Below are 142,215 nucleotides of genomic sequence, written 5' to 3'. Positions count from 1 at the left end.
GAGGACGCCGGGCGAGGCGTTAGTCAGACTGACCTTTCCCGTTTTCTGAGCCAGTGATCTCAGAGCCCCACGTCGGGCGCTAAGTGTTGAAAATGAAAATCCGTGTGTGGGGCCTGGAAGAGGGGTCCGGGGAGGCAGGAACTGAGGGGTGAAAGGCGAAGGTGACACTTCAGTGTTGTTGAAACAAACGAAGGCTGAAGGCCTATTGTATCTGCTGTCACATCCATCCTCACCCAAAGGAATCACTTCACGTTACAAAGAATTATCATATGGTCGTGACCCCCTGACACCTGCTGCTTCTCAAGGAGGTGGCCCGTGTCTGAGGTCTCGGGGGCTCTTCCGTCCACCCCCAAACTACCAAATCCCCTGGTGTCCAGCGAGTTTTCAGTCCAGCTGTCAACTGGGCTACTGAGGCAGGTCAGCCCTCAGGGGGTGTTCCCGGGGTATCTTCCCCCTCACCAGGCGGCGGTCATGGGTCCCCAGCAGTGCCACCCCCGGCTTCTCTGTCAGGATGCACAGTGCTGTCCGCCGGCTGTTCGGTTGGGTTGGCTTCTTCCAACAGCGCCTGTCTCGGGGTCAGCATCCCACCCGAGCCCGAGCTAGTGCACCTCACACGTCTGCGGACACTCAGACAAGGCGGTTTCTCGTTTCTAACATGAGAAAGGGGCTCATTGAGAAGTGTTGTCCAGAAGGTCACATGACTATTTTCAGCAACATAGGGGTCACGTTCTGAGGCTAAGGAACTCCAGAGTTTGAATGATCACTCGAAAGATATATATAAAGAGACAAAAATGGGCTTTTTGTTTTAACTGAACGCCCGGACCATCTGCTTCGTCATCGCATTCGTTTCAAAATTCTTCCGTCTCCTGAACCAACCACGACACTCCCCCAGCCCCCTGAGCCACTTCAGGGGTATCGTCCGACTTCCTCCACTCGAGCAGACCAAGCCGGGCAGGTGCCATTCCTTTCAGCCAATGCTTGCTGAGCATCAATTATGCACCAGGCATTTGCTCAAATCAGATCATTAGAGAAGAAAAAAAAAAAAAAAAACACTAAATCTACTTGTGAAACAAACCATATCATGCTTTCTCTCTGTTTCCTACAATCCCGTTTTCAAAAGACAACTGGGTTGTAAAAGGAAATAAATCATCTTCTTCAAGAATGGACACACACACACACACACACACCCTCACACACACACCCCACCCATGGAAAATAATTGTGTGTCCGGTCAGATTTACACATGTGTCATGGAGATGAATACACCAGACCTGTCTGCATCTGAACTCCAGTGTGCACCGGTTTTTTGTTTTTATTTTTATTTATTTATTTTTTTGAAGGCTCCACAAAGAAGGGAAAAGGGAAGAGGAAAACCGAACCAGAGCCCAGAGGCGCCGATGCCTCTCGGTGTCAGCAGGTAATTGTTAGCAGAAACGGGCCGCCCATAATCGCCAGCCATTTCGGAGGAATGCCAATTCCATCGCATCCCGCCTCCAGAAGCCCCGGCCCGCCTTTGTTCCTGACCTGGGCAGTTCTGAGACAATAACAATACCTTCTTTCAGGAAGGGGGTGGGGGGATCCGAAAGGTAGGACTCCTGCTCCCCCAGATAAGCGCTGCCAGGAGAGGTGACGGCTGGCCAGAGGGAGGCTGGGGGTCAGCCAGGAGCCCCAGCAGGGGGAGCAAGGTGAGGAGGCAGCGGGCAGGAAGCATCTTGTGTTCAGAAACTTAAAAAGGATCTGCAGGCTCCTCCCCGGGCAGGGCGGCCAAGGCCTCCAGGGTGGCAGCCATCGGAGCCTCTGGACAGTCCCTGCCCGCCCCGCAGGCCGTCTGTTTGCCTTGCCGTCTGGGACGGTTTCAGGCAGCCGCTCCCTTCCAAGAGTCTGAGGTTTGGGGTTTGGGTGAGCGCAGTGGACAGCCTTTCTTTCTCTCCCCCCCGCCCTTACCTTTTTATTCACAGTTTCCAATACACAAAGCACTTGGGAACAGCCGTGGAAACCTCCGTGGCCATGGAGTGAGAGACCAGCTGTGACCAGTGGCAGGCAGGCCTGGGACGGGACGGCCCCGCCGAGCATCTGGTTCGATGGCAGGGACGTGTGGCTCTCCCTCTTCCCAATCAGGTCCCCAAAGTGGCGTCTCTTTGCAAAAGGGCGGACAGACGGACGGACGGGGACCTGCACAGGGCGTGGCATGGACGGGCTCAGGGATGAAGGTGCCTGGAGCTGGTCACCGGGGGTGCCCATCGGAGCATTGGTGAGATGCCTGTGGGGTGAAGGTGCGGGGCGTTTTTAAAGGGCTCCGTGGCATCCTTAGGACGCACTCCATGCTTCCCGGAGGCAGGAGACTGGGCGTGGGAATCTGCCATCGTCTCCTTCCATGGGGCTCCCCGGCTCCCCTGAGAGCACCGTGGCTTGGGGAGCGACCCCTAAAACACGCTACTAACCTAACTGATCTTCCTCTTTTGAAATCTTCTCTCCTTAGCCATTGCCTTTACCCAACCCCCCACCACACACGCATCTTTTAATTTTTCCCAAAATTAAATTATGTACAAGGATAAGACTGAGTCCAGCCAAGTTCTAATCTGGCTCAATAACAGTGGACAGGACATGGGCCTGGTCAGCCACCTCCCTGCCCACCCTGTCAGCTTTCTCCTTCCTTCAAGCAGCTTCCCAGCCCCCTCCCCCCTCCCCCCACATGTGCTGAACACCACCGAGTTGTCGCCATTCAGACCAGGTCGCAACTAGACATCCTCCCCAAGAGAGTGTGTCTCTCCCCTCCACGGCAGGGAGTGTCAGGCAACCCATTGGGGGTCTGGGCAGAGTGGGGAATGGCTCTCAGGGCCCCCAGCCAGCCCCCCATGGGTGGGGCAGACAGCTCCTGAGGTCACCAGGCCAGCCCTTCAGCCACGGCCTATGCCACATGCAAGACAGCCACTGGGTGTGATGACTCTCAACAGCCCCCTCTCTTTCCCAGCTCAGCATCCTCCCTGGACGATCTTGTTAACCCCCAAGGGTGAGTTAGCATCGCCCCATAAAACAGAGTCCACAGGGGCCAAAAGGAAGGAAGGCCACAGGTAAACAGTGTCCCTCACGGGGAATAGGGTGATCCTGGCACAGCCCACTCGGTCTTCTAAGCATCAAGCACCCAGAGTTGGCAGCCACTGTCTCCTTGTCTCCCCGCTGCTGTCAGTGTGGTTTTTACCCCTTCACCCCGAGAGCTGGGACAAGTGGATTAGCCCATCCAAACCTCCGCTTTCTCATCTGTTAAACGGGGGAAGGATAGCCCAGCCACACGAGGTTTTCTGGGGGAGAGGCAGGTGGTGGAGGTTAAGAGCCTCTGCAAATTGCCGAGCGCCTAGGCAGGGCTCTGCAGACATTTCTTCTTACGGATCAACGCCCCCATGAAGCAGCCAAGAAGCGGGACACCCGGTTAGTGGAGGGCTCCCAGGACTTCTCCAGGCTGCGGGGTGGTGATCTCCCAGTTCTGCTTGGTAGAACACAGGGATTTTGAAAGTCCGGACAAGCTTCGATCAAGATGTAAAGAGGCTGCAGCATGACCCAGAGAAGAAGGGAGCTGCCACACAAAACACACATGCACACATACACACACACACACACACACACACACACACACACACGGGAACGCAGTGCATGCAGGGAACCCAAGTCCCTCAAGGCCCCAGGACCGCACACTAGGACCGCAGCCCCAGGGCCAAGCCCAGTGGGGCGGCCGGAGGGGAAGGGAGAGGCCGGGGAGACACGTGGGCCGCGCCCGGTTCAAGTCACGCTCTGTCCTCAGCTCATCCAAGACATGGGCAACCGAGTCCCGATTAGGAGCGAAGGGAGGCGATAAGATCGGAGACACACTTCACAAAAGCAGGAGCCCCAGTTTCTCCCCGTGACCCACAAAGGAGCCGGAGCGGGGGCCGAGCGCAGGGAGAACAATGGGAGCGCGGGGGAGTGGGCCCGCGGGAGCCAGAGCTCCGTGGGGACAGCGGCACAGAAGGCTGTGGGCCAGGGCACACGGGGGAGGCAGGCGTGCACTCCAGCTCCGGGCTGGGCCTGCCTCTCCCAGCAACAGCCGTGGCCTTGAGCTAGCTCCACGCCACTTGCAGGGCTCCTGTGTCTACATAGGAAGAGCCAAGAGAGGGATTCCTTCCCTCTCTGCCTCCTAGGGACGCTGCTGGGGAATAGAGAGGGCACCTAGATGCAAGGGAGCTGGGGAGCAGGAGGGAGGAGCAGCCGCAGCAATATTCATTTGTAACAGGATTGTTTTCAGCGGTGAGTGAGAAAGCACAGGAGCGTGTGCTTTAGAGGGATGTGCAATGCGGGAGGAAGAGAGGGGATAGGGTGTGGACCCCAAGATCCCCTCGCCTGACCCCCCTCATGTTCGGTCGGAACCGTGTGGCACCGTGATGAGGGAGTCCAGGCGCTCAGGGGTCATGGGGGACAGGCACCACGCGTGTGATGGCAATGGATGCGGGGCCTTGGACATGCCGGGGGGGGGGGGGCGAGCCAGGCTCCAAACGGACAGAGGCCGAGCCGGAGGCTTCTCCTCCCCGAGCTGACACCCTCGGTCCTCCCGTGGTGGCTGCCCATGGGCTGGAGGGCGTGCCCATCCTTCACCCTCACTGCATCGCCCCACCCTCTGAGCGGCACGGCTCACCCAGGAGCGGCACCTGGCCAGCTCATCACGAACGAAGACCGTCCATCGCTAAGGAAGGCCTGCCTGGTCAAAAACAGGCCCCGAGACAGACACATGGACAGACTGAGCGACCTCAGAGGAAAGGCAGGAGAAAGGGGGGCAGGGGGAGAGGTCAGCAAGTGAACTTGTATGCAGATGCATCACCCATGGACACAGACAGTGGGGTGGGAGCGGGCTGAAGAGGTTGGGGGGAGGAAGATCTATGTAATACTTTTAACAATAAAGGTTTAAAAAAAAAAAAAACCTGTAGCAGTGATCTCCACCCAGCCCACCCTCAAGCCCATTCAATTGTTCCTGGAGCCAGCGGTTTCTCCCGTCTTATTTCACATTTCCCCTGCCTCGCGGGCCCCCCCCCCCCCAACCACCGCTTCCAGATGAGTCGCAGTGTGGCACTGGGGACAGGGAGGCAGTGGCTGTTTGCCGAATGCTTCTGGTTGAAGAAGGGGTAGGGGTGGGGAGCTAGGTCCACACGGCATTGCCAGAGTCCTGAGTCTCCAGAGACCCCACAGCCAGACCCACGTGCACACACGTTCTCGCTCTCTTTCCCTTTAAATCCCCACCCCCCAGAAGCGGCTTTGTGGGGGGACTCGGGCTCCTGGGGTTCCTGGGACGGCAGTCCCTGGGGGAGGGACTCCGTCTGGGAGTGATTAGGCGGCAGACTTCAGGTAGCTCCCACCACACGTGCAGCCCACATGACACCCCCTAATCCTGTACCCACAGCTCTCCTTCTCCAAACAAACAGCAGCTCCGTTTGCAGAGAAAAGAAAACGCCTTCCTTAGAGCAGCCAGGTCATAACCGGCTCCTCCGCGCCCACTCCCACCCCCATCCCACCGCCCCGACCACCATTCATTCAGCAGGCAGCCACACCGCGGCCTCTCCGTGGAAGGCCTGCGCCTCGCGCTTAGAAAAGCAAGCAAGAAAACCGGGAAGAAAAAAATATTTATGGTCGTTGTATATTTGGGTAGCGAGGTCCCGGGGTTTCTCGAGGTTCTGATATGTTAATAATGATTTCAGTTTGTGGTTTGATTGTTTTCTCAAAACCTGTAAATCCAGGCCAGACGTGTATGAGAGATGGCGATCTGAGAGCCTTCTATCCGACACTCCAAACAGTCTCCGAAGGCGCAGCCCCGACGCCCTTTCTCACAGAGAAAGGTCAAAGGGTAGGGAATGTAGAAGCGAGTTCCAGGGCAGGAATGTCCCCCTAAACAGCACAAGCAGCCACCTCCGGGGCACACGTGGAGGGCAGCCACAAAGACATCCCATCTTGCCGAAACCAGTTTGGCTCAGTGCATAAAGCGTCGGCCTGTGGACTGAAATGTCCCAGGTTCAATTCTGGTCAAGGGCATGTACCTTGGTTGCAGGCACATCCCCAGTAGGAGGTGTGCAAGAGGCAACTGATAGATGATTCCTCTCTCTACCCCTCTCTCTTCCTCTCTGTAAAAAATCAATAAAATATATTTTTAAAAAAAAGACATCCCATCTAACTGCCCGGGGTCCCACTCTGTGCCTGGTAGCTGTCATCCACCATTAGATACTCACCACTTTGACTATATTTTGCTCATTCATCCCCTCGATGAGTATTTACTTAGCAAGGTCTATGTGGCACTGAGATCAGGGGAAAGACTGTCCTGTCCTCAGGGAGATCATCGTTCAGTGACGGGCATCGAGGCGCAAAGAACAAGGACAGCCCAGAGAGGCACGCACAAGCACGTAAGGATACAGAGAAGGAAGCAAGCGTCTGTTCCTGGGGTGACGTCCAGTCTTCACGGTGTGGGGAGGAGAGGGGGAACAGTCAGGCTTTGAACTGGATCTCTATCTCCCCTGGAAGTCGAGCTGCCTCCCAGACTGAGAACACACGGGGCCTTAGTAGTCATTTACACCATAGTCTGAATGAGTCTCACATCCTTCCAAGGAAAACATCTCTTTTCTTTGGTCTTGGGAAGACACCCTTTCCTTGCAATGGGAGGGGGTCTCTGCAAACAAAGCTTTTGGAGGAGGCATCCCCCGCACACGAGAAAGGAAAGGCTTGAAGATGGGGAGCAAGTCGGTCTACAGTACATACAGGAGGGCGGGGCCGGTTCCGCCCAGGGGTCATTTGCGAAGGACAGACGTGGGAGAGACCCTGGAGTCGGGGCTGCTCTTAGGAATGTGCAAAGGTGGGCCCGTCCACAAGTCTCTCCCTCCTGAGGAAGCGCTGCCTGGGATGTTTCAGAATCAAGGTATTAATGTTTCCTTTGAATCCATTCTGTGTGTGTGTGTGTGTGTGTGTGTGTTTTCTGATTACAGTGTGCACTCAGTGTTATTCTGTGTCAGTTTCAGAGGCACAGCAAAGTGGGTGAACTTTACAGAGTGGTCCCCCCGCTGCTTGAGGTTCCCGCCTGGCCCCGTACAGAGCTATCAGGATAGTATCGATTACATTCATGTCCCTGACTCTTCTGTAACGACCAGCTTGTACTGCATAACCTCTCCCCCTTCTCACCCGTCGAGCCCCTCCTTCAGTCTCCAGGGCAGCCTCGCTCACACTCCTGGTCTGCCTGCCTTCCGTCCCTCCGCTGCCTCCCCTGTGCAGGTCGGCCTCTTGGCCTGGTGTTACTACCCCCGGAGTGGCTGAGGCCGGTCTCAGGCCTCGCTGGGCTCAGGAAGGCGGGCCCAGGGGTAAATGCCCCCCCCCCCCCCAATGCCATGCTTCCCTCAGCCCTGATTCCTAGAGGAGGGTCCAGACCCAGAGAACCTTCTAAGCGCCAGGAAAATGAAAAGCAATTAGTGACTTTTGCTTCAGGCGGAATCTAAAGGGGGGATGGGGGGGGGGGAGGAATGAAATCTTGGCGCCCCGCAAGACTCTGCCTCCCCGGGCCTCTTCCGGAACCACAGTGTTCAGCCCACTCAGCGCTGGGCCAATGCCACCCTCTCCTCCCCCTGAAGATTTCTTTGCTCCTGGAAAATCATCTGGAAACTGTCATCACCACTGCGCCGGTTGGCAGATGTCCCCCAAAGAGAGAGTGAAATGTACCACACACTACAAGGCATTTCTGGGCGCAGACCAAGAGGGGGGGAAAGGGGGGGGGGGAGGCCGTGGCTCAGGTGAAGGGCAGCTCAGCCTTGCGCCAGGGAGAGCAGAGAGGGTACCCCAGGGGGCCAGAGGGTGGAAAGGACCCTACCCTGAGCCAGGGTCCCTGGACCACTCCTCCCCAGGCTGGGCCTTCCCCTCTGAGGGAGCCGCAAGCTGGGAGACAGCTTTCTGGAACCCGTGCATTCCCTCAGAGCAAGAAGAGGGGGGTTCCTGGCAGAGGCAGAGAAAGAGGGTCTCGGCACAGGGAGCCCAGAGGGCGGGCAGGGCAGAGTGTGGGTGGCGGAGGCTGAATTCCGATTTAACATCCACACACACACACACACACACACACACACACACGGAGACAGTCACAGCAGGGACCCCAAGCTTGTCCCCTGTGGGTGTCCGGCACAGAGTTAAGCCTCAAGCGTTATCTGGTGACTGTTGGGCTCACTGGGACCGGCAGGTGAGGGAAGAAGGACAGGGGCAGGGAGGATAGAGAGGACACGGACCCGCTGTCTCCACCGCATTGCAACCAGAAGTCTACTTTGTCACCTTGTGTCCTGCCTAGGGCCCAGCCTCGGATCTGCACCCCGATCCTGCTCCCCACTCCTCCGTCTGCCACGCGGCGCACATGTGCAAGCACCTGGTTTGCTGTCCCTGACGCCTCATGCATCTACGGCTCAAACGAAGACAGGATGTGGCTCTTTTAAGGAGATGCTGGAGCCAGGTCCTGATGGGGGGTGTGGGGGGTGGATGCTGAGCAAATGGGTCTGAGCCAAAACCCTCCACCCCGCCTGCCTTTCCTACCAGCGACAGCAGCCTCAGCCTGACACCGCCTCTTCTCCTGGCTGCTCAGAGAAACGCCTCCACCTCCGAGGGGTCTCCATTGCTCCAATAAGGTGAGCGTTTGAGGGGAAGATGCCTACACATAGCGAGGGCCCTCTCGAACTCCATCTTGGTTTGAAGACTAACAGACGCCCTGATGTTTGCATCTGACAGGACCCCAGCCCGCATGACACCGGGAGCTGCGTATCTGTCTCTGTGCTGCACGTGGAGGTGAAGGCGGATGGGACCGAGAAGGCTTCTGCCCACCCGAGCTGGGTTCCCTGAGCTTCCAGGCGCCCCAGTGGGACACAATATTTTGCCACCAGTCCCTGCCTGCTCCAGGCTTCAGGCTCTCCCTCGGGTTTCAGCCAACCTGGGAAGGGGGGTGAGGGGATGGGGGGTGCGGCGCACTCCCAGGACAATGTGGGAAGCAGAACAGGCTGTCCTTCCTCACACTTTGTCCTAGAGATAGTGACAAGGACACAGTGAGGTTTTCTAGGGAGGGGACCCACACACACCAAAAAAAGACCTGACCCTCTCTCCTACACCAGACCAAAATTCACACTCATCAAAATGAATGAATGAATGAGTGAATGAATGAATGACAGGTGGGCAGAAGGAAAGAAAAGGGGGGCGGGGGGGGGGGAACCCTGCTTTCTCAAAAGCCCAGGTATGTCTCCTGGAGGCTGGGAGCATAGCAGACACACATTTGCTTCTCTCTGCAAATGCCCCAGGATGGAGTGGGACCTGGGACAGGCTGACAGAAGGCAAGGACTCGCCTCGCACCCAGAGCTCAATGAGAAATAAACAGCGGTCCTGGTTGTCTGCCCCTCCCCGCCCCCCTCCCCCACACACACCCTTGGACTTCTCAAAGGCCCAGGGCGGTTTCCAGGCTCTGAGGCCGCCCCCCCCCACTCCTAGTTTTTGTGTCCTGACAGCCCCAAACACCCTCCGGGCCTGTGCCCCCACCCTACACGCCTCACTCACTCCCAAGGAAACTCCTAAGTTGGGGGCTGACCTCACGACCTTGGCCCTCCTGGGGCCCTGGGGGCAAAGCGCAGAGGGCAGGCGACCCGGCCTGGCTCAGCCGCCCCAGAGGAGAAGCCAGCTCCCAGCAGGGAGGACGCCCGGTTGGGTCCCTAAAACCATGGGTTCTGGACACCGGGGAGACGCTCTCTCCGCCCCAGGTACCTCCCGGCCCCGCTGAGAAGGACACCGGATATTTCCTACAAAACTGGCTATTCATAGCGTTTCTCCCTTTCCCTGGTGTGATGGCAGCATTCCCCGTTAATAAAGATCCCAGAAAATCAGAGTGCCTTCAGCTGGAACTGAAGCCCCCCCTGGAGAGCCCAGCCGGCCCCAGGGGACCATCAAAAAGTGTCCGGGCACCCAGCTCCTTTCTGGCGCTGTGCTGCTGGTCCTACACCCCCCAACCCCACCCCCCCGCTGGAGAGGTGACCTGAGGGGAGGAGGGGGTGCAGGTACGAATCCTCGCCCTTCGGAGGCTGAGGGCCCTGGGCCCTGGAGTCCCCGCTGACTCTATTTGCATGTTTAAGTCCCAAAGGCGAAGGCACCCTCAGCCAGGATGTCAGATTTTTAAAAGGAGCACTGAGGAAGGAGGTCTGGGGGGGACTTGCCTGGGAACTTTCCCATGCCCCCCCCCCACCCCTGCAGGCTGTTCCAGGGGTGACTCTCTGTGCTCCCTTGTGCCTTGATTAACCACAGATGTTTTGGGGGCAAGTTGGGATTTTTAAAAGTGAGAGAAAGGGGGGAAAGGCACACAGTCCCTTTGGGACTGAAACGTCCCACTTCCCACGTTCTTCCCCCTCCCCCCTCCCCCCTCCCGGGGAGAGCCAGCCAGCCCAGAGAAGCCAGCAGTTCTGTCTCTGGCTCAGGTGCTGGTTTGAACCCCACCCTTCTCAGGCCCCCCACATGGGCGATGCTTCACATCTCCCTCACCACCACCCCCTGTCCCTCTCATCCCTCTTTCTCTCCGGAAACAGAAAAGGGGAAAAACACAAAAGCACCTTGGCCTTCAGTTCTAGGGGTGCGCGGGGTGGGAGTGGTGGTGGGGGCACAGGCGTCTGTGCACACAGAGCTTAGACCTTTGATGACCCAGGGCAGCGTGTCCGGGGGTTACTTGTGGTCGGCCCCGCATGGTATTCACTGCACCCGTATTACGGAGCCATCTGCAACTCTCCTTCCCGTTTTGGCTGCAGCCATCCAGCCTGGAGCCTGTCTGAGCCTTACCGGCTGCTCCTTCCGAAGAGAGCGGAGCCCCCGGGCATGAAGAGCCACCAGCCACAGGCTCCATGCCCAGGGAAACGCACCCATGACCGGGAGCGCCTGGGAGTGCAGGGCATGGGGACTGAGGGCCCACCAGGGACGGGGGTCTTTCACCTGCAGGGAACAAGCCCTGGGGAGCCAGCCGGAGAAGGCGGGGGGGGGGGGCACCTCTCTAGAAAAGGTGGCCAGGCTGAGCTCCTGGGGAGACCCCGCTGCTCACCCCAACCAGATTCTTCTAGGAGGCCCGTCCCTGCTGAAGACGGATTCAGGCATGGTCCCCACTTTTGCTAAGAAATATGGTGAAGGGAGGTTATGCCCCTTCATCCCTCAGGTATGGGGAACCCCACCCCAGGACCCAGCCCCACCCCCTGGCAGCCCGGTGAGCACCGCCCCGCAGAGCCAGGAAAAGCGCTCTGTGCCAACAACTCCGGCTCCGGCCTGGGCTCCCTGTGTAGACTCGCAGGGAGGTTGGCGGCCCGGCTGGAGAAATTGAGCCTGGCGCCGGCCCCCCAGACGCCTAAAGAGGGAGAAGGGGGAGGAGGGTCCCAGACCCTGGCTTCCCGAGGTCTCCCCTGGGGATCCGCTCGCACCTCCAAGTCTCTGCTCCCCGCGCAGACCCTTTGCATGTAGCCGAATGCGCGTCGCTGCTACATGCAAAGGGCAGCTGGTTGCTTTTCCCTTTCCTGACCAGCGCCCCTTCCCTCGGCTAACACTGGGCCGAGGGCCTCAGTTTCCCCATCTGTAGCGCAGCGAACTGAATGGGGGTGGGGGAGCTGGCACCCAGACCCCAGAAGACATTCAGGACTGCCTCACTGGCAATGGATGGTCTCTATGCATCCGGCTCGGCCTGGCCCTAGCTCGCCTAGCAGAGGGCATCGCCTGGCACCGGGGAGGCGGGGTGGGGGTGGGGGCACCCTGCCAGTGGTCTGGGTCTCCGCGTTCTGTGCAGAATAGAATTGTCAGGCACGGGGAGCGCGCTTTTTATCCGCCGGGTCCTCTATAGACACGGGCTGCCCAGAGGAGGGTCCTCGCGGGAGGGCACACCGTGACACTCGGAATTTCTGCAGATAAATCTGGCGGCAGAGCAGTCCTGATGGAGAGGGACAGGCACCCTCCACCACCGCTAGCAGCGTTCTCCTGCGCTTTCTGCGAGCCGAGACCGTTTCTGGGCTTTTGGCGCCCCCTCTGGATGCGGCTGAGAATTGCAGCCCGGTTTTTAAGTCAACTGATTGTTTTTACCGCGTTTTCCAAAAAAAAGATACAAGAACACAAAATGCTTGCATCAAACAAACAGAAAATGTACACAATACTATCACTTGCTATGTAAAGCGCTGCGTGTTTTATGTCCTGCTATAAAAAATGTATTAAAATAGGCTTACGTGTGTAGGTTTTTGTTTTTTTTACCAATATTTAGTGAAATGTTCCAAACTAGCTCCAAGTCATGGTCGCCTTCAGTGCCTTTTACGCCGGGAAACAGGAGAATTACGATGAAATGCAACTAAATACAGACGCCTTGGTTAAAACCTCTGCCCCAAGTTCTGGTGTCTGAGCCTCCTTCTGGATCAGTTGCCTACAAATCCCACAGTCAGTCATATCCACGAATGTCCCCTCCCCAGGACCCAGGATTCAGTCCATACTATGCGGGACTTTTTTCTCTCCAAAATAAGGACAAAGTCGTTCTTATTTTTCCCCAGCATATTCGGAAGCCATGAACGCAAGACTGCTGTTCTCTTAACCTCCTGTTAAACTCTAAGATCACCAGGACATCCACTGTGAGTTACCTTCGATTAAAAAGTAAAATACTGTTGAACAGGGTTGCAACTCACTACTTTCTGCACAGTCCCGTTTCCTATAAGAAATGTCCAGCTCTTTGGAAGAAAACAAAATTTTTGAAAATTCCTTAAGGGAAAAAAAAAACGTCCTTGAAATCAGAGGCCCCCCGCAATTTGCAAATTAGAAATAAACAAGTCTCTGGTATGATTCCGGCCGGCCGAGTCACAAGAACCATCATTTACATCGAGGTGAATATTTGCCGGAGCCAGGAAAGGGGTGGGTGGGGGAGGGAAATGTTGAAAATTAATAAGAGTTTTGCTCCGTTGGGCGATTAGTTATGATTCCGAAAGAAGTAACCCTCGGACGACTAAAGTTTTTCTTCTCCCCCAGAAAAAGATACCCAGCCAGACTCTCAGCATACGTGTAAACACGAAAGCTGGTGCTCAAATCACACTGGAAAGACATCAGACACCCCCACCCCTCCACAGAAGTCCCTACTGTCTGCGAGTCACAAAAGGACCGGACTGTAAAGCGGGGTCCCCAGGCGCTCCCCGCTCCAGGTGACGGTGAAGGAGGGGATTGCCGGCAGGCACGGGACCGCCGGAGTGGCCTGTTTCGCCTGCAGCGGGACCTATCAGTCTAGCCTTTTGCAAACTGAGCGACTGGCCTCAGCCTGGCGGCCCCGGGGCGGCCCCGCTCGCCCAGTTAGGTAACCTCTCAGAGCCAGTTTGCACACTCTTTCCAGTTTGCACACTCTTTCCAGTTTGCAACTCGGCCGGGAGATGGAGAGCGGACCCTCACAGCAGTGGCCCTGTCACCGGGGCGCTTTGGCGGGGTGGGGGGCTTGGAGGTGGGGGGCTGGAGGAGAAATTGTCGGAGTTCAAGGTCGGCGTGGACTGAGGACGGCTCTGCCAGCGAGTGAGCAAGCGATCCAGCGAGCGCGGGGCTGCACGGCCGCCTGCAGCCGCCTTCCCTGCCGCTTGCGCGGGGAGCTAGCTCTGGTTTTCATTGATTCCCTTTGCAAAAGCGCAGCCAGATCCCCGACCGGCCTCGCCGGCCCCAGCGAACCGGAGCCTGCTCCCCTATTTATATGGGTTATTACAGGGGAACGGCGGGCGCTGAGTCACAGAAACATTTGTTGCAAGAAAGCCATTCCTGAGCACAAGCTCCTCCACCAGGCTGCGCGAAGCGGAGGGACTGCCTCTCACACACTGTGAACGCCGGCTCCTGCCCGGGACCGCGGGGAAAGCTCCGAGGAGCAGTGCTTTGGGGATGGGGTAGGTCCTAGGCTAGACGTGCGCGCGCACACGCGCGCCCACACACACACACACACACACACACACACACACACGGAGATCCGCGCAGAAACGCACCAAAAACTTCTGACATTGCAAGAGGAGAGCACGGCAAACTTACACACTTGGATGTCCCGGGTCCCCCGCCTTTCCAGCAGCACCCCCCCCCCCTACACACACCCCCCTTAACCGCCCGCCGCCGCGGCAGCCGGCAGCCCTCCCCGCCCAGCGCCGCCCCGCCCTCTGGTCACCCAGCCCAGCACCGCGATCCTCCCCGCCCCCCTCCATTCCCGTCCAATCAGCTGCCCACCGGACCCGGATTGGCTGGCCGGAGCCGAGGTGCGGGGGGAGTATTTATTAAAGAGCCGCCGGGCCGGCAGGCGGAGAGCGGAGAGCAGAGCTTGACATTGACTGGGAGCTCCAGTGGCGCCACGACTCGCCAGTTTCTCCCCAGGAACTTTTCTTTGCAGGAGGAGAGGGAAAAGGGGTGCGATCGCCCCCGCTTTCGCTCTTTCTTCCCCTCCTCCTCCTCCTCCTCCTCCTCTCCAGTCCGCCTTACCCCCCTGGAAGCGGGCAGCTGCGGGCTGGGCACCCCGCGCCCCCCCAAGGGCTCCCAGCCGCCGCTGAGCGACACGCCAGGCGCCCCGGGAGCCGCTCGCCCCGCGCCCGGGCCGCCGAGGGCAGAGGAGCCCGCGCCCCGCGCCCCCGAGCCGTCGCCGCGGCTTCTCTCCTTCCCCGGCCGCCCCTCGCCCCCTCCCCCGGGCCCGCGCATGAATCTCCTGGACCCCTTCATGAAGATGACCGAAGAGCAGGACAAGGGCCTGTCCGGCGCCCCCAGCCCCACCATGTCCGAGGACTCGGCCGGCTCGCCCTGCCCCTCGGGCTCCGGCTCCGACACGGAGAACACGCGGCCCCAGGAGAACACCTTCCCCAAGGGCGAGCCGGACCTGAAGAAGGAGAGCGAGGAGGACAAGTTCCCCGTGTGCATCCGCGAGGCCGTCAGCCAGGTGCTCAAGGGCTACGACTGGACGCTGGTGCCCATGCCCGTGCGCGTCAACGGCTCCAGCAAGAACAAGCCGCACGTCAAGCGGCCCATGAACGCCTTCATGGTGTGGGCGCAGGCGGCGCGCCGCAAGCTGGCCGACCAGTACCCGCACCTGCACAACGCCGAGCTCAGCAAGACGCTGGGCAAGCTCTGGAGGTAGGGGGCGGCCGGGGGCTCCGGGTGGGGGGCCGTGGGAGGGGTGCGCGGGCCCAGACCCCCTCTCCCTGCCCCGCCTCCCGCAGCGGGCGGGGTGGGGCCGGAGGGGGTGGGGACGCGGTGGTGTAACTTGGCTCGGAGTTTGACAAAGTTCTTGGATGGCTCCAGGGGAGGGAGGAGGGGGCGGGGGCGGGGAGGGGGGGGTTGGGGGGAGTGGAGGGATGGATGGACGGCCAGCGGGTGGGAGAAGGCCGGTGGGAAGCACGCACGGCGGGAGGGGGCCGGCCTGAGGAACCGCAATCCCAAACGGGGGCTGGAGCGCAGAGTGAAGTCCGCTTCTCTCCCCGGGAACTGCGGGCTTTGGGTGGCTCTGCGCTCAGGGAGTGCGGATGGAGGGCGGGGAGAGAAACCGAGGCTAGAGGACCCCCCCCCCCCGCCCTAAGCAGAAGGGGGCGGAGGAGGGAGGCTCCTGGAAATGGATGGGAGCAGTGTTGGGGGGGGGGGGGAACAGGAGGGGCTCCTTGCAAATGGAATGGGATTTTTGGGAAGGGCTTGAAGGGAGAGGAGGGTGGGGTGGGGTGGGGTGGGAGAGGGAGAACTCCGGTAGCAGAGGCATTAAGAGCCTGGCGGCCAAGACTATTTCCATCCGCAGCGTTTCCAAAATAGAAGGGAAGGGAGAGGGCGGGGCGCGGAGTGACCCCTCATGTCCCACTAACAGAATGGGGGAGACTTTATTTTTTACTTTTGTTTAAGAAAAGTTAGGAGCTGTAGCAGTGGCTGGAAAGCAGGGGCTGGGGGGAGACAGGGTTGTGCGCAAAAGCAGCACGGAGAGGTGGGGGTCCCCTCCCGCCCCCGCCGCCGGCCTCACAGCCCCCCCCTTTCCCCGCGCCCCCTCGCGCACAGGCTGCTGAACGAGAGCGAGAAGCGGCCCTTCGTGGAGGAGGCGGAGCGGCTGCGCGTGCAGCACAAGAAGGACCACCCGGACTACAAGTACCAGCCGCGCCGCCGGAAGTCCGTCAAGAACGGCCAGGCCGAGGCCGAGGAGGCGGCCGAGCAGACGCACATCTCCCCCAACGCCATCTTCAAGGCGCTGCAGGCCGACTCGCCGCACTCCTCCTCGGGCATGAGCGAGGTGCACTCCCCCGGCGAGCACTCCGGTGAGTCCCCGGGGGGCGCCCCTGAGCCCCAGCCGCGGCCGCCTGGCGCACCCCGGGCCTCCCCGAAGAGGCGCCGCTTGGGGACTTTGCACCACCGGGGAGCGGGGGCCAACATCCCCCACCCCTAACCACACACACACATCACACACACACACACACACACACACACACACACACCGACTTTTATTGCAGGAGGTAAATGCCTTCACAGCTTTGCTGGACGTCACCCCTCTTTCCTTTGCTCCCCAACTGCAAACACACACCGGGCTCCCCCAAGGAGCAATTTGGTGGAGGGCCCTCAGGTGCCCCCGATGGAAGGAGATGGCCCGGTGTGTGCCGGCAGGATAATTACTGATTACAGGAGGGGACTTGGGGGCCCTTGGACCCTTCATCAGGGAGGGAGGGTCTCCGGAGGATTCCCAAAACCAGGGCCTTTTGCACACACCCCTTGCTCATCTTCCTCTGCTTTTTCTCTTTTACGGCCTGCAGGGCAATCCCAGGGCCCCCCGACGCCGCCGACCACCCCCAAGACCGACGTGCAGCAGCCGGGCAAGGCCGACCTGAAGCGCGAGGGGCGCGCCCTGCCCGAGGGGGGCCCCCGCCAGCCCCCCATCGACTTCCGCGACGTGGACATCGGCGAGCTGAGCAGCGACGTCATCTCCAACATCGAGACCTTCGACGTCAACGAGTTCGACCAGTACCTGCCCCCGAACGGCCACCCCGGGGTGCCGGCCACGCACGGCCAGGTCAGCTACACGGGCAGCTACGGCATCAGCAGCGGCACCGCAGCGGCGGCGGCGGCCCCGGCGGGCGCGGGCGGCCACGTGTGGATGTCCAAGCAGCAGGCGCCGCCGCCGCAGCCGCCCCCGCAGGCCCCGCAGCCCCCGCAGCAGCCCCCCCAGCAGCAGCCCCCGCAGGCGGCCCCGCAGCCCCCGCAGGCCCCGCAGCCGCCGGCGCACACGCTCACCCCGCTGGGCGGCGAGGCGGGCCCGGCGCAGCGGCCGCACATCAAGACGGAGCAGCTGAGCCCCAGCCACTACAGCGAGCAGCAGCAGCCGTCGCCCGCCGCGCAGCAGATCGCCTACAGCCCCTTCGGCCTCCCGCACTACAGCCCGTCCTACCCGCCCATCACCCGCGCGCAGTACGACTACAGCGACCACCAGGGCTCCGGCGGCTCCTACTACAGCCACGCGGCCGGCCAGGGCTCCGCCGGCCTCTACTCCACCTTCACCTACATGAACCCCGCGGCGCAGCGGCCCATGTACACGCCCATCGCCGACCCCTCCGGGGTGCCCTCCATCCCGCAGACCCACAGCCCCCAGCACTGGGAACAGCCCGTCTACACACAGCTCACCAGACCCTGAGGAGCCCAGCTCGGAGACAAAGGGGGATGGATGATGATGGAACCCCTCACCGAAGAAAGAAAGAAAAGAAAAAAAAAGAAAACCAATCCACCACGATTTCTGTGCATTTGGACATGACTATTTTTTTTTTTCTTCTTCTTCTTCTCATTCCGTAAGGACATGGTAAGCTACAAGGCAAACTCTGGGACCCAGATGCCAAGGCAGACACATTTGGCTGTCCAAAAACGCGCACGCCCACCTTGCTGGAGGCAGGCAGTGGCCAGGCCACTGGGGCCCTTCCAGGGACCCTGGGGCATCTCCGCAGGAGGCCGGACTTGTTGGAAGTCGTCTTTGCAGCCAGCTCCAGGAGGATGGAGACCCCGTGGGACCGACCGTGTTTGCTCACTCTCTCGGCCTGTTTGGACTCTTGTAATTATTTTTTAGCCGTAATTAAAGAAGAAAGTCCTCTGTGAGGAATATTCTCTATTTTAAATATTTTTTAGTATGTACTGTGTATGATGCATTACCATTTTGAGGGGATTTATACGTATTTTTAGATTTAAAGCAAAAAATTAAATGCTCTTATTTTTCCAACAGCTAAAACTACTTTAGTGGAACAAGTGCGCCCTAGCTTTTTCTCGCGACCAGAGTATTTTTGTACAGATTTGCTTTCTCTTACAAAAAAAAAAAAGAAAAGAAAAGAAAAAAAAAGTGTCGTATTAACATTTTAAAAACCCCCACAGGTTTGTGTTATGAGATGAGATGGGGGAGGGGGGGCGGGGTGTTAGCTTTGCTTAATGCCTCTGGCTTTCTGATTGGAGAGGAGCTGCCTTAGACAAATAAAGGCCTTATTTTGCAAGTATGGACCTACACACGTTAGTCTAGAGAAGCATATGGTAAGCGATATCACGTATATATTTTTTAAATGAGAGAAAGAAGAAAAAAACACCTTGAGCCTTAAAATGTGCTGCTGATAAATACATGCGCTCTCTTCTAGTGCATCTATTTCCTCCTGCGTTCGCCTGGTCACGGAAGTCTCAAGCAAGAAGCGAAAGGCAAGGAGAGGAAATGTGATTTGGAGATGTTTCAGCAGCCAGTCAGTGCCTCCCCTCCCCCACCCCACCCCCTGCCCTCTGCCCCCTGCCCCCTGATTGCCTGGCCCCATGTGGCAGCCACCTCCCAGTCACCTGTGCCTCTCTGAACACCAGCAGTTCACCTTCAAGACATTCCACGTGCTCAAATTATTTATTTTGTAAGGAGAGGTTTACATTAAAAAAAAAAAATACAAAAAAAAAAATCCCCCCTTTAAAATAGGTTGTTGGAGCCTTCCTCAAAGGGTATGGTCATCCTGTTAAATTATGTTCTTAACTGTAACCAGTTGTGTTTTTTTTTTAATTTATCTCTTTAATCTTTTTTTGTATTATTAAAAGCAAGTTTCTTTGGACTCCTTGTCCTAGATTTGTATAAATATGCCTTTTTGTCCATCCTTGTATTTTTTTTTTCCTTTGTCTTTTTTTGTTGAAAAACTGGAAACTTGTTTCTCTTTTTTTTTTTTTTTCTTTGTACAAATGAGAGGTTTCAAATGTAGTGTATCACTGAGTCCTTTGCAGTGTTTTCTGCCACAGATCCCCTGGCCGCCGACGCGGTGTGCGTGTGTGAGACACGGGACAGCGGGAGCCCGTGGCGCCCATTCCTCTGCATGTTCCCTTGGAGAGAGGGAGGAAAGAGGGAGGGGCCAGCCCGCCGCCAGACCTGAATTCTTCATTATCTCTGTGGCTGGAGCGTTTGAGGATTGCTTTTTAAAAAAGACAGCAAACTTTTTTTTTATTTAAAAAAAAAAAAAGATATATTAACAGTTTTAGAAGTCAGTAGAATAAAACCTTAAAGCACTCTTATAATACGGCATCTTTCCATTTCTGTATAAAAGCAGATCTTTTTAAAAAAAAAAATATTTCTGTAACTTAAAAAAAAAAAACCTGGCATTTAAATCATATTTTGTCTTTTAGGTTAAGGTTTGGTTCGTGTTTGTGTTTTTGTTTGTTTCCTTGTCCCCTTCCCTGTATACCCCGAAACTTTTGTCCTCTCTGTGAAACTTATCTTTTTCTCTCTCTCTTTTTTTTTTGTATATTATTGTTTACAATAAATATACATTGCAATAAAAGAGCGCTGCCCTGTGGACTTACTCACCCCTTTCTCTTGGGAAAAGAGTGGCTTGAAGAACGCGGCCACAGAAGAGATGGTTGCCTGCGAGGTTTTGGTTTTTAAGTGCGCTCTTGGCAGTCCTGAAACCGGCCCTGGGAAGACTGTGCCCTCAAACACGGACACACCAAGACCTAGTCCAGTGCCACCCCCTCAGGGCGCCCGGAGAATCACGTGCCCGTAGTTGCCCGCCCAGGCAAGCGTGTGGTGTGGACGCCGGGAGGGCATGTTCGCCCCGAAGCCAGAGGCTTGTCAGAAGGTAGAGGCCAGAGGGGGTGGCTTGTCTGGCTTCACAAGAGCCAGCTTTCTGAGATGATGAATGCACCCCCCAAAACGGGGTGACCACTGTCCACTTCAAAAGCGAAGGAAGCCAGACTCAACCTGTGTCTGCAGGAGGGAGGGCCCGGGGAAGCCTGTCCTCCGAACCTGGGAATCATTCCGCGTTTATCTGCAGGGGCCACGGAGGGAGAGGGGGGTTCTGTTCCCTCCGGTTTAACTCCTTCTGAGCAGATGCAAAGCCATCGCAGAAGCAATAAGGCCTAATCCTGTTTTCCTTGGCCCCGGGTAGATGGGAGTTTCCAGGATCAGAGCGCCGTTCAGGTCATTTTTCATTTCGCAGATGAGATCACTCCTGCCCTCCCACCCCCGCACCGAGACACCCCGCCCCCACCCCAGCTGATCCCCATGGGGAAGTGTCTGCAAGGAGGCAGGTCTCCTCGGCACCCCGGGCTGGGGTTGTGGCTGGGCCTGCACCCCCGAGGCCTTCACCGGCACCCCACGCTCCCGGATCACCTCCCCTTGTCTGCTTTTGCCCATTGGATTCCTGGCCTGCGTCCCACGCCAGGATCATGGCAACCAGGAAAATGGGAGTTATCAAAGAGAGGCAACGTTAGCGCTCAGCCTCCTTGGCAAATTCCTTTGGCAAACATGAACTGAGGGCCTTGTGATCTGCTGGGTGCTGCACAAACACCGCCCTGCCCCCACCCCCAGCCCCATCCCAGGCGGCAGATTCTGTGGCTTGGTGGTGCTATAACATCCCACCCTCCCACCGCCCAGAACCCCATTCTCCATTTTTACAAAAATCTCTATTTTTCCCCCTTGCCAACACTCCCAAAGTCCTTTATAAATTTGTTTCTGTTAAATTGGTATTCGCCCAAATCCCTCTGTCCATTAAAATGGACATATCGTCCAATCACAGCCCTGTCCCCACCTAGGTTTGCGAGATTCTTCTCTCCACTCCTATGCACATGCTCTTTTCCTCAGTTTCCCTCGGTACATGACCTTGGGCAGACCTTTCGAGAGCCAGAAGATGCCACTGAAACGTAAGCTTGCTGGGTGATCTAAGACAAGCTGCTTACTGCCCCGTGCCTCAGTTTCCCCTTTTGTTAAGCATGCTTATAATCCCTCCCAATGGAACAGGGTTGCATTAGGGCAATTTGGGGCAAGGAAGGAGTAAGCTGAGAATTCACTTGCTCTGAATCTCCTGGTCGGTATAGGATTCCTTTGGAAGGTAAAGGAAAATTTTTGGGGTTTTCACGGGTCCCCACACGGCACTGATGCACAGGAAAACCCAGGAAACACCGGAGTGCAGAGAGGGGGCGCCTCTGAATCCCCCCACCCCTACCCACCAGATCCAGTCAAAGCCCTGCATCACCAGATTATTAAATATTTTCGAGGCATTTTTAGTCTAAATCCAGAAATGCAGGGCTTATCACCCTGACAACAAGACATTTATTGGGATCCTAGCAGAGAGTCCTCCAGACCAGAAAGCACTTGGATTTTAGACTTGAAATGAAACTTTTTGTAAAACCATTTGAACCAAAAAATAAAAGGAATTTTTAACCGCAGGGAATTTTAACAAATCACCGAGAAGCAGTCTTTCGGGCTGTAATGAACATGGCGCTTACGGGTTTGTGTGAGAAGGGTGTTTGACTCCCAGCTCAACTCCATACCGTTCCTCCTCCTTCCCCTCTTCATTTCTAACAGGAACAGGTTTGAGGCACCACTCTGACACTTTGTCAATTGCTAGAGTCACTTAATGAGGTCGCTAAAGATGCTTAAGCTTTAGGACTCCTCACGAGAGCAGACATCTATTAAGGCCTCGGACTTAATCTCATATTTTTAAAAATGCATAGCCTTGTTTTTAAAAATCTCCTTCCTCCCTGGGGAAAAAACAAAACAAACAAACAAAAACCTGATACAACTCAGGCCCCATAAAACCTGGGTCTGCCCATGACCATGGCTGTTGGACAGCAAACTATGACATCAGAGGCTGCCAGCAAGATGCTTTCCCTTCTCTTCAACAGTCCTGACACTTGGTACATGCTTAATAAGTTCCAACCTCTCATGGCGAGGTCACCAACAACGCAGTATCAGGAATCTCTGCCATAACATTCCACCACCTGTCCTTACATACTTTTCTTATCCCTTTGAGACCCACATGCTTTTCATTTCTCAGGAGATATTATCTCACGGACATAACAGAGGTGCATGACCTACGAAAGCCCACAAGAAATGTTCGTTATTTCTCCTGTCTCCTGTCTTCACTTCCTCTTCCCACTCATCTCCTATTTTCCTTTCTTAGGCCATCTCTGCCCTGCATTTTCCTAGGGCCACCTGTTAGCTCTGGAAGCTGAAAAGCATTTGCTGGGCCCCCAGAGGGCTGCTGCTTTCCCACCAATCACAGCCTAGAACTTGTCCACCCTGGACAGCTGAAGAACTGTTTGTGGACCAAAGACAATGCGGGCTGGGCAATGTCAGATTTGCATTCACTCAAGACAACCAGACAAAATCTGGGGAATGGGTACATTACCTTGACGATTCAGCTGGACACGTCCTTCGAAATGCCAAGCTTTTCTATTGAACTGAGTCCAGTTGCCACAATTTCAAGGTGCCATATGCCACTTCTGGGAGGGTTCTACTCTTCCTTCTCCCCACGAACCTTTGGAGAGCAGCACCGGTGCATCAGGATTCAGCAGTGAACATAGTCCCCCTGCCCTCATGGGGCTTCCCTTTATGTGATTTTTTTTTCTAGGTTATTATTATTTGGTAGTGTGTTTTTTTTTATTGATTTCAGAGAGGAAGGGAGAGGGAGGTAGAGATAGAAACATCAATGATGAAAATCATTGATCGGCTGCCTCCTGCACGCCCCCCACTGGGGATCAAACTGTGACCTCCTGGTTCATAGATCCATGATCAACCAGTGAACCACACAGGCCAGGCACAAGGCCTATATTTTAGAGAAGGCAGGAAAAACACTGAATTCTCCTGCAATTTTCTTGTTCGTGTACTCTGAGCACATGACGAGGGGCCAGTGGGAGGCCATAGCAGCCGCCCAGAGAGACCTGATGGTGGCCTAGCTGAGGATGGCAGAGATAAGGTAGTTAATGGATGATTCAGGTGAGAACTTCTGGCTTCCCCCCCCCCCCTCTTCTAATCTCATCCATTTTCAGCGACATGAAATTTACTGTGACCCAACTGATGTAGAAGTGACCCAGTCTCTTTAGTCACTCCCTCTTGCCTACCTCAATAACTCTCTGTAAGTCCCTATACCTTTTGATTAAGCACAAATTCATGTATCTCACAATCCCCTTTTGCCAGGCACCTGAAAAGAAGGTTCTAGGGTCTCCGGACTTCCAGGGATTTGGTTAATGAACCCCATAAGTTTATGGAATCAGAAATTTGGGGGGTATGATGGGAGGTCTTTGAGTTCCGTTGTGTGCTCATTGCAAAAATCTTTTGAACAACATCTCGGCCATTGGATGCTCCTTAATCTCTTCTAGAACGCTTGCATTGATAGGGAGAACTTGAATTGTGGAGAAATCTATCTCTGCCGTCCCCATCCCATGATCGGGGGCACCCACCTCTACGCCAACATGATGTCTTGTCTTTCTTCCAGATGGTAGCCCTTCAACTAATTGTACACGTTTCAAGTTTCCTTTCCGTGTTTCCTTCCCCCATGCTAAACATTCCCAATGCATCTTTACATCTGATATGGTCCCCAGGCTGGTCCACAGCCTGCCATTCTTTTTGCTGGTGCACTTTACTTATGAGCATTCCTCTCAAATTAGCATGTCCAGAATTATGACCACAGCTCCAGGCTAACATGGAATACAAGTAGAATCATCCTCTGTGTAATCAGTATAATCAGAAGTAGTTGTGCTTCTAATAAATTTACATTTAAATTGCATCCAATTATTGCAGTAACCAAATCACCCAGTTGCGTTCTGGTGAGAAATTTCTCACCTAGCAGGTCATTGTGCAATAGAGTTTTTAGAACTTAATTACCGAGTTTTACATTTACCTCTGTCGTGACTGGAGCGTGACATACACGGGCTCAATGAAAGGAGAGAGAGAGGAAAAGGGATTTACGTCATGGAGCCCTCACACTGCCAGGCCCTGCGACAGGTGTTTTATACACGTGATCTCATTTAATCCTCTTAATAACCCTTGGAGTCAGGTGTTATTGTTACAGTTTTATTAAGAAGGAAACTGAGGCTCAGAGAGATTAAGCAATTAACCTGAGGTCAAGTAAACTAGTACACAGCATAACAACTTCTAGTGGCTTGCCACCCCCAACACACCATCCCAAACGAGTCCTCAGTTTTCCAAAGAGAATATGCAATGGAGCCCGTCGTGAGGAAGGGAGAATAAGATCTTATGTTGCAAGGAATCTTTTTAAAGCAACATCTCTCTGGCGTGGCTCAGCTGTTGAGTGTCGACCTATGGACCATGAGGTCCTGGTTTGATTCCCAATTGGGGCACATGCCTGGGTTGTGGGCTCCATTCCCCGTGGGGGGCATGTAGGAGGCAGCCGGTCAAAGATTCTCATCCTTGATGTTTCTTTCTCTCTCCCTCTCCTTTCCTCCCTAAAGTCAATAAAAAATACATTTTTTAAAAAATCTCCATAGGACTCCCTCCTACGCCCACCCCATTCAAAACCTTTGGATGTCTACCTAGTCACTTGGAATAATACCCAAATTCTTTACCATAGGACCCTATGCCCTGCTCCAGGGTTTTCAAATCATCACCATGGACCAGATCTGGCCCATTGTTGCAAAGAAACGTTTAATTGTGTGGGTGGAGCAGAGGCCGGGGCCTCAAAGCCTGACATATTTACTCACTGGGCTTCACCCAAAAGCTTTGCTGACCCTTCTCCCTCCGCAATCTTGCCTATTTCCGTCTCTTGCCATGACCCGCCTCATTCTCTATGCCCCACCCCTCTGGCATCTTTCTCATTCCCAAGCCTGGTGGGCCCCTCTCCTGCCTGCCATGCAGAGAGCCTTGGAGAAACGGGCCAAGCAAGGGAGGGGGGAAGGGGGGGGGGTAGGAGAGGCCAGGGAAAGGGACATGATCTCCATGGCTGGGTCCCACGGCTGGGCCCTGCTGGGTGGTTAGAGCCGGTGTCCCTGGTGGGCCAAGCACTTGTCAGAGCCGAGGGACCTCTTTTTCCTGGCGCTGCCAGGACTCCTCACCTGTGCAGCTGTCTTGACTCAAGCAGACACATCCCTCCTCCGACATTTGGTTTCCAACGCCTACGCCATTGTGGAGCACGCGCACAATACCTCAGCCTCTCCCTGTGCGGTCTCCCTGCTCCTGCAGGTGAGTCTGCTCAACAGGATGATCCCATGCTGACTCTTGGCCCCCCTCCCTCCCCTGGGAACCACGTTGCCTTAGTGGAAACACATCGCTTACCCAAGTCACCACTCCTCACATCTGGACTCCTGAGTCAGGCACCAATTATCTGTGTTTCTCAACACCTGCCAGAGCCCTGGGACCAGCATCTGCTCAAGCCCCCCCGGGCTGCGGTCGGGGTTGGTGGGTAAGACCTCCACACCTGCCCTGGAAGAGGATGGCAGCGGCTTTCCAGAAAGCATCCTCCCCGTGGCTTTCCACTTCTGCCCCTGCCCCTCCTTTATGTCACTGAGGTAAACATGACATTTAAAACTCGTCAGTGGCATTCATAGACCTTGAGTATCTAACCCTGCAATTTTCCAAAAATATTTTTTTCTTGATTTCAGAGAGGAAGGAGGGGGGGGGGAGGAGAGAGAGAGAGAGAGAGAGAGAGAGAGAGAGAGAGAGGAAGCGCAAAAGATACATCAATGATGAGAGAGAATCATTGATCGGCTGCCTCTCTCATGGCCCCTTCCTGGGACCACGCCTGCAAACTGGCATGTGCGGTGACCAGGAACTGAACTGTGATCTCCCGGTTCAGAGGTCCACGCTCTACAACAGAGCCACACCAGCCGGGCTAACCCCGCCACTTTAGAGAAATGTGTGCATCTGAGCGTCCGCCACGCCCATCAAAGCAGGGAACACAGCCTTCACCTGAGCAAGTGGCCTCGTTCCCTTTCACTCAGCCCACATCTCCCCCCCCCCCCCCCCCAGACAACCACCGGCCTGATTTCCAAGGCCTCACGTTAGACCTGCTTGTTCTTCAACTTCATGCGAGTGGAGCTATGTGATGTTTACAGCTGACTCCTTTTCTCAGCGTAATTTCGACAAATCATTGGAGTTGCGTGGACGGTAGATCATTATTTGATTTTGCTGAGTATTATCCTCTTGGATAAACATCCAACAGTGTGGCCCTCCAGGTCCCTGCTGACGGACATTTGGATTTTTTTTTCCTAGTTCGGGACTGTCGTGAATAAAGCTGATATAAATCTCTCTTGGGTAAATGCCTAGAAACGTTATTGCAGGGCCACAGAACAGATAAATGCTCGACCTCGTAAGCAACTCCCAAACCATTTAAGTGCATAAATCACGTTACACTCCCACGAGCCAGCCGTGGAGGCGAGTTCCGGCTTCTCTCCGTCGATACCAACATTTGTTGTCAGGTTTTCAAAATTTGACACCTATTTCTTGCGGGTGTGAAACGCTATCTCATGCTTTTAATTTGCATTTCCAATGACCCCTCTTCCTCCACGCCCCGGGTAATTCCCTTGCAGAGTGGTTTGCATTATCGAATTAATGTGACATCAGATCTGACGGCCCCCTGCACTCTTCTGGAGCCCAGATGTTTATTTCCTTTCTTGGGATGGGAAGGGCTTGGATATCCATTTTTCTTATGACTTTTCATTTTTGCAGCTGTCTCGGCGCTGGATGAATCCGGCGAGGCCCGTGTAGGGCGTGCCAAGCACCGCGAGGAAGGCCATTGGGCTGGTCCCCCAGGTCCAGCTGGAGACAGAGAGGGCCGGGGAGGCAGGGGTGTCTAATGTGAGCTCTCCGCGCCTTCCAGGCAGCCTGGGAGGTGGAGTGAGGCGGGGTCGTGGAGGGAAATGTTAGAGCCCAAATAAACATCAGAGCTTCTAGGTGGTGCTTATTCAAATTACCCGGCATTCTCTGACCTGTGGAGAGCCTGACCCAGATCCATCTGTGGGGCTTCCACACTGGATAGCTTAAAGCCCCTCTGTGGGGTAAGATTTGTCCCATGCTGAGTGTCCTTCATCTCTCTGCGTTCTGAGGGGGTGGGGGAGAGGCACTTCTCTTGTAGGGTCCCCCAAGAACAGTGGTAAAGGAAGGAGCCTGGGACCCCATGCCCCCTCGCTCTGGAGGCCGCTGCAGCTCAGAATGGCCACGCATCAATTAGCCCCGCTCCTCAGTCAACAGAGCTGCCTCTCTCCGGAGCCAGTTTTGAAAGTCCCTGAAATTTCTGAAGCCTTCGTTGAACATGAGCGCACATCTGACCTCTGAATGGATTTCATCACCCAGCTGGCCCCCGTCTGAACCCCTGCCTCCATGGAGAATGCTTGAAATCCATCCTCTTCTCCACCTGCAGCTGTTTCCTGGGATCGGAAAACATCATAATGTGGCATTTTTAAGTCTCCCCGATGCCCGTGACCCCCTGTTCTCACCAACACTCTCCTTCATCCAGATTTTACCTGTGCCCTCTGCTCATTTCCATTCAGCCATAATGCAAGTGGTTTACCACTGAGCTAACCAGGCCTGCCCCTCATGCCAGACAGCAATGTTAAGATGGCAGAGGAGTTGTGTGAGCCAACAGAGTATCAGAAATCAGCCAGGAGCCGTAGCCAATCAATGACATGAGACCAAATGAGACTCAGGGCTCCAGCCAGAGGCCAGCACCCATAGCCATTCATCAAAATGGTCCCCACGGGGAAAGAACTGGCTTGCTCTGGTCCATTCAGTCACGTCGCTCAAGAGGTCAGAATCATCAAGATGACCACTGTGTCTTTCTGCTCCACCAGCTGACAATGCTAGATGCTAGTGGTACGGCAGGATCCCACTCTGGGTAGGGAGAGACCCACATTAAAGAAGTAATATTAATAATTCATGGAGAGCTATGTTTCTGGATTCAATACAGTCAAGAGGATTAGGCCAATAAAGAGTTGATACCGTAGGAGTTTCCTAGCTTCTAAAATGCATCATCTGAATGTGTATTGCTTTTAAATATCTCATGAAAAATAAAAAATTACTTAATAAATTGATTACCCCCACCTCAAAAAACCACACACATAAACAAACAAAAACCAACATCAACACCCTGATTCGTAGAGCCATCCTCAATTTGCATAGCATTTAGGTTACCTGACATGGCAAGGTGGTACCCTCGTGCAGCTCCAGTGATGTATCTGAAACTGTCATCTGATGGTGTGGGGAGGGGTGGCAAATTTCTGTCCATGCTGACATGAAGTTACGCCCTTCCCCCAAGTTGCCACATTTGCACTCTGGATTTCTCAGAGCTGCCCAGCCCAAAAGCCCCTGGAGACAGAGTCCCATCGCTTTTGAAATGGAGCCAATGATTATGACTAAGGACATGTCTTTTCTGCCCAGTCAGGGCATCATTCTGGCCCATCGTCAACAAAAACATACGTTGTGAGCCAAAACCGGTTTGGCTCAGTGGATAGAGCGTCAGCCTGCGGACTGAAGGGTCCCGGGTTCGGTTCTGGTCAAGGGCATGTACCTTGGTTGCAGGTATGTCCTTAGTGGGGGCGTGCAGGAGGGAGCTGAACGATGACTCTCTCTATCGATGTTTCTAACCCTCCATCTCTCCCCCTTGCTCTCCGTAAAAAATCAATAAAATATATTTTTTTAAAAAATATGTTGTGAGAACTTGCTGCTGACTTTTGTGTCGAAACCTGAACAAAAACCAGGTTTAAACGAACTTGGGGAAAAGCACAACCACAATACACAATGAGCTACCAGCCGCAGGGAGGGCTCCTGTTTGCAAATCTTCTCTAATGTCCTAAGAGATAAATTCAATCTCCATTTTACAGTCCGGCTTGGAGAGTGAGGAGGGGCTGCAGGGCAGAGGGTGAATCTGGTGACCCTGGGAGTGGGCATCCCCCAGGCTATGGACGCTGTTTTGGGTGATACCCACCCGCCTCCTCGCCTCCTGGGAGCAGAATCTTGACAGACTGCAAGCCCCCCCACCCCCCAGGGGGCCGGGACCCGCCCCCCACGCTGCTGTTGTCCTGCCACAGCTGTTTCCGTGTTTTATTACGATTTTCTCCGCCTTTCAGTTTGCAGGCCAAGGGGAGCCTCGGGGGACCCATCTGTTTCTCTCTGCCCTTTTCCCTGTTCCCAGAAGCCAAGCTCACACATGCACGCGTGCACACACACGCCACCCCAGGCCGCCGCAGAGTCCTGGAGGACAGCGGAGACCGGAACCCGAGTGACCGACGGTGGCCCGCCCCTCCGCACCCGGGGACCTGAAAGGAGAGGCAGCCCGGGCGCAGGCGGAGGTGGGGTCCTCGGGATGGGGCCCTCCTCGGAACAGCGTGGTGAAAGGAGCCTCCACACAGGAACCAACCCCCCTCGGTGGAACAACAGGCTTTCTTCCCAGGAGAACTTCTGTCTTGTTTTTACTTAAACTTTCCTATTTAAAGAATAAATAAATAAAGCACACAGAGGGAAGGTGGAGGTGGGTGGGAAGAGATCAACCAAAGAACTTGTATGCATTTATGCATAAGCCATGGACACAGGCCTGGGGTGGGGGGCTGGGCAGTCTAGAAGGGATCAATGGGAGAAAAAAAGGGGACATATGTAGTACTTTCAACAATAAAGATGAAAAAAAGAATATTCTCCGTTAAAAGATATAGAGATAGATAGATAGATAGATAGATAGATGAATAGATAGATATAGATAGATGCAGCTTAGTGGTTGAAGCCAACAGAGCTAACTCACTCGAGTCTAGTGCACCTAAGAAAGGTGGTCCCATCACGCGTAAGAAAAGTTAGAAACTTATTAAAAGAATGTGTTTCTCCCAAGATGGCGCAGATTAGTGTCTCTCCTAACAAGAATGGCATTCTGCAAGCCAGGCAACGTCCCTGAGGCCCCAAGGACAAAGCTCTGTCTCAAAGAACGCCGGCACACCAAGGTCCCCACCCCGGGCTTTTGATGACTTTGTTGTCTTCAGAATGTGGCAGGAGCGAGTCTTCAGGTCCCTGGGCTCTGCCCTGCCTAGGTCTCCATCATCACTGCCAGAAAGAGCTGATGTGGGTGCAGCCAGCTCTCACCCTCCTTCTCCTGCCACCAGCGTTTCCAGGAGCCGCAACTGGCTTGTGTTTCTAGATGGTCCGAGAACCTACAGCGCCAGATCCTAAACACTGAGCTAAGCAACACCTGCGGTTCTTTTCCCAGCCCCGCTCTCCACCGCTCCCCATCTCCAACCTTCTCCCTGGATAATCATCCCATCCCATCGCACATCACCCTTAGAGAGAGACCAGGGTTTCTCCCCCTCGGCACGGTTGATGTGCTCCTGGAAGGGGGATGTCCTGTGTATTACATAGAGGGGTTCAGCAGCATTCCTGGCCTCTGAGCACTCCATGGCAGCAGCACCCTCTCCAGCTGCGACAACCCCAAAGCCTCTCTAAAAGGGCCCTGGTGGGGAACCATTGTGGCGGGTCTGTGTTCACATGGTTCTTGGATTGGGACATACTCTTACTCTCTCTCCTAAGTAAACTCCGAAGACTTAAATCCTCTCCTCGTAAGACCTTAAGGGAGTCAGTCCAGCTGGTGCAGCCCAGGCCTGTGCTACCTACATAACCCCCAGGTGTTTACTTGTATTTTACCTTGACGTTTCACAGCTGTTTGAAGTGGGGTTGTCTCTTCTACAGCCATAGCTCTCAAGCTTCTAGATGGCTAGCGTTGGGCTTTATTCTTTTATTAGGTGTCACCCATCGCACTTGGCAGGTAACTCGGTGTTCCACTCTCACAGAGGAACACAGTGAGCCCTCAATAAATATCAGAGAAAGGAAGAAAGAATAGAGGGAAGGAGGGAAGGAAGGAAGGAAGGAAGGAAGGAAGGAAGGAAGGAAGGAAGGAAGGAAGGAAAGAAAGAAAGAAAGAAAGAAAGAAAGAAAGAAAGAAAGAAAGATTAAGAAAGAAAGAAAGAAAGAAAGAAAGAAAGAAAGAAAGAAAGAAAGAAAGAAAGAAAGATTAAGAAAGAAAGAAAGAAAGAAAGAAAGAAAGAAAGAAAGAAAGAAAGAAAGAAAGAAAGAAAGAAAGAGGGAGGGAGGGAGGGAGGAAGGAAAAATGGAACAAAGGTTGAGAAGAAAGGAGGAATGAAGAGAAGGAGAAAGGGAGGGAAGATATCGAATAGCTTCTCAGAGAATGATATGGGTGCTATGATCTCCACTTTATAGACGAGCTCCCTTATGCTCACCTGCCAAGCCTCAGGTCCCAGCTCCGAAGTAGCTGAGGCAGGGTTGTAACCCCCTTTCCAGACAATGTCTAGTCTAGGTCTGTCATCAAAGAAGCAAAATGTGTTTTCTCTCCTAGAAACCAGCACAGCTCACTGCCAAGCCTGCAGCTGCTCTGCCGCCTGCCATTCGAGGAAGAAATCAGGGCACCTCCGGGTTTGGTTCCAAGGGAGGCCATGCAGGGAACCCTGGAATTTCCCTCCCTCCGCGGAGGGAGAGTCCAGCAAGGATCTTTCCAGCTTGGCACCCTGGAGATCGCAGATAGGAACACAAAAACAAACTAACAAAAACAAATGAAAACCATCAAGCAAAACCCCACAGTGGATTAGCCCAGGTCTTTGGAGAGGCAGATGCTGGGATGGGATGAAATTGCAAGGGCTTTATGAGAGGAAATGCCTGTGTGAGGGAAAACAGGGAGGGAGCTGGAAAAGCTGGGAGCCCTGTCAGACCACAAGACAAGTCTGACCCTGATGGAGGAGAGAGAAAAGCATCGTAGAGCACTGGGCAAGACCACATGGGAATTCTCCAGCCAAAGTCAGCCTTCCCTGAATGCCAGGTCTCCCGAGAGCACGGCTCCCTGAGCCAGGCACCCTTGCTGTGCTCATCCCCTGAGCAGCAGCAGCCTCTGGAAGGCGTGGCTTCTGCACCACCAGGGCCTTGGGTTTGTCTCACAGGGCCACTGCTGATGACTTTGGGTAACTCCGCCCCCTGCAGTGAGAGGTGTATCCTCAAGGGAGGCAGGGAAGGGGTTGCTCAACTGAATTCAAGTAGACGGTATGCCTGTTTGTTGAGAAGATGGTATGATTGATGAGCAATGGGATGGGGCTGGCTCAGTCCACAAAGCGTGGACACAGCCAATGCATTTTCCTCATCCGCTGAGTCCAGGTAACCACTATCCACAATGGGCACAGCGCTTCCCCTAAGCAACTGTGCTATCTGTGGGGTGCAATAAAGCACCCTCAGTTTCTTTACTACAATGGCACTTACGCTTTTCTCTTTAACTGGGAAAATGCCATGCGTGGTGTGAACCATGAACAAATTGCAGATATGTGGAGTAAGAGGTGGGAGAACCCATGAACTCCAGCTCTCAAAGGAAATCCCCATCGTCCCTTGTGTGTGCGTCCTGCACATGTGAGAATGAGAAGTAGGGTGCTGTGGTTTGTGGAACTTCTATTTAGCACCTCATGCTGGGCACCTGTCTTACTGGGTCCTCCTGATGACCCGGCGAGGTGGGTAGGGCTTCAGGTGAAAGGGATTTTGGGTGAAAGGGCAACAGTGAGAAGAACCCATAAGACACTGAGAGTCGGGCCAGCTGAGCGCTGAACTGGGGCCAGAGGGCAAGGAGCAGCGGAGGACCACTGAGGACTCCAAGCTTCTGGACAGAGAGGGAGCCGCTCACACCACTGCTGACCCTGTCCTCTCTCCCAGCCGTTTCGCTGGACTGTATCCCTCGACAGGATAGCCCACGTGAACTCTGGAAAACGTTCCCACCCACACTCCTTCTGGGAGACAGATTGGGTGTCTTCCATCCGTGAGCGTCACCCCTGAATTTTTAACACGGGAGTCCAGGGAGAGAAAGGATCATCCACTTGGGGTAAACTGCCTGTCTTCCTTTTCAGGTGTGAGAGTAAAAAACTCCCATATCGGGGAAAGTTGGTCTCTAAAAATGATGCAGCGTTTCCGTCCCTATAGCGTACCAGCGGGCCACTCTCCACCCCAAGATGAGAGTCCCACTCTCCATGGACCACTTTCCTGGGGAACAGGCAGACGCCGTCCCAGAAAGAGAGCATGGAGTCCTATCACAGACGCTGACGCTGGACCGTGTGTGCCTTTGATCATCTCTGTTTATAGGGCTGCGAGACCTGCCCACTGGGTATCGTTTTCACCGAAGGGGCTGTTACCCTGAGTTGTGGGGACCCTGGATTCTTTATCACCCCCAGTGGTCTCAAGTTGTAAATTTCAAGCCACTATTAACGTGGCCAGACAGATTTTTAAGACTCCTGCAGACAGCGCGCAATTAACCATCTCCTGTCAGCTGGAAAATCAGCTCAATAGCCCATTCAAGTTCACGTCCAAACGGCTTTACATTAAGGAAGGCTTCCAGAGTCTCCTAGGGCCTCAGGACTAGAATCTCGCTAAAGCTATGGCGACGGGAAGAGGTCCAAAATGGGGGCGATGGGCCAGCTGTGAGAGGGCAGTCACTGTAGCCACCAGTTGATCTTTACCCAAATGGTTTTATTGGGGTAGCCATGCAAGTAACTCCTACCACAGACAACCCATACATCTGTGAGCCAGTGTGCCCGATCCATCCCCAGAACTAACTTCACATGCAGGTGACTACTGACCTGGGCAAACAGCAGAAGGAGCCTGTCAGTGGCTGGGGACGCCATCACGGGCCACCGCCTACAGACCCCTCTTGTAGGGAAGCAGAAGGAAGGGTGGGAGCACAGAGCGAGGCTCTCACCCCAGGCGCTGGGAGCCTGGCCGCCAACTCCGAAGAGAGGCACCGGCTCCAACCAACAAGAGGAATGCTGCCCTGGCACAGGCTGTGCGTTCCGGGGAAGGTCCGGGGCAGGACTGATTCCTGCTCAGAAGACTTCATGAGCCGCATGGCAGGGAACTGATGCAAATAAAAGACAACCAAGTTAGCCTTCCATGACCTTGCCAACCTGTACATTGTTAACTTGATTTTCCCCCTTTGTAAGGTGACCAGATCTTCCCACTTTTGGCAGGACAGTCCAGATTTTTAACAATTTTTCCCTCATCCCGCGGCATTTTAAGAAAAGTTCCTCACTCCTCCTCCTTCTTTTACCCAAATCTCTTGGGGCTTTTTTTGTTTTTGTTTCTGTTTTTTGCTTATGTTCCTCCCTCCACCTGGAATACCTCTCCCCCATCTCTGCGTGTTCAAATTCTACCTGGATTTCAATGCCCATCTCAAATGTTACCTCCTTCGTGGAGCTAGCCCCTTTTGTGAAAATTAGAACATGGAGTAGTAAGTACTCTTGCCTAAGGACTGATCATTCAGGAACCATCCTGACGGTACCCATCTTCTGTGCGAGAGCATTTTGAGAGCGCCCCGTGTTGACGGAGGAAAGCCTAGTCTCTTTGACCAGCTGGAGAGCTCTCTGTACCAGCCTCTCTCCGCTCTGAGCAGCCCTCTCACCATGCCTGGCTCTGCTTGCTTTGCTTCCTTAGGTGAAAGCAAGGCCGTACTGATGGTCACTCCTTGCTGCTTCTCACAGCTATGGCTGTACCTGAAGGAACTCTCATGGCCAATCTCTTGACCTTTCACCTGGGTAACTCCTCATCCTCCATGCCCTGAGTCATCTCCTCCGGAAGCCTTCCCCGCTCAGCTGGGTCAACCTTCTCTATGCCCAGAGCACCTTGAATCACCTCTTTTCTAGCATTTATTGCAACAATCAGATCATCTGTTTTCTTACCTGAGAGGGAGCCTTCTAAGAAGATATTTCATTCAAAGTTGCTACTCAATGCCTACCAGGGGTGTGTGTGTGTGTGTGTGTGTGTGTGTGTGTGTGACTGTAACTGAGGCAATAGGAAACTTCAGGGTTCTTGCCCACCTGGTCCCTCTCCTTGGATCTGATTCGCCCTGTCAGGACTAGGGCTGCTGATGGGCACTGTCTTACTCCGTGTGGGCTGATATAACATAATACCATGCACTGGGCAGCTCAGAAAGAGAAGAGTTTATTTCTCATAGTTTTGGGGCCTGGGATGTCCTAGACCAAGGCTCCCGCAGATTCTGCCTGTGGTGCAGAGACAGTCAAGGCCTGATCTGTGGAAGGCGGTCTTCTCTCTGTGTCCTCACATCAGAAGGGGTGAGAAATGCAGCCGAAGGGCCCAGGACTCATTCTCCAAGCCAGTGGGTGGATGAGGTGCTCCATCACCAGACAGCTGACACTGTGGTGCAGAGGGAAGCAGCTCTAGGCACAGTCCTATCACTCTGGCCATGGAATCTTGTTCGGGGGAAGGCCAGCTCTCCATCCCTGGAGGAACGTGGAGATAAGCTTTCCGGAACTTGCAGCAACCTCGGTCCAATGAGTCGGGTCCTCAGCTGACCTACGGGATACAATGTGACAAGTCAGGGACAGTTCCTTCCTAAGGAGCCAGCCCGTCCCGCCGAGCCCGCGCCCTCCATGGAGGTGTGTGGGGGACAGCCCAGGAGGGTGGGGGTGGGACTGTCAGGACAGTCGGTCACCTCACCGGCTACAAGATCCCCTGGCTTATGTGATAAAAGGCCACGGAGGCCACGGAGGCCCTGTGAGGAAGGGTGAGGGCCTAACACTTAGCAGCTGCCAACTGGCTTCTAAGCACTGAGCCTCCTGGGAGGCACTGGGCTCCTAGCTTTATCCCGGAGGATGCTGGACAACACGGAGTTAAGTCGCAGAGCCAAAGCCTGACGGCTGGCATGGCTGGGACACAGCGGAGATGGCATTTGAACCCAGATGATCTGGCTCCAAACCTTCCCCTTGAATGCTGCAGCCTCCCAGAGCGAGTGAGGGCGGCAAGGCTGATGGGGCTGCGTGTGCTGAGTGTGAATGAAACCCTCCTTCCAGGGAGAGCCAATGGCAAAGTTACAAGAGAACAGCTCCCTCCCAGAGAGAACGTCCATGCCAATGTCCATCCCCACTCCCACCTGCACCTCCGTGTCTGCCGTCCCACCTGTCCCCACCGGGCTTCTCCCTCATTCTCAACACCCCATTACCCCGAGGCTGGCTGGATTGGGGGCCCATTTGTTTTCAATTATACACAACACGTCACACCTCCTTCCCCCACGCAAACCCCCGCAAACCCTCCTTGCTCCGCAAGGTGAGGGACAGGCGCTCTCCACTGAGACAAGGAGGAGGAGGGCAGGAGGAAAAGAGGGCGGGAGCAGGGGAAGGAGGCAGAGCAAGAGACAGGAAGGCAGGAAGATGGGTAAAGGGAGGAGGAAGGAGGAAGAGGAGGGGGGAGGGGGCTGGAGAGAGGGGAGGTAGAGGATGGGAAGGAGGAGAGGAGGAGGAGGGGAGGGGGAGAGGGGGAGGAGGAAGAGGTCGCCTCCTCAAAGGAAAAGCCTTTTCCCATGAAAATGCACTCTGGCTGGTGCCCATTAGCATCCCCGTGCATAATGAGGGGCCGGCCCATTGTCATGCAAATCAGTTCGGATGACAACACCCTCTCCTCGACAACAGGCCAGGCTCCTGGAAGTTTCTCACAGGCCTCAGCCAATGCGAACGGGGCCGCGCCACCACCTTTCATTAATTATGTTTCCCCCCGCTTTGCTCTGGCGAGGTTTGTTTCCAGCCACAGCCCCCTGCACCTCCCAGCTGCCGCCGGCCACTTCCCAAGCGGCAGAAGCTGACAGCACCCGGACAGACAGCATGAAAAGCAAATGAGCAAGGAAGGGGCACCAGAGAACGCGTGCGATTCAGATCCAGACTGAAAAGGAAGCGGGGGACTGAACAGAGGGGTGGAGTGATTTCCACCCCGCCACACAGCAGCGGCTCCTGCTTTCCTTTCTCTTTGTGGTCACACTCTCCCCCGTGGTCATTCAAAGTCCGATAACATGGATTCCTGGAGTTGTTGACTGTAGGGAGGGTGACTCATCCCAGCCATTGTCTGGCCAGCCACCCTCTCACTCCGGGCCACTGACCAGGGATTTCTCACTGTCTCAGGCTCAGACCAGTTCTTGCCCCGAAGGGAGTTCTCTGTCAGAAGTAAGAGTGAACATGGGTGGCTCCGGAAAACACCAGAAGGGTTACAGCTCATCGGTGCTGAGGGCTGGGGGCCCTACAACCTCTTTCCATCTCCTGAGCCCCTAGATGTCCACACATCTTGTCCCCGAGCCTCCCGTGGCCAGTGCGGCCATCCCTGCAGGCTAGAGGTAAGAGCTGGCCAGAGCTATGCCCCCCTGTTCTGTTCGCAGCCTAGCCGGTTAGTTAAACCGCTGTGTTGGAGTCTGAGGATTCGTTCAAGTCCTGACTCCCTCTCTTTTCAAGCTGCATGATCTTAGACAAGTTACTGACCCTCTGTGGGCCTCAGTTTATCCATCTACAAAATGGAAGGAACAGTGGTACTCACCTCCTAGGGCTGTTAGGATCATTAGAAACATAATACATAGAAAGCACCAAAAACAACGTCTGGCACATTGCAGGCACTTTTATAAATGTTAGCTCATATCATTAGTAATTTTCTCAGACTTGACCTTTTTCTTTTTCTTTTTCTTTTTCTTTTTCTTTTTTTTTTTTTTTTTTTTTAACTTATCTGGATAACTCTCCTCTTTATTGCTCCCAGCTTTCCAAGCAGCCCTGTCCTGGCTTCAATTGCAGTGACAATAAAATGCATACTAGCTGACAGCATTGCTGACAGGGAGCATGTGACCAGGATGGGGGGTGGGTGGGGGTGGGGCAGGACTAACTTTGTCCCCTGACAGTCCTGTCACCTCCACCCTATGTCTGAGTAGGTAGAGCAAGGAAAGGGGGAGGGGTGGACATTCTGGAGATCAACTTTAGCTTAAACATTATCTGAACAACAGACAGGCTTTGTAGCCAGACACAAATTATATGCAAATCGTATGCAAATCTGAATGTAAATACTTTGGTCCCAGGGAGAAAATCCTTGAGGAGACATTCTCACTCCCTTCTCCCTTACTTCCCAGGCTGTATTTTGCTCTCTGATTGGTTACTTTGGAATTCATTAGGAAGATGCAAAGATGCTCAGAATTCCTCAAAAGGGGTCATGTCACCTGCTTGTCAGAGGCTGGAGACACCTCGGGCTGCCGCCATTCCTCATCAGAAGGGAGCTCTCTGCCCACTCACCCTGAGCCAGAAGAGTCCCCACGGATAGCTCTGGACAAAGTCAAGAACCAACATAACTACAAAAGTCTCAGGGTCCTTAAACTGGGCTGGGGACGCTGCTTCCTGGCCTGGGTCACCCAAATCACCCCTTGTCTAATAGTTCCTCTTAACTTCTCTCATCAGATTTGAAAGAATGCCTATACCAGTGGTCGGCAAACTTATTAGTCCACAGAGCCAAATATCAACAGTATAACGATTGACATTTCTTTGGAGAGCCACATTTCTTTAAACTTAAACTTCTTCTAACGCCACTTCTTCAAAACAGACTGGCCCAGGCCGTGGTATTTTGTGGAAGAGCCACACTCAAGGGGTCAAAGAGTTGCATGTGGCTTGTGAGCCGTGGTTTGCCGACCACTGGCCTAAACTAAGCCAGTTGGGGGTGGAGATAAGATGTGGGAAGGGGAAAAGACAAAACATAACTACTTGATTCATTCTACAAAACGTTACCTGGTCCCCACTGGGCACCGGCCAGGGCCCCAGCCCTATGCAGAGATCTCCCCTCACAGCTTCGGGACCTCAGCGTGGTGGGCGGTTTACCCGTGAGAGGACTCGGGGTCACAGAGCACGCCCGGCTCTGGGTCTCACGTTGGCCTGGCCAGGAGGAAATCCTATGACTGCAGGTTCCCTTCCAAGACCAGTCTCCCAGAATGCATCTCTGACAGGAGAAGTCTCACCATGATGAGATCAGGAGAGGAAATACCCCTGGATCTTCCTGCTGCCCATCGAGCTGCCCCCATCCTGGCACCATTTACAGTGTTTCTTGGGATCTGAGAACAGCTATGCAGTCTGAGGATTTCTCAGGGGCAACCCTGGGTCAAGAGAAGGGGAGCTATTTCAGCCACAGCGTGCACCCTTGCGCAGTTCCTCTTGTCTGAGTGCTGGCTCCATCCGGTGCCCCCACAAATGGCTCCCGCCGGCCTGCGGGGGGGGGGGGGGGGGGGGCGGGGGTTCCAGGAGCCGGTGGTGATGAACACAGACTCTAGGCCTGACTTACTGGAACACGCTTTCTCTCACATCCAAGGCTGCAGCCTTCCCCTCTTGGCTCTCCTCGCCCTCCTCGTTCTCTCTCACACGCTCCCTCGCTCATTCTCCATCAGTCACCGCGTTTCATGGTTCCCTCCCAGCCGTTCTTTCTCTAGACCCTTTCCCTTCCCCTTCCTCTCTCCCTCCCTCCTGGAATCTCTGGTGGAACCAGGTTGAAGTGATGGAAGGCAACCAAACCTTGGCATGCAGGTGTGCTTCATTTGCTGGGAATGCTACCCAACCGTGACCTCTCTTTGCAGGGCTCCTCCAGCTTAGAGAACGTCCACGGCCTCACCGGATCCAGAAGGGCAACCGGATGGCCCTCTCCCCTCCTCCGGGAGGGCAACAGCCGCGGAAAGAAATGTAGACCCTGGAGTCACTGCCAAGGCCACGTCATTACCGAAATAGGCTTCTCCAAGGCCAGTCTTCCGCAGTCTCCCTCTTTCCCTCCACCCCACCCCCAGTTCACAGGTAGGGAATGCAGATGAGAGCTTGCAAATCTTGCCTGCCTCTACCCCCATCCCCCACCCCCTTCTCCCAGGAGCAAGTAGAGTCCCATGAAACCCTAGCACAAAGAGAAAGAAAGGAACCGTGGAATCTGGCCCGTTTCTGCCCACTCGATGCCTGGCTCTCTTTAGCCCAGTCTCCGATTTCCAATGGTCCCACTGCCCACTTTCCCCCGAGGACCGGAGCCCGCTGAATAGCGTTCCTTTTCATTGGTGCTTCCCGGTGCCATCCCCAAAGACAGATGCTGGGCCCCTCTGGCCGCCTTCCATATGACTTCATTTGCAAAGTGCAGGGAAGAGGCCCAGCCAGCCGGGGCATCACATCACATCCCTATCGCTGTGGGGGTGGGCGGGGAAGGCTAACTGGGCAGAACGAGGGAGGACAGCCCTGAAGGCAGCTCTTCTATCAAACGACTCCAGCTCTGGATGCCGCAGCTTGCACAATGCCTCTCACCACGCCTGCCAATCGGCCCAGCAGGGAAGTGTGGGGTAGTGGGTGGGGGCGGGGGCGGGGGACAAGCAAAGGCATCATTCACACTGCCTGCCCTCTGGCTCGCCACTCCGTGTGTGTGTGTGTGTGTGTGTGTGTGTGTGTGTGTGTGTGCGCGTAGATGGCGCCTCGCTGTTCTCATCATTCACATGCCCGAGGTGTCACGGTGTGAAGGGACGAGGCATGCTTCCTCATGGTTTCCCTAATCCCCCCGTGTCAAGTAACATATGCATCACTGCCTTCCCCTCAACGCGGTCTTGGCAGGTCCTCCACCAACATCTGCTGCCCGAGGTCTGGCCCACACAGGCTTCCCCTTCATCCGGTGACAGGGCCGGTAGGCAGAGCTCTCTTCTTCCTTCCCCTCCTGCCAGCTCACAGCTTGGGGTCTTGGGGTCCAACCCTTTTGCAGGCAGACAAGCCCTGAACAGGCCCGGAGGCGGAGGCAGGCCCGGGGGTGTGCATCACTGCAAACATCTTCCCTCCCCTTCCCCATCCGCACCACGCCAGCCCTGGTGACCTCCCCAACCACACGGGTAATTTGTCTTGGAGAACCGCCATACCTACAGCAAACACAGGAAGGATTAGGACGCAACATATGCCACACAGCAACAGAAACATGCTAAGGTCCTTCTTGAGCCCCAAGGATTACTGAGGGGGAGGAGAAGAGAGAGATGGAGAGCAAGACAGAGGGATGTGGGATGAGAGCAGCCCTGTTCACAAGCCCAGCCCTGAGAGGAAATGGAAGCCTAGGAACGGGGTGTGTGTGTGTGTGGGTGTGTGTGTGTGTGTGTGTGTGTGTGTGTGTGTGGAGGTCAAATCCGATACGAGTTGCAGCTTCTTGAAAGCCCTTGGTGGCATGTGGACTTTCGCCAAGTCAACCACAAAACAGGATCAAAGGAAGCTGGAGAGCAGCAACGGGGGCTCCCCAGCTAAAGGTTTCTGCCGCCCTGGAATGCGAGCCCAGGGGAGCAGATGAGGAAGCGGAAGGGAGACGAGGAAGGGCAATGTTACGTGAGTTAGGAAAAAAGAATAAAGATCCAGGGGTCTGGAGCCCCGAGGGTTCGGGTTCTCTCCATTTGCAGCAAAGACGCAGGAAACACGAACCAGGGCGCAGAGGGAGGCCTAGAACCGGTACGGCTGCTCAGAGAGAAAATCTCTCACCTTCGTTCAAGGAAAACCGGTGTTGAGCAATAATTAGTTCATCTCCAGAAGGCGCAAGGGATGGGAATGTGAATTGGGTTTCAGGTTACTGGCTGTGAGGTCATGTGAGTTAAGTTCCAACCCAGGTTCTGTCACTTCATGGCTGTGTGACTCTGGGAAAGTCCCTTGCCTTCTCTGGGTTTCATTTTCTCATCTATAAATCGGATTGCTGCTAGCCCCTGATGTAAAAAGATGCCAGGATGAAAGGTGCACATATAATGTGCTTAAAACAGGGCCCTGCAAGAGGAAAATCTCAATAAATGTTAGCTATTTTGCTATTAATTTTTTAAATATGTTTTTTGTTGATTTCAGGCTTGAAAGGAGAGAGAGAGAGAGAGAGAGAGAGAGAGAGAGAGAGAGAGAGAGAGAGCCCACAATCCAGGCATGTACCCTGGCCAGGAATTGAATAGTGACCTTCTGGTTCATAGATCAACATTCAATCACTGAGCCATGTTGGCTGGACAATTTTGCTATTAATTTGTAAGAATGAATGGGTATCTGGTAGGGAAGATAGGGCTAGAGCACAGTTCTAGCATCCCAGTCTCTGTCAGGCGACAGTAATTTGCAAATGAAAATTGTGCTGAACAAAAACATGTGAATTTCCAATTCCTCATTCTTCACATCTAAAGCCAGGCTCAGCAAGCCATCCGAGAAGGCTGAAGGCAATCGAAATAACAAAAACCATTGCCTTGAGAAGAAAAAGCTTGCCTCAAGAAGGGTTAACACATGTGCTAGGACTTTTTTGATGTGGTCATATTCTAAGTGGCTCTTTAGCCAGTGACGATGGTTAGAAATATCAACCACCATTTAATTATCTGGCTATCAGTGGAATAAGCCCTCTTTCCCCAAACTGCTCCTCCCTAACCTCACATAATCCAGAGACGTAGAATTCTCAGGTCCTTTCAGCCCAGTTCCATGTGGATAATTCCCCAGGTGGCCTGCTCAATTATGCTGGAGCCCTGTGGGAGAGGGGATATGCTAGCACCACTAATTCCGGGGCAAAGTCTCTCTACCCAAGACACGTGTTTCCAGCTGTAAGAAGCAGAGGTGGGGGGCCCTTCCAGGTCACCCACTGGCCATGGGTCTCTGAGGAGCTTCCTGCAGAGAAGTTGATACCTCTCCGTGGGATATTCTCCAAGGCCAGCTGTGTGCAACCCAAGGCAACCATGGCAGGGTCTGGGGCACACTCCATGACTAAAGAACAGAGATCTTTATCATGTTTGTGGGGTAAGAACATGTTTAAAAGGACATTTCTCCTCTTAGAAAGAGATGAAACAAATTTAATTGACTGAATGAAGCAGTGTTCTGGTTTTTAGATCTATTCAAAGAAGGCAATGGAAGATGCCTGTGATGGAGGTGGCCAGTAGGTTATGAAACCATAAACCTGCATTATGTTGGCTGGGATTGATTAGCAATGTCTGCCAGGTGTGTGGGAGGAAGTGGACTGTGATTGGCTAACAATGTCTGCCCTAAGTGGTGGCCTTGGATACCTGCCTTGGATAATACAAAATAATAAAATTCCTTCTTTTTTAATAGGCCCATTCTGAGGAATTTTTGGACAGTTTTGTTTTGTTTTGTTTAATTCCTGGGCCTTCATTTTTATTCTCTTAGACTATAAAAAAGGAGAGGATAAATAATTATTATTTTTTTTTAAATGTTGGAATGAACTGGTGTCTGAATTCAGTTTTTAAACATTTTGTTTTATTATTGACTAGAGGCCTGGTGCATGAAATTTGTGCACCGGAGGGGAGGTGGGTCCTTCAGCCCAGTCTGGGACTCCTCAGGGGGTGTGGTTTGGGCCTAAGCTGGCAGACAGACATCCCTCTCACAGTCCAGGACCCCTTGCTCCTTACCACCCACCCGCAGTGGAGGCAGAGAGGCTTCCACCATCACTGCTGTGCTCACCAGCTGTGAGCTCAGCTTCTGGCTGAGCAGCACTCCCGCTCTGGGTGCACACTGACCACCAGGGGGCCGCTACTGAGTTGAGCATCTGCCCCCTGGTGGTCAGTGTGCATCATAGCTATTGGTCATTCTGCTACGGTATTAGGTTGATTTACATATTAGGCTTTTATTGTATAGAATTTCAGAAGAGGGAGAGAGAGAGAGAGACAGAGAGAGAGAGAGACAGAGAGAGAGAGAGAGAGAGAGAGGGAGAGAGACCAAGCAGGATTATTTGTTCCCATTCCCCCACACACACATCCTCACATACCCCATCCAGGCTGAACCCACAGCCTGGCATGTGCCCTGACCAGGAATCCATCTGGTGACCTTTTGGTGTATATAGGATGATGCTCAATCAAGCCACACAAGCCAGGGCTGGAGTCAGGTTTCTTATGCATATCAAAGCAGGTGAGAAAAGCCTCCTATCCAAATGCCAGGTCCAGTCCTGGGTCGTTTAGTGAAAGTTGATTTCCACATCTGTAACAGGCTTTCTTTTTTGCCCCCCCCCCAAAAAAAATAATAATTTATCAGTAAGATTGACTATCCAGCCAACTACCTATTCATGGGCCTTCAATTTGAAATCTTACTAATAACGAATGAGGTGCAGGAGGACTCATTGGGCAAGCCAATACATTCATAGCAGGTGATGCAAAATATGGCTGGGGGAAATCTAATGTTATTTTTCATTAACTGAAATAGACCAAAGTACATCTTGGGTAATTCATTCTTTTTCTCTTTTTCTCTACTTCTATCTCTCTACCTCCTCTATCTCTATCTCTATCTCTCTGATCTCTATCTCTCGGTCTCCCCACTTCTTTCTCATATCTTTGGAAATCTCCTTCTTTATCTTTGTCAGAGTTAAAGAGAACGTAACTCTGAACTATAGCCTAGGGTCCCCTCTACAAGGAAATACAGGAAAAGCGAGAGATTCCAGAAACATGAATTGACTTTTGCTCTCTGATAAAAGGGACAGGGTTGGTACTACTATTAATTTCTTCCCACTTCTTGCCTTGAATGCAAACGCGATGCCTGGAACTACAGAAGCTGTTTTGTGACTATGAGGCAACATCCATGAGGGTGAAAGGCCAACAGGTTAAGCTGAGGAAGAGAAAGAGAGAAAGGGAGAAGGAAGCATGGATTTGGGAGTCATCCCTGAGTGATGAACTAGCCGTGAACTACATTTTCCTGGCTTCCTTGTGAGGCAAATAAAAGCCTTTCATTTTAAAACCACCGTTATTAAAGTTTTATGATTTGCGGCGGGAAGTATTCCTATATAGCTGATTCTATTACTACTATAATTTGGTGCTTTCTACGCGCCCTATGCTGATGTCCACAACTGACTTACCTTGGCCTTTAAAAGAAGAAAAGGGTCCTAGCCGGTTTAGCTCAGTGGATGAAGCACTGACCTTTGGTTAGATTCTGGTCAAGGGCACATGCCCAGGGCTCAACCCCCAGTAGGGGGCGTGCAGGAGGCAGCCAATCCACGATTCTCCCTCATCACTGACGTTTCTCTCTCTCTCTCTCCCTCTCCCTTCCTCTCTGAAATCATTAAAAATATATTTTAAAAAGAAACCCAAAAGAATGTTAAAAATATAAATCTAAATTGACAAGAGTTCACAGAAAAGAAAAAAAGTGTGTCATGCCAGCTAGCACACAAGGAGGACTGGGGATACGGAGAGGAGGGGCACCGTTTCCGTTGGCTGGACTTTCCTACCGTGTCTAAGGGATGAGAAGGCAGCCCAGGCCCTCCGTCAGCCCTTTCTACACAAAGCATTTCCCAATGTGCCCTCCGTGTCGACACCTTAGAGACCTGAGTCAGAACACACAACCATCTGTGCACACAACCTCCACCCACTCCAGCCCCTCCGGTCAGCAGGCGGGCCTGAGTCAGCCCGGCACCTGTGTGCGTACGCAGCAAGCATGCAGCCTGCCTTCCCCGCGTTCAGCTCACAAGCACAGGCCAGCTCACTGCAGCGGCATTAATTCAGGGCCCTGGTCATGGGCCATGTGATCCTGTATCACACCCTTCCCAACGGAGCCCGGAGACACGGGGCTTGGTGTGGGCCAAGCAGGCTTCTTTTTCCCAAATAGCTAGATATGGCGCATTTGCCTCAAGATGCCCGGCAAAGAATACAGTTCTTCACATCCTGGTATCTCCATTTAAAGGCACAGATAGGCTGTCCTGACCCCTCTCTGCCTGTAAACTCACAGAAAGAATTCACAAGGAGGAGGGGTGAGATTGAAAAGAGAAGGGGCCCGGCCGGTGTGGCTCAGTGAGGGAGCACCGGCCCATGCACATCCAGCAGTCTCCAGTTGGATTCCCAGTCAGCGTCGTCTGTACTGCTCTGCCTCAGACACAGGTCTCATTTCAAAGAGGGTCTACGCTCCACGATGCTACGGAGACGTCTTAGAAGCAACTGGACCCAGATATGACACAGGCCCATCCCATGCCAACCCAGCAAGTAAAACCACCCCAGGATGAGTTCAGAAGGAGTGTACTAGAGCCAGGCCGGCGTGGCTCAGTGGTTGAGCGTCTACCTATGAACCAAGAGGTCACTGTTGGATTCCCAGTCAGGACACATGCCAAGTTGTGGGCTCAATCCCCACGGTGGGGTGTGCAGGAGGTAGCCGATCAATGATTCTCTCTCATCATGGATGTTTCTATCTTTCTCTCCTCTGAAATCAATAATATATATATATATATATGAATCAAAAATATATATAAATATATTTTAAAGAGTGTACTAGATGGACAGGCTGATGAATGCTCTAGGACCGTGGTCAGCAAACTGCGGCTCTTTGGCCCCTTGAGTGTGGCTCTTCCACAAAATACCACGGTCTGGGCTAGTCTACTTTGAAGAAGAGGCGTTAGAAGAAGTTTAAGTTTAAAATTTTTGGCTCTCCAAAGAAATTTCAATCATGGTACTGTTGATATTTGGCTCTGTTGGCTAATGAGTTTGCCGACCACAGCTCTAGGATATTACTCACAGAATGGAAACCGGAAAACACACATGATTCTAATCTAGTCTAGCCCCAGGCTGGCTCGCCCCTGGTGTGACAGCTGGTGCTACATTCCTCTTGAGGGTCCCATCTCAGTGTAAGTGGCCTAAAACCTGTGGCTCTCCTCCTGACTTGTGCTTAGGAATGTGAAAGCTGCAAGAGCAGACACGCGGATGCCTTCAAAGGCAAGGAACCAGGGTCGAGTGGTACAGTGAGTAGCAACGATCTAAAGATCTAATCGACCTAAATGTATATATAATTTTAGTGTGCTCTGGCTCCTCAGGAACACTTTCTGGGCTGGGAGAAGCTCCCGGAAGCCACAGTGGTGATCATCCTGAGACCACTTTGAGGAAGACGCTGTCACAGAGAAGTGGGTGGGGAGGCAGATTAGGAACTGGAAAGGGCTGGAGGCTGCGGGTGAAAAGCAACGAAGATTCAGAGGAGGCTGAGGTGGGAGGGTGCTGGAGGGTGGAGTCCTCCTCTTCATATAGCCTCCTTCATGCTATGTGACTATTGATAAATATTCATAGGATGGGGGAATGGACCTAATGTGATGCAAATTGCATGCAAAGCAACATGTAAATTAGAACCGTTATCTGACGTTAATAGGTGAGGTACTATTCATATTAACAGTACAGGACAAGGGCTCCTGAGGGATGACCCAGCAGACTAGCAGGGGACCCTCCCTTCCAAAAGGAACGCTGTGGTCAGAGAGAGGTCACTGCTGCCAAAGAGCGTCCCCAAGCATGAAGCAGGGACAGTGAGGCCCTAAACAGAGAAAGAACCGGGATGGGGCCTGCTGCCCCGTCTGCACCCCCATCCCTGTCAACACTGCTTTCACGGTGAGCTCTCCTTCCCCGCCTTCCTGGGCTGATCCGCCCTCATGCTGATTGATTGGTCACGTCCCCTGAGTGACAGGGAGGCAGCCTGATCCGATTGCTCATTAGGCACGCCACTCAGGATGACTCCTTCCAGCCTTCTAACCAAAGGGCAAGGGACACGGAGTCAGCCCTGGATGCTGGTCACTCCCAGCTGGCTGCACCACGCACAGGCCTTCCATGCATTTGGAGCCCCGGAGAGCTCTCTCCCGCTGACACGCAATGCAGGCGTGTTGGGCATGGATTCGTGTGCATCTGCACCAGTCCCTGCAAAACCCGGCCAGGGACGCGAAGAGACACACTCCTGGCCTCCACCCAGGTCCCCAAGGAGCTGCTGCAGAGTCTAATGCCGCGGCTGCTCCGGGCCAGAGGAGGTCACGGGCTGTTTCTGATTGGAGCCCTCCGCTGTGTTTGCTTTCTGTGCCCCCACGGACCTCCTGCCAGGACGGGGGGACACGGAAATAAGTCAGGGGTGACCCCTCTGCTGACCCATAGCGTTGCCAGCCAGCTCCTGATTGCAACCTTCTGGCTTCCGTAACAGCCGGTAATTCAGGCCTGCTGGTCGGCCGAGCGAGGCGGGAGCGGCCCCCGAGGTGCGGCAGGAAACGAGGCCGAGCTCAGCAGCTCTGCGTGCTCCACGCGGGGGACAACCGGGCTGCTGGGATGGAGAGAACCCCGACAGGAAGGAGCAGTGTGGGAACAGGGGGAGACACGCTGCCTGCTGAGGCAGCGACACCCCCTTTGGCTCCTGGGCACCCTTCTATCCACATGTATGCGCCCCCTGAGCTCCGATCAGTCATTGGATGCAAACCCACTAGGAGCACCTGGACAGCTATCATAGTAGCCCTGCCTTCTCTGAGGCTAAGCTGTAGAAGCCATCCTCACAATTACCTGGTGATATAATAGCACAAATGTATCACATATTCACACACACACACACACACACACACACACACACACACACACCTGCCAATAGCAAAGTCAGAACATCCCTGTACACCAGGATGTTCAAACCGGATCTTACATTCGACTATCGTCGTGGAAGAGGCAAAGCTCTCTGCAGGCTCATGCATGGGGCTGCCTCCGCGGTGACAGCCCACAGACTCTGCAATGGATCGCTCCTCCCATCTCCTTGCCTCCTTTTCCAGATCACAGACCCCAGGCCCAGAAAGAAGGGTCCTGCTCAGAGTTAGTCGCATCGCTGGGTCTTGGGGACAGCAGGACAGGAATTCCGGCGGCTGCTCCCACCACACATATTCCCGGGTGCTGGCCTGTGTCCAGTACCTCCAGCCATTGCTCCCCCAGCCCTCCCATCAGAGCCTTCTCTCCTACACAGGACGCTTGCAGGTGGGTCCTAAAGAAAGAGCAATGAGGACCTGAAGGAAGATCCAAGGAGGAAGGAGGGTGAGATGCGGCCTGGCAGCGACCCACACTGTCTGCTCTAACAGTCACTCAAGTGGCTATGACACTGACTTAGATCCTGGCTGGACCTCCGCGCTGGCCAGCAGACGAGGTCTGATCCGGGTCCTTCCCACAGCCCAGCACTGCCCCTCTCCCGGGCTCTCCCATCCAAATTCACACACCTCCTAGCCCCTGGAAAATGTGCTTTAGACTGCAACGTCCTTTGAGTTTTAAGGAGTTGCAAGACAAATAATATAAAAAGACGAGAGTTGCTGGGAGGAAGTCCGCATTGATAAGCCCTCCTTTACCTGCCTGTGAAGCTGGCTCCTCCCTCTCTCCCCAGGGCCTTTTCTTTCCAGTCTGGACCCAGCCCCCTACCTGAGGGGTGCCTCCCAGCCCAACCCCCAGCTCCCTGCACTTTAAACACTCCGTCCGGGGGGACAGAGGCTTGACTTTCGACCTGATTCCGTTCTGCTTTTTCGTTTTGCAGAAGTGAGGGTGAGTTTGATTTTATTTTTAATTTTTATTTATTAGTTTACTGATTTTAAAGCTTCCAAGTGGAGCTCAAGTCACATGAGGTTTCAGGGTTCCCTTTCCATGACCAGCGTGGTGTTTAGCCGAAATGCTTTGCTCACCGCCACCCATTCTAGCTTCACCAATTGCACAAGAGGCGAAGTAAACTGTGGTGTAATTAGCAAAATGATGGGAAAATATGTAAGCAATTCAAGTACCCTCAGAGTTCCCTTCAATGCACACAAACAGCATTGCGGGAGGGGGGGGGGGGCGGCGGGGGAGGGAGAAGGGAGAAAAGCCAGTCGCTGACCCTGCTGGGCAATTTTGTAAATGTCTTATTTTTTCTTTTTCTTTTTTCTTTTTTTTTTTTTTTTTTTAATATTTCTATTGATTTCAAAGAGGAGGAAAAGGTTAGGAGGATAGGTTAGAAGCATCAATGATGAGAGAAAATCATTGATCGGCTGCCTCCTATATGGTCCCCACTGAGGATTGAGCCCACAACCCAGGTACGGGACTTGACCGGGAATTGAACCATGACCTCCTGGTTCATAGGTCAATGTTCCACCACTGAACCACACCAGCCGGCTATTTTGCAAACGTCTTTCAGAACACTCTAGACGGTGGCCATCCCTCCGCTGGAAAACTTCTTCAGGAGCCCAGCTCAGAACATTCATGGTCACCTACTTCCCCTCATCTCCAAGTTTACCTTTTCCTGCTGGTCTTCGGCGGGTGAGATCTGCTTGGAAATGTGTGAAAGCCAGGCGGCAGCTGGGTGGTGAGTCTGCAGACTCTGCTCTCTGAGTAGCGGTAGGCTTATTCCCACACCTTGTCTGAGTTACATTCCTTGAAGGTATACGAAGACCTGACTTTGTCTAGTCAGGGGTCTCATGGGCGGGATCAGACAGAAAAGGGGAGGAGGAAGGAAAACAAGGTACAAACTTGGTCTCCTGACCATTGGTTCTGAGGTCTTCCATCCTGTTCTTAAAGGAGAACAACAGATGTTATGCAAACCCTTCCCAGGGTCTGCAGTGACTTCCTAGCGAGAGCAATGCCCAGGAAGATGGAAGCATCCTTCGTGTGCCACCAGCCACTGAGAGTTAACGGATTGGTTACATATCCTCTGGGGGGAAAAAAATAATGTGTGTCCCCTTCCCTTAATAACACTGCCACCTGCTTGACAACCAGGACAGAAAACCAGCCCCATCGGGGGCCCTTTCCCTTCTCTCACTCTCCACAGCGAGAAGTCCTCTCAATTTCAACTCCTAACATGTTCGGTCGCCTCTCCCTGTCATCACCATCCAATGTGGGCCATGCTTGCTCTTGCCAACATATTATTACAATTTTCCCCAAATATGGGCATGGCTGGGCCTCTTATTCTGTCCAGCTCTCTGCTCCAGTTCCCCACCTGCATTGAGAGCCCTTCTCTGGCCATTCAGTCTGAACTGTGACTCCCCATCATTTCATTTTTTTAATAGAACCCATTATACAGAATTTCTCATCCTATTACACATACATACATATATACATATATAGCTTATAGTGATCTATTATATATAATAATATATATATAATTTTTTTTTTGGCTTTCCCTTCCTGAAAATGTTCTTATTTTGTTCATTGTTATATCCCAGAGCCTAGGGTGATGCCCAGTATACAGAAGGCGCTCTATAAATATTTCCTTAATAAATGAATGAACGAGTCTCACTCCTTCCGCTCTCATGTGTCCCCCAGTCCATCCTCTGAATTGATGATTTCTAAAACACAGATCGGATCACATTATTTCATTGCTTCCATGCCTTCCTATCACCCACAGAAAAGGTCCAACATGCTACATGGTGTCCACAGCGTGCCATGTCCTGGCCACATCACTCAGATCTTCTCTCCCCTGCCCACCTCCAAGTCCCCAGGCCTCACCCATCCGACATGGCAGCCATGTGCAATGACTTTGGGCTCCCTCAACATGCCATGCTCCTTGTGCCCTTTAACTCTTTCGCGGGGGCTGTTTTCTAACCCTACAATGGCCCCCTCCTTTGATTGCTGGGCAAATGCTGAAGAGCCATCCCTTCTCTGCCTACCAGCCTCCCTCGTCCCCTACTGGATCTTGCACAATTTCTGTTACAGGTTCCAGACCCTTGCTGAGTGCAGAGTGTGAGTGTGTGTCTTTGTGTCCTTCCTGGGTCTAGGACAGTGGTCTGCAAACTGCGGCTCGCAAGCTACATGTAGCTCTTTGGCCCCTTGAGTGTGGCTCTTCCACAAAATACCACGGCCTGGGCGAGTCTATTTTGAAGAAGTGGCATTAGAAAAAGTTTAAGTTTAAAAAATGAGGCTCTCAAAAGAAATGTCAATCATTGTCCTGTTGATATTTGGCTCTGTGGACGAATGAGTTTGCCAACCACTGGTCTAGGACCAAGGACCATATCACTATCTTGTTCTGGTAGACATGCGACCGTTTTTTAGCTTTGGAAAATTCTTCTTTTATGTGAGTGTTTCTTATAAAAATAAAAAATAAAAAAGCTCGTGAAAGAGAAAAAAAATTTTCTTATAGGGTGCAAGCTTCAGGGACCGATCTAAGTTGACCGAGCTTATACCCACTAGGAAAAAACCGTTACCTCTCTCAACCCTGCTCCTGCAATCTCTTCTTCATTAAGAAATAGATAGATGATAGATGATAGATAGATAGATAGATGATAGATAGATAGATAGATAGATAGATAGATAGATAGATAGATAGATTTATCTATCTATCACAAAGAGCACAAAAAAGGAAAATAAAAAGAATGGTGAGAGGTGGAATTTTCAGCCAAGTGAGAAAAAAACAAACAAACCACTGGCTTTTGCTTATTCATTGCATCCATTGCATAACTGAAGCCTGAACTCGGATGACAGAGAACTTGGCACAGTGACTGCACCCACCATGAAGAGCTACTGGGCATGTCCAGCGAACGAAAGGGCGAGAGGCCAAAAATGGCCTGAAACTCATGATGGGCTTGATTTTATTTCTCTGGAGTGACTGGGGGACTTGGCTGGGAGATTAGGATGCTTCACATCCCATGCTGGCTCTACCACCGCCCCCCACCCACCCCCAACCAAACCATTGTCGGCAAGCCCATTACAAACCCTACTGCAGCTTGCCAGCTCTCACCCCTCTCCTCTCTTCTGTTCTCCTCTGTTCTCCTCTCCTCTCCTCTCCTCTCCTCTCCTCTCCTCTCCTCTCCTCTCCTCTCCTCTCCTCTCCTCTCTTCTCCTCTCCTCTCCTCTCCTTTCCTCTCCTCTCCTCTCCATCCTTCCCCTCCCCTCTTCTCATCTCCCCACTCCTCCCCTCTCCTCTCCTCCCCAGTTCCCAGCTTTCCCATTAAATGACTCCATCTGTCCCAAGACCAGTTTCCTTTTCTTTGCTCTGTTTTCTTGATGAGCTCATGCTGAGTGCAGAGGGAGTGAGCGAGAGCAAGGAGTACTGACTGCTGGTTCATGTCCAGGGACACTGGCTACTATTGTTACCTTTGCGCTCACCACCCAACGCAGTAAAAACAATACACACAAAATAAAACAGAAAAACATATTTCCCTTCGGTGGAAGGGACAGAGGTCAGGCTTCCAAGGGGAGCTAGCTGGCATTGGAGCATCCAGCACAGCAGCCCTGAGCTGGATGAGGCTTGAGGGCCAACAAAAGCTCCAGTCTCTGAAAAGGGCAGGAGGAGGTGGGTGGGTGGGTGGATGGGGGTTGCTTGGGGCTGAGACCACCCCTCCAAAAGAGGGACACTGGGGGTAATCACACTATCTAATTCTAGTATTTTCACTATTCCTTGCATTTGAACCAGGAACTCTTCTCTGTCTTAGGAACTTGAGTATAAAGACCTTCATGTAGACCCTGTTGGCCAGGCTCCTACAGAAATCTGAAAAAGTTAGGATGTTCCTAAGACTCCAGAAAATATGTCTGCAGAACTCAGCTCCATGCCCAGGCTAACCCAGGAGGGACACATACCAATTCTTTCACTCAAAACACGTAGTCACTACTATAGACCTGACATATGGTAATATACAACACCCCCCCCCCCACACACACACACACACACCAAGTTGGCACAGCTGGTGTGATTGAGCATCAACCTATGAACCAGGAGGTCATGCAGTTCGATTCCGGGTCAGGGCACATGCCTGGGTTTTAGGCTCGATCCCCAGTATGGGACATGCAGGAAGTAGCCGATCCATGATTCTCTTTCCTCATTGATGTTTCTATCTCTCCCTTCCTCTCCTTTCCTCTCTGAAATCAATTTTAAAATATATTTTTGAAACACGCTTGCCCTCCGGAAACTTCTTTTCTGCTGGAGGGGAGGGAATAACAAAATTAAACCAAAGGAATGATTACACTATATGGGACGTCACCTAGTAAACACTAAGGAGGAAGGGAGGGGCGGGGGGGGGGGGCGGGGGAGGGGTGGGGATAATATGAAATGCTGGGAAATTGACAGCTATGGTCCCAGAAGGTTGCTCTGAGGAGGTGACATTTCCTCAAAGCCCCGAAGGACCAGGTGAGGGGGGCTGTGGGTCTCTGAAGGGAAGTCTGAGGTTCTAACAGCTTCCTGTGCGTCTCAGCTTCTGTCCCTCCCCGAGGCACGCGGAGCAAACAAACAGAAAAGAAGGAGCGGGAAGCACAACAGCCCGGTACTCCTTGCCATCTGGTGGGCCCTGGAACTCATCAGCGGATTTGGTTACTGTGTTTACACAGCCGGCAGGACACACTGCTCACTCCGGCTCCCCAGAGCGCTGCGAACAGTCCCTGCTTCCCCGGATTCCTGAGGCCCTGCATCCGGGCTGGCGTCCACCGGTCACAGGGCTCCAAGCAGCCCCTCGGGTTGTCCAAGCTCTGGGCCCCCGGGGCCTCCCTGGGCCGGGTTCAGATCTTAATCTAGACCAATTCCTAGGCCTGGGTGTCGGGTTGAGAAAGAACTTCTTGGGAAGGCATTGCCTCAGTAAGAGGCAGGTACATCAGCAGAGCAGGCCACGGGGCTGAGGATCACAAATAAGTGAATCATGTAGCTCGCGAAGACAGCGGCTGACCGTGGGAAAGCTCGCTGCATGGCAGCTGTTAGTAATAGTAACCATGGCTGAGACCCTGTACTGGTACACGAAGTGCATGCCAAGAATGTTAGGTGCAATTTTGTGTGCGTGTGTTTTTTTTTTAAACCTGATCTCTTTTACCTATTTTAAGTATATTTTTATTGATTTCAGAGAGAAAGAGAGAGAGAGAGAGAGGTTGAAACATCAATGATGAGGGAGAATCATTGATTGGCTGCCTCCTGCACACCCTACGCTGGGGATCGAATCTGCAACCTGGGCATGTGTCCTGACCAGGAATCTAACCAGGACCTCCAGGCTCATAGGTCAATGTTCAACCACTGAGCCACACCAGCTGCGCCCTTTTGCCTATTTTGCAGCAGAGACCGGTTTAGAGAGGTCCAGTATTGCTTATAAGTCGCACAGCTAAGTGGTGGCCAGGATTTGACCCCCAAGCCTATTCAGGGCTGACGATCGCTCTGCGCTACCCTCTGAAGAACCCCTGCGGGCTTTGTAAGTCTGACTCTTCACTCCGCTCAGAACTGGGAAGAGGGCAGCTTAGTGGAAAATCAAGGAGGCAACACCCAAGCAGCTAAGCCCGCCCAACCTCCGGTGACGCTTTGCAAAGACGCTGGACTCTGTCAGCCCCTGGGTATGGTCCCCAGCAGGCCGAGACCAAGCCATGGCTCAGACAGTGTAGGCAGCACAGGTGCCATCACAGGAAGTGCCCGCAGCCCTCAGTCTTGTAAACACGGTCCCATCCGTGACCCCTGCCCTCAATGTGTGATCTACGCAGTGTCTCAGGTGACATATTTGCAGCAATGCGGTGGGGGTCGGGGGGTTGTTTCTCATTCCATGGCACCGAAAGCCGCCCCAGGCCACATTCGGCTGACTTTTGGCCTCCGTATCTAATTAAGGAGAGTCGCTCACGGAGTCAGTGCAGGAGCTGGGAGCCAGAGAAAACCCCGCCAGCTCCTGGCCTCAGGGGCCACCCAGCCCGGGAACCCAGGGTCCGCAACAGCCCTTCTCACCTGCGGTTAACGTCACCAGGCAAGCTAATCAGGACCCGTGTTTGGAGAATAAAAGTGGTCCAGCTCCCCTAACCCTTTCCCACCACCTGTCACTCAAACCTCCGACTCACAGTCCCATCCCAGCAGCCCTTGGAGGCCGGCTGGGCCCGTGCCCACAGAGGAGGCCCCAGTCCCGCTTCCCTCCCCAGGACCGGCCGAGGCAGCGGGTGGACGGGCCTGGGCCACGTCACACGGGGACGGATGGAGCATCCGCAGGCTCTGTTGACAAACTGGGTGTGTTCGTGGGCCGGGGAGCGGGGCAGGTGGAAGCTCCGAGGCCACAGAAGAGCGTGTCGGAGCGAAAAGAACTTCCTCAGTCTCCCCACCAGCCTGGGCCCCCCCGGAGGGACCCCAGGCGCTCGGCCACCACCCTGCTGTCCCGCCTTGGCTAGCAGCAGGTCCAGCCTTCCCGCGGCTGGCTGGTTAACGAGGCAGGCGGGCTGCGAGTGTTCCGCCTCTAACTCATGTGTTCTAATCCTATTAAACACACACTGGCTTCCAAACTCAGCTTTTGCAAAACTCGCCTCCCCAGCCGGCACCCCCCTTCCCAGTCCGCCTTGCTCCCTCCCAGCTCGCAAAGCCACCGCCCCGCAGTTGGCAGGGGTCCCACCCGCGTCTCTGCGAGGATTTGGGCTGTGATTCAGCTACCTGCAGCTGTTCCCCAGTTACCACCCACGTAAAGGAATTTCTGATATTAAAACCGGTGACAAACTTCCTCCCCCCGTTCCCATCCCCCCTCCACCACCAGCCCGCCGCCCCCAAGCACATTAGTTTGATTGACAGCCACAGTCCATGCGGCCAAGTTCACTCTCACTTGGTTCTCTCCGTGTTCGCTGGGTGGTACGTTTCAGGCTCCAGCCATCTCCATGCCTTATCGTGCCCCCCCCGCCCCGGTCACCCCAAAGGACCCCATGTGAAAAGATCTCTGAAATACCACTTGTGGGTAGGGTGGGGGTGTGTATATTTACAAAACAAGCTACTCAATCTTTCAAGAGCTAAATTTGGTCCTCTCTCTCTCAACGAAAAAAATCCTCTGCCCACCATGGCAACACAGCCTCCTGATTCCCCCCCCCCGCCCCCCCGCAGTGTGAAATGCCTTCCAGAGCGGGAAGCGGGGGAAGCCAGGCAAGGAGAGAAGGTTGAAGGTGAAGGTCCAAGTCCAGATAGTTCCAGGGAGCCTTTCAGAGCGAACACTGGGGCCACCTGCTTCTCCACTGACCGAGATGCCAGAGTGTCCCATTGGCAGATGGCACTGTGTCCAGCAGAGCACACCGAGCACGTATCCACGAAGCTGGGCATGGGTCTGAGCTGCCCAGTCCCAGCGACTGATTCTCCTTTGTGTGTGTGCTGGGCTGGGGGGAGGGGAGGGTGGGCAGTGGGACATGCAGAGTGCAGCTGGCCCCGCAGGCCACGGCCCAACCTCCTCCGGGCAGAGCCCTGCCTCACTCTGGGCTCCCCGGCCATATGCCTTCTTCCAAAGGAGGATGAGTGTAGAGGCCAACACAGCACCCACGGAATTGCCAGCACCTCACAGGCCGGGTACCTACCTGGAGAGGGGACCCTCAAAGGGAGGCTTTAGGCACTGACCCCACGGGAACCCCGAAAGCTGGGGACCCCACGGGAACCCTGAAAGCTGGGGCCCTGGGCTTCCTCAGGGTTGCTCCTTTCTGCCTGCCAGACGCTCTGCCAGGGAACAATGGAATGGCCTCGCCAGTCCTGTCAACCCCCGTGTCCCCTCGCTGCTGGGCAGTAGCCAGTAATGCGATCCTTCCAGGCGGCGCCAAACCCCCCTGTTGGGAACTCATCCAATCTCGGGGCTCTTCGGGGAAGAGAAATTCCTTCCCCTGACCTCTGCAGGTGATCGGACCGAGGGGCCCGCAGCTTGAAATGTGATGTGATCTTTGATCTCTGCTTGCACAGCTGCAGCCGTTATTATGCACCATAAAGGGTCCAGGCGCCCTCGCCGCTCACCTGCCCCTCCTGGTGAGCGCTGGGGGCCAGGTATTCATTCCCCGGCCCAGCCGGGGCCGAGTCAGACTTCTCTGCTTTCCTCTGTCCCATCCCGCTGTCTCATGCCCCTCGTTCCCAGGACGTAACCCCGAATTCCAAGGCCATGGGCGATTTCAAGTCCTTTTAAGTGAGAGCATGTGGTCCCAGGAAAACATGACAAGAAGCTTCTGTCTTCCTTCCCGTGGAAGGAGCGAGAAGAGAAACCATTGTGCTGACTCTCCTTGCCCGCTGCCCAGGCCCTAAAAGATGGTCCTTTCAGAAATCATCCGCCAGCACCTGGCTCCTCCTTTCATGGTCTTCGCTGGGTGGAGGTGTGTCTTAAGTCCCCCCACTTCTGACGGACAAGTGCACAGGCCTTTGCTTAACTGAAACTGGGCCTTGTGCTTTCTCCTGGCCCCTGGCAGTCTTGACGACTGAATGGTGGCAAAGATCTGAGTGACAAAGTCTCAATTTATACAGGACACTGCCCCCTTCGAAAGGACGTGGCAGTGGCCTTTCCACTCAAAAGCATCTCTTCCACTTTTCGGTGTAAACATTTTCAAACTTAAGACACTTGGGAGAAGGGAACAAGGGGACGTCCGCATAGCCAGCAGCTGATATGGGTGAAAAGGTAAGGCCGCTCTCCTTTTGGCTGGCCTCCTTTCAGACACCCCCTCAGATTATAATGAGAGTTTCCTCACTTCCTCTACGGGAAGTCACCTTTTCAACACAAGCCTGAGAAAGCAGTGGGAGGAAGGTCAGGATACTGGCAATGAGCAGGCCTCAAGAGACAGCTTTGCCCTCTTCCTACCCGCACAGCGGTGCAAATGATACCCACGGCTCCTAGGCCTCAGGCACAGCCCCTCTGCATCCACACTTTTAGGCCTTCCTGCCCCTCCCATGGACGGCGAAGACCTCACTTTGCTTCATCAATAACTTCACGAAATGGTGGGAGATACGTTGGAGTAAGAGTTAAGCTGCCGGCCCCAAATTAGCTGTGTGCTCTGAGCTCTAGACCTACGTATCAGCTGCCTTCTCAGTATCTCCAATTGGATGTCCAAGAGGAATCTCAACTTTTGTTATGTCTTCATTACAACTCTTGGCACCCTTCAAACCACTTCTCCCCCAAAGATAAAGCACACCATTGCTCACCCAGCTGCTTAAGACAGAAGCCTAGGAGTCATCCTTGACTCTTCTATGTTGGCTACACCCCAAATCCAGTCCATTCATGAGGCTGGTGAGCTTGACCTTTCACAGCAGCTCCACTGTTGCCCCTCCAGTAAAATCCGCCACTTCCTCTTACCTGAGCTCCTGAAACATCTTCTGTACTTCCAGCTTCCATGTTTGCCCTCCTACTGTCTGATCAGCCCCCAGCACCCCCGGAATACTCCCTTTAAAACGATAGACCAGACCAGATCATGTTCCTGGTGGAAATCTGCCAGGAGATTCCCACAACATTTATATGTTCTCAACACCTCATCTCACCATTTCCTCTTCCTCTACTTACTTACCTGACTGCCTCCCTTCATGACACGTCCTCCCTTACTGATGGCCTCCCAGCCACTGTCCCTCAAGCACACCACTAGACCCTTTGTTCCTGCTGTGCTTGTCCTCTGAGCTGTGCTTCATTTAAATGCCACTTTTGCCATCTACTTGTCACTCCATGCCAACCATCACTGCCTCCCTCAGCCCTCCTATCCCAAATCAAAGCAGATCCCAAATCTGCTTTCTGAGGCTCATGACTGGCAAGGCACATGTCTTGTGCTGTTCAATAATGAATCTGGGTGCCCAGACCCAGGTAGGCACTCAACAAATATTGACTGAACTCAACAGAACATTATTATTTTAATTAAGGCCAATGAGGAGGTAGGGGACAGGCAAAAAATGTCTGCTGCACTTTGCCATTTCTGTAACTGCTTTCCATTCACTTAAAAACAAGACTGAGCCCTGGCTAGGTGGCTTGGTTGGTTGAAGCATCATCCTACACACCAAAAGATTGTGAGTTCGATTCCTGGTTGGGGCACATATCTAGATTCAATTCCTGTGGCATGTACGGGAGGCAACCTATCAATGTTTCCCTTTCTGAAAAGAAGAAGAAAAAAAGAAAAGAAAGAAAAACATATCCTTGGGTGAGGATTAAAAGAAAGCAAAACAACAACAACAAAAAACAAGACTGAACTCTGATACCAAACCGTTCCATAGCGCATTTCTGTTGTAATAAAGCATCTCACTTCCTTTAGCCCTTATCTCATCCATCCTGACCTTATTGTTTCATTTGGTATCACCCTCTTTTCGTGTGTTTCCTCCATGTCAACATGTGAATGCATGAGGGCAGAAACCTTCTCATACATGCTCAGTGCTGTGTCCCCAGTGCTGAGCTTTTGGTGTGGCACGTAGTAGGTGTTCAATACCTGTTGGGTGAACGATTAAATGAGAAACTACCCAGGACTGGAAATCTCATTAGGAGATTGTGATCTGTTTAAAGGCAAGAATTAGAAGGTTTTTTTTCTTTTGTGAACTCGCTAAAAGCCTCACAGTGCTCTGCACTTAGTAGGGGCTCAGTAGACCTATTTATTGAGTTGCATTTCACTGAGCAAGCAAGGTTTCCTGGGCTCCATGTCCTAATTAGAAAGGCTGCTCTGGAGAGGATAAAGGCTGGGGGAGGAGTTAGTCAGGAGACCCCAGTTCCCAGCAGGGCAGGGCGGACACAAAGGATTCAATGGGCTCATTTGCATTTTGTTTTGCATAAATATGCAAGCAGAGTGGAAGAGTGTCTCTAAAGATGTCCAATGGCAACTGACTGTGTTTTCAAATAGGATATGTAGGATCTTACAAACAGAAGATTCCCACCCAAAAGAAGACTCTTCATCTGCCCCGTTATGGTGAGACACTCTGACCCTGGCTGAGCGCGTGTCCCTGGACTGGACCCTCCCTATGCCCTGACCACTGCCAGCCCCTTCCCTGAGCTCACCTTCCACCCTCCACAGGAACCTTGGCAAGCCCATCCAAGGTGTGGCAGCTTCCAACAAGGCCCCGTTGACAAAGCTTAAAACAAACCTCCCTGTCCACATACCGCCTGGTCCATGGAAACCACCCAACTGGGAGACCCACTTGTCCTGACTGAGGCTACCAGGCAGAAGAGAACCACACTTAAAACATAAAAAAAATCATCCCTTCTCAGAAAGACCATGGGATTTTTTTCCCCTCCCCTCTTAATCCAGATGCCCTGATTTGCATGGGATTTGCATAAACAGCACATTGTATTCCAGCAGCCCTCACTTGGAGGGCCAAGTTTAAAGTTGAGGATTTGTCCCACTTACACAAGTTCTGTTGAACGTGCATGATTTTAGAAGCTGGGGACACCCAAAATAGCTCTTTATAAACTGGCTGAGGTGGAAAGAACAATGTCGCTGGAGAAGCCAGGGGCCTGGGGCGGAGGGGGGGAGGGACTTGCGAGGAGAGGGGGTGCGGTGCTCTGTCCTGTCTCCAAGGGAAGGTTGAACAGTAAGTACAACCCAGGGAATATAGTCAATAATATTGTGATAACTCGGTAGAGACGGTGCCAGGTGGGGACTAGAAATATTGGGGGGACCCCTTAGCAAAGTATACGATGGTCTAACCACTATGTTGTCCACCTGAAACGAATACAAAACAACATTGGATGTCAACTGTGATTGAAAAACAAAAGGAAAAGAATGTTAAGGCCGCTTCCCAGTTCTGGGCTTCTCTAAATCCCTGCAGGGTGCCAGGCACCGAGGGCTGGCCCGGCCCAACCCTGGGATGATACTGAGAACCAGTTGTACCGCAGCCAGATCCACGTTGAGCTAATATTTGTGGAAGGCTTTTCTGTGACAGCCCATGTCACATGGGGAAAGGGAGGGGATTGGACCGGATTGGACGAGGGAAGGGATGGGCACGAAGGAATGTGGCCCCATCGCCATCGCCCTGCTGGCCACTCGGCAGTGGTGGGTCCTTTCAAAGGCTTGGGCTTACAAACCTCTCTCAACCTCTGGCCATCAAGTCACACCGGGTCCTTGAAGAAGGTACAAGGGCACAGACCCACTTGTTGGCATAGGTCAAGGGTCATCTTCTAACTCCCAATGTCAAGGTCATCCCAGGGTCCTTCCACAGGTCCTTCCACTTATAGCGGGTTCTTCTCAGTGCTGGCCTTTGAAAACTCCCACGTATTTTGTGATTTCGGCTTCGAAAAAGTTGCCTGGGCCCAAGCTCTCTTGAGTCCAACCGTAGCTTTTGCATTGAGCCAAGGAAGATCTCAAAGCAAGATCTTGGAGCCTAAGGCTACCTCAGATGACATGAACAGCAAGGGGTGAATACACTTCCAAGAGCAGATCAGGCAAGCCTGCTGGACACTCATGGAAGGGGCATGGATGGCCACGGTCCCTGTCTCCTTCTCCCCAACTTCCTGGGCATGTGCAAAAAGTACCAGGTGCTGACTGTGACCTCTGTACCTGAGCACCAGCAGACCAGCTCCCAGGAGAGCTGGGTCCTGAGAAGAGGAGGGAGGAGGGCCGAGGAAGGGACAGAATTCACATCCTAAAACCTTCCTGGCTTCACCTCATCCTGAGTCAGCAGAGTCAGCTATGAGGACGGGGAAGCAAAGGGCACACTGGGCATTATGGAGTCTAACGGGCTGGGAAACACAAGCCTGTCTGCTGCTTCACTGGGTGCTGACTGGGACAGATGGGCGTCTAATACTGTTATTTCCCCAGCAAAACAGATGTTCCGACTGTATTTTTTCCAATTTGTCCGCAGATAAGAGTTATTCTGGTCATCCTAACTAAGATCTCTCCTAAACATGTCTTGGCCTATTTCATTTTATTTCTTTTCTTCCTTTATTTCCTTTCTTTCTCCCCTGGAGGGGGCGGGAGGAAAGGAACCGAGGATTCCTGGGGTCTGACCACACGCACCTTCTTCAGCAGCTGGTGGGATACATACGTGGGGCCCATGTGGGAGCCGCCGTGTGGTCACCTCCCTCCAGCCCAGGGTTACCTTACGGCTTAAGAAAACGCTTTGTCATCCGATGGCTCTAAAATAAAGAGGATTTTCTCGAAGGAAGCATGCTGTTGGCTGTCCCTGGTCCTCTGATGCCTAGGAACCAAACACAGTCTTTCAAAGCATGGAACAGCCAGTCCTGTTCCCGCTGTGGGAGGGGCCTCCTCTCCAGCGTGGGTGCTGAGGATTTTTCAGCCCAACTCGGTTCAGTGTTTAATAACTTTATCCTGCTTTACGTCTGTGTCTTTTTTATTACTATTTTTCTTCAAAATTAACCTGGAGGCTCAAAAGATTAAACCTGAGGAAAATTTCCTAATGCGCTTCTGCTGGTTTCAAGTTTATAACCCTGTTACCCCCTGAAACCCTTGGGTTTCCACCGTAGGATGAGCGGCATAAGACCTCAGGTTCCCCCCTCAGATCAACGGCCCGCCTTTTATCTGTAGATCTTGGGGAGGCACTTCCCTCCACCGTGAATTGTTGCCAAAGTCCCAGAACTGGGGAGATGGGAAGGAAAAACCTAACCCATATTGTTGCAATCCCCGCCTCCTCTTGGACCCGTAATTGTCTCCTGCTGGGAGCCCGCCCGCACTGAGCTAGGTCAGGGTGAGCATGTGTCAAACACATTCCCCTCCCTCTCCTCTCCGCAGCTCTTGCCAAGGGTGTGTTGGCCTCGTAGTTTTGAACCCCCCTCTTTGAGACACGGAGAAAGTCCAACCAGAGGAAGGAGAGGGAGCAGAAGATGCAGCCGTGCATGCCAGGCCTGGGTGGCTCAGGGGTGGAGTGTCAATCTATGCAACAGAAGGTCGCCGGTTCAATTCCCGGTCAGGGCACTTGCCCAGGTTTTGGGATCCATCCTTGCTGGGGGGCTGGTTGATATTGATGTTTCTCTCTCTCTCTCTCTCTCTCTCTCTCTCTCTCTCTCTCTCTCTCTCTCTCTCCTTTCCTCTCTTAAATCAATTAAAAATCAAGTCTCCATTTCCTCCCTGGACAAAGGGTGGGAATAGTCAGCTCTTCTGCAATGAGCAATTAAAAATCAATGAAAACATATATTTTTTAAATGCCTTCTGCTAAAAATCTGTTATTTTATAAAGAAGGAGAAGGAGGAAGAGGAGGAGGAAGAGGAGAAGGAGGAGGAGGAGAAACAGAGGAAGGGGAAAGGGAAGAGGGAGGGGGAGGAGGGGGGAGGAAAAAGAAGAGGGGGGAGGAAAAAGAGGAGGAGGAGGAAGGGGAGGAGGAGGAGAAAGGGGAGGAGGAGGAGGAGGAGGAGGAGGAGGAGGAGAAAGGGGAGGAGGAGGAGAAAGGGGAGGAGGAGGAGGAGGAGGAGGAGGAGGAGGAGGAGGAGAAAGGGGAGGAGGAGGAGAAAGGGGAGGAGGAGGAGGAGGAAGAGAAGGAGAAGGAGGAGGAGGAGGAGGAGGAGGGGGAGGGGGAGGAGGAGGAGGGGGAGGGGGAGGAGGAGGAGAAGGAGAAGGAGAAGGAGAGAAGGAGAGAAGGAGAGAAGAAGAGGAGAGAAGGAGGAGGAGGAGGAGGAGGAGGAGGAGGAGAAGGAGGAGGAGGAGGAGGAGGAGGAGGAGGAGGAGGAGGAGGAGGAGGAGGAGAGAAGAAGAAGAAAGAGCTGTGTAGCCAGCATCAGACTCTGGGCTGGAACCTGCAAGTCCCCATTTCCTCCCTGGACAAAGGGTGGGGACAGTCGGCTCTTCTGCAGTGACCAGCTGGTGGCCGAGCAGGCCGAAGGGACCTCATGGGGTTGCCCTTCAGTGATGGACACCTGATCTCTTCTCTCTTGCTTCACTCGTTCTGAGCTCCACCCCACCCCCCACCCCACCAGACAATCCCTACTAGCTGTTTTGACTTCTTCTCAGAGAGCAGAGTAAGTAGAAAAACACTTCCAGGATGTTCATTTCCCCTGGAAGGCAAAAAGGAACATGCCCGAGGGAGCCAGGGAACCAGGAACAAGCTCTTACTTTTTTTTTTTTTTTTAATCAGGAAGGAGCTGTCACAACTGGGGGCTCTGGAACCCCAATGGGTTCCCGGGGCAGCTTTGGCTCACATGGAAGATTCTTGAGTGGCGCCAGCCTCATCAGTTCTCCTCAAGGAACCGCAGGCGTGAGGCTGTCTCATGTCACCTGGCCCGGCCCCCTTCCCTGCGGCCCCAGTGGTGTGGAAAGAAACCAAATGATTCTCGTGACCCAGGTGCCTGTCGGAGGTGCTGCTTCTTCCGAATCCTGAAGGGTTTTCCTTTTGCAGGGTCAGAAGACGGAGGTGTCCAGCTCCCTTTGGTTTCCCCATGGCCTCTGCCCTTTGTAGGGTCCTACACGATGGCCTCAGCCCTCCAGCGCTCCCATCCCTGCGTGGTCTTTGGATAAGGTGCAGAACTTGCTGGAACGTGGCTATCACCTCCGGTTGCAGCCTAACTGGGCTGCTAAGAAGCCAGGTTTAGAGACAGACAGGACTTGGTCCACATCCTCTCTCCGTATGACCTCTCCCGTCTGAATATCTTTGAGGTTTAGGATCATCATCTGTAAGTTTATTTTTACAACAAGGAACGAGTTTATGTATGTAAAGCACTCAATCCACCCTTGGAGGACACGTGGTGCTCAAACCATCTGACTTTTTATTATTGTAAACCAAATTAAAATGGCAAGAGTCAACTCTGGAAGCTCGCGTTAGACCTGCCACATTTCCCAGCGCAATCTCCTGTCCTTCAGTTCAAGATCATCTCCTCTTTGGACTGAGAGCCTGCACATACCCATCAGCCACAAACTCTTTGCCATCTCAAGAAAACTCAACCCAAATGGAGACCGGGGGGAGGGAAGGGGGGAGTAAAATCTGGCGGTCGTTGGACCGTTGCTTCCTTCTGCTCACCGCCCACTTGTGCACTAAGTTGCACAGCTGCCCCAGCCGCCGAGCTCCTCCCAGCATCCTGTGTGTCCCTGCGGGCCAACATCTTTAGCTCAAGTCACAGCTGGCGCCCTCAGCAGCCCGAGGCCTGACGCCACCTGTAAAGAAAACTCTGCTCTCTGCTGAGAATGCACGGGCCCCCCTGTGCCCCGTTCCTGACACTCCCCTGACATTGTCCTACTACTGTTTCGGTGTAGCGCATCTGGCCAAAGCAAACAGGCCTGTGGAGCCAGCTCCGCAGCGAGCAGCTGCGACCCAGCGCTGGCAGGCCGTGTCAGGAAGCCCAGGCCTCCCCTGCCTGCTCAGGGGAGAGTTCTTCTGGAAGACACAGGAACGAGGCCTAACCTTCCCGTCAGCCCTCGCACGGCCCAACCTTATTCTCTAGACTCTGGAGGAACTGGACCTCCCCTCCCCACAATCACGCCACTGTCCTCATCCCTCTCCCATGCGTGGGGTGCCCAAGGATGGAGATTAACATCTTTGAGAAAAAGGAGCGTGTGCCCTGAACATAGGATGTGAGGAGCTAAAGGAGTGATCACGAGGCTCAAATAAAGGCAAGTTTATTATAGACTCATATGGAGGGTTCCTTGTTCTGCATTGGAGGTTTGAGAACAGACAAGGGTTCCAGATGTAAGCAAATGGATAAATAAAGAGAAGGGGAGAAAGAGGGAGGGAGGGAAGGAGGAAGGGTTTTAAGCATTCACTATAGGTTAGATAATAAGCATTTTACCTGTGTTTTCCCCTTTAAACCCTATAAGCCATAGATATTGATTAACCTCATTTTATGTCTAAATCATTGAGGCCCCAAAAGAGGTAACTTGCTTAAGGTCACTCAGTTGGTAAATGGTGGAGCCAAGATAAGAATGTGAGTCTTCCGGCTCCAAGGCCAGAAACTCTGCATCAGGTTGCTGCTGTTGGCCAGTAGCTTTGGGGTTTCTTATATAATTTATTTTTCAGTCCTAATCTCTGGAATAATGCATCTATAGCTCAGTGACCCTTATCAGCTTCAGCAATCATTGTGGGTAAGATTAAAAGTTCCTAACTTTGGTAATCCTCAGGGTTAATTGGTGGTGACAATGGTGGTAAAGGGCGTGGAGTGCCAGTAGTGGTTGTGGTAGTTGTGGCGGTGATGGTGATGGTGATGGTGATGGTGGTGACAATGGTAATGATGGTGGTGATAATGGTGGTAGTGATAATAATGGTTGTGGCGATGACGGTGGTGGTGGTCATGGTGGTCATGGTGGTGGTGATGGTGGTAGTGATGATAATGGTGGTAGTGATAATAATGGTTGTGGTGATGATGGTGGTGGTGGTGATAGTGGTGGTCACGGTGGTCATGGTGGTGATTAAATCAAGTCAGCTTCCTTCCGTTTCACCATGAAGGTGGTGATGGTGGTGGTAGTGGTTGTGGTGATGGTGGTGGTGAAGACGGTGGTAGTGGTGGTGTTGGTGGTGATGGTGAAGACGGTGGTAGTGATGGTGGTGGTGACATGCTCTTGTTAGTACAAATGGCAGTAGTGGGAATAACTTCAGACACAGATTACACCAGCCACTTGGCTTTCTCTGTCTCTAAACCCCGCCCTTGCATCCTACTCTCCACCTTCTGACCTTTCAATTTTGTAATAAAATGTCCAGAGTTCTGAACCTTTGTTTGGTGGTGGCCGCATCTGTAAGATGATATGATAGCCTTATGTTTATTTATTTGTAAGAGGATGTAAGGGAGATCGCTTCCCTTCTTTAAACAAAACACTGAGTCCCCAAGGCTTTCAAACTGGAAGTCAGCTCCCCAGGTGGGGAGAGGCGCTGACCAAGCAGTGCTACCACCTCTCCCGGCTTCCTCTCCCCCTGGCCCTCTCCCTCTCGCCCTCTCACACCCACCACCTGTCACCAGCGGCAAACTCCTGCCCATCCCCCTGAGCCCCGCCCAATGTGGTCAGCCCTCCGCTCTCTCTGGAGCCCTCAGCCCAGTTCATGTAAACAAGACAGAGGCAAAGAGAGAGACAGAGAGACAAAGAGAGACTGAGAAAAGAAAAGAAAAAAGAAAAGAAGAGAAGAGAAGAGAAGAGAAGAGAAGAGAAAAAAGAAAAGAAAAGAAAAGAAAAGAAAAGAAAAGAAAAGAAAAGAAAAGAAGAGAAAAGAACAACAAACAAAACACAGGAGGTGCAGAGAGCATCCAGATGACAAAGCTTACTTTTCTGCCTTCCCAGCGAACTCATCCCCAGGCCCCTGCCCGTGTACAGCCACATCTCATCTGATCCCCTCAGAGCTCTGGGAGGATCCGATCACTCAGAGCTCTGGGAGGATGTGGGAGACCCCTCCCAGGGCCCACGCTCCCCGGGGCCCCCGGTGTGTCGTGTGGAAGGGGTCACAGCACTTCCCCTTCCGGGCTCGTCACAACCCCAGCAAAGGTCTCCCCGCTCTGCCACCCGCCTGGGGTGCTCCCACGTGGCCCCATCTGCCCAGATGCTGGGCAGCACGATGGCAGCCCCTGGAAGGAAAGAGCTCTGCCTGTCAGGTGACTGGCCTGGCTCTTAGGATCCACCGGACAGGCTAACAGCCTCAGAAGCACATAATCACTTGCAAATGAAGCCAATCTCACTGATAGAGCCCAGAGCAGCTGTCACCATGGAAGGCCCATGCAGGAGCAGGACTGAAAAGCCTGGGCTGGGGACCCTCTGAGCTTGTTCCCTGGGGGAGCAACATGAAAAAATGGAAAAGAACAGCCAACTTAAAGCACCACGAGGGGACCAGGGCTTCACACTGAGCTACGGCAATGACAACGGAATGTCCTTTGAGGGTTAAAACAAGACCCGCGTGCACGGAGCTGCTCATTGCTTTGGTTCGTGACGTGTTCTTGGGCGGTTTGGGGGAAATCAGGGCCCAGTTCTCGCTCTGGGGGTGTCTACCAACACCCCAGAGAGGGAATGCCTGCCCGGGGGTGTAGAGGACCCCAGCGACCTCAGCTGGCCCCCTAAGCTTTACATAATTACTTTCCAAGCCGGACCCTCTTGCAATTACTTTCCAATCTCGTACACAATTTCTCCTGTTGGGAATCTTCTAGAAACTCTTTGATAAGGACACAAGGACTCGGAGCTAGAAAACAAGCCTGGGAAGACTCTCTGGCCCATCTCCCCCTCCTCCCCCCCCCCCCCGGCCCCCCTTTGCTGTTCAAGTAACAACGTACGCCTGGTCAGTCCGGATAGCGGACTTCATGTTGCCAACCTCCTCCCCTCCTCCATCCCAAGGGTGGGTGGGCTGATGTTGCTTTCAAGGCCGCCCTAAAAATGCCAGCCTCCCTCGCCAGGCGAAACCCCAGGATTCCCACCGCAGGCGCCGGGTACCTCCTTGTCACTCACAAGGCAGGCTCCCAGGCCAGCCTCTCCCCCGGGGTTCCTGGCGGTGGCCTTGACGCCTTGAGAGACACAGGGGGGCCAGCCATCCTCCTCTCCGCCATCTCTCGGGGGAGTGGCTGGAGGACAGCAATCGTCTCTTTGGCATAAAACCTCTGACAAAGCTTCCCACGCTCCGCTCCCCCTGCTGTCAAGCCTGCCGCCCTGACTCCTGATCTCTCCGCAGAAGGAACATGGTTCCCTCGGCCCTAACGGGTTTGGCTCAGTGGACAGAGCGTCAGCCTGTGGACTGAAAAGTCCCAGGTTCGATTCCAGTCAAGGGCATGGACCTTGGTTGCCGGCACAACCCCAGTAAGGAGGTGTGCAGGAGGCAGCTGATCGATGTTTCTCACTCTCTCTCCCTCTCCCTTCCTCTCTGTAAAAAAAAAAAAAAAAATCAATGAAATATATTTTAAATAAAAGAAAACGGTGTGTGTGTGTGTGTGTGTGTCCCCCCCCCCCCCCCCCCCCGCCGCCCCGAATCTCTGCTGAGAGGGATGGTGGGGAGAGGAGGAAGCCTGGGAAAGCTCAGCCCGGTGGCTGGAGGGTTAAGCGGGCCTGGCTTCGGAGGAGGGAGAATAGGCACCCCCATCCCAGATGCAGCAGCCTGCGTCCCTCCCTTCAGCAAGCGGCGTGTTTGATTATCTTGGAGTGTCTGTTGGGACGAACGCATCCTGGCCAGGCCTCCCGGAGGCAGCCTCGCTCCCCAAGGAACCGTGTGCAGGAGTCCCGATTCCCCGGGGCCGCCTCCTCCCCGGCTGATAAAGGGTTTCATCATGGATGATTCAAGAGGCCGAGATGCAAGCTCGGGGCGATAGCTAAGGAGGCCCCCAGCCCCCAGCTGACCTCACTTGCTAGCTGTTGACAGGTTCAGTCAGGCTGGCCAAGCAGCATCTCGAACGAGCCAAGACAAATGATCTGCCCCCCTCGGCCTCCAAGCCCTTCCTCTGGATCGCCGCCCACCCTCAGGGTGCCCCATGGAGCACCCCCAGGCTGCCCCTGCTGCAGCAGGCACATGAGCAGACAGAGAGAGATGGGGCTGATTCTGTCCTCCAGCCCTCGTTGCTGGCTACCTCCTGGAGCTCAGCAGGGGTCCTCTCGGGCCCTCTGTCCTCCTTCCCAGACTCTCCCCTTCCCGCTCCAACCATTTGGGGCCCAAGTAGGTGGTTCTGAGTCCTGAGTCATTTTGATAAGCATGTGGTAGGCCAAACCTCTTGTATACTGAGGAGACTTTAGCAACACACACACACACACACACACACACAGAGCAGTGATGCCATGATGTCGAGATAACGGGGTCTGGGGCCAGACGGGTGCTTGGGGCGGCGTGGGGGCCACTCTGCAGAGTGCCTGGCTCTCTTCGCTGAGCCACTTCGCTGAGCCTCTGAAACTGGTGCAGAATGGTTTTGAATGTAAACTGTGGTTGAAAGTTTAAAAAAAAAAAAAAGAAAAGAAAAGAAAGAAAAGAAAAGAAACAATGCCAAAGAGAAATAAAATATACACTTAACTGCTTAAAAAAAATTTTTTAAATAAATAAAAGCATGCGGTAGGCCCCATTCTCTTGTGTACAAGAGGAGATTTTAAACTAGGCAAGAACCACACACACACACACACACACACACACACACCAGCAGCCTGCTTGCTTCCAGCCAGGGCTCCGCTGGGAAATGGAAGCGGGGGTTCTTAGTATTCACACAGCTAGCAGCACGGGGTCCCCCAGCTCTGGGCTCAGTCTACTCAACTCCTCAGATCCTGAGTACGGGGGAGGGGGGGTCAGAGAGAGAGCCGGGCAGCTCTGAAGGCTCCGCGGAGTACCAGATGAGGGCCCAGGACACTGTTTTCTCCGTGACTTCTAGAGTTAAGCATCACTTTGGAAACGTTGGAAGGGATGGAAAGTGCTGGCGGGGGTGGAGGGTGGGGGTGGGGAGTCAGGGCCTCCCTTCACCCTCACAGCCAATTCTCAGGGGCCAGAGCTCAAACTGATGAGCAGCTTGGGCCGTGTCCATACTGGGCTCAAGGCAGAGGCTGAAAAGGATCCAATCCCCGTGTGGCAATTCAGTCCATGGGGTAGACCCTGGGGCCTCAGTAATAACACGCCAGGCCCCCTGACCGCTGCGTGAGGCTGTGCAATTCTCTAAATGCTTTCCGTGTACATCCGCCGCTCCTGCGCCACATCTGTGAATGGGGTATCATTACCCAGACACCCGGCTGGGTAAGGGCACACACCTTGACCCTCTGACCCCAAACCCTTTGCCCCTCCCTTGCGGAAGGAATTGCATTGCACTTGGAAATGAAGAATGCTGTCCTGAAACATGGAGAGGGGAAGATGCACAGAGACAAAGGTGCGATGAACAAAGGCAAGGCACAAAAAAGGGGAGGATATTTTTTTCTTTTATACACTTTTAAGAAATGACTTTACCTCAGCATGCGATACATTGAACTACTTATGACTTTATATAATTAGCCCATGATTATTGTAGGCCTTCACCATTTAATGCTCGGATTGTTGCAATAGCCTTCTGAGAGGTCTACCTCCAAAATCATCCCCCTCCTATCCATTTGCCCTTCACTTTTTAGCTGGAAAATAGAAACAGCCATTTCATTCCTCGGCTTACTTTTTTGTTTTGTTTTGTTTTTGGTTCCCTGCGGCACAGAGATAAAAAATCCCAAGTCCATTTATAATGTGGTCCTTCCTTAGGAAGTAGTTTTCTATACAATTGTCTCCCCAGGGCTTTTGAGAGTTGGTCAGACACCCACCTCCCACCCCCCCATGCACAGGGGTTCGGAGAAGATGGCCTTGTTAGAACAAGAGCCTGCCCCATTGCCGAAACCAGTTTGGCTCAGTAGATAGAGCATCAGCCTGCGGACTGAATGGTCCTGGGTTCAATTCCGGTCAGGGCATGTTGCGGACGGACACATCCCCAGTAGGGGGTGTGCAAGGGGCAGTTGATCAATGATTCTCTCTCATTGATGTTTCTCTCTATCCCTCTCTCTTCCTCTCTGTAAAAAATCAATAAAAAGTATATTAAAAAAAAAAAAAAAAAAAAAAAGCCTGCCCCATGGCCAGAGGGCTCTGTCCTTACCCGGCCTTGGACCATTGTTGGGTCAAGGAGTTTCCACCCCAGGAATTCTGGGCCATGTTAGACGCAGGAACCGTTCTGCTCTATGTTAGGCCCCCTGCTTTATACAAACCCACTGTGAGACAGAAGAAAACGATGGAGCCAGCGGACAGAGAGAAGGGGGAAGGGGTGCTAGAGAGGGGCCCGATCACCCTTGAATCTCTGTCCTGGTTGCTCGGGGTCCCAGCCCCATCCTTAACTTTACAGGTACACCACTGTCCCATGAGCCACCCCCTTGTCTCGCTCTCAAGTTCTTTTTTACAGATGCTAACTAGAGTTGGGTTTCTGATTGTGCAAACAAGAGCCCTAACTATGGTTCCCTCCTACATCTCCACTATGGCTCCGTCATCTCTAACATCCTCAGGCCTATTCATTGATAGAAGGTGATAGACGATAGAGAGACGGATAAGAAACCTATATCCATGTATGAGTTCCTGGGAGTTTCACTGACCCCAGAACGTGAGCATACATTTCAGATCTCTGTTTTTCTGCCTCCCGTCCCTCCTGCCAGGATGGAAACCAATCCGCCCGGGCACCTGCGTGGAGGTGAATGGCCACAACCCGAGCCGGACGGAATCCGACCAGACAGCCCTCACCGGCAGCGAAGTGGGACGGCGGGGGCGGGGGAGGGGAGAGAGACACTTGACTTTCCAAGGGTGTCCCAGGTGGGGCCCCAGCCGCACCCCTCCCCCACTCGGCATCTGCCCCCTCCTCCCGCCGAAGGTAGCTTTGAGGGAGGAGCAGGCCGGTGCAAGGCCCAGGGGAGGGTAAGAAAGGGTTAAGGCCCCCCAGCCAGCCCTGAGTGTGGAGCTCTGAGCAGCTTTCCCACTGGAGACCCAGTCAGCTGTCACCGGGGAACAAAGGCTCCCGCAGCCGCTGGCGGCAGGTCACACCCGGGAAGGCCCGAGCGCTCCCGATCAGGGTTTCTAAATCAGCCCGACGGATAAAGCGGGGGACAATGCGCCTGCCACAGTCACACAGTCCGGGCCTGGCTGCCCCTGCACCGCCCCTCCCCCGGGGCCTCAGAGGCCACTTCACCTCCAAGGAGAGGGAAATCCCATGAGAGCGCCAGGGGGCTGGGCCAGTGTGTGTGTGTGTGTGTGTGTGTGTGTGTGTGTGTGTGTGTGTGAGGGGTGTGTAGGGGGGCATGGGGAGCAGTAGGGGAACCTGTTAGGCAGGCCCCAGTTGCTATCACAGTGAGGGGCCTGAGGCCTCACTCAGTGTGTGTTTGGGGGAACATAGGGTCAGGTGACCAGACGTCCCAGACATCTCGCTTTTGGCGGGACAGTCCCAACTTTCAAAAATCGGGACTTTTTAAAACGCCGTGGTCGCGGGACAAATTGTTGAAAATCGGGACTGTCCCACCAAAAGCAGGATGTCTGGTCACCAGCAGGCCCCACAGAGGTCCTATGGCGGACTTGGGGGCTCAGGTGTTGTCGTTTCTGCTTCATTCTCTCCAAGTCCAGGTGATGCAAGTTTGGGGCAAATGGGCCAGAGTCTACCTTCATCACTCGGCCCAGCCCGGGGCCCTCTGAGAAGGGGCTGAGGCCAGGAGTCCCGTGCGTTAAGACCAGTGGGCCCAGGAGATTCCTGATTCCTGGCAGAGCCTACGGCACGATGGGCACTGGGTTTCCAAAGGGGCTACCGTCAGTTGTGGCTGCCCCCAGGGGAGGGCAGGCAGTCATTGCAATCACCAGCGAGGTCGAAACTCTCTTCAGTGTCAGTGAGTAAACAAATACGATATTGTTACCACTTCCCTCAGGTCCTTTAAAATTCTGGGATCCTCAGGGTGGGGTGAAGGCCTCCCATTCTGAGGGCTCTTGGTTTTCATTTGAACTTGAACACTTTTTCTATTTTTTTCTACCAAGAGCCAAAGCCATTGCCCGGGCTGTCTCTCAGCTCTAGGCATCCCGGGGTCCCTACCAGGGGCACCTCGGGGCACTGAGCTCTGAGGAAGAAGCCCTAGCGCAGGGGTCCTGGCTTTCTCTCCTCGGCCTGTGTCTGGGGCAGCCTGGTCGGTCCTGGGGCGTTCAATGAGAGGCGGTGGCATTGATGGCACCCACCTGGGAGGGCAGAACAAGTCCGGTGCCCGCGGGCTGCACCTGCCGTGGCTCTTTAAGGAAGCCCAGCGCGCTCCACAGGTGAGCAGGCCAGAGGCTTCCCAGCGCTCGGGTTTTCCCAACAGTATGTGCCTCCGATGGGCCAGAGGCCAGAGGCCAGACTCAGTGAGATCCAGCTGGAGTCCCCTTAGCCAAGCCCCTCTACTAACCACACCTGCCAGCGATGGATGGGACTCCAGTGCTAAGCGCTGCTTGCAGCGGAGGGGGTGACATTGACTTCTCACAGCCCTGTTTTCCGGAGGAGACAGAGGGCCCCACTCTCCTAAGGCCACAGGGACCACACCGAGGAAAACACGAGCAGAGTCAAGGTTTCCGCCAAGGTCTGTCTGCCCCCAACTCACCCCAAAGCTCTGGATCACCAAGTCCCCTGTACCCCGTCCCTCCACTGAATTCCCAATCTGCATCGGGGTCTTCGGGTGCCTCACTTACCCTTTCTCTGTTCTCTCGTGCTCAGGGGGATGGAGCCAGATGGACCGCTCCGCCAGAGGACGGCCCTCACGCTGGTGGAGCAGAGCACATGGGCGCCAGGAGCCAGTCCAATCAGGTCCAAGATTAATTCTGCGCCCTGCACGCTGAGCACCCGGGCCAATGGCCTACCCTCTCGGAGCCTCGGTCTCTTCCTGTGTGAAAATCTAGAGATAGCACCGTCTCTGGTCCGGGATACTAAGAGGAAGAGAGGGAGAAACCTGAGCAGGAAGGCCTGACCCATTGTTCATAGCTGGGGAGGCCCGTTCCTTATCTCTTCCCCTCCCTCACCGAGAAAGGCAGCCGCTAACTGTCCCCCAGTCACTGCTCCAGGGAAAATACTCCGAGGGACAGCTCTGCTTTCAACTTTCCATTCACTCCATTATCTCTTACCCTTTCTGAATCCTGGCGAGAATGACTGATAAGAAATACTGCCTAAGGAGGAGGAGAAAGGAAAGAAAGAGAGATGGGAAGAGGAAAAGGAAAGGGAAGGGAACTTATGAAGTGGCCACATAATGGAGTCACTTTGACTTGTAAATAAATAAGGAAAGTGGTGGGGGGTGGGGGGGAGAAAAAAAGATGTGGCCCTGGACCCTGGGGCCACATGACTGTGCTGCTTTAATAATCTGGAGTGTAGGTCTGTCCTTGATTTTAGCAGAAAAGCCTCCAAGCTTTGTCACCGTGGTGTACGCCTCTGAGAAAGGGCGGGGACACTAAATGAGGCGGGTACCTGTTAAATGCACAAGGTTCATGTAACAAAGTGGTTCTAAGATCGTGACCTCTCTAATGCCACAACCCTTTAACGCAATTCCTCATGTTGTGGTGACCCCCAACCATAAAATTATTTTCGTTGCTACTTCAATACTGTAAATTTGCTACTGGTATGAATCGTAATATAAATTTGGTATGAATCGTAATATAAATATCTGTGTTTTCCGATGGTCTTAGGCGACCCTGCTAGCGGTTCTCAACCTGTGGGACGAGATTCTAACATGAATGGCCTATGGGGTTGCAAGATGCCACCGATGGTAATGGCCTCACACCTTTCTCCAAAGTCCTTTCAAGTTGCTTCCTTATGGGACATCCTGCACAGGTTGTGGGCTGGGCACCGGGGACGTGGCCCCCTGGAGAGAAGCCACCGTGCTCCGAAGATGTGGGTCTCTTCAGCTTCTGTTTAAGTCTCCCCACTTCTCTCTCCCCTCCCTAATCTCTCCTCCCCCCCCCTCCCTTTTCAGGAGATGCCCACTATGGCTGGTGGGTGGAACAAATTGGTAAAGAATAAATAAAAGAATGACATATTCAACCCAAATCTAGATTTGCTCTGCCTCCAACTCACTCTTGCCCCGTGACATCAAAGTGCTGCCCCGTCCCCTTTCCCACATTTCATTCATTTTAAAATGTCAGATCGGCTATGGAAACTAATGAAACTTTCAGATGGACGTTGGCAGATGCCAAGGAGAGACATCAGACATTCCTGATGCACCTTCATAACGGACAGGGGGGTGGAGGTGTGGCTTGATTGACCAGATGCTGGAGCTGGGGACAGGACAAGGGGAGTGAGGCCGTGTCCAGGCTGGAGAGAAGAATGAGGAAGAGATCTGAGTGGGACTGGACTATGCACACCCACCAGCAATCATTGTGTGGCGTGAATGGAGGGTATGGAGTTGAAGAACTCACTCATGCCGAAACCAGTTTGGCTCAGTGATAGAGCATCAGCCTGCGGACTGACAGGTCCAGGTTTCGATTCTAGTCAAGGGCTTGTACCTTGGTTGCGGGCACATCCCCACTAGGGGGTGTAGAGGAGGCAGTTGATCGATGATTCTCTCTCATCGATGTTTCTAGCTCTCTATCCCTCTCTGTAAAAAAATCAATAAAATATATTTTTTAAAAAAGAAAAAGAAAAACAAAACAAAACTCATTCACATAGAATCGAGAACCCAGAACCCAGATATCAACCCAAATCAATATGCTCAATTAATATTTGACAAAGGAGGCACGAATATACAATGGAGTCAAGACAGTTTCTTCAATAAATGGTGTTGGGAAAATTGGGTAGACACATGCAAAAGAATGAAACTAGATCACCAACTTACACCATACACAAAAATAAACTCAAAATGGATACAGGACTTAAACATCAGACGGGAAACCATAAAAATACTAGAAGCATCCTCAGGCAGCAAAATCTCAGACGTATGCCAAAAGAACTTCTTCACTGATACTGCCCCTAGGGCAATGGAAGCTAAAGAGAAAATAAACAAATGGGACTACATCAAAATAAAAAGCTTTTTTACAGCAAAAGAAACCATCAACAAAACAACAAGAAAGCCCACGGTGTGGGAGAACATATTTGCAAATAACACCACTGATAAAGGTTTAATCTCTAACATCTACAGACAGCTGATACAACTAAATAAAAGGAAGATGAATGATCCAATTAAGAAATGGGCAAGGGACCTAAATAGAATATTTTCAAAAGAAGACAGAAGGAAGGCCAAAAGGCACATGAAAACATGCTCAAAGTCACTAATTATACGAGAGATGCAAATCAAAACAACAATGCGGTACCATCTCACACCTGTCAGAATGGCCAACATCAACAAATCGACAAACGACAAGTGTTGGCGAGGTTGCGGAGAAAAAGGAACCCTCGTGCACTGCTGGTGGGAATGCAGACTGGTGCAACCACTGTGGAGAACAGTGTGGAGTTTCCTCAAAAAACTGAAAATGGAACTCCCATTTGACCCAGTAATCCCACTCCTAGGAATATATCCTAAGAAACTAGAAAAACCAATCAGAAAGGATATATGCACCCCTATGTTCATAGCAGCACAATCTACAATAGCCAGAATTTGGAAACAGCCTAGGTGCCCGTCAGCAGATGATTGGATCCAAAAACTATGGTACATCTACACAATGGAATACTATGCTGCCATAAAGAAGAAGGAATTCTCATCATTTGCAGCAACCTGGATGGAATTGGAGAACATCATGCTGAGTGAAATAAGCCAATCAATGAAAGAGAAACACCACATGACCTCACTCATTTGTGGATAATAAAGAGCATTATAAACTGATGAACCAAAAGATAGATATAGAGACAGTAAAGCAACAAGCAGATTGTCAAATTACAGCGGGGAGGGGAGGAGGATCTGGGGGAGATAATAGATCAACCAAAGGACTTGTATACATGCATATAAGTACAACCAATGGACATAAAACTATGGGGAGGGAGGGGATATGGGGGAGGGAGGGAGGGGGGCAAAAAAAATCATTAAAATATGTAAAAAAAAATAAATTAATTAATTAAAAAAAAAAAAAACCTCATTCACGAGGCAAGACAGTGTGTGAGGTCAAGTCAGACAACTCGGGGTCTGAGCTCCAACTTGGCCCCTTACTGAACAGGAAATGTCACTTCCCTCACCTCTAAAATGTGGGAACTGTACCTATGTTTTCGCAAGGCTGTGGTGTGAATGGGATGAAGCCTGGCACATGATTGGATTCATTCATGCTAGTGTGTGAATGACTGATACCATGGAGCAATACTGAAGCACATGTGTGGGAAGCTGGCACATGATTGGATTCGTTCATGCTAGTGTGTGAATGACTGATACCATGGAGCAATACTGAAGCACATGTGTGGGGAGCCTGGCACAAGGAGACATTCAACAAAGGGGGAAACTCGGGTAGACAGAAGTGAGGACTAAGAAACAAGTTGAGGTCCCAGCCGGCCTGGCTCAGTGGTTGAGCATCCCCCAATGAACCAGGAGGTCACGGTTCGATTCCCGGTCAGGGCACATGCCTGAGTTGCGAGTTCATTCCCAGTGTGGGGTATGCAGGAGGCAGCCTGTCAATGATTCTCTCTCATCATTGGTGTTTCTATGTCTCTCTCTCTCTTTCTCCCCCTCTCCCTTCCTCTCTGAAACCAATAAAAATATATTTTCAAAAAAGGAAAGGAAAACGAGCAGGTGGAGGAAGCAGTGGGCCGGCGGTCAGGGCCAGTGAGGCGGGATAAGATCTGTGGCAGCGACTGCAGAACCTGGGCTGCAGAGTTCATTTCGGGTGATTAATGATGACGTGAAAGCCAATAAAGGGAAGAGGAGAGCCATCTATTAACTCCAGGGAAATAGGAAGCGGGCAGGTTCCCAGGAAGGGCCGAGCGAAGCCTGGACTTCCTCCAGACGCTGGCGGGGCCGCGGGGAGAGGCGCTCTGAGGGCCGAGTGACCCCGGGGCCGGGACAGTCCAGGTACAAATTGTGCAACATCCTCCATCTGTCCTGAAGTTACAGCCTTCCTTGTCTGTGCTTGTTCTGATTCCCGATCTTACCCCTTCTTCCCAGAACCCAGGGATTTCACGCTGTCCCCCCTCCCTGAAACGAAACCTGCTGGGCAAACATTCGATGGGTCACCCGTGCCAAAACCCAGGTGACAGGAGACAATTCAAAATATAAACCCACCCCACCGTTATTTACCTTCAAAAGCTCGTTAAACAAGAACGTTGATCTAGCAAACATTTTGGGGACTCGGGGCTGTTCCCAGCACGGATGGGCACTGAGGGCACGGGGTGCAGAGAACGGCTGCTTCCGGCTTTACCACGCAGGTGCCCATCGTGGGGGCTGGTCGGCCCCCCAGAGGCCGGACATTCCATCACCTGGAGTCACCAGCTCCTCCCGAGGGAAAGAAAGGCCTTGTCCACAGCCCGCTGTGGGGACCCTCCCGGGAGCAGGACAGCCGTGATTTCTGCCCTGCCCATGTGCAGGGGGAGCCACAGCACAGAACACGCCTGAGGCCAGAGGGATGGACAGGGAAGGAGCGACCCCAGGCCTGGCCCTGCTGCTCTCACTGGCTTATCCTGTGACGTTGGGCAGGCCCCTTCACTCTCTCTACCTCCATTTCTCTCTGTGAAAGCCAAGTGGTTCTCCCAGCGCCACCATTCTAGGAATTAAGTGGGATGCAAACCATATTAGCCCAGAGGACTGCTTTGCTTTTACACAAATTATATAGTAATGTAATGAATGTCAATCAATAGAATACAGTTATATTATTAATACATTGCATATTAATGTGATATAATAAATTATATATTTCTACAGTAATGATCATATATATATATATATATACACACACACACACACACACACACACACACACACACAGTAGAGGCCCAGAGCATGAAAATTCATACACTGGAGCAGGGGGTCCCTCAGCCTGGCCTGCCCCCTCGTACAGTCCGGGACCCCTCAGGGGTGGGAGGTGACCTGGCAATCAGGGGAAGGTGACGCCCCCATCACACCTCTGCTGCTGCCACTGCCAGCAGTGCAAGCTTCTACCAGCCCTGGTTACCTGGCCCTGGGCGGCTGGGCAGCTGCCATTCAAGGCTTGCCTGTGCCTTGGGCCAGTGCTGGGGGTTGGGGGCTGAGGGAACTGGGGGACTCCAGAGGCAGGTGCAAAGTGGCTGGGCCTGCCTGGGGGCGGGCCCGGCCATGCTGCACACATGCCACCCCTGGCAGGGCTGAGGGGACTGGGCGCTGCCATCTTGTGGCTGTGGGTGCTGCCATCTTTGAGGGAGTGGCAGTCAATTAGCATGTCCCTTATTGGCTGTGGGTGGCACCATCTTTGGACCACATGAGGGTCAATGAGCATATTCCCTCTTTATTAGATAGGGTATTAGCTGGAGGAGTTGAGTAGAGATGAGAAAGTAGAGTTGAGGCTGCATCAGCATGAGGCCCACCAAGTTATGGAGCAGCAGAAACTATGGGAACACACAGCAAAGCAAGTTGGAAAAGGGACCGTGAAGCACAAGTATCAGCAGAGCACGATGAGAGACAGGTTGGCTTCTGAGAGATGGGAGAGGTAGAGGGCCCAGCCTACAGCCCTTCCAGGCTCAGTCCTCAGCTCCTCGGAGACCCAGCAGGATGGCACAGCCTGTGCAAACCAAGTCAAGAGCAACTAAGACTCTGCAGGGCACCAGGGGCACAAGTCCCTCCTAAACACAAATTCAGAAGCACCATTGGTGTCCATTTCAATCATTATCCCGTGCGTACTCAGCACTTCCATACCATATGTGCATTTTCTCATGTGCCTGCTCTGGCTTATTCTAAATATATTTTTTATTGATTTCAGAGAGGAAGGGAGACAGAGAAAGACATAGCAACCTGGGCATGTGCCCTGACTAGGAATCGAACCTTGACCTTCTGGCTCACAGGTTGATGCTCAACCGCTGAGCCACACCGGTCAATGCTCTGACCTATTTTAGATTATAACCTCTGGAAGCGAGGGACAATTTCTTTTTCTATCAGTACAGCACCTAGCACAACGGCATGTTTGCAGCTTGGAAGGTTTATTTTAAGCATCATACTTCAAAAATTAGATAGAGGGGGAGGGGCTGGTGAAAAAGGGATTAAGAAGTACTTAATATTAGTTACAAAATAGTCACAGGTATGTACAGCACAGCATTGGGTATTACTAGTACTGTAATAACTATGCATGGTGCCTGCTGGGTACTTGAAATATCAGGGGATCACTGTGTAAAGCACATGTGTCAAACACAAGGCCCGCGGGCCAAATCCGTCCCGCCAGGCCTTGCAATGTGGCCCACACCGCGCTGTCATCACTGCACTCCGCTGCGTTTCCATCACAATGACAGTTTATGACTGTTCAGTAAACCATTCAGCCCGCGATTTAGGCTGGATTTTAGATTTTGGCCCCTTCTCTGATTGAGTTCGACACCCCTAGTGTAAAGTATATGATTGTCTAACTGCCATGCTGTATACCTGAAATGATACAAAATGGTTTCACGTGTCAACTGTAATTGAAAAAATTAAAATTTAAAAAACAAGCATCCATTTTAAGATAAAACTTAGATAGGACTAAAAAAAAATGTCCTCACTTCCAAAGTTCTGACTCTTTAAACTCTATGCATGTCCTCGTCAGAATAGCCCACACTGGAAACATGCCGAACGCCCATCTGCAGCAGCGCGGAGAAACAAATTGTGGTCTTTCCACACATGGAGTATCTTACCACAGTGAGAATAAACACTCTCCGACTTTATGAAACCACCGGGCTGAATGTCGCATAAAAGAAGCCCAACACAAAACCACACGCGTGTGTGTTTTCATTTACATAAGGCTCGGAAGTAAGCGACACCCAGGGATGGCAGGAGCAGTCACACCAGGGGCTTCCCTTGGCGGGGAGGGAGGAGGAGAGAGAGGCAGCGTGAAGGGGCGGAGCCTCCGCGGTCTGTCTCCCCATCCAGGTGCGAGTTACACAGAGGCAGGAAGTTTGTGAAATGGGTCCAGCTGCTCACCTTTGCGATTTGTGGGCTTTTCTGTAGGTGCAATGCCACCTTTCAACAGAAAAGCAGAGCTGTATGTATAACTGTGGTAAACAGAAAATCAAATGTAGGGAAGGGTCTAGATTTTTGCAAAGCAGCATTGACGGTGGTGACGTCTGGATTGTGTGCTGTTATTCTGAAATGTCGAGGCAAAGCATGCGACAGGAGAGTATTTTGTTAGGGCTTTGGCTTTGGGAAACGGCCAGCGTTTTGATTCCAAATAGTGAGCTCGGCCCCAGGAGGCTGTTCACCACGCAGCCGTCTGGGTGAGAATGAATTCATTCTGTCACGACCTCAGCTCTAATGCACTGGACCTCCACAAATGGCGTGTGGATTTTCTCACAACTAGAAACATAGCTGAAGAGGGTTTCTTCCCCTTTAACCGGATGTCTTCTGCAGGATAAAGTGACTCACTGATAAACTTCAGAAGAATGATTCCAACGTCAGTGCTTCCTTTCGATGGGCAGATGATGATGATCACTGAACGCATAATAATCTGGCCACTCAGTGTATATCCTATAGAATAAAAGGCTAATATACAAATAGTCCCCTCGACCAGGAGGCAGGCCAGCCAACCGCCCATGTCCTCTCCCCCTGGCCAGGCTGGCTGGACCCCACCCATGCACGAATTCATGCACCAGGCCTCCAACAAATATACTGAGTGGCCAGATTATTCTGCGTTCAGAGATCATAATAATCTGGCCACTCAGTGTACAAGAACCTATTTGATATTTTTTTCTTCCTAATATGTTTCCTGGACTCTCTTCTTCCCCCTAACTTTCCTCCCATCATGATTATAAGTAGAGGGATAAACCTCCAGAGCGATAACCCATTCATGCAAGATTCCCTCTCAGGAAAAGTCATGTTGTAAAGGCAGAGCCCTTAGGAGGCTGAGAACGAATAAATCTATTATGTATGCGTAGATGCAGATAAGCAGATAACAAGCTCATAGAAGCTTGCGTAAGCCTATTGAGAGAGCGGTGCTCTATTCTTTAATGGCAACGAGAAACCTCCTTTCATAAATGAACACTTTTATCATTAAAAGGAAAAGTTTCTCAGGATTTCCATTTTCCTATCACGTTTGAAAATCTACCCTTTAAGGAAGAGGAACTATTACATTTGAACATTAACTTTTTTCTATTATAACCAATCCTCCTTAAAAAAAAAAAAAAGAAGTGGGCTCTTAGAGTTAATCAGTTGAATCAAAGGTGACTCTTTTTCCCCCCATTTTCAATGTTAATCCCTCCAACGCTGCTTAACTCAGAAATCACTGGCAGCTCAGCACCTTCTCAGGAAGGCAGGGCGCACGCACACAGCGGCTCTGGGGGCGGCATGGAGGGCTTGGGTTTAGCTCCTCTCCCCCAGTGTGCATCCGGGTCACTTGGGAGCTTGCTAAAATGCAGGTTCCCAGGCCCTCCCTCCCAGACATTCTGAAAAGACAGGTCTCAGCTTGGAACCCAGGGTTGCATTTTTACTTAAGGCCCCTGGGTGACTGCTGGGGGTCCCCCTGGCAGAGACATTGGGGTGCTTGCTGTATACACAACCCCTTGGGTTCTGCACTGAGCAACCGAGGTAGACCAGATGCCTGTAGAGGCCCAGCCCTTCCTCCAGGTCCGGCTTCACTTCAGTTCCCAGGTCCGGCGGGCACGCTGATCCCAATTTGGGGATGGATGGTACTCCAAAGGGTATTTTGTCGAGCTTAGCTGGAACTAAGCACCCATGTGGTTTTTTTGTTCCTGCCTTTTGAATGGTGCTTTGGGCTGGTAGTAGGCCCCGTATTGAAACTATAAGGGAGCAATGTTGCAGCAATAACTATTGTATGCAGGGCTCTGAGAACAGAGGGGTATAAAGGTGAAAAGTCATTGTCACATTTCCCAGACAGGAATGCTCTTCAGCAAAAGAAAAAAAAAATTGTTGGGGGGAGGGAGGGGGCCGACAGGGCGAGAGTTTGTTTGACAACCACACCCTTCCCTTTCTGCATTTTTCTCCCTCCCGGGGTCCTTTCTCTGTGTGCTGAGGGCTGTCTTAGCCTTCATTCAACTCTTCCCAGGTCTACTCCCAGCCGTCGGGTTCCTGTAACTTAGGGCAGCTAACATCAGCTAAGATGTAAGAGAATGACGATCTATCGGATTGGATTCGTTCATGCTAGTGTGTGAATGACTGACACCAGGGAGCAATACTGAAGCAGCACTTACAGGTGAAAGTGTCTCTGGGCCAGTCACACTCTAGTTCTCTGGTTTCTCCTGGAAGGAGCCTTCCAGACCCTCGACTGTGTCCCTGAAAGATGTCCTACTTATCATCTTAAAGTTGGCCATCCCCATCCTGAAAGTTAGCCTTGCCCCAATCCCACGGACACACTCCCCACGCATGACTAATTCATTGGAGTTTTTGAGAGCACAGCTAACATGGTCTTAACTCCAACCCAACTTGGTCCAGCAACTGTTATTTCTTCACCGAAAACCTGTAAAAATTTAACCTGGTTTTTCTCTCAAAACACTACAGTTTCTCTCTTTTTGATGTATTTTTCCTCTTTGTCATATTCCAAAGAGCATTGTAAGCTGTCCCCTTTCCAAAAAACTACAGCAATCATATTTAAAAAGAGCAAAGACATGGCCAGCTCCCAATACAAAAGTCGTTATTGGCCTGACTGCAGCGTCTCTGATCTTGCAGACAGACTGACCTACGAATGGCTCAACGGAGTATCCAGCCCCCCCAAAAATCTGGGCATCAGCCTCTCCATCCTCTTTGTGCTGGGACCCCTCTCCCCGCTATTCCCTCAGCATCTTATCCTTCCGCAATGCCAAGTTCCAATGCACGCTGCTGCTCCAGCCACACCAGGGACAGACGGATGGAAAGCCATGATGGAGCACACATAGACCAGTCCCCGCATCCACGGCAGATCCAGAAGGAGGATGAGAGGCTTGTGGTCCAGCTGCCCTGGGCCACTCCATTATTCAGGAACCCCTAAGCACTGCCTCCCCAGCTGCCACTGGTGTATGTGTGTGTGTGTGGGGGGGGGGGGGAAGTGGGCTGACACAGGTGAACAAGAGACAAACCCTGCATTGTGATTACTTAAGGTAAAAGTGTTAAATACAAAGATATAGCAGGCTATGAGAGAGAGAGAGAGAGAGAGAGAGAGAGAGAGAGAGAGAGAGAGAGAGAGAGAGAGAGAGAGAGAGAGAAGAAGAAGAAGAAGAAGAAGAAGAAGAAGAAGAGGAGGAGGAGGAGGAGGAGGAGGAGGAGGAGGAGGAGGAGGAGAGAAGAGAAGAGAAGAGAAGAGAAGAGAAGAGAAGAGAAGAGAAGAGAAGAGAAGAGAAGAGAAGAGAAGAGAAGAGAAGAGAAGAGAAAGCAAAGGAAAGAGTTTGCCCTTGAGAAGAGCTAGAGGCACAGGACCCGAGTCTGTCCTTGAAGGTCTGAGGTTCCTGGACACACAAAGGGACCCGGGGAAGAGTGAAGTGGTGGCAGTGACAGGCAGAAGGGCAAAGGGCACGGGGGAAGGGAAGGCCCCAGAAGCTCCAGGTGAGAGTCTGGCGCAGGTAAAGGGCCAGGTGGCGGGAGGGATAGGATGACCGGTGAGCTGCCAACACTCACCACGTGAGCCCACGGGAAAGGCAGAGGCGGGCCCTAAGGAATGTGCCCCATTTTCCGGGCTCCTTGGGGACTCCAGGCATTGGAACAAGAGACGTGTCGCCTGCCAGCCAGCAGATGTGGCCCATGAATAAACATCCCCGCGGGGCCAAGGGGGGGGGGGGACATGTATGAGGAGAGTGGAGGGCTGCCCCTCCACGGCCCCCTCCCCTGCTCCCAGGGCCACAGACTCGCCGGCCCAAAGGGGCGGACTCCGCCGCCCTGGCCCTGAGGCACCAGGTCGGCCGCACAGCACATTAATCCGGGTGGATTTGGCCATCTTGTGACACAGCCAATCAGTTCGAGGGAGGGGACAGCAGGAACGCCTCTCCTTTCACGCCACAAAAGGATTTTCGTCCCTTGAGAGCACAATGAAAAAAAAAAAAAAAAGCCAATCAAGGCGGGATCAGCTGTGGGCTGGTCGCTGCGGATCGGTCTCTCCCAGAGGGGGGTGGGGGAGACACGTCGGTCCGTGTGGGAAACCCACAGCCTCAGCTTCTCACACATTGTTCGCCTCCTCTTAACGGCACCCCCTCCCCGCCGGCCTGGCCCCTCCCCTCTCCCCTCCCCAAAGCCGTTAATGCCACAAAAGATACTTTCCCCATTGTGCCCGGGACAGCTGAGCGGTCCCCGCGAGGGAGCCTGAGTCCTCTCCTGGGAGAAGGGGGTGGACCATCCCCGCAGAGAGCGGGATGCTTATCATACAAAGGAATGAAGCCCTCTGGGCTCTCCACGCTAATGTAGGCCGGTGGGGGGTTAAACGTGGTTACATTTTCATTAGGTGCCAACAGCAAAAGGGCAGCTCCCGGAGGCAGCGACCAGGCATTGTTATGCAGAAAGCCTCCCCCGCCGGGGAAGGGCAGGGCGGGGAGGGTAGGGGAGCAGCCGGTTAACGCCGGGTCCAGGGGAGAGGACTGGGGGGCACGCTCTGGCTGTATCATTGGCCCAGGAGGTCTGTCCATGGAAAAGTCAGGTTTTCTCTGAAGGAAACCAGTTGGACTTGCCGGGGAGGGGAAGGGCCAGTGTGTGTGGGGGGTGTGGTGGGGGGTGGGGGATAGAGCTAGTCCACTTGGGACCAAGGCCACCTGCCAGGGGTCCTGCCCGTCACCTGTTGTGGTCTGAGGCCCTGCCCAGGTCCATGGGAGATGCTGGTGCCTCCAGACCCCGTGTTGGGGAGGGGAAGGGCTGGCATCAGGAGAGGTGATGTAACGGCCTTGGTCTGGCCACTCTCACTGGCCGGTGGCTTGGAGTGCCCGGGTGACCCTCTGAACCCCATTTCTTTTTCATGCAAATGGGATACAACCACCAGGTGGTTCTTAGAGACCCCAGGGAAGGTACCTCCTCCCCCCAACCCCAACTACACTACAAAGAATGAGCGAGGTGAGCAAGGTGAAAGGGAGAAGGCAGGTTTTGCTGCCCACGCTCTGGCTTCTGGCCTTGGTTTCCTTCGCAGCCTCGTCTGGAGCTCAGCCCTGACGCACTAACTGTGTGGCCGCAGTCCCTTCAGAGGTTACAGTCTGCCCCCCCACCCCACCCCCGGGGCGCCGTGGGCACGGATGGCTCTGGGTTCCCGCTCTGGTTCGCGTTGCTCTCTGGGCTTTGCTGAGCCCCTGGCGCTGAGTACGGTGCTGAGGGCAGAGAAGGTGGGGAGCACCTCAAGGGGAGGATGGAGATGGTGCCTGGGAGACAAGTTGTGGAACCACAAAAGGGGGTGGCGGGCTCCCCCAGCCCCGCGTTATTCATCAAGGCAGGAGAGGGCGGTTCTCATCATTTCTCACCACACTTGGGCCCCCCGGAGCCCAGAATTGAGGTGGACGCTGGATTCTGTGGCTAATAATAAAGTGGGGGGAAGAACGGCCACAGAAAGAGCCTGGCGGTATGCTCTCCAATCAAATGGCAAGACCAGGGAGGGAGGCAGCCCGGGAGTGAGGTCATCGGAGACTGAATCTGTATTTACAGACATTCTGCAGCGAAGGGGGGTGCCGGGTGGGTGTCAGGATGGGAACTGCATGCTTTCACACCTAATGGCGTCACTGCCACGCCCCCCCTCCAGACCCTCTGCGGGGCAGCCCTCCATCTCCAGGCCTCAGGGGAATGGTGGCCTCCGAGGAGGTTTCACTCTGAAGGCTGCCCTCCAGCCAGACAGAGTGCCGGTCAGGCTGGCTGTGCCCAAGAGCCGCCAATAAAATACTTCCAGAGAGAGCGACGGCCTGACCCGGTGCACGGGGAAGGGTCTAGAAGCATGACCTGTTGGCGGGGGCCCAGCCTGGTTTCAGAGCCTCTGCATTCAGTACTGAGTCACGGGAAAAGGAAATCCAGGTGGGATGGAGCTGCAGACAGGACGGAAGAGGCAGCCAGTCCTCAAGCTGACGGGGGGAGGGGGCGTGCGCTGCCTGGTGCTAGCCTTGGGGAGTCCCATCAGAAGTGGGGGAGCCCTCCTCTAGGATGTCTCTGGGATGAGAGGACGGATTAGACGGCCGTCCAGGGAGCACTCAGAACAAGTCTGCCTTGCACATACAGAGCCAGGGGTCTGCTATCTACCATCTTTAATAAGCTCCCTCTTATCTTGGCCAGCTATCACCTGTGATTTTGGATCCCGCGGTAGGAATGTCCAGCTCCCAACCGAAGAATTCAGAGGACACTGGGGGGGGGGGGGGGAGGCAGAGGGGGGGAGGGGCAGATGAGGAGGTTGCTAACCTCCACCAGCACGGGCTTCCTTCCTTTGAAAGCAGCGCCGGGCCCCTCGGGTTAATAACATTCCAGCTCAGCATCTATCTCCCCAGGTGCAAGGACAGGTCGCCCCGAGGAGGCTGCTTCCTGAAGCCAGCAGAGCTCAGAAATTACCACCGGCCGCAGCCATTAGGAGAAGTAAAACATTAAAAAGCGGGAGGCAAAGTCCATTTGCATGCTAATCGCCCCGCTGCGGGGCTGGGAAGCTGGGCTTCACAACAAAGCGGACAGCTTTCCCACTCGGTGGCGTTAACCCCTGGCTTCTCGCAGCCGCTCTGGCCCGGGCTCAGGGCTGGCCCTCCTCCGCCCCCCGGGGGGAAAGACACGGGTTAACGCTGAGGACTCAGCCGCCCTCCGTGGCCTCATCCTCTCTGGCTGGAGTAGGAGCAGAAAGAGGAGGCTTGAAAGTTCTGAGTGTCTGGAGGGGTAGAGAGAGGAGGGTGGGGAGATACATGCCGCCAGGGTGAAAAGGAACAATTTTTTTTTTCTTCTTCTAGAAAACACGTTGGAATGGGCTGGGCACAGGCACTACCATCAAATGAGACCTGAATGTGAATGTGGCTGGATCGCCTCCTCGCCATGGGATGCTGAACAAGTGACCCCGATTCTCGGAGCCTAGCTTGCCCCTAGCACAGGGAGAGTGAGGATTACATGAGGCAAGGACGGCAGCCCCTCTCTGTACCTGGGAACTGTCATGGTCACGGGGACCGTGTTGGATCAGGTGGCACCGCAGTGTCTCCGGTGATTTTACAAAGAACTTTGGGGCTCAATGCCTTAAGACATTCATCTTAGCCTAACCTGTTTGGCTCAGTGGATAGAGCATCAGCCTGCAGACTGAAAGGTCCTGGGTTCGATTCCGGTCAAGGGCATGTACCTTGGTTGCTGGCACATCCCCAGTGGGGGGCGTGCTGGAGGCAGCTGGTCGATGTTTCTCTCTCATAGATGTTTCTAACTCTCTATCCCTCTCCCTTCCTCTCTGTTAAAAAAAACAAACAATAAAATATATTAAAAAATAAAAATTAAAAAGAAAGAAATGCACCCTGGTTTTGTTGGAGATGTAACGCAGCCCTTGTGCCTCACGCAGAAAGTTACTCTTGGAACAAGGGCAGATACATATAAAGACTCCTTTTATTCCCCCCTTCCTCCCCCCCCCCCACACACCCTAACCTGGAGGCCACCTAGGACTTGGATCCCGTCAAAGGAGGCCATGCTCAAGAATATACCTTGGGCTTGAGGCAGCCCACAGAAACCAGGAGAAAATTCCAAACCCCGACCGAAGACACTTGGATAGAACAGAACCTGGATTTGGGAGCGAGGTAGGCCTTGGTTCTGAGATTCTCTTGCTTTGAAACTACCTGGCTGAGTTTCTTTGAACAAATTTCTTCTTCTTTTTAAAATCTTCAACCAAAGATATTTTTCCATTTATTTTTAGAGAGAGTGGAAGAGGGGAAGATGAGAGAAATGTTGATGTGAGAGAAATGATTGGTTGCTTCCTGCAGGAGCCCCAGCCAGGCCCTGGCCCGGGGAGGAGCCTGCAACCGAGATACGTGCCCTTGATCAGAATTGAACCCAGGACCCTTCAGTCTGCAAGCCAACGCTCTATCCACTGGGCCAAACCGGCCAGGGCACTTTGAACCCATTTCTTCACCTCCCGGTGCCCCTGGGTCCCATGAGAAAAACATGGATGATCAAATGTCATGCACTGGGGGCAAGAGTTCCATGAGTCAGCACTCAACACGTGCCAATTACTGAGGCCCTATCTCTGTTTCTCTTTTCCAAATCTCTCTCCCCTCGCCTTCCCCATGACGCAGGGAGCAAGCCGTGCCCGAGGCCTGTCAGGCTGAGCGCCAGGGCCAACTCATTGAGATCAAGATGGGGAAGAGAAGTTTCTGTTTGCACACCAGGGTCCTCCTCCTTCTGCCGATGGGAAAGAAGCTGCCGGAAGGAAACCCGAGTTCACCGAGGCCTGGCCAAACATTAATCTGGCTGCTCACGGATGGGCAGTGATGCGCGCTGGCCCACAGCAGGCGTTCCCTTTGGGTCCCAGCTACCTGTGGGTCGGGACCCGCCTAGCAGCCCAGCCCGGCCCTGGTGGGCACTCCCCATGACCGCCACCCATCCTCAGTTCAGAATCTATTTCCAGATCGCTTTCCAGGGCAGGGTAACAGAGGGGGCAGGGAGACAGCAGTTAACTAGACCTGGGTGAAGGAGAGGAAAGAGAGCTCTCACCCCCAAAACAACCGTTTCTCTAACAAGGTGCACCCCCACATTGGTAGTTTTTCACCCTGACTGCGAATTGGAATCACAGGGGAAACTTGAACAAATTATCCTGGGCGCTTACCCCCATTGATCATGATTCAGCTCTTGTGAGGTGAGCCTGTAAAACAGCGCTCATGCCCAGCAGACACACAGACGACCAACAGCTGTATGAAAAGATGCTCCACCTCTCTAGCTATAATGGAAAAACAAATTAAAACCACAAGGAGATACGGAGGTACCACTCCAACCTGTTAAAATGGCTATTACCAATAAGACAACAGACAAATGATTCTCAGAGGGAAGACAGGAGCCAGAAGAGATTAATCGAAGGATTTGTATGTATCTATGCATAACCCATGGACACAGACAATAGTGGGGTGAAGGTCTGGGGAGGGGTCAGGAGTGGAGAGGTGTGTGTGTAGAGGGGTCACTGGGGGGGGGGGGCATCTGTAATACCTTCAACAATAAAGATAAATGTAAAAATAAAATAAAATAAAATAAAATAAAATAAAATAAAATAAAATAGCTCTTCAGTGATTCTGAGGCGTAGCCTGGCTGAGGAGCCACTTACCTACTTGGAATACCCATCAACAGAATCCCCACTCCTTTCTTAAAGGGGTTATTTAGGACGTTTTAAAAATGAGGAAGTCTAGGACCTGCCCCCCTCCCAAATTTCTGATTTAATTGGCTTTAAGTGGAGGTGCAGGCATCCCCACAAGCTTATAATTCCATGCCTACCAGAGTATTCACTACAGCACAGTCTGCAATAGCAAAGATTGCAGACAACCCAAATGTTTATCTAGAGAAGATTCATCAAATAAACTCTGGTCCAACCTCAACCTTGAATACCAGGCATTTACAAGAAGGAATGAGAAAGAGTTTGATTGCACCAATATTGAAAGATCTCTGGGATATACAGAACACACACACACACACACACACACACACACACACACACAAAGCAATGGGCAGAACAGTATTCATAGGGTCCTATTGTTTGCATAAGAAGAAAAAGAGGAAATCATATATTTTCATATTGCTTGTTCTTGCAAAAAGCAACTCTGGAAGAGTACACAGGGAGACAAAGTGAGGACCAGAGGTTTCAGGGGTGACAGTGTTTGGGGACATGGGTGGGTGTCTTGACTTCTGAGCCAGGTGAAGCCCCTCTGCGGACTGTAGGGAGTACCCGGGTTTGAGTCACTGATCAGGGCAGGAGTCAGCAAACTACCACGTGTGCACCAAGTCAGCCCGCGCTGTATTTTTCCTAAAAAACAAACCTTTTCTTTTAGAACTTTAGATTTCCAAACTTATTGAGACTGTAGTTCAGAAGCTTCCTACATACCCCACACCCAGTTTTCCCGACTATGAACATCTTGCATTAGTGTGGGGCACATTGCAATCAATGAACCAATATTGGTAAGTGATTATTATTAGCGAAAGGCCATACTTCAGGTCTCCTCTGTTTTCTCCATTGTCCTTTTCCTGCTACAAGTTCCCACCTGCGATCTCATAATGTATGTTGCCAACATGTCTCCTTAGCCGTCCCCTGGCTCTGATAGTTTCTCAGACTGATTTTCTCATTTTAGATGCGTTTGGAGGACACTTGGCCAGGCATTTGATTGACTGACCGTGAGCGGGGATTTGCCTGATTTTGTTGTTCGTGACTAGACTGGGATAATGTGTTTTGGGGAGTGCACTGTAAAGTGCTATTCTCATTCCATGATTTTAAGGGGGTGTGCTAGCAGCAATATGTATTTTTTATATTAATCTGTGTTGCCTGGCTGAGGTAAGGCTCAGGTTTCTCCACTGCATTCTCACCCTCCTCCCCACCCCCAACTCTCCAGAGTGACCCCTTTGGAAGAAAGTTACAATGCACAGCCCGCTCTCAAGGGTGGAGTAGCTGCATGGATGATTTGAGATTCTTCTGCACAAGGACGTGTTTATTTATTCAGTCATTGCTTGGTATCATTATGAACTCATCAATATTTACTTTAAACTTTGGGCTATATGTAATGTTACATCATTTTCCTGCTCAACCAGCTTTGACCATTGGGAACTCTTTCCTTGGTGCCTGCATGCCTCTAACAGACCCCCATCCCTGTGTGAGGTTTTGCTGTATTGGCTTTTTGGTGGTGTCTTGTTTTCTGAGCATTTTCTTCAGCCTTATTTCCAATGCCCTCGTTCTCTGTGCTGGCTTGGGGAGGGAAGGCATCAGCTACGAAGAATGAGATCCCGTGGCTTCAGCAGTGAGTTTACATTTTCCCTTCTCAGGCGCTGGACACCAGAGCCATAGGAGCCTTCTTTATTAGTAAGACCTTGCGGGCTGAGTTTGGAAGCAGGCTCTGACTCGGTTTGCTCATGTTCTGAGCTCAGAGTGACTGGCCCAGAGGTATCTCACAGGGATGGGTGCCCAGAGCGCCCATCGCAGCCCCTGGGACACAGGGGTGAAACCCTGTTTGATTGATGGATATGTGACAGAAGGATCCTCCAACGGTAACTCTGGGGTCCGCCGAAATGCAGCAGAAACACCCCCGGGAGCCGTGACATGGGACAAACAGAACAGATGCTTGAGTTGCACAGTCAGCGGCAGGTATATAGACTTTGTCTGCCAGGGACGGACACAGTCAGATCACAGGCTCACTGATTTCTACACAACAATGTCGCCTTGCCTTGGGTCTGTATCAATGCCAAAGCAACGTGGAAAAGAATACTACTGAACAGCACTATGTCCCAGGCACGGTGCTAGGCTCCGTACCACCTCTCACCCACACGGCAGCCCTTCTATTCCAATCTTATAGGTCCGCAAACTAAGAGTCGGAGAGCACAGCGACTCCCTCCCAAGCTCCTAACTTGGAGAAGCAGAGCCCAAATGGTGGTGTGTTAAAGGAATCTTGGTCCCTGTCCTACCTGTTGCCACCCTCAGCGTAGGCACCAGCGAGTGGCCCAATACCCTGCCTAGCTCCCTGCTTTCCTCCCGCTGGAATGGCACGTATGGATGCCAACTCCCAGGGTCCCACAGGTGCGGTGGCTTCCGTTCCCAGGATCAGAGCTGGCCCAGGCACCTCCCACTTGTAGGGTGTCTGCAAATTCTGTTGCTGCCCCAGCTGAGCCGGCCTGCTTTCTTTCACTTGGAAGATGCCTTCTTGATCTACCCTAGCTCTATCTTGGAGCTACTACCGTGTTTCCCCGAAAATAAGACATCCTCCGAAAATAAGACCTAGCGCCTGGAAAGATAAGACATCCCCTGAAAATAAGACCTAGCGCAACTTTGGGTGAAAAAAATTAATATGTGTCTTATTTTCGGGGGAACAGGGTAACAAGTCCATGACATTGACACCAGGTGAGATCAATCCATTTCGGTGGGCATTGAACCCATGACCCTGGCCACCGCGCTGAGACACACTCAGGATGCAGGAGGGGCGTGCTGAGGACTGAAGGAAGGAGGGGCGCAGCCTGAGCTCAGGGCGCCACGCCACCTGCGCCGGAGAGCCCCCGCCTGCTGATGCGTTACAGATGGTCTCGCTTAGGGGATCCTCCGCGGGAGGAAGGGTCTCGAACCGCCTCAAAGCAGGCATTTCATCCTGCGATTCAAGATGCAAGATGGGTGGCTCTGAACATCAACTTGTATAAAACTCAGAAGCAACAGACAGAGTTGATTCCTGCTCCAGAAGCTCTGGAGATCAAGTATTATTCTTATCTACACCATCATCATCATCATCATCATCATCATCATCATTTCTGTGCTTTGTTGTTATTACAGCGAAAACAATCGCTGCTATTTCCTTCTCTGACTCACTCTTCCCATCTGCTTAAATGTCTCCCCGGAACTACTCAGTAGATCATAAAGAAAGAGCTGCCAGCACTCTCTCCCTGCCCCTCCCCCCCACAATTTGTTTAAAGAAATGTGTCCAAAGAGAGAGGGGGGGGGGGGGGGGGAGATCTCAGTCCTGAGGTTGGGCAGAGCTCCTGCAGCTGCAAAGTTATAAGCCCATAAATAAAGTTTATGGTTAAACTGGCCTGACCTGGCTTTGCCCCTCGCACAGAAGCAGTATCTTGTCATTAGTATGCAGAACACAGCAGCCTAATGTCTGCTCATTGTTCTCGGCCACTCTGTCTATAAATCTCCCGGCCAGGCCGGCAGAGCAGGGCGGGGCGGCCCCAGTGAGAGGCAGACGGAGAAAAAGGGTCAGGAGAGGGCGGGGGAGGCGGCCCGCAGTCTCCCTGCTGAAGCCCAGGGGGCGGCCGCTGGCTCCTGGCCCTCGGTGGAAGGGAAAGTCACAAGTCACAGTGAAGAAACGATTTTGCTTCTCCAGGGAGGGCTGGCCAAGGAGGCGGTGGGGAACAAAATCGAATTCGTGAGATGAGAACTTCTAAAAAGTTTTCCAGTTCAAAAAAAAAACACCACAAGGTCAACCTTATCTGTCCTTTGATTTTACTTAAGAAGCAACATCCTTGCTTTCCTTGTTGCTTATTGTTGTTGCTATTTTTTTTTGGGGGGGGGTGCTTTTTAGGGTTGTTTGTTTGCATTTGAAACGAGGACTGGATCTCACTCATCCAAGCCACAGGGGAGGCGGGCTCTGAGAGATCTCCCTCCCTGGCAGGTGGAGGGAGGGGGGCAGGGGGGCCCGTCTTTTGCCATTTTTGCTGAGGACATAGAAACAAACACACAAACAAACAGAACGCAGGAGGACTAGGCGTGCAGACAGCTGTCCTTGAAAAGTTCCCTGAACCGGAAGTTTCTGAGAACAGATTCAATTTGCACAAGGGGGAAGGGGCGAGAGGGGACGTTCGGTCCCTTTCGGTCCCTTTCTCCGTTGTTGAGAATTTAGGATAAACCCTGACTCTGGGGTCTCCCGCCCAGGGGTCTGGTGCTGAGGTGGTGAGGAGAGAGGTGGGCTCTGCTGCGGTCTCTGTGCTCCCAGATGCCCCATGGGCAGCAAGCACGGGACCCCTTTCCACGGGCCTGCATCTGGAGAAAGCCTACAGGCCCGCTGGGAAGGCAGAGCCGTCTTCATTGGGCCTGGACGGCCCTTGGCAGCGGGGACGGAGGCTGGAAGGGCGGAGGCTGAAGGGGGGGAGGCCTGGCCCTGCATGGTGTGGCTGCCTCTCACCCAGCCGGGCCTGTGCATGGAAGATGAGAAGCTTGGACCCGGGAACGTGACGGACACCGGGTGGGAGTGGGGGCGTGTCTGCAGGTTCCAGGCTTCCTGCGGGTGCCTGGGGCGTCAGGGCACTCAGAGGCTGAGGTTTGCATGTGAGCCTTTTATTTAAGATAAAAAATTAATTTCTTTCCGTGCTCTTGAGGTTCTCATCTGTGACACTATGGACACTGGGTCTGGGTAATTCTCCTGTGTATCCTGTGTGTGTGTGTGACTTGGGTGTTGTGTGTGTGAATTACGTGTGTGTGACTGGTGTGTGTGTATGGGGGGGTGTTACTGTGTATGTGTGTGCACGCACTGCAGGGCGCTCAGCAGCTCCCCTGGCCTTTACCCCAGGACACCAGTAGCATTTCCCCACCCCCCCACCCCCACCCGATGTGACACCTGAGAAATGGCTCAGGACGCTGCCCAGTGTCCCCTGGGGGCAAAACTGTCTCCACCCCTCCCCCCCCTCCCCCACCCCCCGCGGAGAATCACAATCCTCCCAGCCTCCTCCCTTTCGCCTCCTCAAGGCCCTGCCTCCAGCTTGGCCTCCTGGCCAGGGCCTGGAGGGGCCGGTAAGGAGGGACAGGACACAGGAGGTGAAGGGCAGGCCCCTGGGGGCAGGAGGCAGGAAATACCAAGAAGGGAGCCCGGTTTCTGACCTTGGAGAGTTTATGCCGCCACGTTCTAAGCTCACCCCTGAAGCAGAGACCAAAGGGCTGCCAGCCCAGCGGCTCCTCAGAAGCTGTCGGTGCAGCACTGAGCACACTGCGTGCATGTCCTACCGTAAGGAGGTCCCAGGTTGAACTGGGGACGGACTTACACTAACCGAGTCCTGGTTGTGTGTCTGGAACCCCATCAGCACCGCCTTGGGGGGGAGGCCGTCCCCCAGGGCAACACCCAGGGAGGGAGCGTGTCCTCATGGGCCGACACAGTCCGTTTCCTTGGAGCAGGGTTTGACCCGAGACCCAAAGCAAAACAGTCAAGAAGGTAGACCCCGGCTCAATCCCACTGCCGACTGGAGATGCAGGCCGGACCGGAGGACACCAGAATGTCCGAGTGGCTGCCTGCGTTTCTCTGCAACCCAACAGCTGCCCCTGCGCCCCACGGGTGGTCCTGTTTGCACACCCGCCTGGAGCACCTTTCCCTGGGCCAGGCTGCAGCCAGGGACCATGACCGTGGGTGGGTGAGTCACTCCTAGGCGTCCTGGGGCAGGGCGACATGACCACTTCATACATCCACGTGGCACAGGTGCGTTCTGTGCCGAAGCCAGAGGAGTGTGTGTGTGTGTGTGTGGGGGGGGTGATCCTTACTAACCCCTCTCTCCATCATCCATCTTGCTTCCTCTTTGAAGAAGGACCATCACTCACGGCCTGACAGAGTGAAAGGCGGGGAGGAGGGGCCCGGGCCGAGGCAGAGAGACCCAGCGAGGCAGGTGAAGCCTCTGGAAGCCAGGGCTGAAGGGAGGGAGCAGGGGCGGGGAGGGGCGAGCCCGCGGCCTGGCTTCAGAGGTGCCAGGAATCGGGCTTGTTGGAGTGTAAGGGGGAGCCACACAGGAGAGAGGATAAGCAGCAGACAGGGACTGGACACCAGCACAGAGGCAGGTGCCCGGGGCCATCGGGACCGGGCCCTCTCCGTCAGCGATCAGAAAGCCGGCGCTGAAAGCCGGCGCTGAAGGCCGCGTCAGGCCCCCGGTCCCGGCTTGCTCCTTCCCGACTCCCATCCCTCCCTTTCTCCTCCACATCTGCTCGCTCATGTGTCACATCAGGGCCCGGCCCAAATGATTCCGATGACGCACCCGTGGCTCCAGCAGGCTCTGGTCTTCCAGCGTGGAAACCCAAGCAGAGCGTGTGGGGAGGGGAGGGGGCCGGGTCTTTGCTGCCGTCCCGGCTGCCTCTCCTCCGGGACAATAGCTGGATTCCAGGGCCTCATCAGACGGGCCCTCCGTGTCTCCGTAAAACGAAACTGACAAGCATGACCTCCCCTTGACGGTTCACCTTATTGAAGCTGTCTGGTAGGTGAGACATTTATTAACATGGATGGACTGCCCACCGAGGGGCCGCGGAAGGAACTCCCCCCACAGGCGTCCTGCTCGCTGCCGGGTGGAATGTGACCGTGTCCTCCCCGCGGAGGGAAGGGCCCTGGCTGGAGGAAGTGGGGCTTTAGATGCGGACAGTCTCCCCATGGGGCCGAGGAGCGCTGAATGCTCACTCCAGTGCCCGGAGGGAGGGAGGCACGCGGCTCCCAGCTGACTTCCTGTGGAGCCCAGAGGAGCCATCCCTGCCAAGCCCTGCACAGCGTGCCGATGGCGCACAGAATCAATGCTGCTGCTGTTGGAAGCGCCGGAGGGTTGGCCACACGGCCATCCTGAGCCGCAGCAGGAGTTTTGTGCTGGGAGGCCGGGAGGAAAAGACAAGCAGGGAGCTGGCTGGGCATGCTCCTGGTCCAGCAAGGAGCCCCGGGCGACTGAGGACAGAAGCGACAGAGCAGGAGGAGGCAAGGTCAAAGGGGAAGCTGGAGGCAGGCCCGTGGTGGACACCCCAAGACTGTGATGGACACCGCAAGACATGCCAAGGACGTGGATGTTATCACTCGTGGTGTGGAAGATGCTGGGGCGTGGGGTGTGAAGGAGCGACATGATCTGACTCATGTGTCCAAGCTCCAAGCACATGGCGGGTGGAAAGTCACCTAAATGAATGCTGGGAGCGGCGGTTCTCAACCCCACTGCCCCCTGGAAGCAGAGGAGAGTTAGACAACGAAAAGCTGGCCCTCCATCACAAACACCGGAATCCTCGTCTCTCATCCAGAGCAGAGACTGGCCAACCATGGCCCGCCACCTGATTTTTATAAATAAAGTTTTATGGAGACAGAGCTACCCTCCCTCATGTATAGGATACTGCCAATGGCGGCTTATTTGCTATGATGGCATTTTGTGAGTGTTTGCAACAGTGGCCGTTGTTGCTTGTGAAACCATGGCCTAATGCCCACCCACCCAGGTCCCCCGGTCACAGCCTCTGTCTGTGCAGAGCAGCATGGCGAGCTGGAGCCGGTCACGGGGGACCGTGGCCAGCGTGCAGGGGCTAGGTATGTGCCTGAGCACCTGTCTGCAAGGCCCACGCCTTTGTCCCTGCCGCTGCCTCCTCTGCTCATGGCAACAGCCCCAACGTACGCCAGGTGCAGAGGGCATTACTCCGGTGCGGTGGCTCTCGGCCATGACCTTGCATCATGAGAACCTCGATGGAGTGTCCAAGAGCAACCTGCTAATGGGGATTCTCATCTAGTGGACCACACTCTCGGGGATTCTCGTCGAGTGGCTCTGGGGTGGCGGCGAGGCAGCGGCTCCTTCCTCACGCTCCCCTGTGCCTGGGAGTAGCTGTTCTAGACTCTCAGATCTAGAGCAGTGATTTCCACATGTGACCATGGACCCGAATCCCCTCGAGGGCTTGTGAAAACACAGGGTTGCTGGGCCCCACCCCAGAGTTTCTGGGAATCCTGGGGTGGGACCCATGGATCTGCCCTTCTAGCAAGTTCCCAGCTGTTGCCCAGGCTGCCAGTCTGAGGACAGGACTGTGAGAACCACTATTTTAGTGCGTTGTGAGCTCCGAGCAAGAGAAGCACTTAACCAGGAGGCGGGGCTGGGCTGGATTCGGGGCATCTGGGAGCTGTTGCTAAACCGCCAACCACCGGCGAGGTCCATAATCTCCCCAAAGCTCCGTCTGTCATGGGGACGCCCTGAGTCCACTGGGGGAGCCCAGCTCGGTACCGTCGGCGGGGCCTTACCTAATTCTCCCTGGAAGGCACCAGGAAAAGATCAAGGATGATGAGTAAAGGGCGAATAAAACAAAGCCCAGGAAAACAAAGCCTTTCAAAATTCGAAATTACTCAAAGCTCCTTTAAAACCCACCACCAGTGGGAACCTGACAGTGTAATTATACAACCCGTGAATATAATTAAGCGCTTCCCTTCTGTCCCCACCCACTTCTCCCAGGCTTTGGGTATGGAGGAAGAGGGGGGAGGGGTGTCTCCCCCACCCCCACCCCCCAGGAGTCTCCAGACTCACAACAGTAACACCCTACATTCCCCTGCTCTTGTAAACCATCCCTGCCCCGCCCCCACCCCAAGTAGAACTTGGATCCGGTGGGAGCCAAACCCCAGAATGTCTTGGCCATCAATTACTATTTATTGGGTCTTCACGGTGAGCTAAGCAGGCGTATAAAAGACAGCAGTCCCTGCAGACTGTTATTAAGCTGGGAGAGAACAAGATCCCGCCTCCCCTTTCACAAGGTGTTGGCAGCTCGGTGGTTGTGTCTGCGTCGAAATGAACATTCAACCACTCATCCCACAAAAATTTATGGAGCCCTCACTCTGTGGCAGGCCCTCTTCCAGGCTCTGGGAGTGTGGCCCTGTGCGACCCAGACAGAAGCCCCTTCCCCGGGGAGAGGGGAGGCCACAGGCTCGGAGGACCTTGTTGGACAGAGGCTGGTGGCAGGTTGTCCACTTCGTATGCCCCTTCCCAAAAACGACTATGGAACTAAGGCTCCCGCCCGTTCCAGGCCAGTGGGCGAAGAGTTCAATGTCAGACCCAGGAAGTGCATGTTCTCCAAGGACAAGCCAAATGCTGGCTGGATTTCCAGGTGTCCTGCCTACATACAATGGTCACTTGAAAGCCAATGGGAGCCAAGGCATCGAACACCCTGCGGGTGCCTTCTCTACAGCCCGCTCCTCACAATCTATGGGGCCGTTCAGGGGCGGCCTTGACCCTCCCTGGAACCTGGGGCTGCTTCTGGTCAAAAGGGGCTGTTCCATCCCACCAAAGAGACACGTGATTTTCCCAGTGTGTGTGGTGTCCTTCTGGGAAGGTGACTGAATACTAGGGAGCCTAAATCTTCACCTCAGCAGCTGAGGCAGGTGCCATTTGCCTCGTCCAGGGTGGCAATCCCAGCACCTAGCACTTCGCCTGTAGCCATATGGGTGGGGGAGGGCATGAATGAATGAATGAACGCATCAGGACACTTCATGCAACTTGGAGTCCCGTAGTCTCCTACCCGGAGCCCTCCCCACCATCAAGCTTGTCAGGCAGCCCTCACCGAGGACACATGCCCAGAAGATGGAGATGAGACAGGAAGTCGAGGTTGTGCTTGGAGACCCACAGACTAGAGAAAAGAGCCCCTGGAAGACCTAGCCAATTGTCCGGGGAGGAAAGTGGAGGCTGGAGTAAAAGCAATGAGCTTGCAGCCCCCTCCCACACGCCAGCTGAAAAGGAGGAGGTCAGGTGAATTCCAACTCATTACCTCCACAGGCAATGGCTCGGAGCTGAACGGGGATTGTAAGGGCTGGGCGAAGGCGGAGCCCAATATCTGGGGATGGAGAGAAGGAAGAGACAAGAGAGGGAAGAGGCTCAGTGCCGTCGCTCCGTGACACAAGAATGTTTCAAGGATGCATAGCATGTCAGCATGAACATGCTAGCATGTACACAGAGCAAACTGAGTACACGTTCCACAGAAAATCGAGACTCAGACAACCAGACAAGCCCACGAGCAAAGGCCCCTGTGGTAAAAGCAAGCAGCCTCTACGTGCTCCCATTGAATGGAACACGCTGGCTGCGCGCTGATATGTTCACCCTCGGAGGCCTCTCTCCCTGGAATGACATGACTTCCCTTCCTGAAAACTCCTATTCTGTCTTCAAAACTTATTTTTGTGTCATCTCTTGCGCCCCCTCCAAATGACTGCTTTCTTCTTAGGTTACCATATTAGCCTCAGTCTCCATCATCACCGCATGGCCGAGTCAACACTGTGGGGGAACGTGTGCCCTCTATCTAACCTGCTGGACCGTGAGTTCCTAAAGGCCAGGACCCTGTCCTATTCATCTTTGTCTCTTCCAGGAGGTCTTCCATAGATGTTGTTTTTTATATTTAAAAAACTGTAAGGAAGGTTGCCACCTGCCATGTCAAATGGGAGCACCCGATGGGGACGTGTCTACATGGGGAAGCCAAGTTGTGGCAGGAGCCGGAAAACGCTCCCTGAGTCAGACCTTCCGAGTTCTGGGCAATGAGGGAGACCACATGTCAACACTGGGCGCGAGCTACCCCATCATTCCGGAGGCCTCTCAGGAAGCTGGGAGGCTCACAGGCGATTGGAGACTTGTTTATATCAAATAAGCACTTGCGGGAGTGAGTGTTCAAAAAATCAGCAGGTCCCAACTTGAACTTTCCAGAGAAGTCAAGGCCATCTACCCTACGCCTGGCGCAAGAGAGTGGGCAGCAAAGCCAGGCTTCGTTCGGCTCCTCCATGAGAGACCCATGGGAACGGCTGGAGCTTGGGTCCCGCGGGACCTCGGAAACCTGGGGTCGGGGGGCAAACTCCCCTCTCCGTCCCACCCGGTGTCTCAGGCTGCTGCCTGCGAGTGGTGAGCGGCGTGAAATAACTGTGGCATTTACCGCTGTTAATTAGCAGCAAGGTGCTCATGAGTAATGTTGTGGTGTTAAGGGCGTGGTGCAGCTTTTCATTACCGACTCCCTCCTTCAGGGTTATAAACTCCAGGGGAGATGTTCCCTCCTGGATGAAACCTGGCAGCCGGCCCATGGTTCTTCCCCATGGCTGCTGCCGGACCTGCCAGCACGCCGGCCTGTCGTGATCTGCCTCCACTTCCCCGGCAGCATTACCGGGGCCACAGGCTTCTGGCAAACTGGCCATGGGAAGCCGCACATGCCGGGACCCTGGTGTATTGGAAGCCCCTAAAGCAGAACACTGAAGAAGGAGACGGACATGCTCTAGAAATGGCCAGGTCCGCAGGAAGTCACCCCACCAGCCACCAGGAGATCGTCCATGCAGTGGACAAGGCTGTCTTCCCTCAGCAGGCAGGGACAGGAGGGTTCCATCAAGAGCCGATCTATGATTCTCATGACTCAACGCTCAACATTGCTAACAAGAGCCTTCTAGGACTGTAAGGTCTTCCGATGGGAGGATAGATCAGGGAGTGAGTTGGGAGGTTGTGTCTTTTACGTAGACCACGTTTATGAGTTTTAACAAGCTCTGCCTTCTCAATCCTTGAGCAATCACATCCCACTGTGTTTTGCACTTTATGATTTCCATTGTCCTTTCACCAACGATACTTTAAAAAATATATATATATCAATATATATGTATTTTATTGAGTTCAGAGAGGAAGGGAGAGAAAGAGATAGAGAGAAACATCAATGATGAGAGGGAACCATGGATCGACTGCCTCCTGCATGCCCCACACCAGGGATCGAGCCCACAGCCCAGGCACATGCCCTGACCGGGAATCAAAACATAATCTCCTGGTTCATAGGTTGACACTCAACCACTGAGCCACACCGGCTGGGATCACCAATGATACTTCCTTTTAATTTCCCTCCCTCCATCAGCCCTATCTCTGAAGTAGGCAGCAGGAGCTATAACTGCTCCGATTTTGCAGATAAAGACATTGAGTTTCAGAACTTGGAATGACTTTCCCAGATTCACATGGCAGTGCCCAGATGCAAGCTCAGGTCTCCTGATGCCAAGCCCAGGGCTCAGACTTTCCACCTGGCATGTTCTTAAAAATGAAGGGTCAGCATTTTCCTCCCACCTGGTCCACTTCCTGCAAACTGACTGGCAAGCGGGTTGATGGTAACGAATTATGAATTTTCCCCTGGGAAGCGGAGTATTGCTCAATGAGCTGCAATTCCTCTCCTATTTCAACTCAAGAGACGCTTACTTTATCATGGCTTGTGGGCCCAAGCCGAGAGGTCCTCTGAACTCTGTCACCCAGAATATTAGATCGGAGAAAGAGAACGGAGGACAGGGGGCTCTGAAGACCATTGTCAGGCCCCTCCACCCCAATCAGACGGGAGCCATAAAGACATAACCTCCTCGTCCCCCAGGTCCTCAAAAGGTAATAACATGATAAAGGGAAACAACAAATTACTAACCTATTACCTACTGATTTTAATTAGCGATGGAAACTAGATCCAACATGAACTCCTCCCTAGAAATTCTTCCTGCTCCAAGCACCTGGCAGGGATATGTGCTCCTATCTGGGAATGCTTTCAAGAAGCTGGCAACAACCAGCTCGACCTGTCCTATCCTCTGAGAAACCCTTGGAGAGGCCACTGGAGCCCAACTAATGAGTCCAGCAGAGCTCAGATGGAGACCTGCAGAAAAGGGAAAGGGCGTCGGTCCCTGTTGCGTCTGATTTCTTAGCAAATCTTGGCTGAACCATGTAGAAACCCGAGACCCAGAGAGACACCTCATTTTCATGCTTGGAGACTTACGGGCTACTTTTAATTATCCACTTGAACCGAATTTCACTAACACAGAGCGGACAAAAGAGGTACTTCTATTTAATTTAGAAAGGAACGAAACATGCTTTAGTTGGCGATGGCTTCCCTACCTTTCTGAGAGTTGCTTGCTCGTGTTTATTTGCTGTTCATCGCTGGATCACGCATATCAGCTGTGAAATGGAAAAGAGAGGCGATGAGAAGAGAACGTGGCCTGAGGATGAAGGCTGCAGAATGGAATTTCCACAGGTGGAGTGCAGGGTGTAGGGCCCTCGGTGCTTTCCCACAGGGGTTTTCCTTGCTGACCAGTAAGACGTGGAAGTGATCCTGGAATCCATTTTATTGTCTCCTACGTTCAGAGAATTGTCTCAGCCACTGCTGATCCACAACTACTGTCACTCTGAGGTGACTTGGCTGGTGACCCACAGGGACGAGGACCAGTGCTCTCCCAGCTCCATACCAGTGGGAGCCAGCCATCAGGTGACAGGAAGCAGACATCCCTCCTTACCTTGGGACCCTCTTTTTTTCCCATCTTCCCCAAACCATCTACCTGGACATCTATATCATTCCATTGAAAAGCAAAGAAAGTCTCAAAGAGCAACACCAAGGACTTCACCTTACTGATTTCCTTGTACCACCAAGACGAAGAGGTACCATAGAGATCAGCAAAGCAGGGGCCCCATAAGGATGGCCCTCTCTCTTGTCCCTTTTCTCATTTCCTTATCTGCCTCCAGTCCCCTCCAGTATGCATCCCACGCTTTTTTCTCAAGAAACCCGCCCCCCCCTTCCTCCCTATTTATGTCTTGAAAGCTTGGCCTTCTGCTAGATGTGAATGGAGAATCTCATCTACACGTGCTGGTAAACTCTGAAGGAAATGAGTTCCAAGAGATGGGAAGAAAGTAAGACCTCAAGTTTATATTATACCTTCTTAAAAAAATACATTCTTATTGAATTCAGAGAGGAAGGGAGAGGGAGGGAGGAAGGGAAAAAGAGAGAAAGAGAAACATCAATGATAAGAGAGATTCATTGATCATCTGCCTTCTGCACGTCCCACACTAGGGATGGAGCCCACAACCTGGGCATGTGCCCTGACCAGGAATTGAACCATGACTTCCTGGTTCATAGGTCAACGCCCAACCACTGAGCCACGCTGGCTGGGCTACTCTATGCCTTCTTTAATAGAAAGCTGAAGCCGATAGGTTTACAAGGCATCCAAGAAGCAAGACCTCCTCAACCAAAGCCGGCTTCATTGGTTAAATTTTTTCTTACAGAGGTCTCAGATGAGGAAAACACATTTCTCCTATTCACACGGCTTAGATTGTGTTCTTTTGAAAACAACCATCCTAGAATTATTGTCCTAAAATGTATTTGATTCCAAAGACTTTATTATATAATAAGAGTAAATGATGAGTGGATGAAACTTACCCATCAGGGGTGAGTAATGACAGGTGCAATTAGATAATGCTGGTGATCTAATCTTGCTTCAGTTTATCTCACTGCAAACTGACAATTGAGAGGTGATTTTATAGTCGTCTTTCTATGAACAAAGCTTGCCTTAAGCTCCTTCTCAGGACTGCATGAAATCTAAGTCAAGTTAATAATGAAAGGAGCCCCGGAAGCTTCCCCTATTGTGTGCTAAGTATTACATTTGCTGAAAAATGACAGCAAGCAAAAGGTGAGAGTTTGAACAGGGAAGGTCAGCTACTCACATAACCTAATGGGAAAATTGGCCTTCTCCGTGGTGGAAGAATGATCTTCTCCAATGAGCTCACAGACTGGGGAGGGAGGTGCGATTTTAAAAAAGGGGGAGGGAAGAGGGGAACTCGGCCAGTGTTGCTCAGTGGTTGAGTGTCAACCAGGAGGTCATGGTTTGATTCCCAGTCAAGGCACATGCCTGGGTTGCAGTGGGTGTGTGTGCAGGAGGCAGCCAATCAATTATTCTCATCATTGATGTTTCTCTCTCTCTCCTTCCTTTCTCTTGAAAATAAATAAAAATAATGTTAGAAAAAGAAGCTGACTTAAATATCCAAATCACTCAAATAAACCCTGTGCTCAGTGGGTGACAGGTCACTCTCACATCTATACACGAATAGATTACACATAACCGGCACACATAGAATTGGTTGGCCTGTTTCAACCAACCACAGAATACAGCCAATGGGGAAAGCCCATGGGATTTGATGCTTCCTTTCCAAGGATTCCACCAACAACAGTGATGCTTGCAAGACAAACACCATCCCCTGCGTTTATATGAGGTACGCAGTATCTCAATGCACCTCTACATGTCTAACTTCTTCACCTCATAGTCTACTATGAGGCCTATTGTGGGGACATGATTATCTGTAGATTTCAAGTGATACAATGAAGATCAAGGGTAAATGACTTTTCCATGGCCACAGACCCACTGAGAGAGTATATCCAGGACCGGGATCCATGTCACTGAAACTTGAGTTTGTCCTCTCTCCCCCAGAACGTCAGGTTCTGTTGGGTTCATGCCATGGTGGCCTTCCTCTTCCATGGAGGATGAGTGTCCTTCCAAAGCTCTACTAAGGGAGATAACAATCTGCTGTAACGGCCTTGACCTCTTGACCCTACAGTGCCCTTCTAGGTGTTGACAGGCATTTGTCAGATGAAAACAAGGGTGGCCAATCTCCCCCTCTTCCCTTTTCCTGTCCTGTGGGTATTCCTCTGGGGTAGGTATTTCAGCCCCTGCTCTCCCGGGAACAGGATTAGACAGGTTCTTCGGGCATCAGATTTCAGACCTTCAACTTTTCACTTTCTCCTCAGCACGTAGGCTTGAGAACTGACACTGAGACAGGAGAGGCAAAGTGTAGAGGCAGAATGGAAGATTAAAAGTTGATGGACAGCCGAAATTGGTTTGGCTCAGTGGTAGAGCATTGGTCTGCAGACTGAAAGGTCCCAGGTTTGATTCCGGTCAAGGGCAAGAGGCAGCTGGTGGATGTTTCTCTCTCATTGATGTTTCTAGCTATCTCTCTCTCCCTTCCTCTCTGTAAAAAATCAATAAAAAATATATTTTAAAAAAAAGTTGATGGACAACCCAGAGAACTAGTGAGAGAGTTAGAAATTATGAAGATGAGACCGCGAGGGATCTGATGCAGCTAAGCAAATTCTATGAGGTCGATATTGTAACCATGGCAATGTTTGACCTGGAGACATCTGAAACTTTAATAAAAGAAGGGAGGGGTGGGGGTGGGGAGTTCTGATAGAAACCACATGTGATAAGAGTAAGAGAAAAGTAAGTCTTATCAAAGGTGAAGAATCAATACTAGCTGTTGAACTCTATGCATCCCAGCTCTTTTTTTTAACGTATTTTATTGATTTTTTACAGAGAGGAAGGGAGAGAGACAGAGAGCTAGTAATGTCGATGAGAGAGAAACATCGACCAGCTGCCTCTTGCACACCCCGTACCGGGGATATGCCCGCAACCAATGTACATGCCCTTGACTGGAATCGAACCCGGGACCTTTCAGTCTGCAGACCGACGCTCTACCACTGAGCCAAACCGGTTTCGGCTGCATCCCAGTTCTTGATGAAAAACAGGTAACATTTGCTGAGCTAATGAACTGTATAATTAATCTCCAGTGATTTTTTGAAAAAGTAAAAGATAGAAATACATTTTTCTTGAGTGGTAGCCAGAGAGAGTAGAGGAAAGGTTCCAGCAGAGATGTCTCCTTAGTATGGAGGCTGGTTAAAACTGAGACTGAGTGCCGGGCCAGGCCGGTGTGGCTCAGTGGATTGAGCATCATTTTGTACACCAGGAGGTCTCTGGTTTGATGCCTGGTCAGGGCTTATGCCCTGGTTGTGGGCTCCATCCCCTGAAGTGGGTGTGCAGGAGGCAGTCGATCAATTACTCTCTCATATCAATGTTTCTATCTCTCCCTCTCCTAGCCTCTCTTTCCAAAATCAATAAAAACATATATAAAAAGAAGACTGTGGTGAACATGACTACTGGATCCTACCTTCCAGCACCCAGTTGTTGTTGTATGTTATTTTTTTGTTTTGTTTTAAGAAAAAAACACACAAACAAACAAACAAATGAGACCTCGTGACTCAGCAGTGCATTGACAGAGGGGATTCTGACTTCCTTTATTATTTGGATAAAAGGCTGAGGTGACCTCCAATGGCCCCGGGAAATTCTAGATTCCTCAACTGCCATGTGTAGGAGAGTGCCTCCAAGCAGGCACTGAACCCCCCGGTAAGATGGCGCTAAAAGCTGAAAGGACCTGCTGATTGTCAACCTCGATTTCCTCAGTAAGACGAGGAGGAAGGGCACAGAGCCGTGGGTTCTTCCTCTCCGAGTGTCTGTCACTCACTGCGTGGCCCTGGGCAGATCACTGGACCTCTCTGAGCCCTGGGTCTCCTTGGTGTGTGTTGGAGGTGACAATCCTCAAAGCACAATGCTGCTGTAAGCGTCACACTTACAGAATAAGAGCAAAAGTGCTCAGTGCTGTGAGGCACGTTGTGCGTGTCAATGGTGTTTAGGGACAGCCCAAGTGCCCATCGGCACATGAGTGGATAAAAGAGCCGTGGTACATTTATTTACACAGTGGAATACTACAAAGCTGTAAAAAAGAAAGGACTCTTACCATTCGCAACAGCGTGGAGGGACCTAGAGAGTATTGTGCTAAGCAAAACAAGCCAGTCAGAGAAGGATAAGTGTCATATGATCTCCCTCATATGTAGAATCTATTGAACAAAATAAACTGATGAACAAAATAGATCCAGAGACACAGGAGCAGGGAACAGACTGGGGAACCTCAGAAGGAAGGTGAGGCTGGGTGGGTGAGAGGGAAGAAATCAACCGAAGAACTTGTGTGCATACATATGCGTAACCCATGGACACACAATGGATGGTGAAGGCCTGGGGTGGGGTTTTGGGGGTGGGTTATAGGATGTCATTGGAGGGAAAGGGGGTCATATGTAATACTTTCAACAATAAAGATTGCAAAAGAATAAAATAAATAGTATTTAGCAGAGAATACTGAGGCCTGGGAGGCGAAATGCCACTGGGATGACTAGTGAGTAAAACAGTCAAGACCAGAACTTGGGTCTCTAAGCTACTGCTTCTTGCTGGGTAACAACACCGCGATTCAGGGGTGTTTATAAATGTTACAATGCAGTGATCTAGGGAGGCGCTCCCCTTTGCCATAGATTGAGCTGTGAACAACCCCCAAAGCCATTGGCAAGGGTTTGTTTCCTTCCCATTCAACGTAGGATTCGGAAAAGGAGTGCATGCCCCAAAGAGCCACATGGCAGCCTCCCAGCGGCCCAGTGAGCTCTCTGTGCACCCTCACAGGGAGAGGCAGCAATTTGCAGCAGGGAGAGAGAAGGGGTACACCAGCATGGGTGCAGACAACCGCCCTGGGGCTGGGAGAGAAACTGGGACCGGGCCCAGCACCCACACCCTCCTCCTGGGCTCCTCACGAGACCGCTGTGTCGTCCAGAATGCCAGCTAGGCCATAAATCCACCCATCGGGTAAGCCCCCGCCACCTGTCCAGCCCCACTGGAAGCAGCACATCCGGCCGCCTGGCTGAGAATGGTATTTTAAATAAAGAGAGAGGGGGAGGAAAAAAAATGCCCTATTATTTGACTCTGGTAATTGACACCGAGTTTCTCATGAGTAATTTCAGAGCTCAGGGTGTGCCAGGTTTGATTTAACCCCCCTTTCTAGGAGCCTTCAACTCGCAGGCAAACCCTGTTTCGAATGGACTGAAACATACAACATACTTTGACCCTCTAGTCTACATGGTGCTGTTGAGGCTTCGGTGGACATAACCTGCCCAGCTGCCCCCTGAGGGGCTTACTGCTAGTTTCTTCTCTCCAATGCCACTCTTGGTGAAAAAATCTGCAAGTGGGGATCCCGAAAGAGCTTACAGAACAACTATAATCGCTGCTGTATCCGACAGACATGTCTCTTATAGTTGGATATCACAGTGACCGGTGAGTGATTTCCACAGTGGAATCTGCGGAAAATCCGTTCCTCAAATTTTTCTTTAAAAAAGGAGCGAGGAGCTTATAGCTCTTTTTGAATTTGTCCAGCAGGCCTTCCGGCTCATACCGGAAGGCCCTAAAGAATAAACAAATAAGTAAAATAAACTTTAAAAATTAAAAAAAAAAAAAAAGGAGTGAGGAGTGTTTCTGAAAACACTGCCTCGTCAATACCGGTTTCGGCAATGCGCAGTGTAGCTCCTGCAGCGAAGGCTCTGAGAAGCACCGCAGGGAGAGAGCTCTGTCCATTACTGGTTTGGTCACAGCATTTTTCCAAGTAGAGCACGGGATTTCCCGATGGGAAATCAACACACACGCAGAGAGAGTCTACCGCTTTTCTCACTTAGCAGTGATATTGGATCCCACAGAATTCTGAGGAACCTATTTTGAGAAACCCCAAGGTAAAGGAGAAGGGAGAAGGCAGTCAGGATGCAGAAGTAAAACACATCCAATTTAATCTGTCCTTGGCTCCCCCCTCTCTGCCCCCAGTTATTCACTCAACAAACGTGCACTGAGCACTCAGTATGGATAATGGGCATGGGAGCTGCAAAGAGAAATTGGACGCAAAAAAAATAAAGAACGGAGCTGCGCTGTGAGAGGGAGCGTGACAGACAGACTCGGGAGGCCTAGCTCCGCCTCCTTTATACGTAGAAGAGAAATGAAACCTTCGTCTCTGGACCTGGAGCCCCTTCAGATGTCTCCTCGGGAGCCCCTTCCACGGGACTATAAACACGGCCTGGAATAAGCATTTCGCTGAGAGGAAGAAAAGCTTAGAACACTCAGAGGTGTTCTACGCACACGTGCCAGGAGTCCAAGGCATACGAAAACACGCACTGAGGGAAGGCTGCACACCCCGGGAGTCTCAGAGGAGTGGCAGGAAGGATGACGTATTTTTAGGAAATCTGATGGAGCAGACGTCCTGCATGGAGGGGGAAGTGGGACATTCAACCCTGGTCTCTGCCTCAAGAGGAAACAGGCCTCTGGTGGCCTCATTCAAGGCCACTTGGTGCCCTTTGACCTCTGTGGCCAGGGGAAGTCAACCTAGGGGCTGGTGAGAGACCCTGCCCTGTCCTCCCCCACGAGCCTCACCATGCAGATGAACCACAGCAGCACGTCGAGGTTGGTTTGTTTGTTTCTTCTCCGTTGCCTTTGGAGCTGCATTGCTTGTGTCTTGGGTGCAGAGTATTAGCTCAGTCACGTGATTTCCCTTCTCCCAGGCCCCGCGAGAGCCCATTCATTCGCAGAGCTCTAATTGCGACCTGCGGACAGATGGTTGCCATGTTGACACGTTGAGTTCTAAGATTCTATCCGAGTTTCCTCCCTCCTACCCCAGATTCCTGTTGGGTATTCTCATTCGTCTCTAAAATTTCCTCTGAATGGTAATATCTCCAGAGTATCTTCTCTCACCCCCTCCCCCACTCCCGACATCTCTATTCCAATCAATACAATCACTGTCTACGCTTGTCCTCCCCCTCATTTTCATTCTCTCTCTCAGGCCCTCAGTTTTGGAAACATGGATGTTTCCCCCTTCCATTTCCACATCCCAGGCGCAGTACAGAACTAAGACGTGTCCTTACCTCTTTGAAATGTCTCTTCGGTCTATCCTTCCCTCTCCCTTGCTGTTGGCTACCAATACAGAGGAGGCCTTAACCCTTATGGTCGAATCACCCAGCCACTGTCCACTCCCTCCTCTAATCTATCCAGGGACTTCCCATACGAGGTCACCAGTATTTGTTCTAAGCAGAACTAAACTGAACTAATAGAACTAAACTGAACGAAAACAAGCAGATGCTCAGAATGCTGACTTCCTAAGTTCCCAGGTCACCCTGCCAGAAACTATCACCCTATTTGCTCCCGAGGGTCATTCAGAGCAAGGTGGTCTTTGCAATCCCAGCCCCGGACACACCCTCACCCTCCCCATCAGCCACCAGAAGCCCCATCTGTTGCCTGCTCACATGTGCTCACCGACAGATGCCAATACTACGAAGCAGCTACCACTACCCCCGACCACGGACGAGAAATCTCCTGCCATCGGCATCTCAAATCCTTACTGAAGAGCGACTTTCCATCTTTCCCATCAGCAAAAAGGACAAATAACACTTGAGCCCTTTAAAATCTAAATTTGCATATGCGCTGCTACCTTTACCTACTGGAGCATCCATGGAAAGGATGAAATAACTGGGAGAGGGAAGTGAGAAAGAAATGCATGTCTTTGAGGCAGAATCAGAGGTGGTGCGCGCAGAACACAATGCAAAGGGCAGGAATCAAGGGGCACAGCTGTGAGTGCACAGGACTGTCGTGAAGGTCAAACTCAAAGTCAACCATTTGCCGTTTTGAAAAGCCTTAGAGACCTTCCCACTAAGCCAGCCTGTCTCATCAAGGACTACTTCAAATTCCACCACCCACAGAGCTCCTGGTCCCTACTCCAGACTCCAAAGGTGGCTGAGCACCTTCAGATCAGCCCTATGCAGCGCTGTCAATCACACAGAGCCCTCCCTCTGCACCTGCCTTCACCCCAGGAAAGGCGAAACCGGCCGAGGGGGCGGTGGGATTACTGCCAATGAAATAAAGATAATCCTGGGCAAGCACCTTTTATCCGGGAAAAGTCTCCAGCGAGTCCTCATCCCTGCCCTCCACAATCTCCTCTTAATAACCCACAGGCCGGAATGTTGCAGAGATTAAGCCTGGGGAGGAATGTAAAGCTTTGTGGCCGGGACCTGGAGTGCCCTGAGCCAGGGAAGGAGGGATAGGGGGAGGGCGGTGGACTGGGGGGAGGGAAAGAGAGAGGAAGGCAACACTCTCTGCAATCTCTCTGCTCAAAGCCTTTGTTCCGCCGCCACATTACTTTGGTGACTGAGACAAAGGCGTAATAACGCACGTTATCTGTTCGGTTTATGGTGTGTGTGTGTGTGTGTGTGTCATAGGTGCACATGCCTATTACTGGCTGTAAAGTATACAGAGTAGGTGCCAGGAGGAGAGGGGAGAGCACGCAGGTGCTTCGGGCCAGGTGTGAGGCAGCGTTCTCGTGGGCACTGTCCTTGGGACCATCATCTCAGGCCAACCTGAGAAGTGATTTTGAAAAGAGGCCATTTCATAAAGTATAAGTAATTTTGAAATAAATAAAAAGTGCCCTAGCAGGTTTGGCTCAGTGGATAGAGCATCGGCCCTCAAAGTTGGAATTCTATAGTCATCCATTCATCCCGTCACTCACTCTTTCACTCACTTAGCCTCCGTGTTTTTGATTTAGGAATCCTCCTGGGAGCTGTGATATGTGCAAAGAAGAAGTGAGAGAAAGACACAGCCGCACAGAGACCGCACCACAACACAATAATGGACAATTCTGACAGGTGCTAAAATCTGATCCTGCCCATAGCTCCTGGCCTGCAGCTGTTTGGACATCCATGGAAGTCATCAAGGCAGGAGAAGACAGGAAGAAGTGAAATGTACACTTTTATTAAGCAGCTTTGGAGGCATTCTGAGGATTAAAAAAAAAAAGAAAGAAAAGAATAAAAAACAAAGGAAACTTTCGGTTTAATACACGGTCGTTACCTTCGAGAGAGATTTTTCTCTAGTTCAGAAAACCTAGCATGTGTACGTGAAGACATAACCACTTAAGGCAACAATTTAAGAAAAGCCAAATCACTCTTCCTTTCAGCTTTTCTGAGGGTTAAAAATTAAAAAGGGATAAAGATGATGCAAGCATCCTGTATTCATTTTCACATCAGTGTCTCAAATGTATTTGTATTATTGGTAAGAGTTCAAAGCCTGGGATGGTTGTCCTAATCTGAAACGGGTAAGAAATTCTCTGGGAAGGGAAAAGAACTGGAGTTGAGCCTTTATAGATAATGGAGTCATTTCCATGATCGCTGATAAGATAAGAACCCTGTACCTCTCCAGTTTTGCCCGACACTGTGCTATTAATAACCAATATGAGTTATGTTGTCTCATTTTATAGAGGAGAAAAGGGAGGTCCAGAGACATTGAGTTCAAGATCTTCCAAAGCAAGTGAAAGTGGTAGAACCAGGATTTGAACCTGGTTCTGTGCAACCCCAAGGTCAGTGCTCATTACTCACTGTCAGAATGTTTCTCTGACTAACCAGACGTAGATAAGTAGGAAAATATGTCAGAGGCCAGTATGCACCATAACATGCTGACGAAAATATCCATGGCATATGAGAAAAAAGAAAGGTTTGGCTGTAACAAGGATCACTAGTTGTCCCCAATAGCTTTTCTCACCTTCTGGCTTTATTAATAAAACCCCAGATCTTATCCAGGTGTGAATAAGACCCCCCACAGTAAGTAAGTAAATAAATTTAAATTAAAATTTCCAAGCCTCCTTTGCATCTGGCTTTGGTCATGTGACTACATTTTGACCAATGAGATTTAAGTAGAATCCATTTATATAACTTCTAGAAAATGCCCTTAAAGAAAATAACTGTGTTCTTCCCTCTTCCCTCCATTTTTCTGGCTGAACTGCGGATTCGATGGCTGGATCTGAAGCGGTGATCTTGGGAATGGAAGTCACACATAGTAAAGCAACAAGATAGGGGGAGCCTGGGTCTCTGGGCTCATGATGGACCAGAGCCAACATTCCTGTCCTGGGCTGCCTGTACTTGGTCTTTGAAATGTAAGAGAAATCAGCCTCTGTGTAGTTTAAGTCACTGTTAGATTGGGTTATACTGTTACTGGCAATTGAACTTAATCCTAATTAGAACATACTCAAATTTGACTTGAGCCAAGAGTTTCTGAGGTGATTGGTGGTGGGCAAGCAGGTTGGAAATACATGGAGAACTTCTCAAGTTAAGGCATGTGTCATTGACTCAGTAGGCTTTCTGGGCAGACAAATATAATCAACCTGGCATTTCCAGAATCCTCTGTGTGGTGCAGAGCATCCCAGGCTGGAGGATGAATGGAAGAAGTGAACGCCTGCGGGGCATCACTTGAATAAGCCAGGTTTGAGGGGTGCAGGGCCTCACAAAGGGGCCAGGACTCGGAAACTGAAGCTGTAGGATTTAGATTCTCAGTTGAAACCAAGGGTCAGAATATAGAGTGATCAAAGGTGACTAAGATTTCTCCTTGAAGGGCCACGGTATGTTGACAAAACAGAGAAATCAGGAAGTGAAGGAAAAATCAAAGAGGAACACAGACTTCTCTTTTAGACTGTGGAGCTGGAGATCGTGGAGAGACATTGCGAGAAATACAGCTGGGGTACATGTGCCTATAGCTAATGACATGAAAAGTCTAAAAATATAAATTTAGCCCAGCCAGTAGGGCTCAGTAGTTGAGTGTCAACCTGTGAATCAGGAAGTCATGGCTCAATTCCTGGTCAGGGCACATGCCCAGGTTGATTGTTTGATCCCCAGTAGGAGGCATGCAGGAGGCAGCTGATCCATGATTGTCTCTCATCATGGATGCTTCTATACCTCTCCCTTCCTCTCTCTCTGAAAGCAATAAAAACGTATTTTTAAAAATATATGAATTCAAACAAGGGAAAGCCTGAGGGATAGAGCTGAAATTGTGATGCTAGATAAGTTTTCCAAGCAATAAAATACAAAGATAAAAGCAAAAATAGAAAGTATTAGGAAGGAAAAAGAGACAGCAGAGAGGGAGAAGTGATGAGTCAAGAGGGAGAAGAAAAACTGTGTGCTCTATTGTCTCAGAGTCTAAGGAAAGGGCTTCCATCAACAGGAGAACATACAGGCAAGAAGGAGACCAAAGGACAAAGGATCATTGAATCTGACCATAAAGAAGTAGGTTATCGATGACCTACGAGTGATAGTGTCACTAGAGGGCTGAGGGTGGAAGCCTAGTTTTGGGGGATGGAATGAATGAATACCTTAGAGGGGAAGGGAGGGACATTTGAGAAACATGTAGGCTTTGAATTAAAAAAAAAAAAAAAAAGGAAGCGGAAAGTCAGTCTAAGAGGACAATGGTGTCAAAGGCCTTACTGGAATAGAGAGCCTGTATGGATTAGTTAGCAGTGATAGAAACTGGGAGGAACCATCTCTTGAGCCTTGGTCTCTTCAGGTGTCAGAGGAAAGTATGAACATCTACCCTGTGGGAACGTGGTGAAGATAAGTGAATACCTGTGAAGTGTGAAAATACACAGCACAGAGCACGTCCCATGGAGGTTACCCATCCAATGCCTGCTGATTCCTCAATGTCCTCAGGTCATTCCTTCCGTTGTGTCATGTGTCTTTAGATGAGATTGGGTGTGTTCAGGCTGATGCGGCTGTGGATGCATCATGGATGTTTAGACCTTGCTCATCTCCCCTGGAGCAACCAAAGAGCAGGCAGTGGTCTTCCCATTTTCCAGCGTATAAGACGACTACTGTGTTCCAGTAAAAAGCCTGCTCAGATTGGCCAGAGTCAGAGAGGCGGTCTATTAAAAAAAAAAAAGAACTGGTTTTGCCTTGGAAGTGGAGGGTAGTCTTATACAGCAAATAGAGGCCTAAACCTATATTTTAACTGTAAAATTAGGGGGTCGTCTTATACGCTGGAAAATATGGTAATAAAAATGCCAAGAGCAACAGCCAGATCATTGACGAAGCCAGAACGTACTGTATTTCACCCCATGTCCTTGGTACAATAATGTTTCCCATTTCACAGATGGGAATGCTGAGACTCAAGAGTTGGACAAGTTGTCTATTAGCTCATGTGAGGGGACAGAGGGGGTTTGAGTCTAGTCCATGCCCAGAACCCATGAGTTCTATCATTACTCGAGGGGCCTCTTTCTGCTCAGGTTCGTTGAGACCCCGACATTTAGCCGACATTCTCTCTGCTTCCATGAGCACCTGCCCAGGAGGAGAGAAGCCTGGAGTCAGCCCTGACCTAGATGTGGGGCGGGACGGGCACAGGATGACTGCGACACCAGCACGGGCATGGTCAAGGGCCGCCGGCACGGAGAACGAGCCTGTTCCCAGACAGGGAGGGGACCGTGGAAGTCAGTGGCCCAAGGTCCGGAGGCGGAGCGGAGTCCCGTCATCCCATTTATCCAGAGGCAGACCTGGACCCGGGCCACGGCCACAGCTGGAACCTCCACACCGCCTGGCAGATCCTGACACATTTTATGGCTTCCCCGGTGTCCTTTCCGCCACCCAAAGCCACTGCTTCACGGAGACAGAGGCGGCTCTGGCCTTCACGCCCCACAGTAATTGTGGTGGTGACCGGCCCCTCCTCCCCCGGGTGACTCCACCCAAGGCAGACACCTCGGAACAGCTATCCTCTGAAGCAGGCCCAAGACTGTTACCTGTGAAATGAAGTCAGCCGAAAAGATGAAAGACCAAGACGATCGCTTTAGTCCCGGCTTATGCGTAATTACGCATTCATCAGTCAGGGCTTTAATTACCAGGAGATAAAGGTGCCATTAGCGTTTTGAGGAAAACTGGCTCCAGCAAAATGCATTTCTTTTGTCTCCCAGCCAGTTGACAACTTAACTGTTATCCTTGGGAGGGCTTAGCAGGGAGACACCAGCCTAAACCAGAAAAGTCCCTCAGCTGTAAAAGCGAGGCCACTGCGCTGGGCACAGCGTTCCTGAGAGACGCAGCATGGCTGGGAAGCCCAGCACTCTGGAGCTGGGGCACGCTGCCCTGCGGGGACGGAGAAGGGAGAACCCTCAGAGATGGAGAAATGGAGAGGGCCGGGTGGGGGAAGGGAGCTCTGGAGTCATACTTAAAGAGTCACCTTGCTATTTGCTGGCAGGAAATGCAGAACCCCAGGATCCACACAAGCTCAACCAAGCCAGAATCTGCATTTGCACAGGGCCCCACGTGGTTTCCATGCACATGTGAGCCTGACAGAGATGGACGGTGAGGTCCTCATATCCCTGACAATGTCCCTGCTGTCATAGGAGCAGTTAGGGGCGACTGGATGAAAGAAGGTGAAGGGATTAGCCAAAGTACAGAGATGCATAACCCGCAGACACAAACGACAGTGCGGCGGGGCCAGAGGGAAAGATTCCGGCTGCTGGATAGAGGTGGGCAAAGGGGAGACAGCGGAGATTCTGTCATAACGCCAACGATAAAAACACAGAAAAACAAGGTTCGTGGATTTGCCCATCTCTCCCACGTGTGGATATTAAGGAGGAAACTGGAGGCAAAAATGTGTGTGTGAGTGCGAGTATGTGTGTGACTGTGTGAATGAGTGCGGGTATATGACTATGTGAGTGTATGAGGTGAGTGTGTGAGTATGCATGTGTGTGTGTGTGAGAGTGAATGTGTGTGTGTGAGTGTGAATGAGTGTGAATATGTGACTGTGTGTATGTATACGTGTGAGTGTGTGTATATATGCATGTGTGAGTGTATGTGAGTGTGTGTGAGTGTATTTGTGTGAGTGTATGTGTGTGTATGTGTGTGTGAGTGTAAATGAGTGTGAATATGGGACTGTGTGTATGTATATGTGTGTGTATATGTGTGTGAGAGTGTATATGAATGTGTGTGAAAGTGTGAATATGTGACTGTATGTGAGTCTATATGTGTGTGGGGGTGTGTGTGTGTGAATGAGTGTGAATATGTGACTGTGTGTGAGTATGTATATGCGTGAGTGTGTGTGAGTGTATTTGTGTGTGTGTGTGTGTGTTAGTTGAATGAGTGTGAATATGGGACTGTGTGTGAGTATGTATGTGTGTATGTGTATATGTGTGTGTGAGTGCATATGAGTGTGTGTGTAAGTGTGAATATGTGACTGTGTGAGAGTCTATGTGTGTGTGTGTGTGTGTGTGTGTGTGTGTGGTAGGGAGTGTTTTTCTTTTCGGCTTACCATCTGGCAGGAGAGATAGATGTTCCCTCCCAGTGTTGCGTTAAAAGGTAAACATCACTGAATGGGAGCACAGTGGGGGCAGAGGGAGACCATAAAGCTCATACAACGTCAAATTGAAGTGATTAATCGAGCTGGCGGCGAAGCACCCCCGGTGGTGCGAGATGCGACAGACAGGTCAGGGCAAACGCTGGCGAATCCATCTCAGTGCCGCTGCGCCCGAGGGCTGGGGCAGGCAGCAACAGAGAGCCAGCCGTTTCACAATGAGGAGAAGAGGAAACTGGCAGAAAGAAACCTCAGGAGAGGGGGGCAGGGGGGAGCCGGGATCATATCGGGAGAGGAATTTCTTGGGTGGCGAGGTTCTAGGCATGGTGGGACCTTAGGGCGGCATCTAGGCCATGCCCACAAGGTCGGATTCACGGACCACAAATGCCAGGCATCCAACCCAGAGTTTTCAATAACTGGCCAGAGTTTGGAGGTGTGAGGACAGATTTGGCTTTTAATCCCAAGGCTGTCCTTTATTAGAAATGTCAATCTGGAGGTCATGGCAAGGTTCTCACTGAGCCTCAAGCTTCCCGTCTGTAAAATGGGGATAATTCTATCAATAGAGTTGTAAAGACTAAATCTCTACACGATGCCTGGTACGTATGCCACTCTCAGAAAGGATAGCTGTTGCCATTCACTGCTCTCCCAGCAAGATCCCCGGCATTATTAATGTCCCAGCAAATGTCTTCCGCTGGCCCTGACCTTAACCTGTGTTCTGAGAGACGGATGGGAAAGATTCAAACGCTTCCGTGAGCACTGTCCCCTGTCATCTAGTGCTCTCAAGGTGTGATCATGTACCTAGCTCATTGCTTATTTCAACAATATCGAGAGCCTACCGCATGTCAGGCAATTTCACCCATTAAACCACACCCACTGGGCTCCCAGCACCAATGGGATGGAGAGCCCAGTGGCAATGCACAAACAGGGAGGAGTCCAGCAACTTTCGATCACAGGCACCTGCGTCCTCCATGGTGCAGCTCTGAAGACGTTGGGAGGGGGGGGGGGGCGGGAGTGTGAGCCAAGGTCCTGGGCCCCCTGGGAAGAAACCCACACTCACGGGAATGACTCCAGTAAGAGGCGAGCAACTCGGACTCCCTGCGTCCCACGGAGCATTCCCTCCACGCCGTGTCCCTTCGTGAGGGGACCCGGTGCCAAGGAAGCCAGGCTCAGCCACACCTCAAGTGGCTTCTCAGCACCGGAACACAGTCTGCCTCCCAGACCAGGCCATCTGCTGGCCACACTCAGGTCTCTGGTCCCAAGGATGCTGGAATGGGAAGGCGGGCGGTCTGCCCAGTCCCGGGAGGCAGAGTGTGGCATGCTCACCGGCTGAGGAGTGCCGGTGCCTTCACCAGGGGCCGCCTACCCGGCAGGGGCTTACAGACGCGCTGAGGGGCAGTCACCAACCATCGGCTCTGAGATAGACACACCTGGGTCGGAATCCCCATGGTCTGAGCAGGCGCTGACCCTTGGCCTTAGTTGCTCACCTCTCTAAGCTTCGGCGTGCTTGCCGGTGAAGGGGGCATTGTCTGAGAAACTACTTCTACCTCAGTCGAGGTTCTGGGAGGAACAGACGCCACACTCTAATTGGGCAGCTGAAGGGGGATTTGATGAGGGCACTCACTACCTTTAAAGGAGCAGGCAGAGTACATGGCAGGGGGGAAGAGCTTCGCTTATGGGCCATATAAGGCCTGAGAAATCAGTTGGTCTGGCCCTGCCAAGGCATCAGGAGGATAAGTTAATTGAATGTTGACTAAATATATCAGGCTGATTTTTAGAAAAGAAAATATATATATATTAGAGAGAGGAAGGGAGAGGAAGAGAAAGAGATAGAAACTTCAATCTCTCAGAGATAAACATCGATTGGCTGCCTCCTGCAGGCTCCACACTGGAGATCAAGCCCATGACCCAGGCATGTGCCTCGACTGGGAATCGAACTGTGACCTCCTGGTTCGTGGGCTGACATTCGACCACTGAGTCACACCGCTGGCCAAAGACTGATTTTTAAGTTGGTAAATTTGTATTCACTTGTGAATGACGGTATAAATATCCAAATGGCCCTTGGCAGAATAAAGGTCCCCCACACCTAGAGTAAGGGAAGAGGGGGGTAGAGCTGTAACCCCAGGACTAGAAACAGCAGGAACCACCACCCAAGAGCTCAGAAGGCTGATGCACCTTAACTGTAGCTTCAACTTTAACGGAGGGAGGCGGCCAGCAAAGCAACCCTGCAATGCATGGCTTGGCCCTGACCTCTCATCCTCTCCATGGCTGAACCCCTCCCAAAGGCCAAGGGCAGCAAAGCCTGTTGACGGTGTTTCTATAGCTCAGCCTCTTGGGGCAGCGGGCAGGGTAGAAAGGAGTGCAGAGTGGATCCGGAAATCCCAGCCCAATCTCAGAGGGTCATCATGGGAATTAAACAAGATTATACTCCTACGGCGCCCGGGTATATAATAAGTGTTGGTACATAATAATGGAGCACATAATAAGTGTTAACGGTAACAATGACCCTTTTCTTTCACCGATGGAAAAAAGTGCGAGTTTACAAGTTCCAAACCCTTTCCTTAATGTATATAGAACCGAGACTCTTTTGGGTTCTCGGTTCAAAACTCCCAGAATGCCTCTTCCCGGGTATGGGTCCCGGGGCAATGGCGAGAGAACTTCTTCTAGAAGCAACATCTCAGGCTGTCAAGGAGCGTGGCCTCACGCCCACTCTCCGTAATTTCTCACTGTGGAGTCCATGGGAAGAATTCACAGGGAACATCACCACCGACCGTGTTTATGCTATCAAGAGTGGGTCTGGATGAGACGTGAGAGTCCACAAAAATGCAAAAAGGAATAGTTGCAAGTTGCAGGGATGGTCCTGACATTAAATTTAAGCAGATCGAGAGCTAAGGACAGCCCACCAGAACCAACACCTCCGCGTACCCATGAGCCCACCACTGGCCGGTCTGGGAGGCATTGTCAGGACTACCCACAGAACAACAGACGGGAACTCAACCATCAGTGACTATTGGCATAAAGCATGCCATCTGGCCCACTGGAGGGCATCCTTCTGAGCATGGCCTCTGAGCTCGGCCTGCTCAGAAGGAAAGCTTGTTTGGCTGGCCCGCTGGAATCTCAGAGCATCTGGGGTCTGCCTGGCTTGACCTCCTGATTTCAATCCAGTGATACTTGAATCTTACGCCCAAGTGTTGTTGTTTTGGAAATAATCGCCCGGAAATGACCTCTGGGCACCCCAACTGCTGCCAGGTCACACAGTCATCTACTACCCCTTCCGAAAACAAGAAATCACCCCATACCACCAACTCGCTCCTACGTGAGGACCCAACTAAATCCCCAGTTCTACCCCAACCCTTCAGGAGTCCTTAATCTCCTGTGATGGACAAAGAGTGACTTCCATGGGAAACGTGACTTTATTTCCCTCCGACCTCCTCAGGGCCATCCCTGAGCAGCCCTGGAGAATGCCAGTTTTGCCATCTGCCACCCCCCTCCTTCTCTTGGCTTCTCCTACTCCTGGCAGCCCATAAACTACCCTGCACCTGGCTGTAAACCACACTCCCGTATCCCCAGAAGAAAAAAACATCAACCTATTGCAAAAATCTTGGCCTCCTTTGCAAACCCCTCCAGCGCTTACTCGGATCCAAATTGTTTCATCCCAAGCTCATCGAATGGGCAAATAGAAGGAGTCGGAACAATTCCTCATTAGGTCAACCCCGGGTAGCACCAGAACCAGTAATCCCCGGGGAGGTCTGCCAAGGTGAGCTCCGTGCGGACTCCCTGGGCGAGATTGCCCAACCCGCCGACAGCCACCAGCTTGTTCGACAAGTGGGCAAACAGCTCTCCCCCGGGGGGCATCGAGGTGGGGTCTGTCCCTTGGCGACCTGGTGTTCCAATGCACCGCCCGCTGAGAAGTGCAATTCGTGAAAATGAGAGCATGCCGGGCTGGTCTCCGGCACAAGTTCAAGCAGAAGCATGCACTCGTAAGTGGATGCATCAAGCTTCAGGATGCCCGCATGGCAGACCTCTAATTACAGGCATGTCTGTGAACCCCAGCTTTCTATTCAGTTCCGAGTTCTCTTCCTGGAGGGATAGTAAGCTGCCACTTTGTCCTTTGCCACTGGCCTTGAACCATGTAGGATCCCGAGCTCTGACCAGCAACCACGCCACGGGAGGCGGCATGCCGAGCAGCTCACGTCCCAAGGAGTTCGGGGGAAGTCAGACCTTGCGATTTCCTGTGCCTTTCTCGGCCTCTGTTTCCACATCTGTAAAATGGGACCAATGACACGGCCTGTCTGCTAAGGAGGCTCTGAGGACTGAGCGAGATAGCCCATAAAACACGGAATCTAACTGACAGGACCAGGCAATAAATATCAGACACACGCAGAAAAAAACGTTCATCGTCTCTTCCTTTTATCCCTAAAGCTAGTTAAAACGTCGTAGCAAACACCGGAAGGGACCGTTTCCAGCTAATAATAGGCAACCCTCTACCTTAGAGGCATCTTGAGTGAGCCAGGCCATTCTGCCTTATTGATAGAGATGTAGAAAGAGGCATGGGAGGGTGGGGTGCATGTACAGGCCAATTGGACCGGGGGGCCAGGACAAGGGGCCAGGCGAAGAACCACGTTAGCAGGCATCTGGTGATCCGGCGAGATCGGGCTCTCCCGATCTTAACCAGCGCGACGCCGACTCCGCTGACGAAACCTGGAAAACGTCCGTCGGAAAAAATGAGGCCGCCGCCGCCGCCTCTCGCGTGTTGGCCGCAAGGCCACTGGCACCACAGGCTTCCAATAAATAGGAACTAATAATCGCATCGAAAAGCGAGGAAATCATTGTTCTCCCCGGCCTGGCCGCCCGCCCAGCGGCTGCTCCGAGGGCGATGGGCCACGATTTATCAGAGAGCCCATCTCCCCTCTGCCGAACGCGGTCCAGCTGGACGGCAGCCCCGGCCTGTGTACTTGGCCCTGCCCTTCCTTTTCCAGCTCAGCCCGCTCACCACGCCCCGGGGAGCCTCGCCCTTGGCGCTCTGTGTTTTAATAAGCAACTCGATGTGCTGCGGTTCCCTCAAGGATTGCAGAGGAGAGACACCGCTGCTGGCTTCCAAGCCTCTGTGGCCAAGAGCCCCGGGCTGCAGTGAAATCGAGCAGAGCCCAGGAGACCCGGGAGGTGCCACCAGTTCCCGAAGCCCGGAGCATCCCGGGACTCCCGTGTGGACGCGGACGTGGGGTTGGAAGGCACGGGGCCGTCTCACATCATGTATTCCAATCTCCGTCCAGTGTCCCTGCGGTCTTCTCCTGGTAGCTCCTGTTACTGCTTCCTGTCCCAGTTGCTGACTCAAGATTCTGACTATCAAAATGGGGTTTGTCATCAGAGATGACAAAAAAGAAAAAAAAAAAGGTCAAGTTTCTCAGAGAAGGAGGGGTCCAAACACATGAAAGGTAGAAACTTGGTTTCTTAGGAGTCCCCGTGCCATAGAAGCGTCTAAAGAACAACGCTGCAGACCAGTTTCTGACAGGTGCATTTCGTTTGTCAAGAAGAAACAGGACCTCAGCAAAGTGAGAGACCAAGAGAGGAGGTGTACACAGATTCCCCGCGAGGCTCAGTGGATCTCCAAGGGAGAGCGACGGAGGTGCCAAAGGCCTTTTTGCTTACTCCCAAGGAAATCCAGGCCAGGCCCCTGTTTTGTTTGTCCTGAGCTGTGGGACACTCTATTCTAAGCCAACGGGAGGCAGGAAAACCTGGGGAATAAGAAAATGAAAAGATGCCCTGGCTGGTTTGGCTCAGTGGATCGAGTGTCGGCCTGCAGACTAAAGGGCCCCAGGTTCGATTCCGGTCAAGGGCACATGTCTGGGTTGTGGGCTCAATCCCCTGGGAGGGGTGTGCAGGAGGCAGCCGATCAATGATTCTCTCTCATCATTGATGTTTCTATCTCTTTCCCTCTACCCTCCTCTCTCTAAAGTCAATAAAAACATTTTTAAAAAGAATATGAAAAGAAACAATTGGTCTCTAGGCACCTGTCTGCCCATTGTAAATGTGAGGCACACTTCTGTAGAAGCTCTACGTTTTCAGATGCTCTGACTTCAGTTCTTCAGGTAAAGAATTACAATTCTATGTCACACATCTGTAACAGGAAGAGCAGAACTGGCTCTACCAATGGCAGCCATGGGCCCCCTCCCCCATGTCCACCTTCATGGGGCTCACGGAACCCCAGCAAGCAAGGTTTCTACTCTGATTTGCAGGCTCCCCACCCATCCCTAGACGATGAGCTCCATAACCCCTATGTCAGTCTTTATTGGACCAACCTTTTTGCGTGCGGGTCAGAAAACCAACCAAGTAAAGTAGACTCAGTGCTTTAAGCTTCTGGAGGTCTCTAGTGCCAGCGCCTAGATGGGATGGGGATACCTCTTCTCCTGTGTCTGCTCTGGAGGAGGTTCTCGGGATCCTGCTGGTGTGTGTCCCGGGCACTGGCCAGATGATGGCTCAGATTCCAGGTGGGAAGACCAAAGACAATTGGCGTGTCAATGGCTGTGAGTGTCACAGAGGGAATCTAGGAAGGCAGGTGGCATCTGAATGGAGAATGTGGACACCTACATGAAAGTCACCACCACCATCCCCATGCCAGGACACACACACACACTCATACACATATGCATGCATGCACACACATGCACGTTCTCATGTGCATGCACACACATGCACACACACAGCTGCACACAGGCACACAGATGCACATGCAGCCCTCTCCCTCTACATCATAATCAGCCATGTCCACCAGAAACCATCAATCACACCCTCCAGGTATCAATAAGACACAAGGACGCCCAGAATACCCAGAATACCTTAGGCTGACCCCTTCGCTCAATTTCCACGGACAATTTCAGAGCCAAATAAATCCAAAGGTAAGAAAGCTCTAAAAAGGCGGCCATGAATCCTCAGGCGAGTGTTAAGAGATGAAGGGAAAAAGAAGGAGAAGGAGAAAGAGGAGAAGGAGAAGGAGGAGGAGGAGGAGGAGGAGGAGGAGGAGGAGGAGGGAAGAAGAAGAAGAAGAAGAAGAAGAAGAAGAAGAAGAAGAAGAAGAAGAAGAAGAAGAAGAAGAAGAAGAAGAAGAAAAGAAGTTATCCCATAATACCCATCCTCGGGCCTGGGAGCGGGTTACCTAAGCGTTGCCATGGTGATGTGTATATAAGTCGGGCTCCACTCTGAACCACAATCTCTGCCTTGACAGAGAACACTGGTTCGGGCTGGGGAGTCAGGCCGGGAGCACAAGGTGTGTTTTTGTTCAGGTTGAAACCTGACCGAGCTCACTCGCCACAGGAAGTCAGGAGGGGTTCTGCGTCCTGTGCTTGTCTCTGGCTCCCTCTTCCTCTTGTCATCCGTCCCTCACCTTTGCAGGGAGAGGGGACCCGGATACCATATGGAGGAGGAAAGCCTTGGGAGTACCCGTAAAGGGGGAGTGAGGGCTGGCCCACCCGGTGGGGCCTCAGTCTTTGCCGGGAACAGAAGGAAGAGGGAGGCTTGTCCTGCCCCTGAGTCCAGGTGCCCCCAGCTTTATGGACAGAAAGACAGAGCATCGGAGCCACAGGGAACCTCGGGGGAGAGCCTCAGTGAACCCCCACGAGGGGAAGTGACTTGCTCAAGGTCACCCAGGGAAGAGATTCAATCCCCTGACTCCCATCCAGGGCTTTTCTACAGAAATGGCTGCGAGCTCACCCGAACATTGCCTAAGAAAGCGATTCAGGGCCCAAAGGAAGTACTGTGCCTGACCCCTCCAGAGGGCTGCGGCCGACGTTTGTCTCCTGGAAGAAACGAATCCATGAATGAAGGAGCTACCGCAGCATCAGAAAATAGGCAACTCTCGCTTCAGGGCTTCCGGCTTCCAAAGGAAACCCAATCTTCACAGTCACCAGCAGCAGAGAGTCCGCATCTCTACAGGCCCAGTCCCCGGCCCAGAGCCAATCCTGTGCCAGGACCCTCCATGGAGCCAACTCTGTGGAGATGAGGAACTGCCAGGTTCTCGGCCATGAGTCACTCCCCAGCCCGGCGTGGGAATATCGAGTCACTGATGGACCAGATTGTAGGTCAAGTGTGTGTCTTGGGGAGAGAGGAGGGTGGTGCTGAGAGGGGAAGCGGTTGCTGTGGGCTGTGAATGGATGGAGAAGGTGATCCTCCCGGATCCTTCCTCTTGGTCCTATTTGGGACCAAAGGTTATGCATTTAGGAAAGTGCCATCTCAGATCGCCAGAACAGAGCCGGGAGAATTAGAATTAAAGAGGGCTGAGCCTTTACCTTAAATGAAGCCAACCAAACCAGCCAGTTGCCAGCCATATAATACCCCTTCCCCGTGGCACCCCATCAGTATAAAAGCAGCTGAAGCCCGGCTGGCGTGGCTCAGTGGTTGAGTGTCGACCTGTGAACCAAGAGGCTGTAGTTTGATTCCCGGTCAGGGCACATGCCTGGGTTGTAGGCTCAATCCCCAGTGTGGGGCGTGCAGGAGGCAGCTGATCCATGATTCTGTCTCATCATTGATCTCTCTCTCTCTCTCTCTCTCTCTCTCTCTCTCTCTCCCCCCCCCCCTTCCTTCCTCTCTGAAATAAATTAAACAATATCTTTTTTTTAAAAGCAGCTGAAGAAATGTGCAGCGTCTGCAGGGAGAGGCCCTGCGTGTCGCAGAAACATGCCTGTCCCCCTCCCAGGAGGAGCCTGCTGCTCCATGGGCTCCTGTGGTCAAGCCCTGCCGGCTGGCAGCTCCGGGCGCCTCCTTAGCAGGAACCATGATGCAGTTGGCTGGCTCTTGCCGCCCAGTCCTGCTTGTAATTTGAAGCGCGGGTAGAAGGCTGGGGTCAGACAGCAAGGAGCCTGCAGGCTTAGAGGGGAGCCTCCTTGCTCCCTGAGACACCGCAGGACGCCGAGGTAGGCAGCCCCGAACCTCTGCAGGACTCTGCCTCCTGACCCGGGTCCCCCGAAAGGCTGGGAGAGGCGGGACTCCACACTCCAGAGCTCCGGATCCTGGATACCCCAGGGCAACAGGAAATGTCGTATTTAAGGCACAAGCATAAGACAGAAGGTGCTGCTCTTGATGAGAATCCCTAGAGGAAAGCAAGCACCTGGAGCAAAACGCCAATAATATTCATGGATTTTTAACCAAGACAACCTGCTTCTGGCCTCTTTCTGGCGTATACCGTCATCCTATCGAAGAAGAAGTAATGTGGTAGTGGTGACATAAAAAATAACTTTGGATTGACTTGGAAATCTATAACACAGTGCCTTTTAAAGTTATTTTTAAGTGTTTTTTTTCTGTTTATTTAAGTCATATTTACTACATTTAATTGAAGAATAAGATATTTAATTGCTACGATTCCTGAAGGCACCCTACCTGTGACACCACAGGCGGCTGATATTGTCCCCCCTTTACAGATGAGGACACTTTACGGCTCAGAGAAGCAAAACAGCACCCCAATATCCTCCAGCCGGTGCCCAGCGGAGCAGAATGCCAACAGTCAGCGTCTGAGCCTGTGACCCGGCACCCTCCTCCACTTTGTGGACTACGGTCCGGTTGGGAGACCGAGCCACACAGCGGAAGCCAGGATGTACGTCCCTGGGGAAACCCTCGTGCACAGATCAATCCCTTCCTTCCCGGTGTCCCGTCCAAGTTCCAGATCCAAATCTTCGTCGGATTACTGGAAATCATCTCGTGGGAATGTGGCATCCTGGAGCCACCTCAAAATCAGCACATCCAACATCACCACCCCTCCTACCTCCACGCACCTCCTCTGCACACACACCTGGGCTGCCGACACGCCTTACCTCAGCCCGTGTTGCAATCGCTCAAACAAGTATCTTCATGACCCTTCCTCCTGCCCCCCGCACACCCAGATCCTGCTGGGTCTACCTTCTCGTCTCCCACATCGCGGCTCCCGCCTCTCCCCCCTCCCACTGCTGTCGGCTTAGCGGGGTCACAGGACAGGTCTCCCTGCTCCAATCTCACTGTCAGACTGGTCAGTATAAGACTCCAATAGCCCCGCCCCCCTCGCCCCCCATGTCACTCTCCTTCTGGTCGTCACCATGCTACTGTCTGTGTCTAGGAGACTTGGGGTGTGTTTATGTTTTGCTTTTGTTTAATCCCTTCACCCTTTTCACCCAGCCTCCAGCCCCCTCCCCTCTGACAGCCGTCAGTGTGCTGTCTGTACCTATATTGCCTTTAGCGCCTGGTACAGCGCCTGGTACCTCTCAGATTCTATCAGAATGATGAAGAGATCAATGCCTCCTTACTAGTTGTCACGCAGCCCGAGTCTTTTGAGATCGCCTGATCTAAGGAGCTGACCAAAACAATACAAACAACCTCCAGTGCTAATTCCGTAATTAAAGAGCCTGCCTGTGTTGAAAGAGGAGTGGAAAGCCTCTCTCTTCTGAAGCTGGGAGCCAGGGTTCAAAGGCAGATGTGAGGCTTCCAGGAAAAGCACCCAAGGCCCCACTGAGTCAGGAATCCAGAGACACGACAAATACACAGAGTGGCCAGATTATTATGATCTCTGAATGCATCATCATCTGGCCACTCATATATAGTAGAGGCCTGGTGCATGAATTCGTGCATGGTGGGGTCTGGCCAGCATGGCCAGGGGGAGGGGACATGGGAGGTTGGCCGTCCTGCCTGCTGGTCGAACTCCTGGTCGGGAGACAATTTGCATATTAGCCTTTTATTCTATAGGATATACACTGAGTGGCCAAATTATTTTGTGTTCAGAGATCATCATAATCAGGCCACTCAGTGTACGTTTTAGTGTAAGTAGGCGCTGTGCAATGTTTGGGACATGCTTACACTGAAAAAATTATGGGTTGCGTAGCTGAAGTTCACATTGAGCTTAGTGGCCTGTAGTTCCATGTGTGAAATCCGGCCCCTTCTGGACACACTGACTGTTGAGGATCTCTGCTATGTCCCTCTCTCAACCTTCCAGCAAGCAGAATGAGAACCTGTCTGAGCAGCTGGGCCACCTTCCCGCCCCCCATAGGACACCCCCCCCACAAAGGCCCCCCCCAACCCCCTACCACATGAACCTCATGGCAGCAGCGAGAAGTTCTGTTGGAACTGGAAATTTAATTATCAAAATGCTAACATGTAATTTTGAGGAGTGGGGGAGTGTTATCACAAAGTTAATAAGAGAACTATTTTAATTACAGCATTTAACAAGTTATGACCGCACCGCTGAGCTCTCTGGGGAATAATCCCGGGGCCGGGAGGGGATGTGGTGGGGGCGCACAGTCCCGGCCTCTCTAAGGTCGCCTGTTGTTGATGTTAGTCCTCACCCGGGGGGGTATTTTTTCTATTGATTTTGAGAGAGAGTGGAAGGGAGCGGGCGAGACAGTGACACAATGATTGGTTGCCTCCTGCATGTCGGGGCCAGGGATCGAGCCTGCAACCCAGGTGAGTGCCCCTAACAGAGAATCGAACCCATGATGCTTCAGTCCGAGGGCCAATGCTCTCTCCAGGGCCCAGGAGTCCTCTGGCTCTGGCTTTTAGGAGCCCCCACAGAGCCATGTTCCTCTTCTCCCACGACTCAGGGAAGAACCCAGCTGTCCTTACCTCCCGTGTCAACTTCCAGCCAAACAAGACCTGGGGAGACACCAAACCCCAGACCGGACGTTCCCAGCAGCCATTGCCCCCCCCCCCCCGCCCTCATGCCTCAGGATGAAATCACTGGACTTTCTCTGGCACCCCGACTTCTTGCCTCTGGGACCCTCCTGCGTGCTCATCACCCCATAGCATCACCTTTCCTGTCCCCTTTCCCAATTGCATCAAAAAGGTGTAAGCAACGGGCCCCGAGACAGGGGAGAGATGATGACCGTGTCTGGGGGAGACTGGGAGGCTGTGACATGTGGTGTCACAAAGCACAAATAGCAGTGGTGGCCGAGTCCCATGGCCCTTTGCTTTCTAGGCTAATCCCAAACCCCTGGTGGGACAGGGCCTGTCCCCAGGGAGCAGGGGGCCTCATCTTTTGCCAAAGCTCAAGACGATGAGATTGGTCTCGAGGAGCACATGGATGTGGCCCCATGAGACAAGCTAGTCCAGGGACAGAGGCAGCCTTGGCTTCCCTACCAAGGATCCTGAGCCCCAGGCCTCCCAGGCATGTTGTCCTGGGAACAGGAGGGATCTCTGGGGGAAAAGGGCTTTGCCTGTGGAAGCGGGGAAAATGCAAAGGGACTGGCCAGGAGGAGGAAGCTGGCAGAAGGTACTACCCTGGTCTTCCCTTCCTATCACCAAAAGATGAGTCAGGGGGACTGGGGTCAAGGGTCAGGCCTTCAGCGTGATGAGGGTGTCCACACAGGGGGAGAAGTCCAGCATGGGTGTGGGAGCACATATAGAACAAAGAGAGGATGGCAAGGTGCTAAAGTTTCAGCTATATACAAAGGATTATCAAATGCCCGGGAGCAAACATAGGTTTACAGTTGCAACACAGCCCAGCTGGCATGGCTCAGTGGTTGAGCTCATCCCATGCACTAAGTCCCATGCACCAAGAGGTCACCAGTTCATTGCAGCGTTATGGTCAAGATTTGGAAGTGGCCCAAGTGTCTATCAGTAGGTGAGTGGATAAAAACGCTGTGGTACATTTACGCAAGGGAATTCTACGCGGCCGTGAAAAAGAAGGAAATCTCATCTTCTGCGACAGCATGGATGGACCTGAGAGTATTGTGCTAAGTGAAATAAGCCAGTCAGAGAAAGACGAGAACCATATGATTGCCCCGACATGTGGAAATGTAGCAGGAAGCCTTCCTTTCTCCCAAGAGAATGAGCAAAACGTGCGACTCCCATTTGCACACTTTCCAGCAGCCGCAGCTCAGATGCACCTCAGGCCTTGTCTATCCCTCTCCCTGCTCTTTGGCTCAGCACAGGTACCAGGAGACCTGGGTTCTGGGATGGAATGGCTCCTCCCGGGCAGCCAGCCCCATGTCAGGTGTCTGAGAAATAGAGGTCGGACTACCTCCCCAACAGGAACTACAGAGGCACGCATACCCACGTTGCACACACTCCTGAGTATCTCACCCAAGCGCTCATTCGAACCACTGTCTTCTCTGACGGATGGTTAATGACGCCTGGGAATATGCCGACGCCCCCCTCCTACCCTAGTTTAGGTTTGAGAGAAGGCAGATCTGACAGCAAAGAGGGGGGAAGGTGCCCATAGACCAGTCCAGGTGTCCTTCTTCACAGAATTCTTCAGGAGGGCGAAGAATGTCAGCTACGCCATGGCAGCAGGCAGGTCAGCGGGATGGCGCCTATCACATAACATGGCCCTGGCACCCAGCTCCGCGTGGCACCCTGACAAGCCAAACACGAAACTGCCAGGCTGCTCTCCGCCGCCCGCGCTGCCGGGAACCCAACTCTCTTGGGAAATAAGAGCTTGTTTAAAAGTGGGGGAGATCAGCCCTAGCCCATTTGGCTCAGAGATTGGAGCATCGACCCTTGGACTGAAGGGTCCCAGGTTCAAATCCCACCAAGGGCATGGACCTTGGTTACAGGCTTAATCCCCATCCCTGATCAGGACGGGTGTGTGAGGCAACCAACTGATGTGTTTCTCTCACATCAAAGTTTCTCTCTGTCTCTCACCCTTCCTTCTACTCTGTCTAAAACCCAAAGGAAAAAATATCTGGGGGTGAGGATTAAAAATAGTAAAATCAGTAAATAAATAAAAGTGGGGAGATCAGGCCAAGGGTCCCAGCACACCTTATAGTGAAGCCCTAAGAAACAGGTGCCTGCCAAACTTCCGTAAGAGTGGTGCTGACCAGACCAAGCTGGTGTATACAGGCTGGGTCAGCTAAGATGCCTCTGTGTCTCTGCTCATGAAAAGAAAAGAAAAGCCAACGAAGAATAACTTTAAGAATAAGGATATCTGGTTGTGCTACAGAGCAAGAGGCCCGAAGCTACACCCAGGGAGAGTTCATTTGGCCTCTCTGGTGTGTCGGGGCTCTGAGTTGCCCTCCCTCAAATTTCCTTCACTTAGCCTCACGGTCACAAAGTGGCCACGGCAGCTCCACAGCATCGCTCACCCCTCACGCACCGGGCAAGGATGAGCCGGACGGGGGGGCCCCTGGCTTCTTCTGTCTCACGGTCTGTGGTTCATGCAGAGACTGTTCCGGAACCTGTTGCTCACAGTGATTGCAGTGCCTTTCCGTTCTGTCTCCATCAAGCAACTTGGAACAAATCCGCCTGTTCTCCTGTCATCGGAGATGCAACGGTGGCTTCAAAGCGGACACATCACAAATTGCTTTGCCTTAGGACTCCAGCTTTTCCAGCTCCTCCATGACCAGTAGATACTATAGCTTTCTGGTTCCCTGACATCCATTTCAATGCCTTTCTCACTGTCTTGGCTCTTGACCAACGCACTATGATGGATGCATCTTGGCCTGGCCATCGCCGCAAAGAGTCCCACCTCTGACATTTAAAACCTGAGGTCTCTGACCCAATGTCCCATCCTTCCAGAGAGTTTCCTCTGCCCAATCTCTCACCTCATCATGATCTCCAGACTCTGAGCTCCTCCCTTTCCCCCCCAGTTCGTCACCTTCCTCCCAGTGCCATTTTCGTCCCCATTAGGCCCATCTGGCCATGGTCCCTCTCATGTCAAGAACTAAAGCAACACTTGCTTGTCTTTCCACTTCCAACCCCACTTGGGCCAGCCCAACCAAAGGCTTGCTAAATGCTCCCACATCCAGATGGCCATGCACTACAGGGGCATTGCTCGCAGACCCTCACGAAGTGCCAACAGCCAGTGGTGTTAAACAATGAAAAGATGGTGCAAACAGGAAGCAACTAGCCCAGTACCTGGAACATGGAGAATACTCCCCAGCAGATCCCATGTTCTTTATGTGTGAGCTCCTGACCTCCATCACCGGGTTCTCCCCTCCCCCCTTTCAGGAAAGAGGCTCTTTTTGTCTGTCATGATGACCAGTGACGGGATGGACAGGCTTTATGGAGAGTCGGCTCTCCCCAGCGTCTATTCCTACGTGGGCCTCTGAGCTCACTAGAGTCCTCAGAGCATGGCTTGTATTATCACCTGGTCATGAATTCAATTCCAGATCAACCCTAACCGAGGAAAAAACTGGTCCCTAGCTTCCGGAGCCACATCTTAACGAGTGCACCATCTCAGAGATACGTGCCCCGAGACCACAAGATGTGCAGGTGGATGTCCATATGAGTGGAAGTGAAGAAAAAATATATATTTTCTTAATTGATCAATTTCTAGATTTAAGTTACCTGGCCACATGTAGTGAAAGTTAATAATCAAACAAAGGAGGTATTACTTCTTTTGATTTTTCCCATGAAGAAACTTGGATTCAGCCCGGCCAGTGTGGCTCAGTGGTTGAGCATCGACCTATGAAGTAGGAGATCATGGTTCCATTCCTGGTCAGGGCACATGCCCAGATTGTGAGCTCAAACCCCAATGTGGGGCATGCAGGAGGCAGCCGATCAATGATTCTCTCTCGTCATTGATGCTTCCATCTCTCTCTCCCTCTGCTTTCCTTTCTGAAATTAATATTTTTTTAAAAACCATCGTGGATTCAGAGAGAGTCAATGAGTTACTAGCTACACAGCTAGTGGTAAAGCCAATATTAAACCTAGGTGTCTTGAGACCTGATCCTTTTTTACCATCTGAGTCGCCTTTATGGTAGGGTACGGTGGTGAGAGAAAAGGGATCAGTGTCAGGTATTCCTGTCCCAGTTATTCAAGAATCCGTGCCTGCTTCGGAGTGGCCTGCAAAAAAGTATCATCCATTTATTCAACAAACACGCTGGCCATGTGCTAAAGATGAGAGAAGGTTAGTGGATTCTAAAATCATAAGATGCAGGCGAGTCTGACCTACAGGGACCTCCCACGGAGGCAGGGGTCAGGTTGGAAGGAAGTAGACGCATATGTAGATCATTAGTTTTTAAAGAGTGGAAGTGGAAAGAGAACCAAGCATGTTTACTTCTGGAGTGAAAAAGACAGGAGTCTTATGATCTCTGAATGCATAATAATCTGGCCACTCAGTGTGTGTGTGTGTGTGTGTGTGTGTGTGTGTGTGTGTGTGTGTGTATTAGAGGCCCCAGTGCATGAATTCATGCATGGGTGGGTTCCAGCCAGTCTGGCCAGGGGAAGGGTCATGGGCCAGCCTGCTGCTGGTCGAACTTCTGGTTGATGGGACAGTTTGCATATTAACCTTTTATTATATAGGATATATACTGAGTGGCCAGATTATTATGCGTTCAGAGATCATAATAATCTGGCCACTCAGTGTGTGTGTGTGTATTTTTTTTTTTAATTTTTTTTTTAATGGTGAGAGAAGGCCCTTTCCAAGCACAAGGTATTGTTGTGGAACGCTTGCATCTACATAAATAGCAACAGAGCTGGAAGGGATGGAGCAGAAGTCAGGATTTGATACCTCTTGTTGCCGTGCAGGAAAAACATTCCCTCCTGACTTTCATGCCACTCTGCCAAGTGGGAAAATTCCCCTCCGCAGCCCTCTATTACATGGCAATGCCAGCTCTGCAGAGGGTGTGCGTGGAGGAGGCCCGCGCTGACCTGGTTCTGCTGAAGTAGGTACGCGCGACAGGAGGAGCCCAGTGGAGAGGAAGGAGGGGATGAAGTGACAGGCTGAGGTCAGCACTTTGGTGGTGTCATTGCGGGCAAGTCCTTGACACACTAGTAGAAGTTTCCACTTCTCCATGTGCTGGAAATAACTAGCTTTGCCCCCTTCGCTATGAAAACAAGCAGAGCCAGGCTGTGACACAGAACGGATGGACCCTCCCCTCCCCTCATCTGTTTTGCACAAAACACCATGTTTATCAAGGATTTGCCATTAGATTTGGGGATGTCCCCGTGGCTACAAGGAGCCTGAGCTATCTGAGCTCCTCTGGTCCTTCAGTCTCTTGCCTGCTTCGGAGTGTCATCCATTCACTCAACAAACACACTGGCCGTGACTTATGGCCTCTTCTCATGACAATCCTGTGACTGTCCCAGAAGTGGTCAATGACCAGTAGATACTATAGCTTTCTGAGTTCCTTGACGTCCATTTCAATGCCTTTCTCACTGTCTTGGCTCTTGACCAACGCACTATGATGGATGCATCTTGGCCTGGCCATCGCCGCAAAGAGTCCCACCTCTGACATTTAAAACCTGAGGTCTCTGACCCAAAGTCCCATCCTTCCAGAGAGTTCCCTCTGCCCAATCTCTCACCTCATCATGATCTCCAGACTCTGAGCTCCTCCCTTTCCCCCCCAGTTCGTCACCTTCCTCCCAGTGCCATTTTCGTCCCCATTAGGCCCATCTGGCCATGGTCCCTCTCGTGTCAAGAACTAAAGCAACACTTGCTTGTCTTTCCACTTCCAACCCCACTTGGGCCAGCCCAACCAAAGGCTTGCTAAATGCTCCCACATCTGGATGGCCATGCACTACAGGGGCATTGCTCACAGATCCTCACAAAGTGCCAACAGCCAGGATGGATCCCTTAGTGCTCCTATAATCTTCTGATCATCAACTCCATCCCCATTTTGATTAGCCAAAATTTAAGCCCCCTCTGCCATCTTTCCTCAGAGAGATGACCTTACTTCTTATTTCACCAAATAGAAGGAGGCATTTTGATGTAAACTTCCTTACTCAATTCCCAATCCTCCCTGCATTCCTCCTCCCTCCCCAGGTCTCTAATAGCAACGCTCCCTTCCCTTCTAACCAACATGAATCCATGTGCTGGGCCCATTACTTCCATAACCTCCTTCAAAAAATGGTCCCCAATATGTCCCGAATTTCTTATTTTTTTCATCATTGACTTTTTCCTCTCAGTCTTTAACATACTCGTGTTTTCTCTCTTAAGAAAGAGTCGATCAACTTTTCATCCCCTCTAGACACTATTGTCTTGGCTCCTTCATTCCTGCCCAGCCTCATCTCTCATCATGGATCCCTTCTTGTGATACTTTGGGCATCTCTGCTTACTCACCATCCCATAATAGTCTGTGCTCTGACCACCTCACCACCTGGACACCTGGCTTTTCATTTGTCTGAAACAGCTTATTTCCAATCCCTGTCCCCCTACCCCTTGCTGGCCTCGGGAGTCTCGGCTCAAGCACCTGTTCCTCTCCTGAGAGGTCTCCCATGCTCAAACTAGTAGGCCCTGGGGCTCTATCACCTTCTATGAGGGTCATTTCTCTACAGGGAGGAGGCACTTACTGTATTGAGTAAATGAAATAAAATGAATAAATGAAATAAAAGACGAAACCCCACTCCAAGTCTTGAATCTTATAGACACTGAGTGGCCAGATTATGATATCTCTGAATACATAATAATCTGGCCACTCAGTGTATATCCTATATAATAAAAGGCTAATATGCAAATTGTACCCTTGGCCAGGAGTTCGACCAGCAGGTAGGCTGGCCGGACCCCACACAAGCACAAATTCATGCACCAGGCCTCTAATATATATATATATATATATATATATATATATATATATATATATATATATACACACACACACACATATATATATACATATATATATATATATATATATATATATATATATATATGTATATATATATATATAAAACAAGTGGCCAGATTTTTATGCGTTCAGAGGTCATAATAATCTGGCCACTCAGTGTATGCACATCTGAAAACAAATGTGCCAATAGAAGACAAGAAAAAGGGGATGGCATCAATAGAGACTGCCATGTCCATACAATGAAGAGCTTTAGTGAGAAAAATTATTTTGCAAATTGGATTCTATCGCTAACATGGGATGTCTGCCATGGGAAGACTCTGCTACGCAGGAGTTCATGTTATTTGAAGGACGCGATGGTCAATATCAAGTCATCTGCCAAACCTACGGCGTTTTCGCTGCCTGCTCAGCCTCTTGGGTCCTCCTAGACCTCATGCTCCCACCATCCCGGGAATGACGGCCCTGCCTCTGAGCATCTGGCCACCCCACTGCGGTGCCTGGAGCAGAGAGGCCTGCGCCCCAGAGAGCGGACAGGCCCCCTGTGCCTCGGACCCTTTCCCCTATGACTCTCTATTTCCCAAAACTGATTCTTCCTGTTGGTTTTGGCAGGAATCAGCAGTTGCTTCAGTCCAGTGGAGGTGGGGGGTGGGGCCTAGACAGCCAGTCCGGCCCCTCCTGCTCACAGTTTCTTGGGTGTACGACTGAACAAAGGGCCAGGCCTGGGCTGGGAGAGCAGGATTTCCCCGGAGAGCTGGCAGGAAGGGGTACTCCCTGGGGCTAGCTGGGTTTCCAGCTCCTAAGATATTTAATTTTCTTCAAGCCTGCAGACATACAGGGCTCCTGGGAGCCACGCCAGGCTGAAGAGGGGAGGCAGAGAGAAATGGCTTCAAAAAAGAAAGAAAAGAAAAAAAGAATCTTATCATGTCACCACTTACAGGGCAAGGAATCCGGAAATGTTTGGCACCACTGAGCAGAATGTAGGGTGGGCTTGCGGCCCAGGAACACGGGGGTGGGTGACTTCATAGCCAGGATCCTCCCGCTGTCTACCTCCCAACGCTTCCCTGCCCCCTTCTCCTCCCCTCCACCCTCCACGCCCCACACTCACCAAACAACCCTAAAATTCAAAAATAAACAAATCAGGCTTCTTCCACTCCCTCTCCAAGCCATTGCTAACCCATCGCTTCAGAACAGCCAAGGGCAAGTGCCGCCTCCTGGGTGAATTCTCCTTCAAATTACCGAACTTGACAACTAGATTTGACTTAGACCCCAAAGCCAACGGCAAACCAGCACAGACCCCCTGGGCCAGACTCCCAGAGGATCAGGCCGGGGCTCAGAGAAGACATCTGCTTCCTGCCAGCTCACGCCAGCGTCGCCTCGCGCTGTTGGTAAGCGGGACAGAGTCGTGAGTTTTGCTTGGGGCGAGGGGCACAGGAGGCAGTGTGCAGATGAGCTTTTATCGGCATGTACACAGGAAAACCTGTATGGTTTCTCGAACCAATGTCATCCTCACACATCATCATTGCATAAGCCCATACCTATTGTTTTTACCCCCTTCCTTCTCTCTCTCACTCTCTCTTTTCTTCCTTTAACTGTTACCCAATTATTAGAGGGAGCTATATTTTCCTCCCTTATATGAAATAAATTTGATTGTTTTAAAAATAAGAATCGTGAATTTTATTAGGACCTCGGAAGACTTGGTTTAACAGAGTACAATCCCTAAAGGCTGATTTATTGAATACTTCTATCCGGCACGAGATTGGCCCTTCCCCGGAGTTGTGTCATTTAACCCTCACAGCTGAGGGAGAAGAGGACATGTGCCCGCCCTGCCTGGGACCCTTCACCCATCCCCACACTCGCACGGCCTCCTAATGCCTCTCCTCCAGCCGCCTGTTGCTCTCCACTTCCTCCTCCACTGGGCGAAGTCTCGGTCATTACCAGGTTCCCAACTCCTCCGAAGAGGCTGACCTCTGGCTCTCTGGACATCCCCTCTCAGACCCTGACCTCTGAGTCATCTTCAAAGGTACTTGATTGGCTTTCTCTCTGAGCTTTTTCCAGCCAGGCCCCTCACAACTGACCCCTCACCCAGGCAGGGGACGGATTTGGCCACAACAGCACAGGGCTCCGGGGAGGAACTGCAACATATCAGAGATGTCACTGTCGCCTCCCTACAGTCAGCACCTCAGACATGGGAACGGAGCTGAGTGGAGAAGGACAGACAGACAGGACACCTCGCGATGACAAAGACACCTCCTAGGGTTCAAGCGAAGCCACGGCGCAACCTGTGTATGGGGGTTACACCCCCGCTGAGTTTGGTCCTTCGAAAGCGACCCTTCAGAGAGGGGGATGATGCCTGGGCAAGAAAGATGGTCCCTCCTCCCGAGTTCCTGGGAGCATGAGCTCACCAGCACCGCCTTGCTCACCACCATGAGGTGGACGGGCCCAGAATGAGCTCAGGGGGTGGAGTGGGTGACTCAGAAGCTCACGGCCATCACACCGGTTAGAACAGATCTCGCGCCTGCTGTGTAGACGGTAGATCTTAGAAGACATCATCTCACTGGATGGGTCTACAGCTTCCCTCTAAGCTCTCTTTCTGGTCTTTTCTCCATCCCCCTTCCCTCCTTCTTTTCCCCCTTCTCCAGCCTGACCTCCCGCCCCCTTCCCCGTTCACTAGCTCTTGTCCTGTCAAGCAGACAATGGGTTAAACACGCCCAGGACCGGGAGAGGCCAGGTCCCAGGGATGCAGGTGCGAACAGGGAGCGTGTGGGCTGGAATCTAGAATGACCTGTCACCATTCCAAGAGCGTCTTTGGGTGAGGAGTGATCGCAGACCTCGCCGAAGGTCTCCAGGGTGAGAAGTCCATAAATCTAGAGGCGGTGGGAGTCCATGGAAACTTAATTAAATGAGTTAATGCTCGGAGAGAGGGCTTTGGGACAATGCCTGGGACACGGAGAGCTGCATGAACGCTGTGAAATGAGTAAGAGTCTGGGGAAATGTGCATGTCAACGTCACGTGTTGGATGCACGCCAGAATCCTACATGGGGCCATCGGACCTGGGGCCTGCCTTCTCCCTGCCACCAGTCCTGAGGCCTTCTCTCCCCTTCATTTATTTTCTAATTATTATTATTTCACTATTATCACTTCTTTAAATATATTTTATTCATTTTCTACAGAGAGGAAGGGAGAGGGATAGAAAGCCAGAAACACTGATGAGAGAGAAACATCGACCAGCTGCCTCCTGCATGTACTCCCCACCAATGTACATGCCCTTGACCGGAATCGAACCTGGGACCCTTCAGTCTGCAGACCGATGCTCTATCTACTGAGCCAAACCGGTTTCGGCCACTATTATCATTTTTATTCTCTCCCCTTTGTGTCACTTCCTTCTCCCTCCTCTCTCTCCCGAAGACTCTGTGAGTTTGCCTACATGACTCAAAGATCCCTAGTTTTTCTGTTCTCGCCACCAAGCCTTAAGTCTCAAATCCAGGAAACACCTCTGATTTCCCTAAATCCCGTGTTGGGGTGGCATTTGCGTTGCCTTTGGCAGTGAGCACCCAGGCTTCATGCTAATAACCACCCAGCGCCGTGGAGTTGAGCTGTGATTCCAGGGATGCGCCGGGAGGCCCGTGCAATGTAAGCCTCCCCGTCCCAGACCCACTGGCGAGGGCTCTGGTCGGCTTTTCCACCGAGATCCCCTCTGGAAATCTCACGGGAAAGGTCGGCGTCATGAGAGGAGGTGAGATCAAGATGGACTACCGGTCACCACTGGCCCAGGGTGGGTCCCCTGCTGCCATAGGCTCCTGGCAACCAGGGCAACATTCTTACCGCAAAGATAATCACCCTGACCATCCTTCAGAATCAGAACTCAGGAACACTCTCCTCTTGTCAGTGCTTCAGGGGGAAGGGAGGAGCGTGGCTAAAGAAGCTGGAAACTCCCTTCACCCACATGTGCGCACCCCCCTCCACAGACACACACAAGCAGACCTCCCAGAGCGGCTGATTGCGCGAGGATGCTGCCCGGTGCGGGCTGCACGGAGTTAGAGCTCAGACTCTGCCCAAGGCCCTGCTGCTCGCCAGGAGAAGGGAGTGACAGACGCCGCTCTCCGGAGACGTGAGGAAAGATATGAGTCAGAAGAAGTGGGAGGGGAGTTGGCTCCGGGTCCGGGGGCCACTGTGCCAGCAGCTGGCTGGGGCTGACGGAAGAGCGGGGCGGGGGGTGTCCCTAAGGGGAAGCATATCACCGTCTCCAGCTGCCTTCTTTCTAACCCACTCAGATACTTCAGAAACATGCCAGACGCAGAGAGGTCACGTCTGGGAACCGGAGAGCCATCTCAGACACATGCCGAGTGCCCGTGCTGCGTCTCCTGCTGTGCTCGCTGCGGGCTGACCCGCAGGCCAGGGCAACGGGGAGGAGGACGATGAAGCAAAGGTGAGAACCTGGCTTTGGTGCAGCCGTGCCATGCCCTCTCCAAGTGAGAGCAGGTCCTAGGAGCCACCAAGATTTGCCAAGAAGCAAAGCAAGACTCAGAGAGGGTGAGGCGTCAGTCTCAGACACACAGCGGCCCAGTGCTGGGAAGAAGGGGTTTTGTTTGGGCCCCACGACAGTGAGGACAGAGCAGAAGATCTGGCGCATGAACCCAACACAGACCAGCTCTCGAGTGGGGACACTCACCTTCTTGCTGGTCTCGTCACTTTGCCACCCATGGGCTGTGTGATAGACACACGGGTGACCACCGCGACCATGCACCCACCTGGTGGTCTAGTTTCCAGGGTAGAGGCCAGCATCTGTGGCTAACGAGCCCGAATCCTGAGAAAACCAAAGAAAACCAAGTTAGTTGTTCGAACACATATCTGGGATGAAAAGTTTGTAAATCATATACCACGGGGCTGGTGAATCTTTGGGCTATTTATTATTATTATTATTTATTATTATTATTATTATTATTGAAAGAGAAAGAGACCCACAGCTGATATGAACACTGTACCTGAGTGCCTCAGAAAGGCATGCAATGGAATAAATAATCGGTGGTCCATCCAGACATTAGAATATACCTGGGCACTAAGAGAAATGAGCCATCCGGCCATGACAAGCAGCCGGAGGAAGGGGAATGCGTGCTAGTGGGTGAAGGAAGCCAATCCGAAGAGGCCACGTGCTGTGGGGTCCCC

The 142,215-nt window shown here is 52.4% G+C and overlaps 1 protein-coding gene, 2 long non-coding RNA genes and 1 other non-coding gene across 4 annotated transcripts in view; 2 read left to right on the top strand and 2 right to left on the bottom strand.

Annotated features, from left to right (window-relative positions):
• LOC118702063 overlaps positions 1–244 on the bottom strand; it is a 2,136-nt gene extending 1,892 nt beyond the window's left edge. The window contains exons 1-2 of the long non-coding RNA XR_004982628.2: positions 234–244; positions 1–113 (exon numbers count right to left, since the gene is read on the bottom strand). The exon at positions 1–113 is cut by the window's left edge and continues 537 nt beyond it. This is a non-coding gene — a long non-coding RNA (uncharacterized LOC118702063). The remainder of the gene's footprint in view (positions 114–233) is intronic.
• A 14,048-nt stretch (positions 245–14,292) lies between these two features.
• On the top strand, positions 14,293–19,079 carry SOX9 (SRY-box transcription factor 9). Its single transcript, XM_036407639.2, has 3 exons — positions 14,293–15,135; positions 16,039–16,292; positions 16,782–19,079. Exons 1-3 carry the CDS (start codon positions 14,705–14,707, stop codon positions 17,654–17,656), a joined length of 1,560 nt encoding a protein of 519 aa, XP_036263532.1. The 5' UTR covers positions 14,293–14,704; the 3' UTR covers positions 17,657–19,079.
• Positions 19,080–33,661: 14,582 nt separating this feature from the next.
• On the bottom strand, positions 33,662–141,853 carry LOC118732273. Its single transcript, XR_006739584.1, has 4 exons — positions 141,722–141,853; positions 103,905–103,964; positions 34,939–35,572; positions 33,662–34,118 (listed from the first exon to the last, which is right to left on the bottom strand). It is a non-coding gene; the product is annotated as an uncharacterized LOC118732273 (long non-coding RNA).
• Positions 109,821–109,883, top strand: LOC118702204. The gene has a single exon (XR_004982669.1). It is a non-coding gene; the product is annotated as a U7 small nuclear RNA (small nuclear RNA).
• Positions 141,854–142,215: the final 362 nt, after the last annotated feature.

Source organism: Pipistrellus kuhlii, unplaced genomic scaffold, assembly GCF_014108245.1.
Source record: "Pipistrellus kuhlii isolate mPipKuh1 unplaced genomic scaffold, mPipKuh1.p scaffold_m20_p_37, whole genome shotgun sequence".
Taxonomy (NCBI): Eukaryota; Metazoa; Chordata; class Mammalia; order Chiroptera; family Vespertilionidae; genus Pipistrellus; species Pipistrellus kuhlii.
The sequence above is the reverse complement of the archived record's forward strand: the minus strand, read 5'-3'. Positions and strand labels throughout refer to the sequence as shown.

What these genes read in the sequence shown, in the direction of transcription:
- SOX9 (XM_036407639.2), top strand. Translation starts at nt 14,705, where the DNA reads ATGAATCTCCTGGACCCCTTCATGAAGATGACCGAAGAGCAGGACAAG. An exon ending in ACGCTGGGCAAGCTCTGGAG is followed by an intron (nt 15,136 to 16,038) that starts GTAGGGGGCGGC and finishes CCTCGCGCACAG; the next exon opens with GCTGCTGAACGAGAGCGAGA. An exon ending in CTCCCCCGGCGAGCACTCCG is followed by an intron (nt 16,293 to 16,781) that starts GTGAGTCCCCGG and finishes TACGGCCTGCAG; the next exon opens with GGCAATCCCAGGGCCCCCCG.